Below are 144,179 nucleotides of genomic sequence, written 5' to 3'. Positions count from 1 at the left end.
GCTTTTCTTCTCCCTAAATGTTTTCTGTGTCTGTGGCACAAGTCCAACCTTCCGTTAACTCTCCGTAGCACCTACACCAGCTCATTTTGTGCTCTCCTGCCTTCCTGCTCCCCTCTGGCTCCAGGAGCTAACTGGGCCAGCCGAATTTTCTCTGTTCCTGCCTCCAGCGTAGTACTGGGCTCTTCCTTTGGGAACCACCTACCACCTCCTGGTAGCAGGAGCTTGCATTCATGCCTCTTTGTCTCTGCTCTTTTGTACACGCTTTCTTCTTTCCTCTTTTAACTTCTGCATCTCCAGGTCCTGCTTCCTGAGAGTGCAGCATCCCCTGTTTAGCAGCACCCTTCCGTCCCAGAACTGCCCAGGCAGACGGTCGTGTACCAGCGCAGGCAAATCACGGCATGCGCAGTCCAGTCCTCGTTTCTGCCTCTGTCCTGATTCATGGTTTGGAAGGGGAAAAGTAGCACCCTTGGCTAGAATGGGTCCTGCGCTTCATGGCAGCACGAGAGCTGCGAAGTAGGGCTGTTCCTTTCTCTTCCGTGCTCCACCTGTGCCATTTTATATGAGGACTGACTCTGACATTAGAGAGATGCAAAAGCTAGGGCAGAGGATGGTTGAAATACGATTGGAGAGCTGTATGAAATGTGGAAGAGGCAGAAGGGCAGGATGGCATTGTGGAAGGCAGAGGATGTCCTGTGGTCAGGAGCAGTGAGGCTGTGAAATGTCTGTGTGTGCATGAGGTAGCATGAACCGGAGAGATTTCTTGTCATTCAAGAAAACCAAACAAACCAAAAAACCAAAGAGTTTTGGGGAGAAAAATGAACTGAATGTAGCTTCTTGATCAGAAGGAGAGAGTATGACTATAATACTTTTTGGCAGGCAGGAGAAAAGAGATTAAGACTTAAAGGTGGGAGTGAAAATGGCAAAAAATTATGGGGAGGCAGGATAGTATGCACTACTGTTGGAGAAAAAAGGGCTAAAAGACATAGAGGAAAAGTAGGAAACAGTCCAAGAGTTCATAGTTGACCTCGCCAAATTTTTCAATATATAATTGGAAGCTTTTTCAGATGGATGAGAGACACATGGAATGGGAAAATGCTGAGGATCATCCCACCTCTTATTCTGATTTTAATTATCCAGTAGAGGAGCAAGTCATCTCTGCACAGATGGGCCGCTCTCCTCACTCCGTCAAGTGGCTTAACCCTAACCTGTCTGACCTGCTTGGTAATTATGACCTTTACAGGTTGAAATGTGGCTGAAAATTATCGGCACATTTAGACGCAGAAGGATGTAGGTATTTTAAGAAGCTGATTTTTTTTATTCCATTGTCTTTGTTCTGAGCCTGAAGACTCTGTGTGGCTTACAGTGGGGATGAAAATCACGGTTAAGATTTTTCTGAAGCTCTGTATATCCAATTTAAAAGAAGATCGGTATGAAAATGGGCCATCATCTTGATTGCAACAAGTGGGAATCAACCTTATAATGTAAGACTATTCTGTCGTTCATTTATGGAAACATGAGTTAAAAATGCCGCTTGGTATAGGGCAGACAAATAAAACTAACAGCAATGTTATAATGAACACGGTGATTTAAAAAATGTAGAAGACTTCAAAAATGTGCTATTCAAGTGCCCTTCCTTCACAGAGAAAAAGTCCTGGCCCTGCAAGGTTTCAGCAATGTTCAAAGATTGGGTTTATTTACTAAAATATTGATTGGATTATAATATTATGATGTTAGAATGAATATCATGCACTTGAGTGTCTGTGTTCTCTTTGGGAAGATATTTGATTCTGCAATAAGGAATGGATGTGCCAAGGGAGTTAACATGCTGATGGTGTTCAGCTAACTGCTTGTAGCAGCGCAATGCTGAATTTGAAGGCCTGTTATTTTAGTCATGATGAAAATTCTTTTTTCCAGTGCTCTTAGGGTTTTGTTTTTAAAGAATTATACCCTCTGTTCCTCTGAGTGTTTCTATATGAAGGTCTCCCCTAACAGTTGCTTTTAGCTTGATTTCAGATGAACAAAGCAGTCAGCTCTCGCTAATTCTAAACCCAAGAGACTCCTCTTTCTGTACATTTCTTAATTACATGGGTTATTAAATAGGGGGCAGAAATGCAGCAAATTGTATGAAAGGGCTGTACACAATGAAATGAAAATCCTGCTAAAGACTGACCCACATCCACATCGTATACCCAGGCTTCTGAAGGTAAGAAGGAACAAACACAGCCTACTGAAGGGCTTGGTACCTACTTATTAAAATCACTGTCGGATTTTTTAGCAGACTCCCTGGCACAGGAATTACAAGACAGCTATATGCCTAGGGACTGCAGACTTGATGTATTGAGACTTGTGGTTCACACAAGGTACACGTCCTGAACAAAATGCCCCTAATATCTGTGTATATACAAAACCCCCTTTCTTCCCAAAGCACAGTCCTGCCCCTTACTTTGTATTTAAAAAATCACTTTCCTATTTTCTCAGCACAGGAAAAATCCACAAAAGGAACAACCAGTACCCCTATTTATATATTCTGTCTTAATGCTTGGTTAAGTTTTTTCTGTTAGGTTTTATTCTTTGTGTTTTGGGAGGTCTGGGAATCGGTGTGAGCACTTAGTCTGTTCTGTTGTGGAATTTCCTGCCATCTCCCCACACTCGGAAAAATACAAAATTGAATAGCAGCTTAGTTTTTGCTGAAACTGGCTTCTTTCTGCCTGTCCCCAAGCACATGTTCTCTCAGCACATGAGCAGGTGACATCGGTATTGTCGTACAGTATCTCCTCCTGGGTCGTGCAGCGGCTGTTCACAGCCTTCGTGTTTATTAAAGGTGCTTGCAATGAGGAAAGGAGGAAGCTGCTCTGTTCTTGATTAGGAAAAGAAGCACTGGGCATTTCTGAATTGCAGCATGGCAGAACTAGATTAGATGTTAGGAAAGCCACCCAAATGGCAAAGAAGGCGCGGTACTGGAATAGATTGCCTCGGGCTTTGGGAACCACCATCACTAATGGTTTCCAGAGAGAATTAGGCAAATGTCTGCCAGGAATTCTGTAGGTATTGCTGGTCCTGCCTGACCTATTAAGTTCCCTTCCAGCCCTATTTGTTACGATTTTATGCTGCAGAGAAGAAGCTGTACTCAAGAGTTTCACCAAGTACAGGATCTCTGCATTTGGGCTTGCAGGACTGAAAGGACAGCAAAGCTTTAGTCTTGAAAATTCTCATGAGAGAGTAATCAGGAAATTTCTGTTCTACAGAGTTTTGTTCCTTTGTTTCATTATCATATTTTGCTTTAAATGTGTGCGTAAATCTAGTATGAGTTAGCAAGTAAGGCTATAAGACAAAATTGTCTAATAGGCCTGTTGTTTAGCTGCTGTGTTTGAATCAAAATGAATGCCTTATTCATAAAGTCTAGTACTTGCTTCTTGACTTGACCACTGATTCTCTCTGGTCTTTCCTCAGACCCATGAAATTAATGACTCTATCTTACAGGGCTCTTTTCAGTAAGCAGTTCACGGTTATCTAAACTGTTGTTTCCCAGTACTCCTTTCCCTTTAACTTTTTGACTCTCCTGACTCTGTGTGGTTTTTGTGTCATTCAAGAGGCCATATGCAGCCCCTCTAAGGTCAGCTCAGTGTTTTTCTTGCCTGCAGTTCTCTGTTGTATAGCTTAATAGATGTGATAACTATCTGCAAAAATCTCAAGACTGTAAACACTGAAGAGAAGCAGGAATGGGTCCAGGGACGTGTGGGAAGAAGTTGACCAGAGAAGCATGTATATAGAATACTATGATAAGTATCTTCACAGCTGGATCTATGAGAATGGAATATGCTTTCAAAAGATTTTCAGACCGGTTTAAATAAATGATGAAAACTGTTCTGCAGTGTCAGCTGTTGATGGTGCTGCAGCTCTCTTACCACACTATCAGAGTACATATGCTCATTCTTTCCTCCAGAAAACTAGTTAAAGGGCATGAAAAACCTCTACTGCAGCTGCTACATATCATAAGAAAAAAAAAATTCCTTGGAGTTTTGTTGCTGGTTTGAAAATTCAAAGGCTACTCGTGATCTTCAATATAGCTGAATGTCTAAAATATTCAGCCCTCCTGCTCCCTCTGTGATTTCTGTGGGTCTCAGGTAGCAAATTTTGCTCCCTTGCTTGCAGGATCTGTTATTTCCCCTTCCTGGTATTCCAAATCCAGAAGGTTTTAATGAATTCCATGTACTTTTCTGCTCCTTGCAAGCACTATTTGCTAATGCAATGTGAAAATGCTAATGGCAGTAATAAATTTGGTACACTTACTATCTTCTGAAACAAAACCTCACTGGGTTAGGTGATAAGAACTGTAACTAGGCTTCTTCATAGGTTTGTATTGCCTGTTGAGCTCTGGGAAGCTCGGCAGATACGGAGCATGACGAGGCATGCAAGGGACAGCCTCTGCCATAATTACAGGACTAAAGTCTTTGAGGCCATGCGGATCTGTGCTTCAGTGAAAGGTCTCTTCGCCCTGCCTGCCTTCCTTCAGGTGAAGCTTCCACAGCCACAGTTCTCTTGAGAGAGACTCCCTTCTGCCTCTTTCCGGTGTGGTCTTGGAGACCACGGTGATGATCAGTGGTCATCCCTCTGTGTAATTGCCTATGAGACTAAGCAGATAAACTAGTCTTTGTTGTAACTGATGCTGTGGACGGTGTTTGTCCTCCTGCCCTTCTGCATGTATCTGCTGCAGATGGAGTCCACGGGAAATGGTGTTTGCCTTGTGTGCGTTCCCAGTGGCTTTTCTACCAGATACTCTGCTCCTGTCCAGAATCTGGGAGGAAAGGTACCACTAATGTTACAGCAGAAAATCTGATAAGACTTTCAGTTTTTCCCACCTCACTTTAAAACACCACTATTGGTTTTCTGTCACTTGACTTCAGGCCTGATTAATACTATGTAAAACTGAAGATTTCACAGCTATTCTTCAAAAGGATTTAAAGTCCCCTGATTTCCCATAGTGAAGTGAGCAATTGCATTATTTCAGTGTGAAGGAGAGAAAATTGAGATCAATATCCCATCGTAAATACAACGCTGCGATTCGTAATAACAACGGTGATTTAATTTTTTGGAAAGCCAGGGGACCAAGTATATGACAGTTACTGTATTCTTTCATAGCCACGTATTTATGTGCTAAACTGCTTCAGTTAGTTGACTCGATGTTACAGGGCTCATGTAATATGCCTTCTGGATCTGTTCTGAAGAAACTAACAAGTAACATTCTTTTACAAAATTTTGGGAGAACATTGTGTGTCTCAAGCATTTTTGTCTTTTCCAGACTCTGTGGGGATTCAGGCTTCAGTTCACCCCCAGGCTACGTACAGTGAAAGGGATTATGCACTCAGTCAGGCTGGAAATCATTCATCTGGGCCCTGATTAGCCTATAGGTGAAGATTTAAATGTCTGCCACCAGACTCAAAAAAGGTAAAGAGGAATGATGAGTGCTTTGAAGGACGAAGTTTTCTTGCAGAGAATGGGGAGATTTCTCACATTGTGATGTTTTGCCATGATGCTTCACCTTGGAGGCAGCAGCAGTCTGCAGGTAGCAGGACAGAAAAAGTGACAGTTGGTTATTCCTTCAGAAGTGATAAAGTTAGGGTGCTTTTGGTTAAATCACGTGAGAAGAACCGAAACGCAGTAGACGTGCTCTTTCAGCTGAAGAACAAGGCTTTTATGTGCGAAGACATTACTCCAAAGACAGAATCTTGAAGTCTGAACACTAAATCCGAGGAGGTAGGGACAACTATTGATATTAACATGAAGCAGCAAACTCTCCTAGGGACTCGTCGAAGGTGTAAGATGCAGAGTAACTGTGCATTCAACGTAAGAATAGAAACAGAGTAGGGTACATTAATTGTCATGTCAAATTAAATATACAGATTACCATGTATTAAAACGTGGTAACTCTCTCTTTTGCTGTTATTCCCGTTGACCTCAGTAGGGATTATATCACCATACGGATGCAGGTTCTGTGCAGTTAGGCAATAGAGATGCAGATCTCTCTCTGGGTAACAAATTCATATTCCTGTCATCCACATCCAGAAGGACTTTGGCTTCCAGGATTCCTTATGATGCTGAGAAATTGCTGAAAACTTTTTTTTTTTTTTGGAGATAAATTGGTTTGTTTTCTCTTGCCAGAGCCAGATGGGGAGGGTAATAAACTCTTTTGGGGGTGGAGGGATTTAGCTGGTGAAGTGTTGGGTAGGAGTTGGAATTAATTTCAGATCCAGAGAAGTTTGCATGTTATAGTTTGTGATAACTCTAAAAGTCTGACTGTTGGACTAGATTTACTTGAAGAGAATCTATGCTAAGGGAATGAAAAAAAAAGGTTAGATGCCTCTCACAGGGAGAGACTAGGGAACTGCAGAATTTATGAATCCGCCCTGTGGCTGAGATTAGATAGCCAGCAACAGTAGCCTGGGGGGAAATGTACTATAATTTGCATGCAGCCAGGTAATTACAAGTTCCTCCATTAAATCTTCGCCTCTGCATATGGATCTATGGTTTAGTTGGGACAAGTCCAATTACCTTCCTGCACTCTGTGTGGAAATCTACCTGAAGTTCACTTGATGCAAAATAAGGCTGCCAATATGTTTGGTAGTAGTAGTTTGATGTGAATATACTATACCAGCTGGAGAACTGTGATGTGTTTCCATTTGCTTCCATGTATAATTCAGGATGTTCGTAAAGAGCATGAACATCCCGGATATCTGAAGGATACTTTGTGGCCATCAGGGGAGTTCAATTGATTAGTTATCAGGGGAACAGTTGCAGAAAGTTTCACTCCAGCTAGTGAAATAATTTCACGCTTCCCGTTAGTATAACATTCAATCTGTTTCTACAGCAGAGCAGAAGGAATAGATGCAGGTAATGGGACCTTGGATTTTTTATTGGAATCTTAGTCCTTTAATACAGCTTTGAATACTAATAGCAAGGTGTCAGCAGTTCTGTACGTGGGTTGTGCTCTTCCTCCAGCAAGTATGCTTGAAAGTCATGCTTCTTCCTGTCTGCCGCTTCCTCTCTGAACTGCTTACCCTCCGAGTCGAGGAAGCTTTTAAACTAAACCATTTCTGCTTATTCTTTCACAAGATCTTTGTTAAGGTAAAAACAAGATTAATTTTCTGTCTAACAAGTCTTCTAAAGTTTGGTTTTGCCAATACTGTTTTTTTTCAGTGGGTCTTGGGCTGGGTCCTTGTAACCTGTGCTCCACTGAGAAGGGAGTAATTCATTTTTCATGTTCCTCCAGTTAAGTGATCCTTGGAGAGAAAAGCAGTCTGATGCCACGCTGGTGTCCAGTGACGGCTATAATGAAATGACCGACCACATTTCAGTCACTCTTTTCAGCTTTTTTTTTGACTCTGGTATCTGAAAGATTAAGACTTTGCATTAAACTGTAAGATCTTGCTTTCTCTCCATCTCTTCTTCAGTCTCTCCTTGCTGATAAATAATAGATACAGAAGAATGAATAAAGCACTAAACTTGCGCCCCTGGGACTGGAGTTTCCATCTAATCGGTGGTCCAGTCCAGTGTGAAATCTATTTGGTGGTGTAGGCTTGGTCCTTCTGGAACAGTGTTCTTCCTGGGAAGACATTAAGTGTAAAAAAAAAAAAAAAAAATGCAGCACAGCAAAGCAATCACAGTGTCTGTTTGAGAAAGGCCAAAGATTAAGTTAACATAGAAGCAGATTTACCTCCCACTCGTACAGAAGAGTGTCTGCAGGTCAGCCTTTACTGGAATGCTACAAAGGAGTCAGTATTGTGCCTACTCACACTCTGTCTAGCGTCTGTTCAACAGAGAACTAACTTCTGGGTTTTGGTGCTTTTCCTTTCAAGTGAAATGATTTATATATATTGCATTTATTTTATGTATATATTCGTAAGTATAATTATATATGCATTATATACATGCATTTTTGTGTGTGTATATACATATATATTAAAAACCAAACAAACACCCCCTCACACCACTATTGGCTCATATAGGGGAAAACACCAACCTGGCTATGACTGGGAAAACAAATGCCTAATGTCACTCTAACATCACTGTAAGAACTTTCTTTTAATAAAAAAAAAAAAAAAAAAGAAATTTACAGTTGATACCAATGTGCTGTTTGCAACTCTTCATAATTGCCATGCATAAAATACACCGGGTTTGATTTTTAACTTAATATATCCTTTGTATCTTGAAAATTGAATAGAATCAGACATAAGTAACTCAGAGTTGGACATTTCAGGTCATATTCTGTGCCTTTTGAATTCCTATGAAAAGCACAGTTCTGTACAATCATTTTTCTTCCTTCAAATGAGTAATGATAATTTTATGTGAATTATCTTCGCATGCCAGAATGACCTCAGAGTCCTAGCTAAGGTTCATTGGCAGAAAAATGCTGAAAGAGGGAACATTTAAGCACCTGTACAGGAATGCAGAGACAGTTCAGTGGTTTCTAATGTATTCAAAAGTGACAGTGTCACAGCTTACTGAATGTAGTAATTGGTGCTGTGGTATGAAATCATGTCTGTATTTTGCAGTTTGGGCTTGGTCAATGGGGTACTAACTACCAAAATGTTCATGGCAGTGCTGGTCCCTAAAAAATCTCCTTGTGTTTAAAAATTTGGTTAGTTTTGCTTCTCATCTCTATAATCCCAAGAGCGGTTGGTGGTATATGGCACTAAGAAAATTATTTTTGCATTGGGAGTATTAGGAATGTTATGAGTAGACGAGTCCCTTCCCCCAGACTTCCACCATCCAAGACTTGGGGTACGTACTGTAATTCCCGAGATTCATCTAGTCCACATAACACTTGTTCAGACACCTGGAGATGTTTGCATGAAGCCAATTAAAGTTAGCGGTGGGTGAGATACAAAGTTTTGCAATCATGCTTTTATTTGTAGATAACAGACTGCGTAAGAGATGACAAAATATGCCAGCCTTAGGAATTACAGGTTACGCCCTGGTCTTTTCTGTGTCTCTAAAAAAATTAATAACAAAAAGAGTATCTTCTAACATTCCCTGTAAAACTTTCTTATGTTGCAGAATGAAAAAATCAAAGTGTGCTGAGGTCAACAGGAACTTTTTGTTGGCTTCAGTGACTATTGAAGCAGCTGCTAAATGAAATCTCACTGCGAACCCACAATGTTTGCACTTTCTTCTTGTGGGGAGAAGGCAGTAGATGAGAAAGGCAAGATATGTAGAAAAGCTATGCATTGCTGTTCACTGTGAAGTAAAGCCCAGCGAAGAGCTTTTAGAAGAAAGAAAACAGCAATAGTGGCTGATGGAAGAACTTCAAAACAACTGATAGCAACATTGACGGTTTCTATCTTCCACAAATATCAGGATGTCTCTTGACAGAAAAGCCTTGCAACAGGCAATGCTGGCAGATAGTGAGAGGTCAGGTCTAATCTCTACTGCAGTCTGATGAAGCAGGGGATGTCAAACCAGTGGCTCTGTCTAAGAAGAACTTCTGAGGGGTTTCAAAGGCAATCTGCTTAAAAAGTAGGTTGTATGATTTAGAAACGCTGTTGTGGTGGTTTAACCTCAGCTGGATGCCAGGTGTCCACCAAGCTGTTCTATCACTCCCCTCCTCAGCAAGGCAGGGAGGGGAGAAAAGTTAAGATGGAAAAAAACCAACCCCAAGCTCATGGGTCAAGATAAAGGCCGTTTAATGTAGCTAAAGCAAAAGGCTGCACGCGGAAGCAAAGCAAAAAGCAAAAGATTATTCTGTACTTCCCATCAGCAGGTGATGTCCGGTCGCTTCCTGGGAAGCAGAGCTTCAGTACACATACAACTTCCTCCAGAAGACAAATGTTGTAAAAAAACCCAAATGCCCCCGCCCCGTTCCTCCCCCATCTCTCAGTTTCTTATTGCTGAGCAGACATTATATGGTATGGAACATCCCTTTGGTCACTTCGGGTCAGCTGTCCTAGCTGTGTCCCCTCCCAAGATCTTGCCCACCCCCAGCCTATTGATGAGGGGGGGAATGTTGGAGAGACAGCCTTGATGCTGTACCAGCACTGCTCAGCAGTAGCCAAAACACCGGTGTGATACCAACACCTTGCTAGCGACCAGTACACAGCACAGCACTGTGAGGGCTGCTCTGGGGAGAATTAACTCCATCTCAGCCAGACCCAATACAGCTGTTTATCTTCATCTTTGAGAAATCACTTCAATAATAAACTGGAGTATTAACAAATAGCAACTAAAATTTCTGACGAAAATATTGGATGTGCCAAATAAAAAGCCATCTTATTGGATAGCTTGTGTGGTATGTCCAGGACACAAAATTCAGCAAGTTCCTGCTCATCACCATCTCCTCTCTTGAAGGAAATAAATAATATTGACCTTTGGAAATATGTGGCTCAATAGTTTATCTTGGCTTTAGATCTTGTCAAACCTCATGACTATGTCTGAGGGGATTGTTTCAGATATATCCATGTCAATAAGATCTTATGTGAGCTAAAATAACCAATTTAAGAGTGCAGGACTCAGTCGTCTTGTTGACAAGCTGCCTTCACGCTAGATATATTTTCTATTATTGATGGCATTTTCAGCAGATCCCAGAACAATGCTAGGTGAGTTCTGAAATTAATATCCTTTTTCGTGGTTCATTAGTTTGACTAGGTTTGGATAATAAATGGAGTTACAAAAACCAAGCAAACAAAAAGCTGCATTTCATCTCAGATCCAATTCCAAAATCGAAGGTGGGTTGTGGGTTTTTGTTTTTTTTTTTTTAGAAAACTTGAACTTTGAGCAATCCTTATGGAAATTCTAAAAATGGTGTGCTTATTTTTCTTTTCACTTTCATATGGCAACGGAGTCCCAATCAGAGTGATAATTAAAATACTAAAATGCAATGAAATAATCTGTCTTTGAAGTGTTTCTAACCAGAAACAGATCTCTTGCAAGATTTACAGTTCAATTTTGCAGACCCAGAGGATCTAGCTATTTCTGATAAGCCCAGATAAGGCCCTGGACTTCTGAATGCTTATCAGACCTGAACTCAAACTTTGAGCTTGGTGAAGTTCACTTGTCTCTAGCTTTAATATTGTTTTATCAGCTGTCATTGTGGAACTTTACTTCCTCCCGTCCCCTTTCAGCCCCCTCAAAATCCTACCTGGCATTTTAAACCCAAATCCCACTTAAATATTATTGACTTCAATACAATAGTTATGAGATCAATAATTTTTTAATTACAATCTACAGACCCTGGTAGAGATCAACAACTGTATTAAGCAGCAGAAGTGTTTAAAAACCTCACAGATCTAAAAAATCTTTAGAATTTTGGACCACATAACTTCAACACATAAATATTTAGTTGCTAAGTGAGTAGTTCAATGGGAATTAATGTAGGTTTATGTATATACTTGCTTTCTTATAAACACTAATTTCTATTACTTTTATTATTATTACTTTTATTATTATTACTTTATTAGTAATCCTATGTTCTTCTAGTTTCCTCAAGACCTTAAAATATTAGGAACATTATTGAGTATTGTATAACCTCTATTTCATAGCAAGGTAAGCCTGCCTGAATAGTTCTAATTATTTCCCAAACATATCTATAATGTACTTATTGTCATTAGGGACAATTCATTATAATGGTAGAATATTTTTTTTTAAGAGAGTAATTTATGCTTGCTAGTCTGTATTCAACGATGCTCGTCACTTTAAATTTAGCAATGTTTAAAGGTAATTATGCATATCTTGAGCTGTAGTGAAAAAACATACAAGTATGCTTAAGGGCTGTACAATATTTGTGTTTTCTTTTTAAACTCTTCACACTTCAAGATTTATAATTGCCCAGGACACTCACACGACTTGCCTAACTGACTTTACCAGAGCGATACTTGGTGATACGTAAGTGTAGTTCGGATAAACACGTTCAGAGGTCTGGTGCCGGGGCCCGATCCAGACTCCTGCAGTTCAAGGGAGTGCCCCTTACGTGAGCGGTTTTTAGAACATCTGATTCCATACTAGAATTGGCATTTCATTACTAATATTTGATTCCATAATTACTTGATATTTAATCTTCTTATCCCATATGGGGAGGGGTTGAAAAATGATAATTTTCTATGGGACAAAACTTCCAAATTCCAATCAGTTTGATGTTAAGTTGCTGCATTTTCAGATGTGAAATAATTTGGTTTAATTCTTCTGTCATTTAAAGTGCCCTTTCACTTCAGGCCGATGTCATTTCCATTTCCGTTCCCTGTTGAATTCCTGCGTACTTTTAACGTTCTACTCACACTGGGAAGAAAACTCCTATCAGAAAATGGGAACCTACGTATTTCTAACCAGCAAGGTGCATGCGTAATCTTTTGCATTCTTAATTCAACTGAAATAGGAACATGAATTTTATGTAAGCAAACATAAAAAGCTGGCCTTTTAAGATACGACACCAGATGCTGAAGGAAAGTATAAAAGGAAAGGGGTTATATAACGTTGCAGATTCAAGATTTAGCATGAAGAAGTGTGCCTCGTCTAGCCAGTGTTGGAAGGGTAAGGTCAGGCCTGTTGCCAAGCGCTTCCGTGCCCTGCAATGGTGACAGTAACGCAGCGCGATTATGTGGCCGTGATGCTCCGTCTCTCTGAGAGAATACAAGCGACTAACTCTGTTCTTTTGTCTGTAGAGCAATTTTACAGAAATTGATAACTAAGGGCAGTTCTGACAAATACTGTAAGACAAAAGATTTATGCTCTGAAAAGTGGCAAAAGGAAATTTCTGGTCTGATTTTCATCTTTTGTTTGAAAGTAGAGGTGACTCTGCTGTGTGCACAGACAGCTTGGAGAGCTGCATCTTTCCCCCTCAAGCTGTGCGTTTAAAGGTCCTTAGGAGATTAGATAAAAGATGTTGACAGTTTGTGAAACGCAGGAATGCTGCAGATTCATCTGCCATGTAGATGAATCTTTATTTCTAACAATTATAAAGTAATTATAGTCAGGCAAGCTTAAAAAGCTGTAGAGTTCTCACTTATTGTGCCTGTTCAGCTGAAATTATTAATTGAAAACTTAAGTTTCTAGAACTCCCATCTCAGAAGACTTGAAGCAGCCGTTCGGACTCCTTGGTGAATGGTGTTGCTTTAAATACAGAATGAAAATATGTTATAACTATAATGTTATTGATTATTGCAGATATTAATCTTTTATTTTAGCAGTAAATAACAAACATGGGATGGGGGAATGGGGCGTGCTTCCCAATGGACTGTTAAGTAATTAAATTTTGAACTGTAACAGTTGGGTGTGGATATTTCATGCGAGGACTCGGCTTTTATCATGGCTTTTCCTGCAAAATCCTGTATGCATTTTAGGTAGAAAAGGGTGAGCTCTGTTTGTGGAGTAAAAATTTTTACCTAACTTCATGGCTTTAGGAGGCTGACTCATATTCATGCTCGCTTTCCACCATGAAGGGAATTGGCAGAGCAGGATGGAGACCAGAAAGAGAAGACGTTTTTCTCTGTGTGTGGGTGTGAAAACAGAGAAGTAAAAAACAAATATAGGGCAGTAGGATTTTCAGAGAACTGCAGCCTCGGGTTAGGTTCTTATTCATATTTAGACTGAAAAAAATGTTTGTTCTCATTTTCAAAACTGTTCAGCACTCTCTAAATTCACTATGAGTGAATTGAGCTCTGCACTTTTTAAAACCTAGGCACACTTATTTTACCTTAAATATTGAACAAGAGACCAATTATGGCCCTTTTATTTTAAGCTGGACCTAAATGTACTATATACTATCATAGCATATTCAGTGAATCTTTAGCTCGTGGAAGACGTTTCTCTATCCCTTAAGACATTTATAAAACCAATATAAAAACCTCAACCTGGTAAAATGGTTTGAATTACCCAGAGGCAGAGCTTGCTAAGGCAGTTGAGTTTTGTGAGCCTAAAATAGCCTCGGAAAGGTACGTGCGTTATGCAGCCGCGTGTCACTTAGCCGCTCCTCGGGTAAGCAGTCATTTGGATGACAAATGGCCTGGTTAGGCAGGGTGGTGAGCGTTTTGGACTCTTGAATTTTTAGCGGGATTGAGGGTGTCTGTCATGCCCTGGGCTGGATCCAAACTGCAAAGGTCTGCTGTAACTGAGGCCAGGACTCTACTTTTAATAGAGTCTGCGTGTTCGGTAGATACCTAAGGTGATCCAAAATGCGTTAGGTGTAAGACAGAGCTGGCAAGTTTTTAAGAGCTGCAGCTGGAGAGACTTTCTTTATTATAATTGACAGATTAAGGGTGTCTTTACCTTTCTGATAGTGCTGTAACTACGCTTTCAGTTGGTGACATGATCACTGATAGTAATGACAGACAATTGCATCTGTCTGCCCATTTTAATGAGGTCTCGTTGCAAAGGCCTTCTCCAAAGCAATCATTGTGTCACGAATCCTCCTAGTGCCTACGAAATTAAAGGGGGAAATCTTTCTGGAAATGTTCAGGTGATTTCTTTTTTTATTTTATTCTGTTTTCTAGTCAGAAAATTGGGTTTTCAGGTTTGATTTCTGTTGAAAACTTGGATTTGGGTCTTCCAGAACCAGTTTTAGTTTATGCTCCATGCTGTCTTGTTTCCGTGCCCTGAGATTCTCTTCTCTAGCAGCTGAGCAAGAAGGAAGCCTATGGCACATCTGGCTAAAGAAATCCGATCTTGTTGATCACTTGAGGAGAACAATTAGGTAGATTAATAAGCTCTCAGTAGCTACTCTAGAAGTATTCTGGAATCAAATTTTTTTTCATCATCCTATTTCCCAAGAAATCTACATCTTCCAGTGGAAAAAAATAGGGGTCTTTGATTATATTTAAATACAGATCTGCGGTTCCAGTGTGAATAATTGTATTTATTTGATGAATACAGTATGATATGGAAGTTTACTTTTGATAAATTTATTCTGGGACTAGAATAGAAATGTGTGAGAAAGGGATGCAATCTCCAAATCATCTGTTTAACGATTAAGACAAAACACAGGTTACCCAGAAGACGACCATAGGGAAAGTAAAAATGTGGGTTTATGATAAAACCCTGAACAATACCAACGTAACTGTCACCTGCATCTTAAACCCCCTACTTTTATGAAGTTTGGTCAATTTGTGCTTTCAGAAACATGCCAACATTTTGCACCCGTTTCTGTGGCTTCTTTTTTGAAGGAAATAAAAGCATGTTAATTTATTTAGAAAAACAGACTGTTTTGCAGAAGAAATTTCCACATTCCTGTCCAGCTGACTTTTAATCCCTAAGTCAAGAACTGTTTAACACAATGCCATGCCTGCATGCAATACAAATTAGGAAAGACTGTGTTTTAAGCTTTTTGTACAGACAAAGCATAATAATACTGACTGTGGTAGTAGAACACATCATTTATTTTGCATGTTACGCAGCATGTTAATGTTCACTGTAGCTGGTATTGACTAATGCAGTTTGAATAAATGTACAATTTTCTGGATCAGATTCAGGGATTGTGCAACTCATACCCTAGAGAAATAGTTCATGCTAATTGTGCTGGTAAAATACAAGAGGTCCTCATGGACTGTGTTTTCTTTTCATCCCACCCCTGACCCAAACACATTGCCGTGAATGATGATTTCTGGCTCCCATGTGATATTTTCAATAATCATGTATGTTTGCAGGCAGTATTTTGAAGCTTGGCATACGGTAACGTATAGTACCAGTTAAATTAGCAATAGAAACTTTGCTAATTTATGTATTGTTTTTTTTCTAGGGAGGGCTTCTCTCCATGCTTTCCCTTTTTAGGCTGAAATTCTGTAACATGCATCAGTATGCCGGAGTTCCTCTAAAAACTGCTCTTAATGGAAGGCTTGATTATTAATACGGAGATTTGGAGCTAAGTGCAAGTAACTTCCGCCAAGAACGAGGGCAGAATATGACTGTACCACGCTGCAGCCACTCAGTATGGCAATTCACAGCTAGTTTTTCGTCCCGTGTCAGGTAAATGTTCTCAAAACTGGCTTGACATGTGATGAATTGGCAGAATGGGGATTCAACCCTTACCCATCCCTGTAGTGCTATAAATCTAACTGTAAGTCTAAAAAAAGGCCCAAGTTGCTTAGATTTACTGTACTGTTTCCAAAAGATAATTTGAGTATTTATGAACAAATATATAGAAGTAGTGAATGGCTTTCATAGTTATCCAAGGTGCGTATAAGATACTCTAAAAATATATTAGCTATGGGTGAAACTAGCTGATGCCCGCATCAGTGTACTTTATCACTTAAGCAAATGGGTTTGAAGTCAAATTAGTCACTTATTTTGCTGTCATCTCTGCTCATTAGTAGGAAAAATTAGATATAAAGAAACAAAATTGTTCTAAAAAGTAATATTTACTTAAGTAAATGTGTGCTAGTGTATACTTAAGGCTATGCAAATAAGAGCTTTGCTGTGTTTGTGCAGAAACATAATCAAAATATGTCCTTCAAATTAATTTATCTTCCTTTAACAGAATAGAGCGTGTGAGGTATTAGAGGCCTCACGTTTCCTCCTCCTGGTAGCTCTAGACCTTGTTTACCTCTTGCGGCTTTTCACAGGTTTGGTTGACCTGAATTTTTTTTTGACCTTTTTAGGAATCACTGGGTTCTTCTATTTCTGAGATGGGATGAGCCTAGTGTAATTGTACTAAACTTTATCCTCAATTTCAAAATGAGTTGTTATTGTTGTGGTGTAGAAAAAAAGGAGTAGGAACAGGAAATTACTCTGTTTTTAAAATAGGCTTTTTATGAGTGCCTTCCAGGAGTGCATTAAGCAACATGACTTACATCTGTCTCGTGTGTTTTGTTCTCTGATTCTCTCCCTAAGGGAGAATGGTGTGTGCAGCGGAGCACTTTGTTTTGGTAGGGTTTGTCATTTGATTTGTTTTATATACAAACTGTCTCTGTTTATATTGGACAGGAGTGTGCCTTGCATTTGGAGCACAGGTGGTGAAATTTGTGATGCCTCTTCAGGCGGGTAGGAGTCATGGAAGGAAACACCACGATGCCGACCCAGTGACATCGCTTTAAAGAGCGTCTTAAGACAATTCTTGTTAAGCATTTTCAAAACTCATTTATTCAAAGCATTTTGTGGGGACTTCTCTTGGTTTTGATTTGGGGATTTGTTTTTTCTTAGCTGCATTAGCAATTCCTACATCTAAGTGGAAAACCTCTGTATCCAGAGGGGACGCTGAGTTGTGTTGTCACCTGAGTGCCACAAAATGCAGGAAGTTCAGTTTAGGAAATGTTAACCAGAGCTCCCCTCCTAAAGACTTGCAATACAAACCAAACCTTTCATTTACTAAGAAAAATATTTTTTGATCTTCCCAGTGAAGGGCACAAGAGAAAAATAATAGGAATAAAAGCTGATGGGAAGAAGTATGGTTTGCTGCTATTACCATTCTTTACTGGGTTCAGGTAGTGTCCAAAAAGACCAATTAGAATTTGAGTCCTCTTGTGTTAAACTCTACGTAAACTAGAATAAATTTTACAGCTTTTTCTCAGCTGTATGTCCTTTATAGGTACATTGCGTGGTACAGGCAGACAGGCTGGATACCAAGCAACACAGACGATGCAGGGAAATGCGTGGCCTCCTTTACAATATATGTAACTACGTAATGCGGTATTTGCTTCTGCAGTTGTGTTCACCTCTGTACAGCAGAGAAGTAGATACGTATCTGGGCTGGGATTCTTCTGTGTGGTACATTATCTTCTAGACAGCAACAGCAATTAGATTAAATTTAGAATGTAGAGAGTGGTGAATTTAAGTTTTCAAAACAAACTTATGCTGGAGTTATACGCACAAGAATGCCTTAAATTGAGTATTGAAAGAAAAAAGCAATGGACTAAATCACTTTTAATTTTCTGGGAAAAAAGACTGTAAAATATGCTAAAGGATACAAGCAGGCAGAAAAACACCATTGTAAGCTGGGATTCAGCTCTCATTTCATTTCTTGTCCAGCTGTAAGACAAGGAAGAATAGAATTTTTATCAGATTGATACAGACTTGACTGTGTCACTGTGATGCTACTGCTGTAACAATGAGATCATTTCCTTTAGTCATCCAGCAGATGCAGAAAGGATGTGTATCCTTCTAAAAAGAGTCTAACATAATTATCCGTAATCTGTGCTGGGAATACAGCATTGCCCGTGCATTGGTATGAATATTTGAAAGTAAAGAGAGAAGCGCAGTCTCATCTGAAGATGCGTCCTAGAAAGGATGCCACATTTTTTTTCTTTTTTTTTAATTTACCATAAAGGCTCACAATAGACAAAAACGTAGATCAGGAAATTTCATATTGGTGTAGTTTTTGTTCTGTTTACAATTTCGCTACTTTATTATATGGCAAATTCAGTCAGACATTTGAATGGAACAGAAAATCTGGTTTGCTCCAATGCTACTTAATATTGGAAAAGTTAAGAAGAATAAGGGAAACTCATACTTTTTATTTAAGATGCTCCAACTTATAACTGAATCCACATGAAAGACCCATCTTCTTACAGACCGTGTAACTAAAAAGCTGCTCAGGGCCAGTGTATCTGTATGTAGAAGTCTGTATACATTTTTCTAACATTTGAAAATAACCACTATAAATCATGTCATTAAGAAACTCTCTAAAACTAATAAAAATACCTTACATTCTTAAATCACTGTTAGTTTTGAAATCAGAAGTAGTAATGGTCTCATGTTTCCTGCAGTAGGTAACGCTGAACAACTGACTCACGTGGCTTGGGTTGGCGAAGCGATGCTAGAAGGGTTGCAGCCTAGTGCCAGGGACTGGCAGATTCTTCCACTGATAGGCAGTTCCTAGCTATTTTCTGTGTTGACGGATATTAAATATTCTTTATTTTGCTAACCACATTTATTTAGAAGTCATAAATTGCTTTATCCTAAGTAATTAGGGTTGTTTCAAGTAATAGGGTTCTAAATTATTTAACCTTTTATTCTGCTTTTTTTTTTTTTGTTGGAGACAGGAAGCAGATTTTTATTTTAACTTTTTAGAGAAATAAAACTTTGCTTGGGGAGCCGGGACTGTAAGAAAAACATGCAGTATGTTAAAATTTGCAGGAAAGTAATGAGCTCTCATTAACATTGCATTCCACCCAAAAGTTTCTTACTCTTCCTAATAGCTTTTTGTACCAACACAGTTTTCCCCGGTACAATTAGAGACTATGTATAGTACCTAACTTTAAAATGACAGATACGTTCAAAGACACGTTGCTGAGATTTTTACTTACCGATTATCTAAAACATATACAGATTTCCTTCTAATTTCCGTGACCAGCAAAATAAAGACACGCAATTGCATCGTGCTAAAGCATTCAGTTTTTCAGCTTTTTTTTTGCAACTTTTTCTAATATACAGAGTCCTCAGAATGTATATTGTGTTTAAAGATATAGTGCTAACTGAGTTCTTGCAATAGCTATCAGCAGTATTTCTATGGAAAAAGCAAAAATTGAAAGGGCATTTAAATGACGGTGAGGGGTTTATCAATTTTTTTTTTAGTAGAGTCATTCTAGTTATTTTGTTCCAATCCATCACCAAACCCCCACACAAATAGAGGATTTAAAATGATATCAATATACAACAAGACACAGGGACCTGGAGGCACATGTAGACGGCAGCGGTCTGTTTATTCAGGTCTTAGAAACTAAATAAAATTGAGTTTGCAATGGGGTAGTCAGTGCGTGTGGGTGGAGGGTGGATGTGGAGTGAAAGAGAAAGTGGGTGATAGCTTGTTGCATTATAAATGTTTCAGCAGGAGGTATTTGGAATGGCTCCCTCACTTCCATGTTGTGAAATCATAAGGGACTTGTGCTGCATCCCAAATGAGTGCTAATGAAACCTTTATACCAAGCACCATCATGTATTCTGCATATGCTACATATGATGTGGGAAAACTCAAATTAAAATTGAGGGAGAGAGAGAATATGTGATGGAGTGGCATAAAGGTTTTATCAGCATGGGGTTGGGAGGGGGTGCCTTACTCACAAAAGGAGAGCTGAATTTATTAGTTCACATTTTTTCTCTCCCTCTGAGCCCTCAGTCTTGGCACTCACTGTAGAACTGGGGCTTATGGGCACAGGCTACAAAAATAGTTTCAATAATCTATTTTAAAAATCCTTTTTTATCTTTCAATAAATACTTCTTTGACAGAATATATGAGATGGGTCAGGGTACAAAAGTCTTACCAGCACTCGTTTGGAATGTTCTGCGTTTCTCACTCCTAATTTTGCAGTCTGGAAACGTGTGTGCATGCATTTTGAGTGCTTTTAAACCCCCATATCTGAGCTTCAGCCATTAATCTAGCCAACTGAAACAAAAACTTCCTTATAAGAGGTAACATTTCTTCCTTCACCTTCCCTCTTCCTCTTCTCTGCCATAAAATGCTTTTTTCCTTCTCCCTAGATGTATCATTTGCTCATCGCTCCCAAACTCTCAGCATCTGGACACTGTGCGGTTCTAGATTAGTGAGTTTGATGTTGTATCCCAAGAGCGATCAAAAGTTGGAAATGTGAGAGCGTCCTGCACAAGCTCTCCCCAGGTGTTCAGTGTCGGTGACGTAATGCTCGTTATAGCTATTGGAGGTCATTTGGTAAAAATGTTAAAACTACTGCCTTCCCCGCCTTGCCAAGGGCAGTACAGTTTCGAGTCATACTGTCTTTACAAATCAATAAACATTTAAAATATCTTAAAAAAAAACCAAACCAAAACGCAGATCTTTAGTTACGCATAATTTGGCTTGTAGTAACAATAGTGTCATATATGAAGCATCAAGCTTTTCTAGGCAAGTAACCACTGTGACGTACTTGTGCCATTAGGAAGTAGCTTCCTATCTTCACCTTTGGTTTCTGCAATATTATTTCTGGTCTCTCTCTCCATTTTGTTTGACCTGTCCGTGACTGTAGTGCTAGAACAACCAGTAGTAGCAGAATTTTTTAATGTGTTAACTGACTTCTGATTTTCAAACTAGAAATAGGCAGAAACTGTCTTTAATAAAGATGGCCTTTAGTTGCACTGCAAGATAAGCAGTGAAAGAGGGAGGGAAAGTATACTAAAGCATGAAAAATTTGTGGTACTTGTTAGCGACGGGAAAAAGTGGTGCAAGTCTTTTATTGCTCATTAAGGTCAATTGGTCATTATGTTCTTGCATCTATTGACTTTGAATCATGGAAGAAGAAAATCTTTCAGATTTTACAAGGAGGTAAGGTAACATGGAGGAGGATTTTTTTCCTCCCATGACTTTTCTTCTTTTTGACCTGATGCTTTCTCTCAGCAGGAGAAATTCCTCACCTCACTTTCTCCTGCTTGCCCAGAAGGCGTGCTCTAATAAACACACACCCTCCTCACCCCCCCACCCCCCCCCCCAAAAAAAAACCCCCAAACCCCAAACAAACAAACCAAAAAACCCACACCAAAACAAACCAACAAACTCATATCTTATCTACAAATTACAAAAAAACCCAACACACCAAACAAAAAACCCAACCCAACAGGTAGGACGTCCAGAAGATTTGTTTCTACCTCTGATAAAGTTTTAACTTTTTTTTTGTGCTTACTCAACTTGAATATATTCTCTCTGATATGTGGATAACGGGGGGGGGGGGGGAAATCAAATCATGGAGAAAGAAATGGAAACTATTCTAGCCATAAATCTTCCCTTTTTCTCTATTTACTGAAATAGAAAATTGGCTAGGAGTTGAAACGCAGTGTGTATATGCGTGTGTGCATGCTTCTGAGCCTTTCTTACCAATGTAAGAAGTGACATTTTCCTAATTTCAGTTTATATAAAAAAGGCTTTGCATGACTTTGATTTTCATAACATGAAGGTCAAACAATTCGGAATAGAAAAAATAATATTCTTCAGAAATTGACCCATGAAAATGTATTTAAGTTGTTTCTGGAAAACTGCCCTTCAAAGCTCCTTCCCAAGTAAACTTGCAATGACATTTCAAAACCAGAACATGGATGCCAGTAACTATGGGGAATTTTTGGATTGTTTCTGCTAATTTGGTAACCACACACAAAATACCTGTTACACAAATCAAATTCCAGTAATTTACTATCCAGGTGCCTGATCTTGTAACAGCCAACATGCTGAGGAAACATTTGAGGATATTCAGCTCAGTTTATATACGTTCTGTATTGCTTTTTCTATTACTTTGATTGCCAATCTAACTTCCCAAGGCCTTTAACACTGAGAGAGATAAAGCTGCTACCCTGTTAAGGCACAAGGAATTGAAATATCAGAGTAATTTGATGTCAAATGGGTCATTCAGTTAAGAATTAAGGTTTCATCATGGTTTTATATCATTTTTTGTTCTTTTTCATAAAGAAACAAAATGTGGTGTTGCCTAGCTGTACTCAAGTGTTTGGGTTAGATAAATGTACTGACTGTGTAGATATAACACCCCGACGCCTTTAGCAATAACATGGACAGGAAAGATTGTAGAACTAGAAAAATTCAGGTCTGGAGTGTCCAGGGATCTGCGTTACCTTCCCATCTCTGTCAGACTTCATAAATGAAGCTTTGCAACAGCTTTCAGAGGTAAGTACAGATCATCCTCCTTTTACAGAAGGGAAAACTCAACAACAGAGTGATTCTCAGGAACTAAAAGGCAGCGTGTGTATCTTACCTGAAGACACAGAAGTAGCCTGGCAGAGTTGGGAAGCTAGCTCAGAAGCCCTCCTGAGGTTTGGTACAGAGGATTTGTGTGGCAAATTCACCCTCAGTTTTCCTTGAATGTAGAGTAAAGTTAGGAGGGTTTGCTTTTATCAGAGACGTTGCAAAAGGGTGAAAAAGGGAAGGGGTTTCGATAGAAAATATACAGGGAAGAAGTCTTTATTTTAACCTTCTGTGGATATTCTTTGACCTCTGTCTTGAGCTCTCTCTCCTTCGTTGTAGCATATTACCTAATACTGAAGAAGTATATAGATATGCAGAATACTATATGAATATGTTAAATAGCATATTGGAAAACATACAGGTCCCCACAGTGATGAAGACCTGGTGAAGGATAAGAACTTCCATCTCTGATCAACTGTTCGTAGGCATGGAGGAGCTCACATGCTGAGAAAGAAACCCTGGCTGGGTCCCCCACCTTGTGCTGAGAGTACAGTGGTGTAAAACTAAAAAGGGATTTCCCAGGGGAAATCTTCCTTAACGTCAAGGTAGTTTTGCCTTCCTAGGTAGCACAGTGCTGGCTTACTGGTTCTTTTTATGTAATGCCTGAATCCTGGAGAGGGATTACTTGACTCCAGATCTCATTAGTATTAGCCTGGCTACTATAAGATAAAAGTTGGAGAAGCTCTGTAGAATATCTGGTGGATTGTTATTTAATACATACATACATACATACATATATATATATATCTCTTCTTAAAGACTAAGTGTAGCTGTGGATGAATAAGTATATCGGTCCATTGGCCCTACAAAGACATACCCGTGACAACAAATCGGGAGTTGTCCATCTCTCATTTTTATCCTTTTGGGAGTGATTACACCATGAATCTCTTCTATTTGTTGCCTTCTGGTTTGGTTCTTTAAACTTAGACCTGACCAAATTTTCTTTTTCTCTCTGCATTTTTAAAGCAGGAAAAATTATTTTCAGACTGAAAACCTTATGACATGATTTCTAAAGGAAATACCATGTATTGATCCATAGTCACGTGGTCTGTTGTGGTTGGCTTTGTTTTATTGCCTAGGTTTAACGGGTTTTATTGGTTAAAGCTTTTAGTCTCAAGTCACAGCCGTTACACAGGAGCACTGTGAATGTCTTGTGGATGTAAGTAGGGCATTAACCTGTCTTGTTTAACTGCTAGCTCATTCCTCTAGAGGCATCATGTTTGTCAGATCGTTTTTCAAGTGTGCCACGCAGGCCTGTGTGTGATATTTATTCTCCCTGTAACAAGTTCTTTAATTAATTTATAGATGGGGCACTTAGGAGCTCCATTTTGTTACCTACTATTATTATCATTACTTTTAAAGTAAGTTTTGGATGAGTCTTCATTTTGTCAGGGTTGGTTTTTTTTTTATTAAAGGGTGCATTCTGCACCGAGTAATCTTGTTATGATCGTGCAGTAACTGAGGGTTATATGGTTCTGCTCTGGTTTAAATATGAGCACAACATGACCAAATGGATGGTAGTAGCCAGGGTAATTTCTCCTGTTGCTACTGAATTTCAGCTTAGCTTCCTGTAGACCTCCAAGTACTTTCAAAGGCTTCTTGGAGGGGGCTGGATGCCAGGGTTATCACGTGGCTTGTGTGAAGCTGGACCACAAGGAGATTGCTGTTTGCCCCAAGCCTTCCAAGGTCAGTTAATTTTACATCTACTCCAAAGTTCCTCGTTCCTGGCTCTGCCCCTTGAAACTGTGTACCCGCTGCGCAGAAACAAGTGGCAGCACAGCTATGTTAGAAAACGTGGTAAACGAGCCCTGGCAGAAGCCAAGGGCAGTTTCTGTGTCTGAAAAGCACGTTCCTGAGGTGAAGACCAAGGAAGTATTTCTTCATCTTGAAGTAGTTTCCTGCTTCCTTTTAGCTCCTGTCAGTCACCTTTATCTATCTCAGGTATTTATAAGGCACCTATCGCTTCAGAATCTAAATGGCACGGCCTCCTGTGGAAGGCAGTTTAGATAAAATAACTGTGTGGAATAACTAACCGACAGGCTGCAGAGTCTCTTCAGATGTGAATTCACTTGGGAGAATGAATACATCCCACAACATTTAACTACTAATATATAAACTCAATGGTAAATATTTATACTCTACAGTATAACACAGTTTTGGCACATTGTCCGTAAAATCTTGATATTTTGAGACTAGTAGAATTTAATTTTCATTTATTTCATGCAACTATGTTTTTAATCAGTTTTCCACAGAACTGTATGCTGAACTGCAGCAGAAGTAAATATTAATGAAAATACGTTTGATGTAATTTTTAATAATGAAGTTATACTGAGAAGTACCAGAGTATTATATATACAAAAATATACTTTGGCTAAATGCTGAAGTAATAGTGCAAGATGAGTTTCCAGGGCCTCAATTAGCAGATGACAAATGGAGGAATGATAGATTTGAGGCAGTATATGTTTTCCTGTACGTACAAAGGATGACGGGTAGAAGCATTTTACAGAATGTTGCTTGAGTATCACTGAAATCTGCAGCAGTAAAATTCAGCATCAGAAATAATCAATTGATCTTTTACACTTAGCTTGAATTGCAGGGAGAAATATTTCAATTTATCTCTAATAAAATATCTGATAATAATTTTAGTGGAAAGCAGGACTATTCAGAAGATAAAGGTTGCTTTAAGAAGAATATGGTATGGACAGAGGTGAAGTAAAGAGCTCTGTGTTGGGTTTGCATGGCAAGGTTTTGGTAGCGGGGGGGGCTACAGGGGTGGCTTCTGTGAGAAGCTGCTAGAAGCTCCCCCTGTGTCTGATAGAGCCAATGCCAGCCGGCTCCAAGATGGATCCGCCTCTGGCCAAGGCCAAGCCAATCAGCGCCTCTGTGATAACATATTTAAGAAGGAAAACAAAAGAGTTAAAGAAACTTTTGCAACCGGAGAGAGGAGTGAGAAGATGTAAGAAACTCTGCAGACACCAAGGTCAGTGAGGAAGGAGGGGGAGGAGGAGCTCCAGGCGCCGGAGCAGAGATCCCCCTGCAGCCCGTGGTGAAGACCATGGTGAAGCAGGCTGTCCCCCTGCAGCCCATGGAGGAGGGATGAGGGGGTGTAGAGATTCCACCTGCAGCCCGTGGAGGACCCCACGCCGGAGCAGGTGGAGGCACCTGAAGGAGGCTGTGGCCCGTGGGAAGCCCATGCTGGAGCAAGTCCGGGCCGGACCGGTGGACCCGTGAAGAGGGGAGCCCACGCCAGGGCAGGTTTGCTGGCAGGACTTGTGACCCTGTGGGAGAGAGCCCACGCTGGAGCAGTTTGCTCCTGAAGGTCTGCACCCTGTGGGAGAGAGCCCACGCTGGAGCAGTCTGCTCCTGAAGGTCTGCACCCTGTGGGAGAGACTACGCTGGAGCAGTTTGTGAAGGACTGTAGCCCGTGGGAGAGACTCCATGTTGGAGCGGGGGAATGTTGAGAGGAGTCCTCCCCCTGAGGACAAAGAAGCGGCAGAGACAATGTGTGCTGAACTGACCGCAACCCCCATTCCCTGCCCCCTTGTGCCGCTGAGGGGGGAGGAGGTTGAAGCCGGGAGCGAAGTTGAGCCCGAGAAGATGGGAGGGGGGGGGGGAGGTGTTTTAAGACTTGATTGTATTTTCTCATTGCTCTACTCTGTTTTGCCTAGTAATAAAGTAAATGAATCTCCTCTCTACATTCAGTCTGTTTTGCTCGTGACGGTAATTAGTGAGTGATCTCCCCCTGTCCTTATCTCGACCCAAGCCTTTTGTTAGACTTCTCCTCTCCCATCCCGCTGGGGGAGGGGTGAGTGAGCGGCCGCGTGGCACCCAGCTACCGGCTGGGCCTAAACCACGACAAGCTCTTAACACATTCTAGTGAAAATGCTTAAAAACTATTGAAATGTGCGTATATTTTATCTCGAGGTTCTGGCTCACGGTCTTTAACTGTCCTCAAAACCATTGTACCCAGTAATGTTGAACTCTGGATTGATGTAGCTGCAGTGAATATACGATGAAGAAATAGGTACAATGTATTTAGTTAAAACCTAGAAATCAAGGGAAGAGAAAACAAGTTAGAAATCACCCTCTGTTTTGCTGTTAATAGAAAAAGCAAAAGTTGTGAGGTTCGGGGGGGGTTTTTTGGTTGTTTACGCTGAGTCCATTTCGCACGTTCAGGTGTTCTGCAGGTAAAAATACTAACAGGCACTGAGCGCACTTCAATTCATCCCATCTCACGAGCTCTAAATCTGAAAAGGTGACAAAAACGGCTGTTTCAGCGAGTTCTTTCACAGTGTCATGCTAGACCCAAACCCCAGAGCGTCTACAGCGCGTGCGCCATGCTTTGAGCAAGTAGAATACATTTTCTGTTCCTAAATAAAGTTTAATATTTTTCATCTGGAGTTGGTTTTCTACTGTCAGCAAAAAAAGACCATGGATGCAGTTGTGTATTTATGAGCGAGTTTTATCTCTAAACAGATTTGTAACTAAAAACAGAAATATCTTTTTATGGGAGACAGCTGGTTGGGAGATTAAAGAAACCCAGCAAGGGAGGGGAGTTCAAATTAACAAACATTCCTAGACAAGGAATGCCTGTGAGCATTAGCAATCTTTTAGCTTGCGACCTAAAAACATATCTAATCTCATCCGTGGGTCTCTACTGATGGGTTTCGCTTTGTTATTTGCTGATAAATCTTTGAAAAACCCAGTGTGGAGCCATAACTCTTGTACATCTTTAAGTATCAGACAGACCCTATAAATATGTGTTGGCCTAAAAAATTTCCAATTATGCCATGAGTTGGGGCTCAAATGGTGTGAAGCAGTTAAATCTAACAGACCTTGTGCTGGGGAAGTTTTCGTTGGGACAAACTGTTTGGAGTGTTTAGCAGCTTCCTGGGAAGCTTCAAGGTCCTTGAGCAGTCTTGCAGAGACTTTTCACCAGAGCAGACATTTTGTTCTAGGGAGAGCAAAATTTGCTCCCTGAAGAGCAAAATAGCTGAAGATGGGCAGACAGGAATCAGCGTGTCCACAGCCCCCTCAGTGTGTAAGTCAGATCATAATACTACATTGCATTGGTCATCTAAAATCCTTTCTGCCGCAAAAAACTGTGCAAGAAAATTTGCATGATGTTCCTGCTGGTATCAAGATGGTAGCCCTCAGATGGGAGCTTCTAAGCACGTTTTTAATAACTATACAGAATGTCAAAAAATAATATACAGGTATCAAAAAAAAGAGGTAATTGCTCTGTGCAGTGAGCATTTGAATAGGTAGACCTTGAGTTATTGGACAAATCTGGTTGAACTTTTCTCATAAAGTATACAGTAATATGTCATTTAAAAATAGTTGGAGTATGCCTGTGCATATTGTATTCTGTCTTTCCTTGTTTAAATATTATTATTGGGAATGCTGCCAATTTCTAACAGAACTATTGTTTGGTTTTGAAATCAGTATAGTTACATTTGGAATTGTGTTCATCCTTCATGCTGTGTCCATTTTTGTATTTTTCAAGTTTGTCTTATAAGGGCACATCATCTGCAGTAAGCTAGCTCAGATTTACTGGCTTCCAATTGCACCATAACAGAATCTTATCTACATTCAGAAAATTTCCAGAAATATTTGGGCTAAGGAGAGAAACAAAATATCAGCATTCTTAATATCAACTGCTTTGAAGCCTTTTTTTTTTTCTTAAGCTTTACCTGATGCATGATTGTGGTTTTGTGCTATATCTCATACATATCCCCTAAAAAATTGAAGGGTGGAAAATCTGGTCCTCAAAGTAGTTATTAAATCCAAGTTTCCCAATATCCGTATGTTCATCAAATCTGCTTTACTTGTTTAAAAACCCCAAGTTTGCTCTGAAAGAATGAAGACACGAGACTAAAATTATGTATTGTGATAGCTAATAAATGTACGAAAAAGGGAGAATGGCCAGTATGTGAGTTTGTTGCAGATAAGAACTTGAAGAAAAATTTGCAGGAAGTTCGTATGCTCGAAAGCATGTGCTTGCATGTCTCTGTGCTCTGACCCCAACCCCCCAAGAAGCTTTTGAATGCTGATACTCGGCCATCAAATATACCTTAATGAAGGGGATATAGGTTACTATGAACAGACATGAGTTGAGATACTTCAGCTCTGTTCCCTGGTTTCTTGTCTTCTGTTTCCCTTATGTGACATTATTTCTCCTGCTCTGCTCAGGATTCCAGGAATATGTGGAAGATAATTCATCCCACCTCTGTCTGACGTTCATATTTCTCGACAGCGGTTTGTTTGAAAACTTGCAAAATCCAACCTTCCTAGAAAATATCAGAGATTGTTAGTATTTGTGTTGGGTACAACACCCAAAGTCTGTATGCTCTGCGAGATTTCTCATTACTGGCTTTTAGATAGAACAACAAAATATGTGGTTAGTGAAAAACAAGCAAATTAAAATTTTAAAACAGAAGAGTTAGAAGATCCCTAAGTTATGCCTCCATCAAATCACAGATCCAATGGAGATTTGTTGTGTGTTTGGGTTGTGTTTGGTTTTGTTTGTTGATTGTTTTTTTTAAAGCAGGATTTAAAATATACATATATATATTTAGCCAGTTAGATATATTTTAAGGGTGGGTTTTTTTACTGTGGGATTGTGACTTAAATATTTTTGGGGTTAAATATGGAATTTTAGAACTGTTCTATTTACTTTAAAAAGTGGATTGAATGCAGGTGTTTCTAGCAATTTATACTTTCACCTTCATAGTTGCAATCATATATATACTTTACAAAATCAGCATCCTATCTCTGAAAATCTGTTTCTTTCATTGCTTTGTGAGAGTATCATCAGTTTAGATCTTTCTCACACATGTTCATGATTACATCCTAATGAGGAAACATTTTTCAAATTCATAAGTTAAAAAAAAGGGGAAACAAAGTATCTGATTCTTCAACCCAAGAAAGTAATGTGAGATTTGTTTTATTTTGACTGGAATTCTTCTTCATTATGTGCAATTCTAATCCAGAACACATTTTTATTTCCCTCAAATTGACATTCTTTCAACATGTGCTTGGATGGAGATCTACAAAAAGACAGAAATGCATTGTGAAAGCACTATATTTTTATACATAGAACTAGTATTGGTGAATATCTATTCTGTATATTTATGCAGGGAATATTGCCCTTTCCATAGTCCTTTCTGTCAGTTTTCCAGTCATAAAAATCGAGATGGAAGGAGCCCATAAATTGTTTGATGTATTTGTCTGCTATACAAAGATATTCACTAAATATTTCAAAATTAGATTTGTTGATTTGGTCGTGGCTGCTTGGCTAGGGTTTTTTGTTGTTGTTGGTTTGGTTTGGGTTTTTTCCCCCAAAAATTATATAATTTGTCTCTTCCATTTACTAATCTTGGCAAGTCATATCTTAGATATTTCTGTAGATGGCACTTACATCCTAGTTTTATTCATTCTAAGAACATATCTTGAATGCATCCTGGTACAGTCTTTTGTTCAGAAAAAATTTTTTTGGGATTAAAAAAGTCAAAATGGGATATTTTTCATAGACATAAAAAATGCGACCTAAACTTTTAATTTGAGCAATGTTCATTTTTTCAGCGTGAATAGCTTTTGCCTGCCTGGTGCGTACTGTAGAACGTTCCCACCTTTTACTGATGAGGAATATTAACATTGAAAATATCAGCTATAAAGCCATAAGGGGACTGGTTCTATAACCTGTATTTAAAAACAAAACAAAAATTTCATAGACCTCTTTTGCTATCCTGTTTCTTCTCCATTAAAACAAAAACAACAACAAGCAAAACAACCCAACAAAAACAAAACAACAACAACAAAAAACCCCAAAAAACAAAAACCCAAAAAAACAACTATGGAGAATAGTAGCAACAGCTAGTAAAGAAGCAGTGTGAAAGAAATTCCTTCTGTAGTACAGGCATTTATGAAGACATGCTTGTGTATAGAGCTTAGAGAGCAAGTAATCAAAAAGTGTTTTTAATTTCAGGATTGGACGGAACCGTTAGATTATCTGCTTTGACCTTTTATGTGCAATAAATCTTGCCCTTTTACTGTACTGGGCCCCATGATGCGAATGAGGCAATAGCATTTTAACAAGAAAAGCATCTGGATGGGTAAAGATGAAGGCACCGTCCTTCCTTAATTATTGCTGTGTTTAATTATGCATTGCAAATATATGCCCAGTTTGGATTTGTCTGATTACATCAAGTTTTATGTCAGGTATGTTTAGGATATCCCTTGCTAAGTTTGCTGTCTGTTAACTTCACTGGGTTCATCAAAAACTTTAATACTATTCTTCCGTAAAAAATAACATTTGGTCTCGCACGTCCTCCATTTGTCACTGAAAGTTCCCATTGTTGCTGTGACATTACTGAGACAAAGTAAGATTTTGTTGGTGCAGTTCTAGCTACAAATCAAACCGTTCAATTCTAGTCTTGCTGGCATGTTTCCATGTCTTTGTGCAGGGACTCTGGTTAGAACAATGGTTCCGAAGTCATCTCTTTGTGCTGTCTCATCTGCTGGAGCCCACACTGGTTTTGGCATGCGTGGTCAGGTTAAATCAATTTCCTAATAGTGTTTCTGTGAGTAAAACTCAAGTATTGCCTTAAAACGAAGAGCCAGCAGAAAGATTCTTATTTCATTTCACCATTTCATTTATATGCACTTTTTCTTTTAAATGTTAATATTTTTAATACTTTACAACATTTTTTGCTAGTACCTTCTTAGTAGCCATAATACTTATAGTTATTAATTCTGTTAAGATGATGTTTATACTCTGCAGAACTGAAACCATAAAAGTCTCTGGTAATAGGTAATATAATAGGTTATCCAGAATTACAGCAAAACTGAAAAGTAGGTACGTTATTTTTTTCTTTAAGCTTGCACTTCTTCCCCCTATTAGCAGTGCTACATCAACACCAGTACTCTAGTACATTCCTGTCACCTTATCAGTGAGAATTCCAAGGACTTTTAGGTAATTCTTATTTAAATGTTGAAGGATATGATGGACTGAACAGTTGCTGTCACACAACCAGGTCTAGAGTTACGCACGGATCCAAAACCAAGTCATTGGCAGGAAGATGAAATTAAGCTGAGGATCTTAGTTCCTGTCACTGAAGCATTTTTCAAATTTTGGAAAATAAGTAGTACAGTTGCAGTAACAGTTGAAAGCACTGCAAATAATAGAAAATACATTCTTATCATACTGGAAACATTAAGAAAGTGATGTCAAGAAGAAGAAAACCTCCTGACATTAATGCAAAAAGCAAGAAGATTATATACCACACTATTGATTTAATACAATTATTACTGCTGTTCAGTGGTTACTTAAATGTTAGCTGAAGGTTAAATAAGAGTAGTAGTAAAGAAGAAAGAAGAAAAAGACGCAGAGGAAGAGACGGAAAGATAGAGTGGAATTATCTTATCGATAGCCTGGATCAATTATTTTTTTTTCCCCGGGAGACTTTATGAGATGTCCTATCATCATCCATAATTATCTCCTGCTACTGCAATAGCTTTTTCTCTCTTCTAGCAGCCAGCCAGTTCTGCATCTACAGTGTAGAATCCAATTTATTTTTATGTTGTATTCTTCATTCAAGGCATAACAAAATGCTTTTCAAATAGAGGCAACGTTGCATTTTTTCATAAAAATTTTCATTACTGTTTTCCCCAGTGAATTTTCCCAGATGGAAGCACTGCTCACTGTAGCAGTAGTACAAGATGTGTAACATATAGATGGTTTTGGATTGGATTAGTTGATACCGCTCTATTGTAGTGAGCAAGTCAATATCAACAGGTCACAGATGGAGTTAGACTAACAGGAGATTTTAATAAGAATGTCTAAACCAAACATTTCTTCACTGGATGTTTTAGTATGTTCTGGTGGATATTTTAGTCCATATAAATCCCTTAGTGCTGTCAAAGTGTGAGGATTTCTTTGGCTTCCTCCAGAGAATCTGTAAATGCGAAGACTTTTATGCCTACAAACCCTCAAGATGATATAGAAGGTTTTAATCATGACTTGTGGGGCATGTGCTGTTTTTTCTCATACTAATAAATGAGTCATTTTATACAAGAAAATTCAGAGGAGGAAACGGGCCATGGTGCAGCTTTTCTGGTTCCATAGATTGTGCATAACTCAGGTCCTAGCGTGGCCTGTACTGAGAGGATTGAGGAAAAATCAAATTTTGTAAACCTGGATAAGTAATTAAAGTAAATAAATAATAAAGTAATAGTAAAGTAAAATAAATAAATAATAAAGTAAATAAAGCTGGAATAAATATTTCAGCTGAAATGCGATGGATGCTTCAAGGTGAAGAGAAGTTCCTTCAGTATCCCCAAAACAGGAAGGTTTCATGTAGATCAGGTCACGAAAGGCAAGACAGAGTCAAGCGTACCCCACTTTTTGTGCAATGGAGAGCACAGGAAAGGTTAGAAACAAGAAGAGTAATGGCTGTGTAAGATTCGAGAACTTTTTATCCCAAAGTCTTTGAAGCGCTGACGGAGAAAAAATGATAGAAGGAGATCATATTTATTTCTGCATTACATACCATATTATTTTTAATCTGCTTGGAGAAGAAAGCATAGACGTGATTTAGGATTTACTAATGTAGATCATTAATTCTACTGTTCTTGATCTTTTGGAATGTTTTACTTTAAACATTATCTCAATGGACTTCTTGCCACATTCAAAGCATGAGCGTAGGAAAACAGAGCTAATCCTCCCGTCAGAAGGCACTGAAGTGTATGAACGCTTTGGCAAAGCGTGGCTGGGCACCGGCACTCCCACGCCATAGTGACGGGGCTGCAGTGCAGAGTCTGACCAGTTCCCAAGAGGTTCCCCAAGGAGCTGCTCAGAATGAACTCTACTGTTTTCTGAAACTACGAAGTGATTTCAGCCACTCAGTTAGGGCTCTAAGGGTATAGAAAGAGCTCCAAGGCTTCCACAAGCTCCATATTTCCTTGACTGAAACCTGTACATTTCAGAGTATATTTTCCTGCAAATTTCTGTTGACTAAGTGAATGTGATACCTAAAAATCAAGAAGAAAGTGCATTCAGATGTGTTCACTTTAACAGTAAATATAAGAGTTAGTTAAAAAGCAAATATTTTTTTTTAAAGTGATAGTTTAAGCAAAACTATGACAAGTTGTAAAAAGAAATAAGCCCAGGGACTCCTGAAATAATATTTTATGTATTTCCAGATGGTTGTGCTAAATTATACAAATAATCATATTAACCTACTGACTAAGACATTACTGACAAAGGATGGTGTAATGATTGCAGGCAACATAATATGTTCTCATATTTTGTTTTTACAAACCCAGTGAGTTTTAGTGCAATTTAGTGCAATATTCAGAGGTGGTGGTGGTGGTGTTCTGTTTTGGATTTTTTTTTTTTGGCTTTCTATTTGAAGCATTCTACCTGAAATGTTATTCTTCCTTAGTAACAGGAAGAGTATAACTAGTTAGAGTGCTTTGGAAAATTGCATACTTTTAAGATGAATAGCAATTAGCACCTTTTTATTTTAGGATTTTTGTAATATCTCTTTCATTTCACCTTTGTACGTTGCCTTGTAGCTATTATCCTCACAATTTCATACTCTATTTGATGTCTTACCTAGGTTTTTTCTGTCTTGCAATTCAAACAGCAAGTGTTTATGATTTTTGTAGGTCACTTCAATGTTATATTCATACTGGATTCTTTCAGGCAGTCTGTGCTTTGAACAGAAGCAGCAATATGTAGTTTCCTTCTGTACCTTTCTCTTCACTTTATATTGTTTTATTGAGCTTCCTGGACAACGTTTCATATGTCTCAGTTTTATTGGAGGATCAACACTTTATTTTTTATAATCATGTTGTGAACTGGAGAGGGACAAGGATCAACATATAAATAAAGAAACAGAGTATTTCTCTTTGCCAGTGGCATAAATGTAAATGAGTTTAGTGGTGACTTGAAGAATGGCAGCATAAGAGGAGAAATTGTATTCTGAACAAGAGGAATGATCCAAATGAGTGGCTATGGAGAGCAAATGGTGCTTTAAACAACATTAACATCCCTGTGTACTCTGTGGCCTTTCTGGAAAGACCTGGTAGTCTGTAAGCTAAGAACCAGTGGATTGCTTGTTCTTAGACACTGCTGAGCAGATGGGAACTACAAGCAGTTGTAGAGTTGGCACCTCAGTCAGAGCTTCCCGAGATTTTGGTGGTTTGGTCTCCTCTGACTTCCGAGCTGCAGAGTATGTCTTGTGTGTTCTGCACTGGTCTCGTAGATGAGGAATAGAGTTTGTATGGCTGCAGAGCGTGGAGATGTATCTGTTCCCTTATTCGAAGGGAGAGAGTAGATTGATTTTATGAGTTTTTAAATTGTTGTATTGTCTTTGGAAATCATGTTTTAGAAAGCATTAGTCAGATACTGTTCTGTAAGAAGACACTTTAGTAAGCAAACAGGTCGAGACCGGATTGTGGTAGACAGTTGTATGTCTATGGTGTGGAGATGTGATACTGAACTATCCCAGGAACAAAATCCTAGACTTCTTCCGTCTGCAGGATTAGCACTATGATCATCATTTAGCAGACAGGATTAGCACTATGCTAATCACTCCTCTGAATGACGAGCATGTATGTCCAATTTGCTCTGATGGCTGGTCGGGGTCAGAACGAATAGCAATGTCATCTGCTTTTCACCCTTTGTACATGGCATATGTGTCCTTTAATTACGCCAAGCCATTCTGTGCTAAGAGCTGAGAATGTTGATAATTATTTTCCAAGCCATCAGAAAAAGCAGAAGAAACTGCTCCCAAACTAATCTGTCTATTATTCCATTAAAAGTAACAAGCATGTTAGTTTCCAGCGTACCTTAATGGAAACCTTTTCTGTATATCTGATATGATGTTTCCACAAAGAATTACTGTTACCTTGAACATTATCAAGGCAAAATGAACCCATCATTCCTTAGAGGAATTTACATAAAAATGAAGCTATTCCACCCCCATATTGTAAGTAATACAGTAATCTACTCTTTATACTCCCTTGGCTTTTTAAGCCTTTTCTAAAGTGTTGTACAATACAATACACTTGATTTACATAAACTGTTTCTTGATAAAAACAAGGAGTCTGGTAGAGCTTTGCTATAATTGTACGATGTCAGAAATAACGGGCAGAATATTCCGTATGTGAAAACTCGCACAACTTCATTGACTTCAAAACAGTTGTGTGAATTAACACCAGACTTTAACGGCCGTAGGTGTTAAGTTGCGACCGGCCCAATACGCGAAGACTGGACAGCACTGTTGAAGTTAGTAAATGGGTTTAGGTTTCACTGGAGAAAAGCAACGAGAGCTTGATCCTCCCTAAGCAGGAACAAATTATTTCAGCTACAATCAAGAAAAGCTACTTTTATCCAGGAGAGGTCCAAAATCTTTAATATACATACTTTCTCTCTGCCCCAAAACAGTAACAAACAAATGCAAAACAATTCAAGAGAGAAACAAAACAGAAAGGAGTAGTTAATTATGATTTATAAATGTATTAACTTGCTGAATATTCTAATGAACCAAAGCCGGAATTTAATTTCAATGCTATTCAGCTGAGAATGTTGCCAAAACCAGCACCTATGGAAAAAAAGTAATACCTGTCAGATCATGGTTTAAGATCAATAAAAAATGTAACCTTTTAATCTTTGATGTCATTTGCTTGCTTTTAGGTAAGTGAGTAAAAGTGACAGATTACCAGCATGGTGTAGCGGAACCTTGTAAAGAATCATTAATAATTACTCAGTGGGAAACATCAGTGGCAAAAGCCATAACTCAGCCACAGGTCCGCCTGGCACAGGGGTTGGTTGGAGCTGGGTCGCTGGTGGGGAGCATCTGTGGCGCTTCCCGCAAATTCCTCTGCGTGTGCAGATGCCGACTGTAGCAAATCTGCCCCTGTATCACAGGGGATGGGTTGGTGTTGATAGATGGAACCAGACTCTCCTTCAACAGTAGTAGCACGGCCCCGTTATTTTAATGACATAGATCTCAAAGTGAGTCTGTGTTGCTGCCTGGAACGGCAAAAAGATTCTCAATTTTCAGCTAATACTGAAGAAATTTTGGAGGAATTCAATGCATTTATGAGGTTGAACTACTTGCAGAATTGGGGGGGTGAGGTGTTAAAATACAGAGGAAAAGGGTAATTGTTTTCAAAAATGTTATTTTCACCTTTTTATTTTACGTATCTGTATAGATTTTTACTTTGGTGCTCTCTCTGTGCGATATTCTTTAGAACAGGACTTGCGTGAACTGAAGAGAGACGATTAATATCGACAGGGTCCTGGAGGAGAGGTGCTCCTGAGCTGCAGCTGCCGCTCGCCGAGGTAGATGCTGAATTGGCAGACATAGACTAAATGTGCCTGCACTGTGCTAAACTGTAATTCAGATGCAATTCTCTGTATAGCGATGACATCTTGGGGCTGGGAATGCCAGAATATAGTCCTGATAGTTTCACTCCCTGGATCCGGGTTTGGATCTAATAGTAACGGAAGCTTTACGTTGGAATAAGCGAGCTGTTGAAATCAGAAATTAATTCATGTGTAAAAGTGCCCTTTCCTAAGGCACTTTGCTTGATGGCAGTGATAACGCTACTTTGCATTATGATGATAATACTTTGCATTTCTTTGGCATCTTTCATCTCAGGATTTCAAAGCGCTTAACAAACATAATGAATTGTGCCTCCGACACCCTTGTAAAGGAGATGAATGGCAAGTCTCATTATAATTGCTTTGTTATGGAGACACATTTTTAGCATTTATGTTTAATGGAGTTATGGTATTTTGTTTGTTGAGAAGGCAGTACATAAGTGTTTAATATATTGGCAAGTTTGAAGATTCTTTAGGATGACGTTTCATTTTAACTTATTCTTCCCGTTTCTTGATGTGGATCATCTTTTTGTAGATTAGTATGGATAGAAATCTGATTGACTTTGCTGTTCTTGCTTTCTTTTCATTTGCCACTACTAGTATTTAAAAGTATTTCAAAAAAATACACTTGAAATACTCTTTATTTTGAACATAAGGTCTTCATCTTTAAAAAGAAGCCATGTGTAATTCTTCTATGCACTGAGATGAACTTTCTTCCCAGATCTTAGCCATCATCAGAAACTCTTCTGTTTCTTTCCCAGGTTTGAGCTGGTAGCACAAAACACAGATCATCAGTGTATTTAGTGGCTTTCCTGTGTTTTGCATAACTATTTCTGTAATTGGGGCAAATGTCTATTTTTGACATGTGGATCAAATGTTGGTTTTTTTTTCCTGAGTAGGCCTTATAAAGATTACAAAACAATTACAATGCTTCTGTTTTCTGTGGAAGAACTGTATTATGTAATTATAAGCAACATTTAATATACATATTTTCCTCTTATTTTTACGCATTTCCATGATTTTCTAGTTATAGAACAGTTTGTAACAATGGATTAGCTAATCTGGTTTTGCTGTTTAGATTGGTTTTCAAATACGTACTTTCGAGGATTTTGGTTACAGTACAGTATTTTGATGGTCAGTGAGCCTTTCCTGTTAATTCCATCCAGAAAATGCGTATTGATGTGATAACCTCGTTATCTTGAATATCGCACTGCTTTTAATAGAACTTCACTTAACCATCTTCATCAATCATCAGATGTCAAGTAATCTGCACCATGAATAAGTTGAAATTAGTGCTCAGACTTGATTGTATCATTATAAATGTTTGTTTTTACACATTTTAACTGCTGCCTTTTCACATTTCATTGCCTTTTACACATCTAATATGTATGAAGATTGATAAAAATAGGCTCTTTTTTTTTTCTGGGAATATGTAAATTATAAAAAGATATTTATACTGGATACCTTATCATGAGAACCCATCCATAAGCTCCTGGGGAACAAAGTCATTAGAAGTACTTTATTATCAAACCAGTGAACTTCATAATTTGAAAGTTCAGCGGAATATTTCTGTGCACATCATTGTCATATTAATTGGTACAAACACTCACAGGTTTTCTCATAAAACTTATTTAAACTGAGTAGAGAGCTAATTTTTTCCATTTTGTTAGCTGAATGAAACAATTTAAACATTTAGTTTTTCTCATTGAAATGAAACTCAAAATATTTTTATAGTTGAACTAAATGCTGTATTCTGCTCAGAGGGAGCATTACAGCTAGGTTTTAACCATTTAGAGTTGAAAATTTAACTTTAGCTATATTTCATTTTGGTTTACATTTATAAACAACATTGTCACACTTTTTTTTAAAATATATGAAAACAATGCTTTGACTTTTCTAAAATGTTTCCCTTTCCCAATTCTTTTCAATCAAACCTGCACACTGGATTTAATGTCAATTTACCAACGGTTTGTTGTTAAAACTTCAATTTAATATTTTGATTGGTAACAAATAAAACTTCAAGTAAATCTATTATGGAAATGAACATTCTAAACTGTAGCTGATAAAAAAGACATGCAAATTAAGGCCTAAATTAAACAAGGCACAGAATATTTTGTGCTGAAGAGAAATATTCTTTTTGTTAATTGGGATTTTAATTGGAGATTTACAGAAGCTGAAGTGCCAAATGCTTTGGAAGGTGAGAGCTTTGATTTAGGACAGAGAGGTGAAATGCATAGAGGCCATGGAAATAACTGCAAGCTGCACGGAGTAAGAATACTGTACTGCAGAAATAATTTTTATTTCATGGACTACTCAGGAATGTCATGTAAGACATGCTTCAGTGCATGGTATAGATTTTTTTGGGGGGGTTTATTATAATGAATAAAAAATACCAGCGTTATATTTCCTAGTGACAACTTCATTTCTAGAGAATGAAGTTATATTGAAATTTGAATACTTTCTCTGGTCTTTTAGATCAGGCTCTGCAGCCTTTATGTCTGATTTCAGGCCATAATTGCTCTGGGCAATAAAAATAAACTATTTTACTCTGTATGTGCATTTCAGTTCCATTTTATTTCAGAAAAACTGCTACATAATTGTATGAAATGTGACCTAGAGCATTGTTGCATCATATCATCCAAATAATAAAAAATCACTTGTGAATTAGAGAAGGTGTTTTCTTTAAGGTTTTTCCTCAGCCAAGTTTAAGGGCTGTAGAATTTGGAGACTTCAAATTAGCCCATTATATAATGTTTCATGTTTAACGTATAATGTCTATGTGTAGTTTAGATTATTTAAAATGATTCTCTCGGTATCTTTAAAATCTACATACTTCAGTTACTGCAGCACATCCCTGAAGAGGATGATTTACAGTGCTTGTTTTTCAGGGTCAGAGGTGCAAAAAAAGTATATGTCTACTTTGTGTGGGTTTTATTCGGTACTTTGGTGTACAGAACCATTATAGTTGTACTCAGCATACATATATTTACTCAACTTCACGACGTCATTTTGTACATTTATGCATAGGCAAATTGAAAGGCCACACAATACTCAAAATTGCACACATGGTTTGGGAAAGTAGCGTTAATCTCTTCTCAGCATCTCTCACCTATAGATCAGCAGCAGAACAGAATTCACTGATTGTTAATCAGTTCTTTGGGATTCGCATTTATTCAGGAAAATTTGTCAACTGAGCCTGTGACTTTCAGAGTATCAGAAGATGGATATTGTGTCCTCTTACGCCAGATGAGAAATTAGTTTGAATGAAATGAAAATCATCCCCTGTCTCAAGAATTACAGATTAGATTGTTGCACTCATCTCAGTGATGCTCTTAGAGTATCCTGCAAATAACAGCTACAAAGATCTAAGAGCACAGGCCTCCAGACAAAAATAATTTTTTTTTTCCACTGAATTCTATAGGAATACTCTTTAAGGAATGAAGGAAAGCAAGATGAGGCATCATCATTGGCATCAATATTCAGACATGGAAATGCTGAATATTAGTTTTGTGCCCAGGAAGAAGCAAAATTACTCTCACCAAGATATTGAAATGTCTGCTGAGTTGATTTCAGTATGAGTCTGTCGTGAACAGGAATTAGGTAGCCAAACATGGACCTTGATATCAAACCTATAGTCAAAGTTTTGTTGAATGAGTGGCTAGAAGAATAGCGTAAGCCTATCCAATAACTGAAGTCAAGTTAATCCAGTAACATACGTATGCTCTCATAAATGCCCCTGGAGCTCCTTTCCGCTTGCAGCTTTGCTTGTTCTGTTACACTCTCCCATGATGTTCAGTTTCTCTGCCAACTTCCAGGTCCTTAAAACAGGTTCTTTTGGCAGCTGCAAATGCTCTTATCAGCAACTGCATTTGAAATTTATCCAACCCTCAGACAGTTGTAAAATCTTGCAAATTGAAAATCCTTGGATCTCATGGGATATCACTGTTTAAGATCATGTTTAATCTCCTTTTAATATCCTCTCAGCAGTTTGATCCTGATCTTACAGTGATGTAAATTCAAAGTAACTATCCTGAAGTCAATGTAAAATCTAAGTAAGCCAATGGTGTTATTTTGGATTTATGATATGAGAACAGAATCTGGCATAGCATCCTTATGTTTTAGCTCATTGAAATAGCAAGTGTAAAAGTTTCTGAATCATGTACTCTTCCTCCTTCATCTTTACTAGCTAAAAGGTTTGTTTCCTTTAATTGAGCTTGATCTGAAGACTAATAACGTTGATAATTAATCAGTTATGTTCTCTAGCTTCTTTGCCTCATCTGTTTGTCTCTTTATTTTGCAGTTCTTAGAGTCTTTGTTAACTTTTCAACAGAACAGATACTGAAAAGGTTGCGGGAACAGTATTAGTTTAATTGCCTGAATCGCTGCAATAAAAGAAAAAATCTCCCTTTTCTCTGTAAGATCAGGATCTTCACCCATTTGGGCATATTTTTTAATCTTGGTTTTGTTGGACCAAGTAGCCATCACTACTATCAATTCTAGGATTACAATTAAAAGTCTAAAAGGTCCATGGATCTAGTCTTTTTTTAAAGGTGTGAGCACGTGTAACTTTTGGGGACATACGAGTGTTATTTATCAACACTGTTCTTAGATTCTCTGTTTCTGGTATTCTTGAATCAAAACTTTCAAATACTATGATCTACCCTAAGTAGTGCAATCCAATTAAAACTTCAGAACAATGCCAAACTGCATTATCAAAGTGAAAAAGCGCCTAGGCCTGTAATATAGTACCATGTACTTTATATACGGCACCATAAAAATCAAGTTGTAAGAGGCATGTCCATGACTTTATTTGCTTGCAGAAGGCTAGATGAGAATCCATGGAAATAACTGAATTTTAAAATCCGAGGCTCGTTTTACCATCTTGTAGGTATGCTCTTGAAATTATAGAGCAGTATCTTGGTCCATTCAGGCCAGGTTTCAGTGCCTGTTGAGGAATGCAGAGTAGGCAGCAATGGAAGAGAATATCCCCTTCTTTCTGAAATGCTGCAGAAGGCAACCCCTTTCCAAGAAGATGCTTAGAAAAGCTAAGGAGAATCAGGGTAATAAATACACCCCTAAAAGCAGAAAGCAACTACAGAGAACCTCTCAGAGGTTACTACACAGGAGTGGTTTGCAGGTACTGCTTTCCATGGAAATGAGTTCATCTAGATGCTAAACAGTTTAGTGAGGGCTACTTGCACATTCCTAGGCTGCAGCAGTGGAAAACAGAGAAAGATGAGGCTTTCTCTGGGTAGGTCTTACGGAAATGAAAGCATTTTCCATGGATTAAGGGATCTGCAGATCCAGAACATATGTAATTTTCTCCAGTACTCCTAGGAAAGAGCCATTCTGATGTGTTAAATTGTATGAAATGCCTATGTGAAGCATTTCTTTGTGTTGTATAACCCGAACATAGGCTGAAGAGGCCTAGTCTGTGTGGAAATTCGCATTATTTTCTTTTTTAAATATGCAGTTTTTCTTCCTTTGTTGATTAAATTAATGGGGATGGTGTATTGGATTTTCAGATGGAACATGTTTTTCTTCTAGTTGTATTTGACAGTGCGGCAGCATAGTTTGAGCATGTTTTCCACGATTTGTTAGCACTCACAATATTTCATTCAGAAAAAACCTGACATTTTTTTATGCTTTAAGCATCTGTGTTAATCTACCTTCTGATTTTGAAAAATGGAAGGCAAACAGTAACACATCTCAGCTATTGAATCAACAGAAAATTTGTGAGGTTTTTTTCTCTCAAAAACTAAAATACATCACCAAATATTCAGAACAAATAACCAAAAGCATCAAATGACCAAGCAACAGAAATGCATTATAAAAAGCCATATTTTTCACTGATGTCACAAAGTACAGTGGGGACAGAAATCTTATTTTTTAAATAGGGAAATATAAAAAATTAAATTGGCATCCAAAATATAAGTCACGTAAGAATTGTTTACATTAGTTTACACGACTCTCGCTGTGACATTAGTCCTGTAACAGTGACAGTGTATTTGTAGTGGCTGTTTGACTGTGTAGATACACAGTGGATCTGTGTGATGAATTCAGCGGTGCAGTTGATGACTGACTGCCCAACACATGTCTTCTCATGAGCACTCACTGGTTGGTCGAAGGGTTAAAGTTGCTCATTCGGCCCTTTCCCACGCTGCAAAGCTATGGGGCCTGATGTAAAGCTCACAGGAGTCAACGCAAAGCCTTCCCCAACTTCTGTAGCCATTGGACATGCCCTGTTGAAATCTCTCATCTTGTGGTCCTTCAGGTGTGGAACCTTAATGTTTGTACTGATTTCTAATAGATGCCTAAAGGATGCCATTTGTTTCATAGAAACTTGTTAGATTATCTATCTAGACATGAATTAAAGATAAATATATATGTATATACATGAGTTTCCTGAAGTAAAGCCTATCATTTTCAGGCGTACCTCTCGTTACCTCTCTGAGTGTGATTTATAACCCTTCACTTGTACGAGGAACTAAAAATGCTATGCAATATTTGTTTTATGTTATTGGGAAATATAGAAAAAAATATCACTAGATTCTTTAAATAATTATCTGCACTCAAACAAAATGATACCTTATTATACGTAGGATTTAAAAAATATATGTAGTTTTACGTAGTAATTAATGAAATTTTAAACCACGTGGCAGATTTATAGTAAAGCAGCGCCATTTCATTTTTCAACAAGTTTAATAACTGCGATTGCTTTTGTGTTTTGTGATTGATTATTGTGTGAATCATCTAATGTTTTTAGTTATGACTCATCTGACAAACTCTAAAGTCTGTTATATTTTTATCTTCTGATAAAAGTAATATTAAAGAATAGTCAAGCAAACCTATGTTTCTTTTTATAACTTTTTTACTCCAGCTCATGAGAGAAAAGTCACTTGGTGATTTTTCAGTAGCAGATAGATGTTAATGCAGTAATGGCATATCACTTGGTTCAGTATTATGTATGGCTTAAAGCAGAATTTATGGCTAAAGGTTTATAATTTTGTCATTATTTTCTAGTCTATATACAGCAGCTCAATTTATAACTGTTTACTGAACTCTTGCAATCGTGATAGTGATTGATCTCCTGGATCAGTGCAACATGTTCATTCATATGCTGATGTTACAATGCCTTTGAATATGGCTTGTATGGCTAGATAAGTAGCTACCAACTCATAGTACCTGGAATAGCATGGGGACATACACAAAAATCACAAATAACAATCTGAAATACTTGAGGCGCATGCTGAGCAAGATTGACTATCTCAAGCTGTGGGCATTAAATGAAGAAAGATCTTTGTGCTAGATAAGCATGACTGCCTGGTGTTCATCAGTACAGAAGGGTTAGCAGCTGAGATTACAAGAACATCATTCTCCTTTAAATCTTCTTGGGCACAGTTTGGGCTATTTGCAAACTGATGTTAGATATACCCAATATACATGTGTAGAGTATTTGTAGCAGAGCAGAAATACCTTCTAACAAATCAAATGTCTATTCTTTAAACAAAACACAGGAAAATGGAAAAAATTGCAAAATCGTGAAGACTTACTGTATTTTTTCCTTCGGTTTTGGAAGTGTAATCGTTAATTGTACAGCACATCCTGCACTAAATAAGTGACACTCAGAAATGGAATTAAAAGACATAATTATTACTAGTTATTTAGCTATGCTATATCTTACTATCAAATGATGCATGCTCTCTAATAAGATGCAGTGTTTTTATCCAAACTTGTTTACTAATAAAATAAATTATATAAGCTATCTATTGAATACATTAGAGGAATATATCCTGCTTGACAGCCTATGCAGACAGTGCCATACACACAGATGTGCATGCATGCACATATATATAAAAATGCATTTATTTCTTTTAATGCACAGTGTCAGAAATAAATGAGTCTCAAGTTCCTAACTAAATAATACCTTGTCTAAATGAGAAATTTAATTTTCTGATCTGTATTTCTAAAAACCCATTAGCAAAAGACATTGATACATTAAAAAGTTTATGAGGTCTGTCTGACTCACCATTTAGGCCTTTTTTCCCCCTGAATTCTTTTGCATTGTAATTTTTGGATACTAGGTTGGAACTATAAATAGAGTTGATAGTTGCGAATCCACGTTGGTCAGCAGACCCTTTCCATACAGTATTTTTCAATTAACGTCCTCATCAATACTATTCTCTGATAATCTACTTTAGTATTGTAAAAACCACCCAGATGGGGCTTGATCCTTGATTGGGTCAAATCTGTAACCCAAGGCAACCAAAAGGCTGTCTCAGTGCCTCTGGAGATTTCCCAGGCTTGAGAGAAGCCTTCAGAACATAAAAGCTGACTAGTGCAGTCCTGCCTGGTCTTCAGCACAGCAGAGCTGAGGAAAGGTGATGATGGCCAGAACGCCGCTGCATCCTTACTTATCACAACAGTTTTTAAAACTGAAGATTCTGAGGACTGTATCAGGGTAAGATGGTTTCAAAGCTTAGTGACAGAATTTCTAGTTGTCCATACTCAGTATATGCCAAACCACTTCCTTAGATTTTATAAAACAAGGTAGCTCCCTTCATCAAAGTCTTAATAAAAACAGACCTAGCTTTAAAAGGTCTCTGAAAACAGGAGAAAAATAGACTTCTATTCTACTGTAGTCGCAATGAAATTGGACTCAATTCTGTTGTCTTTTATGGCTAGGCAGGTGCTTATTCTGTGGCCTGAGTGTGGCCACTTGGGTTTGAAGGTGAGGATTTTCATCTTCATCATGAAAATAACTTAAAATGTGAAATGCCGTCAAGGCCAGACTCCATCAGCAGATTAATGAGCTTTCCTTCACTCTGGTATAGGAATGAGAACTTTTTTTTTTGTAGTGAACAGGCAAAGGAGATAACCAAGCCCAAAATAGGGGGGTTCCTCATTGATATACCAGGCACATCAGTCCTGTATGTGAAACTACCACCCTGCGCACTACTGGAAATAGGTGATTCTAGCTGATGATTTATCAGTGCAGCTAGTGCACTTACAAGAAGCTCCATGTGCACATCTGAAATTTAAAAACCAACACCCCCCCCCCCCCCAAAAAAAAAACCAACCCAACCTGCGTAGCACTGTTTATAAGATTGCAGTATTTCTGTTGTTCAGTTTGCTTTTTTTACTGTAATCCTCTTCCCACTTCAAAATTTCCTTTTCTCTCTGGGTTTCAGTGCTTCAAGTATAACCCCACTGGTACAGCGAAAGAAAGATTTTTGCATTGCTAATTTTGTGGAGATAGTTTTTGTATCAGTTACTTTGTGTGGAATTTTTTTAACCTCAGTGTTTTTGCCTTTGTTTTAACCTTTGTCAAGTAAACATATGTTGTTACAGTCTTATATTTCTACAAGGAAGACATTTGTTATTGGGAAAAAACAGGTTTAGATATCAGCTGCTTTGAGCTGTCCATTCTTCATTGTGTAAAAGCTTTGTTTCCTTGCCACAAGATGCACACTTAAGGTATACTCTTCTTACACACTTGTCTTCTCACTGTGCTGGTATTGTGGCTTTAATTAGTTTTCCTTTTTTTTCTTAAGTCATTAACAACAATTTTTTTCTCTCCTTCAATCCTGCTAACCCTTCACATTTTCACATAGGAATCAAATTTTGCTTTATTTCATTAGCAAAGTGACACTAAAATTGAAGGGCATTTTGGACAAAAACTTTGTTCAGACTATGTGGAGTGTCCTTCATTATAAATCTCTTCTTCTGTTTCACTGTCTCTCTTGCTTCTTCCTGAACTCCCAGCTCCTGCGGATAGCAATATGCTGTTTGTGTGCCTTTTAAATCTCTAATACTTTCCAGGTGAGAAGAAAAGTGAAGGAAATTGCAGGTCTGTTAAAGGTAGCTGAAAAGGAAGAGTCTGTTGGAAGCCATGTGGGAAAAGGTCCTGGAGAAAACGGGGTCAAAAGATGGAGAGAAGTTTCTTCTTTCATACTTGTTGCGTAGATGTGCCCAAGCTATTGAGTAAACGGGACATTGATAAATTCTTTTGAATTGCGAGGGGCTTTTTGGAGTTCGGTTTCTGAAGTTCACAGTTCAATGTTTTTCATGCACCCTAATACAAATGTCCAGCTTAAACTTAAAATATACCTGCTCATGTTTATTTCATGAACTCAGCCGCAATGTTTCCTAGAACAATGATTCAATTAGCAGAAGTGCATGTACCCCTTCAGATGCTTAGAAAACAAATCAGCTAGCTTATTTTCAAATGACAAATGGGTTAACTTACCAAGCAATGAGCAGAATTTTAACAAACTTCAGATTCTGTGAGCCTGCAGTAGATAAAGAAACCTTTTTTTAGGTTTCGCAGATTTGTTATCACAGATGTTCTTAACCTAAATATAGGGATATGCAAAAACAAATACTGTTTAAAATACATATAAACTTCCTTTATTTATGTCTGACACTGATTTCATTCTGACACCAGGTTTCAAGCAGCTGTAAATGCTAACTCCGGACCTCACTGTACTCCCCTGCCGCTCTGCGGTGACTTCCGTGGCAGCAGGATAGCTAAAGCCTGCTTTTCTTGATTTGCATCTAACATTTTGTAAAGAGAGGTGTCAACTGTGTGTTTAGAAAGATTTCCCACTAGTTAATCAGATACTGTCCACATTGAATTTACATTGGCTTCAACATGTCATTGATAAAGTTACCATCTAGCCTAAGGCTTTGTAGATGAAGAGTCACCAGTCAGTGGAAATAGTCCTCAAACGCAGAAATTCGCAGTTGCGTATCCTCTTTTCCTTGACTTTGTGTATGGTAGGAATGGCGAGGTCTGACTTGGGCAGCCCACGAAAATCTCCCATCTAACGTGCTGTCAATGCACACGTGAGCACTGGTTGAAATTCAGTGGAGTAGTTCTGCAGATGTTCTGGGGTACCCTTACTCCTTGCATGCTTCTCTTTTATGAGACCCACTGTGCAAGTAGTCTGTGCAATAGTTCTCCTGAAATGAGGGTAGTCTGGAACTGCCTGAATGTAAACTGTAATGGCTGAAGGGAACATACCAAATCTTGTCATTTATCAGCATCAGAAACTGATTTTGGTTTGACCAGTTCTTATCTTCTGTATCTAACATAAAAAGTAGGACTCATCTCATGTGACTTGTTAGATGGTTGTAGGTAGGTTTCTAGTCTGAGCAAGCTGTTAAGAACCCATTGGTATAGAGAGAGGCATCTCCAGCTCGCGGCCTGTCCTAGTTAGAGGGACTTCTTTTTGTTGATGTTAAATGAACTCTTACTATAGATAGCCTGTTAGATACTCAATTTGAAAATGGCTTAAGGTAGGTGAAATTAATTCCACAGTGGTTATTAATGTAATCAGACTTGGGACTTAGCCAGAGGTGCAAACATGTGGATTTCAGCAGGAGATTTGCTTTAATTTTGTTTGCAGATAAGGACTGTCTATCTATAGATCCTATAGGAAGATGAACAAATGAGAGAAAAGTAATAGCAGAATCTGATTAGTTTACACTGGGATTTCAATGCAGAAGGAAGGGAGGAAACAAGCCACTCACCAGATCAGATGTTACTACACTCATTTGTTAACATGCCTCCTTGAATGGAATTAATGAAACCTTTCATTATAGATCAATACACTCTTTGACTAGAGAATATTATGGGTACCTATTGTATATACTTAATTAGATTGAAATTGCTTTCACATTTCCTTTATATTTAAAAAAAAAAAAATCTGATCTCAGCAGTTTAAAAAAGGGAATTACAAAAGTAATTCTCTCTACTGTGCTGCTAAAGCCAGCAAGAGAAGGAAAAAAGGGGAAAAATTCCTCAGTCAACTGCCCAGCTCCAGGCTTCAGCTTAGTGGCAATTTTGGCACAGATGCACTGAGTAGTACTCAACTACGGTGTATCCATGAAGAAAACAAATGGTAATTCTCATACAATCAGCACAGGAGAGTGATGGTGTCCATTAAAGGCAATAGGTTTGGACTGTGACTATAAGGAACTATATTTCCCCTCCTCTCATATTTTCTGCCCAAAACCAATTTCTTGACAAAATATTCCAAAATCAATGTGCATCACCCTCCTTCCTTAGCTACGTCTTCCCAAAAACATTCCCGGGTGAACCTTTATGTGTTTTATTTCTCGATAGCAATCCTTGAATTTTCTATCAAAACCCACTCCTAAAACTAGTTTTCTTAGCACCACAGCCCTATTCCTATCAAAACAAAGGCCTTAGTACTTCGATACCGATTAATTAGCTGTCTTGTTACCTCATGCTTTCAGCGCAGCCCGGGGTGTTCCTGGGTTTGTTCGCTGTTTCCCCCGCCTGCCCTAGCTGTCAGTTCTCCACCCCAGGGCTGCTCCCCTCCTCAGTCGCCTGCACCGCGCTCCGCCAGCTGGGTCCCAGAGCACAGTCCGGGGTGCTGCCTCGCCCTGCGTTCGCCTCAGAGCCCTCCCACCTGCACCCTTCCACCTCATGGTACGTGCAGGCCTTTCCCTGGTGCGTTTGTGAATCAAATTGTGAACTGTCGACATCTCTCTGAAGCAAATTTTAGCCTTAATTGTCCAAGGCCCCCAGCTCTGCAGCCAGGAGGCTCCTGCTCTTTCCCTGGGGCTGACATCAGGCAGGACTTGCTACTCCGCTGCACTAAGTTCGGTGGCCCTCGGCCTCCTTAGGATGCATTGTTTATCAGCTTTCCTCCTTCAAATTCTTTGTTTGTACAGTGGCAGCTTTCGTGCCAATTTGTTGGTTTTTTTTTTTGTTTGCCTGGAGTTATTGGCAGAGCTAATTAACCACAGAATATAAAAGCCTTGTTCTTCGGGGCCGAGTGGTGTGGCCACAGAGCAGTGCGAGTGCTGCCTTGTGGCATGGGGGATGAACGGTTGGATGGGTTGCCTGAGGATGGGCAGATTATCTTTACAAAGAGGTACCTAGTTATTTCCAACAGCAAATGCAATCCCTGTTCTTGAGGGGTTGCACGTTGCATCCTTCTTTGCTCTGCTCCATACTGCTCCGCAGCTACGCAGATGGCACTGACTATGCTGACAGCCACCTCAGAGTGCACAGGTCTCCGCCACTATGAGGAAAGCTGATGGGTGAGAGGGGACTTGGGGGCTCACATGTGCCTGTGTGGGCATGGCAGGAGGGGACTGTGTGCTGCCTCTGGCTTTGGACAGCAGGGCACTTCTCCCTGGGCTCATGGAGCTCAGCCCCACCTGGGAACCGTGCCTGAGGTAATGGAAACAGAGCAGCAGTGCCTGGGTCAGGTGTGCTTGAGAAGGAAAGGGTCACCGCTCCAGCAGCAGGGCAGCCTGCCTGGTCAGAGAGGCCTGGCCTCGGCCTCTGCCTGTGAGCTGCAGCAGACCAAGAGTTTCCACATCCAGAAATGCTTGGGGAACTTTTTCATTTTTTTTTCCTGGACAAATGTCTGATCATGACAGGAAACATGACTGGATTCAGTATAAAATGCTCCTGCTGTTTGTCCAGCTCAGATGATTTCTCTGACCGTGCTATGAGGTAGGGGTAGCCCCCCAGGCAGGAGACCTCCAGCGGCAGTGGCGGCAGGCCGTGCCCGGGGCTCTGGCGTGGGTTTCAGCCCACCCGTGCCGCCGCCGTGGGGTGGTCCTGGGCTGCCTGCAGAGGAGTGGCGGCAGGGCAGGGACAGGGCATCCCTCCCCACAGCCCGCCGGCACAGCAGGATGGGTGTCCCCGTCCCCATCGCAGAAGTGTGTGTGGGTGTCCATGTGGCTGACAGGGTGCAGAATCGACCCGTGGGGTGGGGACAGAGTACCCTACCCATCCCCGGGACTGGCTGGGCAGAAGGAGAGAGTGCCCTGGGCTCCTTGACCCCCTCACTTTGCCCTTCCAACCCCAACTTCTCCCCCGCAGGCATCAGAGGGCACTCAGGACGGCGGGTCCTGTAGGAGGGCAGGCCCTGGGGTCTGCTTTCCTCTTGGGGTTGGGGGAAGGGAGAAGAAAATAGAGAAGAAGCAACAGCCTCCAGCTTTTCCCTTCCTCTAATCTTGCTTCACTCCCCCTTGCTCCCTCTCCCTCCCTCTCCCCTTTCCCCTCCCTCCCTCTTTCTAATTCCTGCCACTAGCTCGGAGCCTCATTCAGCAGCCGCTGCCAGTGGAGTGTAATAGGCTGAAGATGCTGCCGTGCCTGCTCAGTGTCTAGTTGTGAATGGGACTTGCCTCCTCTCCCTCCTCCGGAGGTGGCCAAGGGAAGCAGCCAGCCCCGCTGGACCCGCAGGTAAGCGGCGGCCGCAGCCGCGTACCCCGGGGAGCCCCGGAGAGCCGCGGGGAGCAGCGGGGCACGCCGCGCCGGAGTTGTCTTGGGTGAGCAGGGCGGCGGGGTGCAGGGCGCGCTGCTGCCGGGCGAGGAGGCGGCTTGGAAAGGGGAGAGGGGGAAGAAGCGGGGTGCCGGGGGAACGGTCGTCTCCTGTAGCTCCGAGCGGGAGGATGCGTGCGTGTGCACCAGAAACTTGACAGCAGCAGCGGGGCTGGGGCGTGGGGAGGGCGCGCCGCGGGGAGGGCGCCGGGAGCGGGGTGCCGGCGAGCGGGGCCGGGGCCGGGCAGCGCCGGGCGAGGTGCGCGGCTCCGCTGCAGCTCCGCGCCGAGGCGGCCGGCGGCTCCCGGAGGGACCAGATAGTCTCTCCAAAGGAGAAAGGAAACACTGTGGCAAACGGTATTTTTTAATTATGTTTTTTTGTCTTCAGCTGTTGCTCGGGGGGCGGGCGGGGAGCGGGGAGGACGAGTATTTGTCTGGTTTAAAATATTCCTCTGGATAAGCAGATATCAAAAGCCCTGAACTGCAAATTTTTTACTTGCTCCCAGGCATGAAATGGATATGCAGAAATTATGAGTGCATGAAATGAAGGATACTCTATCCAGAATTAAAAAAAAAAAAGGGAAAGACTTTGATTTATTTTTTTTTTAATTTATTTTGCTTGCTGGCTTTCAAATGCATTACTATTCACAAGGTACCAAAATGGTATCTGTCTCTAATACAGGCTAGTCCAAAAAGCATTAGACTCTTGGGTGATACATGCATAAGCACATCCCCAAGAAAGGTAAAATAGATCAGGCTGCGGGTCCCCATAAATACCATTAACTTTTAGAATAAAAGTGCTTCCTGTGCAGTCCTTTGGGAGCACATATAGCAGTCTGACATCATGATACAAATGCCTTTACCTTCTATAGAAGTCCCCCTTTATTGTCTACTCTTTTAAATATTCATTTGGTGAGGAGAGAACCAGTATATGCTAGGAGATCTTCTTTGTACCATTGCTACAAAAGACAGTGTGGCTGTGTAACGCAGTATTTACCTACTAAGATATCTGTGACAAAGGAACCTCTTTAGCAAATGAGGTCACTAATTCAGAAATTGGCCCTTTATAAGGAGAATGCTCATTTCTTTTTCACGTTCCAATGACTAGTAACTCCCTGGGAAAGACTTTTTTCCTGTTGATTTGTGATCGCGATACAATAAGAATTTCACAGACCTCTTAATTTCACACCTCTCTATTAAGAAATTTAATATTTTTAATTATTTAATAATGAAACTGTTGAATGAGAAAAGCACTAAGATTCAGAAGCAGGGAAGCATGCACTTGGATGTACTGAATCTAATCTCTTTTCCCCCTCCCTTGCTCTTATGCTTGCTTCAATGTTTCCAAAGTCTGTGTGATTCTCCAGGTAAATACTTTGTTCTCTTTCTATACTGGCCAATGTATAACAATGAATAAATTTGCTTTCAGTGTAGAAGTTCTGCAATACTTAATTTGACATCTGCCTCAGTCAGGTCTGTCCACTGAGATTTGGAACACAAATCAATGATTATACTCAATCCTTTGGATGATTTTATATGGAGATATATATAGAAGTATATGGAAGTGGAATTGCAGATGTTTGCTTATGAACAGCATTTTCATTGCAGAGCGGCACAGTTCATGTTGCTGGGAGATGGGCAGTAAGAACAGTAGGGAGACTGAGAGCAGAAGGTCTGGTTTGAGCTTCATACCTTAACACACAAAACATTCTTCTAGCATATTTCTTAGTTTACTACACTCTAGAAATAAGAAGTTTCTGACTGTACTTCTAAAGCAGTTCTCCTTCCTCTTGCAGGAGAAGAACAAAATAGAGTTGCAGAACTAAGAGCAAGATCTTCAGTAAATTAATTAGAAATTCTTTAGGAAAATTACCTAAAAGACATCTTTCTTCTGCAGGCTCTTGTTCTTAGGCCCTGGAATAAGATATTTATTTAATTTTTTTCACCTCAGCCCTGCACTAGAGCATTAGAGAATGAGCATGGACAGAGAATGCTATTTATAGACTTCTCTATATCAGCTTTAACTTTCCTAAAATTTTAAGTGTTGCGTGTCCAAAAAAAAATCACTAGGAACTAGATTACTTCATTACCAGAAATGCTGCTACAATAGGGTATGTCAAGATATAAGTCATTGCGATTTATCATCAGCACTTTCAGAAGGAAATATGTATGTAAATGGTTGATCGAGAGACAGGACAGCTAAATTCATTTTTCTTTTGCATAACAATATGGGGAAATTACAAAGATTAGAATGATTTCTGTGATTTATCTGGTAAAATGCTTTAAAATATATCATATGATTTCAGCTTCAATTAATACGCTGTTCTGACAACATTTGACATATTTAATTTAGTGTAAGAAACATATGTGAAGTTCAGGATTCCAGTAGAATGAGACTAACATTTTTGTTTTCTGCAAATGCTGTAACTAAACAGAGCACAACCTGAGAAACAAATGTTTTATTGCTGAGATTTCCACAATATAAGTTATTTCTAGCTCAGACGTCATAGAAATGTTAAAGTAATTTCAAACTTAAAACTAGCTTCTCCTCTTTTTGGTGAACCCTCTAAATCAATTCTGAATCCATTTTGTAAGCTGGATGTTTAGTGAAATATCTTCATTGTGTGAGAAACAGAGGTCTCATCTGGAATCAATTAATTTGAAACAGTTTAGCAACATACTTTCTAGACTTTTTTTGTGTCTGAGTTTTTCTCTGAGCATTTTAAGCTAAAAATATGTGTATAATTTCCTATGCTATGCTTTTTTTTTTAATGGCACTTCATTTTTCATTGTCCCTTTGTTGGGGCCAACCCAAAGCTTAGGGAAATAAATGGAAAGGTGGCCATTGATTTAAATGTAGTTTGGGTCAGGCACTTTGTCCATATTTATTAAGAGGACTTACTTTACACATAAGTATTGCCATTTTATGTCTCGTATATATTTTTTACTTTATCTCTTACCGGTTAAGGAACACTGTGGCCATATACTTCTAAAACTCTTCTATAGTATTTTAGGAGAAGATGTCGTCCCATGTTTGGCTTTTGATACTGGAGACTAGGATACTTACTCTTAGACTGTGAAATTACCGATTCGTTTAAGTGCAAGCCTGTGTATGCCGAATTATTAAACCCATTCATTTTCTTTTCCTGTGTAAGTAAGGACTTTAAAGGCATTTAAATATTACTGAAGGGTAGCAAACTCGCACACGATACTCCCAGAGGAGAGATTTTACTCAAGGAGCCGGGATTTCTGGCAGCCATTCTCCCGGTGCTGAGCCTGACTGTCGTTCCGTCTTGCTCAACAGGTCCGTTGAAGGCGGCCCCACGATCGGCCGTGGGGGCACGGCTTTGGCAGCGGGGCTGCCCGGCTCGGCGCGGCGCGGCGCGGCCGGGGGTGGCGGCGGGCGGGCGGGCACTAGAGGGCACTGATGCTCTTCGCTGCCTCGCCGCCGCCCGCCCGGCTGCTTTTCAGGGCGCTATCAAAAGCCGGTTTGTTACCGCCGGCATTGCTGGCCCTCCCTGGGGAGACAGGATTCAATCTCGCTGCGGTTCGGGCTAATGCTCAGGCAGTTTGTCAGGATTAACATCTTTCTAGTCAGTGGATCGCGTTACCTTCGGCGTCGTATTACCACCTTGGCGCTCGCTACAAAGTTTTGGAATCGTGTAACTTCAGATTGTCTGAAGAGTGCCACAGCTGGAGTCTGGGTGTAAAATAAAGAGCTCGGTCCTCTCAGCAGCAGTGGTTTTTAAGGGGTTCGCTATCTCTTTCTTCCTTTTTCAAAGACAGTGTCGGTTCCTGCTATGCTGAGAGAAAGAGTTTAAAGACAGAAAAAATTATTTCGTGAGACAAAAAATAATTCTTTTAAAAATATTATGCTTGAGAGATCTTATAAAGACATCCTTGATAGAAAAAAAAATACATATATTACGTCTAATTTTACCTGTACGCATCTAGGTCAGTGGAGCTTACAACTGAAGAAATGAGAAAAATAGGTTGGTCCAAATCCTTTCCGTATGTCCTGTAGCACCTTGGAATATGAAAGAAATTGTTACAACCCATCGTTGCAAATGCTGACCAAAAAGGACATATGTGACAGTATAGATTTTGAACGGTTGCAGGCTTGGAAGGAGTCTCATTTCCACCTGCCCTGTTCTGATGTTCTTCCCTAGACAGCCACTTTGGGGCATTGCTAAAGGCAGGATGCTGGGCTGCACAGGTCTTTGATTTTGCTCACAGACCAATCAAATTCCTGTGTATAAGAAATATAAACTCTAAGTAAGAGAGCGTAGAATTTAATTATATTATATCCACTTGGGCAGATACGCAGCCAGAGAAGCTAATGTATCTAACAGAAATTGTTCCCTACAACTTTGATGACAAAAATGGGCAACACAATGCCATAATAGTTGTACAGTTTTCTGTAAATCACCTGATTTAGGATGTTAATTAAGAATTATCTTAGAGTACCAACTCTTGGTGTGAGAGTTAGTAACTACTGTGCTGGAAAATGAGCACCGCTTTGCTGAGGAGCACTGTGTTGCAAAGAGCAGTCCGAGACCCGTTAACTGCCCATCCTCTGTGCTCCAAGGCAGGGAACATCCCTTAGGCTGTTTGATGCACTCAAGGTGGGTGGAAAAGTTAGAGCTGCCAGTCATGTTCAAGGTCCTCCAGAGAACATTACGCATGGCTGGGACATTAGCAGTGCCTTGCAAGCCAGCAGGAATTCAGAGACTAATATCTGGCGCAGCCAGTCCTGCTGCTGAGCAGTGCCCTTGGGGAAGGTGACATTATAGTTAATTTTGCCTGACAAAGGCATAAGGTCTTTTTCCATAACTGCTTGGGTGGTGCGGTGGCTTTCAGGCGTCCCAGTCTCACTGCGTTCTGCTGGCTCCATGAGCCATAATTTAGCTCTTCAATTTTAAAGTGCTGGCTTAAGCAAATTCTAAGGGGTTTTTGTGTTTTTCCTCCGAAGTTTGGCAATGAGTAAGAGCCCTCTCCCTTCTGAATCAGCAAGAGTTCATCAGAATTCTTAATTGTAATGCAATGGCAGGCAGAGTTGGAGTAGTAGAAATCAATGTAAATGGATTAAAAGAAAAAGACCAAGTAACTGAATGTAAAAGAGGAGCCAGGATTTTCCAGAGTGATTGGTGAACAATGCAGCAATAGGTTTCCAAAGATAATTCGTTATTATAATGATGGTTTAATAGTTCATCAACAGATAGACTATAACCATATTATAGATAAACTAGTATAAAATGCAATTGTGGATCATGAAGTATTATCAAGTAGGCAAAATTGAACAGAACTTTGAATCATGAATGTAAGCTGTAGGAAGTACCTACCTAGACAGTAATTACACTTAAGTTTTCATTTAATTACGTTGGTACGGTCTGTCACTGTTCCAGTGAACTCCCAATGATGCTGTGGAGACACAGGCCCGCACAGGCAAAGCGGGCAGATGAGCAGAAGGAATTATATTCATTAATCCTTTAAAACACAATTTACATAATTTCCATGTTTGTGAGCTTCACAGCACTAAGTGTTTAGTTCCCTTTCTACAGCGCAACTAGTGCAGGTTTTCTTGCCGTACTTGGCAATGAGTAAGAGCCCTCTCCCTTCTGAATCAGCAAGAGTTCATTGCAATTCTTAATTGTAATGCAATGGCAGGCAGCACACATCAGTACTGCCCCATAGCTTGAAAACAGCCTGGCTTAGATGGCTGTGCACACGTTTGTTCTTTGCTTCTATTCTCACACTAGCAAGTGGGATAGAGATTAAATTAATGGCGTACCTTCTTGCAGCCACCATTTCTTTTCACGTGAGCTTCTAATCTCACAGAGTCTATGCTACCTTGGTAAGCTAAAAAGTTCCTTATATTGATGTCAATCCTACTGAAAAGCTGCTGCTTCTGCACTGCATTTCAGTACTCTTCATTTTATGCAGTGTGATCATCAGATATTCTATGGGAAAGTACTACATTTAAGGTTAAACTGGTGCCGTAGAAACTCTGGTTCAACATAATTTTTATCCCAGTGAGGCTGCTGATATATATTTTTAAATAAAATAAAACTTCAGAAACATATTAATTGGTCTCAGTGGTTAAGTTAAATAGTTAAATACATGCATACGTATCATTCTGCCAAGGATAAGTCATTAGTTCAGTATAAACCAGAAATGATAGCTCTATTTGAATCAGGAGACTAAACCCTATTTCCATTAATGCTAACTGTTTTATTAATACATGCATGTGTCGGCATTAAGTCATAAATTTAAATGGCCTGTCCCTTCTTGATTTAAAGTAATTATCTCAAAGATCTTGGCTGCTGAATGAATAACTGCGTTATTCCTTTCATCTTTTATCAACTAACTTTTTATTATTTTTTTTGTATGTAGACATTGCAAGGCGAACAAAAGAAATAGAGTTTGTGCAAAGTTGTCTGGCATTTGAACCAAAAATAACGATATTTTCATTACCAGAGCAGAATACCTGTAACTATACCAGCCTCCAGACAACGATTCTTGGACCTTTTTAGAGTAATATAACATTATGACCCTACCTACATCTTACTTGCACTTTATGCACGTTTATGTATATTTTCATTTATATAGCTAATTTTTGTCTGTTACTGGAAAGTTTTAATTGCAACAGGTAAAAAATGCAACCCTTAAATTGTTTGAGGAAAATTGACATTCAAAAAGTTTATACCTAATTTTTGGAAATAATAATTTAATGTTATCTGAGAGAAATCCTGACGTAAATACAGGACTTTGAATAGCATTTATAAAATAAAAACCTGACCTCATTAGCACTAGAAAACACACTTGAAATTTTAGGATTAAATCTTATCCTTTTCAGAGCACGGCTTCTGACATGCAGACTTGACCACATATTGATGTAGTTAGGTATTTCTAAGTATCGCTCAGTTCATTTTAGATCACCATTCAAGACAAGATTTCAGTGCATTTTTTCATTACAGGGTACTTTCTGGCCAGGGCAGAAATGATTGTAAGCTTTTTCTGAGGAATGACCAATATTAAAACAGGTGAATGCTGCCAGGTTAATTCAATATGTACAGTGCAGTGATCAAAACCTCCAGTTTCATATTGCATGTAACCATCGTTATTTAACCACAGAGATTACCTAACTCATGTAACTGAAGAATCACTCAAACATTTATCCAATGCGCACAGTGAACAGATCTTTTTAAAGATAATGTCTCCTTCCTATTCTCTTTCAGCATCTTTTTCTTGCAATTGAAATTCCAGTGAAGATCTTCAGTATTTCACATTAGTGAAAGTTACTGTTCATTCACGGTTTCAAACCCAATTTCTCCAGACATAAGAGGTTCCAAAATTTTGAAAAGCAGTTGAATAATAATTTTACTTGAGGCTCTGATTTGAATAGAAAACTTTGTCCACCACTGATTGTTGCCTTTTTATTTGTTACCATTCCAGTTATAGCTGGTATAACTCAGAGAATATGGCTGATTAGTATGCATTTCAATTCTTTTTAGCATGGTGGCAATTTACATAGCATTTCTTTTTCTAAAGCAAGAAGAAAACATAGTAGGCATTGGCATTTACATACAAAGAATTTCTCATTTACATACAAAAGGGCTGATTAGGTAGTAATACAAGTGGCTGTAGGTCAGACTTAGGATGGTCGTTATAGTTCTTTCTGTCCTTAAAATTGTGAATTTTGCAATATTTATATGAAAAAAAATGTTCATAAACTCTGAATATGTTCTCATGTTTCACGTATTACATTTAACAATCCTCGTAGAGATCTCTAGTATGTGGTTTTCTATGGTGTAATCTTTGGCTATCCCCTTGTAGTGAACCTGGTTTAAGATGATCCTTTCCTCAGTGACTCCCAATCCTGTAATGCAGTTCGCAGTCCACTGATCTGTACAAAGAAAGTTGATTTGGAGACTTCAGAGCTAATTGGGGTATCTGCATGATCTGGGTTAAAATAAAACATGTACTATATTTAAGGTTACTGTCTATATGACCTTGGTAAGGTTGAGCTTGTGCTCCTAGGCATAGTTCTTGGTTTCTCAGGTTCCTGAATCATCATCTTGAGTTCATTGAACTTGCTTATGTTTAGATAATATTTCTTGTGACTCAGTTTATTAGCTTCTGCTGCCCCTCTACAACACAAAATCCAATATTCAGTGAACTTTTCACCTTCAAAATTTCCCACTTGCAAACTTTGCTCTGCCCTCCCATAACCTCCATTTTATCAAGTATAGTGGACTCTTCTAGCCTTCCTTTTTATTTTCATATTTCTGTTTTATCCAACCATCTCCACTTATCCTCAAATGTGGAGACATTCTTCTCCGAGTGGATCAGGCTAATCCTACACTTGCCTTCTCCTTTGGCTATTATTTCTACCTTTATTAAACAAAGGCTTCCCATTCCTAGGCTGCAGTGTAATCATACACCTCACTACAGTCTTGTAGTTAGTAATGTTTAGTTACCTTCTGCACATGTTACTTAGGTCTTTTTATCCGTAAGCAGAAGTCTTACTTTCTTTGTATTTAGCTAGGTATATGTCAAACTACTGGGAGTAGTTAGATATGATAAAAACTAATTTTCAGTGTGTTCAATGACTTCCTATATATTTACTTCATAACAAAGAAAATCATTTAAATAAGGTGAAATTGGTATGATCTGAGAAATACTCAAGAAATCTCATGAAAAAGGAAATGGAAACCAGCCTTACCACCTCAGTAGACTGTTTATGTACAATACGCAGATGTCATATGTAGCTAGGACGCAATGAACTTCATTGAAAAAGGAAACACAAAGATTTATTCCATGCTGCAATGATGTGCTGTGATTCTATAGTATAACAAATTAGGAAGTGGCTGCTGGCCTGGGTTTTAAAGGAGCGGTCGAAACACATGATGAAAAGTCAAATTACAAAAGTCTAATAGTTTTTGAATGGCATTGTGTTGACATTGAATGCCACCTTACTGTGACTTTGTGTAAGTATTTGTACATTTACAAGGCTAGGGAAATGTCCACCTTATTTAATATATGCTCAAAATTTTGTTAATGTTATTAGCAGACTTGTTTTAATGACCTCTATGAGTTTAAACCATTTATTTGACGTTTACATGTTACTGCTTAAAATTCTGTCTGGTCAACCTGATATAAAACAGAGAAACTGTATTGGAGTCCCCAGGGTTATTCAATTGACATTTGTATTAGTGAACAATATCCTTTATATGGAAAATTTAAAGTAGTTTTGGTAATTACATTAACTCATTTTTAAACAGAGTTTACATGGAGGTGTACATTTCAGGGCCAAGCCAGTTTTAAGTCCTACTAGTGTTAGGAATGCTATCAATACATGATCATATGGGAGAAATTGCACTAATATTTGTTTAATTATCCAATCAAATTGGACAAGAAATGAGTTTGGTTGAAATAATCTAGTCTATAGAGAAAGTGCCAGCTCTGATACTTACTGAGATTTGACAGTTGCTTGTTGTCGTGACCTTGGCTTTTTTTATGATGAGCTAGAGGTCAGAAAGTATGCTAGCTGTAATTACTGCCTTCATAAGATTCTGTAGGCCATTCTCTGAGCAGACTTAAAACAGATTGTCTACATGTATCTGATTACTGATGAACTAGGTGCAAATCTGTATTTTGTTCTCATAGCTGTTAAATCCTGTTTCTGACTGTTGCCATATATAGTCTGTGAACAACTTAGCCTTTATGATATTTCTCTTAAAAATGAATGACTAGCCAGTTATTTCTTGAAAGCCGTACATAATGTGAGAGCTACCAGAAATGGGACTTTTAACTTTTATTTATTTTTTGCAAAAAATTTACAGAAGGTCATTGATACTTTCTTAAGAAAAGAAAGTAATGTAAATGAAATTAATAATGTGTACAAAAGACTTTTCCATTGGTATTAAATCATTTTGCCTACTGGAGGAGAGAAGAAGAATGTTTTTGCCTAGAGGTATAACCCATCTGGAAATTAAATTCATTTTTACTAGAAATGAAATAATTCAAAATAAACTGCAGAAAAGCTTGTGTTTTAACTGTTTCTGTGTGCTTAAAAGTAGACTATATTTAACCCATAAGTGCCTTGGGCAGTTTATTGCTTTGAGTTAATGAATGCTAATTGCTTCTTGAATTTGAGATCAGCAGCTCCTCCGTTCATGCTTTTCAATAATGTTACAAGGAGTGTTTTGAGTCACTCAGATATGACGGTTTCTTGTTATGCATATTACTTATATGTGCAGCTCCTGTGACTTAACAGAAAAAAACATAAAAGCGTATACACATTAACTTCCTTTCTCATTCTTACCAATTGATTACGCGTATTTCCCCTTTGGGCTTTATAAAAAGCCCCAAGTTTTATTTTCCAACAAATTAGAAACATACCAACTTTTTAATAACGTATCAAATGTTTTAAGTGTAAAGACATGAATTTCTATCTACATCCTCATGCCTCAAAATAACATGTCTGTTATCTATAGTAAGCCAGGCATATTCATTATGCTTTCTTAAGCCTGTAGCCCCATGAATTGAGATGTCTGAATGACATGAATCCTTTCCACAGCTGTGCCTTGAAGGGCAGATGCCTTTCTACCATGAATGATACCAGAAAAAGTCCTGTTGCAAAACTGTTTTTCCCCACTTCTCAGTAGTATGGTGAAGTAATTTCCATAATCCATGGAATCGTTGCTAAAATTAGGGTGGCTAAGTTGTTGAAGCTGTATGGGGAACTGAGTAAGAGGTCCCTATACATTAATTATGCCTTCTAATTATTCCCTTTTAGTAACCTCCTCATGTCCCAAAAGAATCCTAGACTGAATGAAGAGAAGCATAATTCCTCATTTATGGAGAGGAATTCTTTCAGTATTCATATTCAAAATTACAAATCAGCTGAGAGAACAGCATCTATATTGACTTTTACTTTCTGTTCCATTTTGCAGGCAGCATGGCTAGGACTTTGACTTGTTAATGGCAAAGATGACTTCTTTCAGGTGCTTGCATTTGAGGAGAGAGAATGAAAGGCTTAAATCTATCTATCTGTTTTTCCTGTTTTAAGAGCATTCTTTCACCTGACTAGATGAGTGCGTGTCCACTCACGTTTCTTTTGGGGGAAATAGTTGGAAAGCATGGAACATGATGAAGACTCTTGTACTGCAAAGGCAAACCCCCTTGCTTCTCAGAAGTACTTTTCTGTGTCTCAGTGCATGCTATCTAAAGAGCAGCTTCCAAGGCACAATATTAAGGCAAGTTAATTTGACTGAGAAATAATTTCAGCTTGTTTAGGAGGGGGAGTTTCAGCCTTTCAATAAACATCCCATCAAGTCTGTGGTATAAGGATCCTGTTGGACCTACTATGCTCCTACTGGCACAGCATCCCTAAATGACATTGTGGTGCTCACTTTGAAATGCCAGAACGTTGCATAAAATCTGTGGCAAAAGGGTTAAAAAATATATGGGCTAGTTGTCTGTCTGGAGCTTCAAACAGCCACATTCTACATCAAAAAGGGACTGCAGCAACTCCTTGATCAAAGCTCAGGTAATTTAATTATTTGCCTTCATGAATCAAGGGGTCCTTGAATAAGCTCAGGATGTCTGGATATTAGAATATGGGAAATTTATTGTTTCACTCCTTCTAATATTCCAACATCAAAGAGAGCTTTTTCCTATAAACAAAGCAGTTCGAAGTCAAAGAATTCAAGCAGAAGCTAGTGTGGAGAGATTCAGTTTTCTAGGATCTTTGTGAGCTGGAAATTAAGCTGATTCCTGTGGGGTGAGATATTTACCACTGTGATTCTTTGTGTTTATTTTATATAACTAAACATCTGTACCAAATCCTGCAAACTGAAATGCTTAGTTCCTACTCCTGTAAGTTCACTTAGCTGACGTTGGTTTTCCTGTTTCTCAATTTTATGTGATTTTTCATGTTTTGTTTTGCAAATCTCTGTTTGCCAAGCTCTAAGTGGCTCTTTGACCACGTCATGCTTTGAGATTCTAATTAGTGCAGTGTAATGTAGACTAATGCGGAGCAGAGAGTTCATAGCTGGTTCCTCCAGCAGCCCCGGCCAAAAGTCAGAAGAAATTTAGGGTGGTGACAGAAGCCCGTGGTCTGAAGGAACCATGCTCAGTCCTAAGCGCTGTCTGTGCTTCTCACCATCAGTGGCAGTCATGTTAGTTCAGGATTAATGATGCAAAAATTGGTTGGCACTTTTAAAACGCTAAACATAGCAGAGATGTGCATGCTGATGCAAGAATGGATTCTCAGCCTACAAAGATAAATATGACTTTATTTCTAGGAAGGATTAATTCTTTTGTATCTATCCCTTTTTATTTTTGCATTTTCTTCTTTTGGTCCGCCAGATTTCCTTTCACAGCTGGGGTCTGACCCCTCTTTTTTCCATGTTCATGGACCAAACGTAACATAGTAAAACTTCTTATGGTAAGTGCCGGTCTTGGTGTGTGTGTTGTATGTTTATCTGCTATGTCATTTCTGCGTAAAAGTGCTCTCATTGCCTGTATTGTCCTGCTTTTGTATGTGTTATATTCCTGCGTGCCAAACTGCTGTTGAAGCCAGTGAGATGTCTCTGTGCAGAGTGCATCCTTATATCTTAGCAGGAACAGAAATAAATTAGTGGGAGACAAGACAGTAGAGACAGGAAACAAACGCAATCGCTACATGTGGTGACAAATGTTTCCGAGAATAATATAAAAGTTATATAAATAGAAAGAAAATAAAACAGGTTGGCTCATCCTACCTTTGCATATTTACCTGTGAAATAATAAGTGCCACAAATTTCTAATACTGCAGATCCTTTTGCAAATGAAAATTTTTCTTTAAAAATGCCATGGAAATTTTTATAGAACAAAAGATGCAAAATTATGATAAATAATCTAATTATTTCATATAACACAGTAAATAATTAAGACAAGATAACGATGCAGTATTCTGCAATTCATTGTCATGCCAGTGAGGAGCTCTACAAAGTATTTTGTTTAAAATGGTGACATGATGTTTGGAGAGACATGCTCCTCTGCTTTGCGTAAAGAAGGCATAATCCACTTCACATATTGGCTAACTGTAAAATAGCTCTATCAGCTATGTGCTCTGTGGTTCCTTAAAAAAAGGTTACAGAATGAAACCAACTGTACTCAGTTGTAAAGATGTTCCAAATTCCTACCGTAATTCCCAGGTAACTCTGTTATTGGATGAATACGTTGTTTGTGTGAATCTTTTGAAACCGCTGAGTCTGATTTTTCAGTTTCTTCAATCTGGACAGAAAACTTTCTTTTCAGCTTGAAAGACCTTGCTTTTCATTTCAATGAACTAAACATGTTCAAATTATTACCATGCGATAAACTCATTCTGTATTTTCCAGGAGATCAGTCAGTAGAAAGGTGATTATTTCACTCAAAGTGAAGTTACTTGGTTGGTATCACACCAAATCTACAGTAGCATTCAAGACAGCAGTATTACAGTCAGCCAGGCAGTATTGCCAAGAAGTTTTACGTAGGAGAACACACACCCTTTCTGAATGTCTATCATAGTTTTACTGTGAAATCTCTGATGTTAAACAGGACCGTATATGTGAGTTTGTGGAAGCCTTAATTTCTGCCATATAAACTATGTGGTGGCGTGGGTGGTTACGTTTGCCAGTGGATGATGTAGTGACGGTGCACATGCCTGTGCCATTACCAGAGGAGGAGGAATTGATTAGCAATAACACACTTCATTAACATTGCACTTTCTCAATCATTGTAATTGTGGCTCTTCCCCTAAAACATCAAGTGGAACAGGTTTCATTTCAACCAAATCAATCTAATGTGTTAAAATTTACATAATTTCCTCTCATTGCATTTATAGAGCAGCAGGAATTTTAATTTGCATTGTCTGTATAGTCTATAATCAAAGTGTTAAGAGCACAAGGTTTATTCATTATGTATGGCATGTGGTGACAAATTTACATAATAGGCTGCATCTTGCTGAAATATTCCCTCTTTCCCCACCCCCACCTTTGCAATTTTGGCCATGACTTATTTTCTATAAACTTGTTAATTCAATTATACAAGCCTTCGAGTTCCATACAACGTTTATTAGGAAGAAGTATCTTTATAAAAATAAATAAGTGGATAAAATGGCATGCTGAAAGATGAGAAGTGCTAAGAGAAAGCTTTGAAAACTGGACTGTGTTTCCTGATGTCAGGAGAAAGCGGGTATAAAACCACTGTGGTGTGTTCTGTTGCTGTATACCGAAGGTAAACATTCACAGATTGAATGAAAAGGTACCTTTTTGTTCGTATAGTGGCAATTGCTACATAGAGTCTATTTCTATGAAAATTTTCAAAACTAAGTTAGGGACTAAAAAGCAATTAAGAAATGATGTAAATGTAAACTTCCATCACTGATTGTTGCCTGCTAAGGCCAGCCTTTGCTTTATGAAAATAAAAGTGCTCAACAAGATATTTTTGATAGAAGATTATTATGTTTTAATAAATAAAGAAAAAACCAGAGGATTTTAATAACATTTGTAGCAGCTAAAAATATTATCTAAATGAGGAATGTTATGCATCCATTGGTTTAGATACATAGGTCTTCTACAGAGCGTCACAGAACTACCATAGCATACGATTTATCATTTAGATCTTTGAATTACTGAGTTTTACATGCAGCATGCATCAGCCAGTTCCCTCTCCCTTTTACTGCCCAAGTAAGGATATTCAGACTAAAACGTAGGAATGTACATTTATTTTTATTACATCGTACTATCTTATACTGCAACAGTATAAACAAATATATTCCATGTTCTAGCATGTACAGAAATTCAGGTAGTACAAGGTTTATCTACCTTTGATCAAAGAAAATCTCTGTAGAATCTCTTAACAGAAAAGTAGAATATATTTAGATGTCTCTAAATATATGCTCTTAGTAAGAGGTTATATGGACAGATATTTCAGTCCTTTATGAAAACATTCATACAAATAATTTTATAAATTCAGAATTAAATCCCTAATCTGATGTTAAGAGTTTTAAGCCATCAGCGTGTATTGTATTTTAATTGTATTTTAGTCCATGCTACGAAAAGGGTGTGTGGGTGTATTACATGCATGATGACTTGTATTTTCAAGTTATGTAAGTATAGGAGCAGACACAAATCTGACATTTGTGAATATTTCAATCCCTGTATGAAATTGGAATGAAACTTTGGTTTATATAGTAACTGCGCCAAAATGCTTCTAAGCAGCGTTATGCCAATGTAGGTGCAACGACTGCACGCCTAAGAGAGTGAACGCTGTAACGAAGTTCACATTACTAAAGTTATAAGATTAATACGCAGATGGTCAGATAATGCTCAGTAGGTTTAGAGAGGTGCAAAACACAAAAGTAAAGCTAGTTAATCTTTGAGAGAGAGAGAAAATCTAAGGAAAGTAGAGACTCATTTTGCAACTGAACTCACCAATAAAAGGGCCTATTAAAGTGATTATGAAGCTATAACACTGGCCACTTTTTTTTTCAGCTTTTCACAGAAGTTACTGTATGGGCTGCACAGTCCTTGAAGATGCCATCTCATTCTGCTCAAGCTCCTCTGGCAAGGACTGTTTTCCTTGCCTTCCATCTTTTCTTCCTTCCCTATTTTCCTACCATTTCTCTGCATTTATTGAATATTGTTTAAAAATCTGCAAGGAACTATCAAGAGGGGGGAAGGTTTACAGATAGAGGCATGTAGCAAGGGCAGGTAATGTAATAATTGTCTGTTTGCCCAGTCATATTCTCAGACATAAACAATGTATATGCTCAGTTCATACTCTTACAATGGACCCATTCCGATTGTATGAGCTGTAGAGTGGGGCATGAGGGAATGTGCTACAGTTTTTAAAGGACTTCCTTTCTATACACAGTGCGTGAGAGCTCTATGAACCCCAAACTGATTTTGTGAGCTTTGCAGAATGTTGTTGTCAAATTGAAATCTCGCTTGAACTGTACCTGGTTTTGGACTCTGATGTTTCCAAGCATCAGCACATCTTGCTGTTGATTAAGCATCAGCTGAAAAAATGCCAGTTGGAAATGTCACCAAAGCTGTTCTTTGTTTGAGCTCCTCCTGGCCATCTGGGGGGAGCCTGCCTGCGTAGGTGGGAATGGATGTTCCTCAAAGCCCAAAAAGAAAAGGGGAAAGGTGGAATTATATGAAGAGTTAGGTGCAGTGGCAGTTCATACCATCTGAGGATGTGCCCTCTCTGGGGAATTGTACCTGGAGGTTAATTGAACCAAGCGAAGCTCCATGTTTACATCTAACAGGGATGCATTAAACTACTGAGTTCAGTTTGGGAAATTTCACTTTATGCAGTAGCACTGCAGAGTTGGCTTAGTCCTGCTGCTGTGAGCTGTCTAGGAGAGTAAGACCTGCTGAAGTCTAAACAGAAGTACACTCAATCTGCTATTGCCACGAGAATAAAATACAATAGTCAAAGCAATATATCTTAACCAGTTCTGCTGATACGATCTTCACCAATGTACCTACTGCTGAAGGTCCTATCGTTTATATCCTGCTTCATTCAATTTGATATATAGCTTTTCTTGTCCGTGGCTTCAGCAGCTGTCATGGAGATCAGACTTCAACTGAAATCTGTGTTTGTGGCACTCTTTATGAATAAGAAAAATGTGTTTTACAACTCAATATGAGAGATGAAAGAGAAATCAAATAAAGTTAAAACATTTTAGAAGTTTAGCGAGTTGTGTCTTGAAATGGCTACAGAACTTGGCCAGCCAGTACAATAAAATAAAATAAAATGTACATTAATGAGTTGAAATAGCAGATTAAGATGTTTATTGTAAATACCATGATGCTACAAATAAACAGGAACACTTTTTTTCCTGCAAACCAAAATACAGTTTCACTATCAACTCAATGACTTAGGTTTGTTTGAAAAGGCTATAGCTAATCCAGTTAGGGAAATGCCTAAGATTACCATAATTAAAAGACCAACAGCACTCCCTTTCTAACCTCCTGAGGGATGGTTTGGCATCCAGGCAGGAGAACAAAGGAATGGTTCACTTTTCTCTTAGATGGTGTGGTTTGGGCAGGACTTAGGCTCAGATCAGACTCACTGGAATTGCTTTTCAATTTATGCTTTTCTTATTCTGTAACAGAGAATACAATTTTTTTTAATAGTATCATCTGGGGCTTTTATATAACAAATGTGTTCATCTTCCAGGACTTATGTCAGTGGTGAAACCTTTTCATTTCTCAAGCTCTCTTCTCATGGCACATTATGTTTATAGGTTTTTGGTCTTGTATTGCATGTCTTAAGTTTACTATAGCATGCATTGAAACCTATATGCTGTATACACACAATCATGCTTTTGAGTGGATGCACCTTTCTAAAGTGCTTCTGCTTTGCCTGCCTGAGGTGGCTGGAGTCAGAGACTAAAAATGTCTGGTGCTCCTCTTCTTTTTTGTTTAGTAGTACAACATCATATGCATAGAGGCAACTTCTTTGCTTATTTGCATGATAACACAGAAGTGAGAGCAGAAACCCCTTGTTTTAAGTGCTAATATTTACAGGGTGCTTTAAAAAAAGTGAAAAATATTACAGTTGCAATCAATCAGCTGCAAATAGGCAAAATATTCCACTAATTTAGTGTTTTTTTCCCCGCCTTGATCCTGTTTCAATTCAGGGACTATATAAAAATTCAGTATTTAATAGGTTTTTGGAAACTTAGTTTTAAATCAGGGAAAGATCAGCAATATGACATTGCCGGCTCTAGAGGAAAAATGAAATGTCATGTAAGTGAAATAAGTGCTACAGCTCTTTGTGAGGCAATTTCTGTATTTTTTTCCTGCATGATTAGATTTTATAAATATCCTACTGTGTACAGGTATGTTCTCATCTCCTCATCTACCAGTACAGGCTGATGGGCTGTCCTCCGCTCTCAGATGACAAGCAGCCAGCAGCAGTTAATGACAGCATTGGAATTTTTGGCACCTTTTTTACACTGCACTGACTCCATGCTCACAGGATAATTATCTCTCAGCTTTGCTTTATGTCACTGAATACAGGACATGCATCAGTGCTCCTTCGAGAAATTTCCAAAGAATTTATCTGTGAAACTATGATTTCTAAGTGTTTATGGGGAAGGGGACCCTTGACTCCAAATATGATGAACGCAGGGGTATTACCGACATCAGTTTCTTGGTTTCTCTTTTCTGAAGTGTTATCAGTGGGTTTTGGGCAGGGTATAGCATTGTGAGAGGGGATGATAAGCAACTATATATTCTTGGATATCAAAGGAATCTTGGCACATATTTATGTGGAAGGCATCAGTACTTTTGAGGATGGATTAATATGCTTAAATATAGGCAAAGGGAGAGATCATGGAGGTCTGGTACTCAAAATTTCTGTTTCATGTTAAGTTTTATTCTGTAGCAAGCTATGTTTATGGGCTCCATTGTGAGAGCTGAAATAAAAGATAGAGTAAGCAGTGCCAGAGCTAGGAAGAACATAGATCTTCTTTGCTCCATATGCACTCTGTCAAATAAAATTTCTTTTTATTCCTCTTGCATTAAAGAAGACAGAGATAAAATGAATTCTTATTCTTGACTTTTCACCCCCATATGGCTTAGTCTTTCATGTTTTCAGTGCCTGGATCCTTCTTTTAACCTATGTCTCTATTGCCCATTTTTAAATACACTAATACCACAGATTCCCTTTCCACATTCTTGAACTCCTTGAACTCAATGAGATTTTTACTGCTGAACTTTAAATGGGTCAGGTCTAAGTGTTCAGAGTGCCATGTACAGTGGATTCCCAAACCCAGTTCAAAATTTCCAGCACACTTATTACAGGGATCTCCCCCCCACCACCACCTTTTTTTTTTCCTTTTGGTTTTGTTGTTTGGGTTTTGTGTCATTTTTTTAACTATGATTCTAATTATTTCAAGCGTAATTATGTACTTAAAAATTTTAGGAGTATTAAATGACCTGCAAAAGACTAAAATAGGCAGATCATATGCATCTTACCATCCTCAGAAGCAATAGTATTAGAAGTCTTTTGAAGAGGCCATAGATTGCTGCAAGGAAGCTGAGTGAGGAGGACTGAATTACTTATGCCAGAATATTTACATGGCACTGAGCCTAAATGGTTGTCAGAAGAGTTTCTCCTGTTGAATGATCAAGATAAAGCTGCTACAGTCCATCCAACTCATTCAGCTGTACACGCTTTAATTACCTAAACCTGGACTGAACCCACTAAATCAGTCTGGTTCTTCTGAACTGCAGTCATTAAATAACTCCCGATAACATCCTGGTGTGAGTTGTTGCTTCTAACGTCAGTTGAAAGAAACACTATTGGAATAGGGATCTTTTAGCAAGGCAATACCAACACTTTTCTTAAAAGATTCTGATAATAAGAAAATAAAGAGTGAAATTTCTCTGTTACGATTATCCTTTTCAGGTTTGTTCGACATCTTTCAGCTCAGAGATGACAACCTCTATTTTCAGTGGGTTTTTTCTGTATAAAATAACTCTTGTGCTCTTTCAAATAGTACATATTTTTTATATTCTCACAGAGCCTGAGAAAACCAAAGGGCATATATTTGATCAATTGATCTCTATTGAAATCTATAGTCTTGTCCTTACCATTGAAAAACAAGTTTTGCGAAAACTCTTTACAATATATCAGATCACAAGATGTTCCCTGTATTAAATTTGCTCTTTTCCAATTCTTTTTTTTTCCAAGAAGTTCAGTGCTACTAATTCAGTTCTGATTAATTTTTTTCATCAGATTTAAAATGGACGAAATGTAAATGTTTTATTTCTGCAGTAAACTGTTTCTCAAGGAGGTGATGAGAGTACAACAGAATGAGACAAAATTCAGACAAAGCTGGCTGTAATAGTCTCCCAACAAACTCTTACGGTTTTCAAAAGAAAGAGCATTAAATCAATACAGGCTAATAATATCTTCCAAGTATTTTCTCCAGATATCATTGTATAGAATTTCAATAGCTTTTTTCCTTATTCTTGAACTGTTATTATTTTCTCCAGCTTCTTTTAGCGTAATGTTACCAAGTACTTATTTCACTCATGGGCCAAATAATTGCAATTCTTTATGCAGAAAAGAAAGGACCTTTACTACCTTGAAGTTATTGTTTCTCAGATGCTAAAATAGGCAAAAATCATAAATCAACCGACTTGCTGTGGTTTTAGATACTTCTTTCCTGGAATTAAAAAAAAAAAAAAAAAGAATTTTTAATTCAGAGGAAAATTAATTCTATCCCTTAGTATTCTTAGCAAATGACTCATGTAAGAATTTTCAAAGTCATTAGCAAATCTTCCTTTTGATAAGATGGAAGATTGAACTTAAGAGGAATTGCTAGCTCCCACATCATGTCAGTTGGACTCAACTGAAACTAGTTTCCAAATTTATTTCTTTGTCTACTTCTTGCCTCTGTATAGGACAAAATATATGGATGTATTGGAAGTCATATGGATACATAGAAATGTATGTATAGTTGGTGGGGAGGGTCTTTTCTTTTGTGTAACATCAGTAGTAGCTGTTTCTGTTTAGCATGATGAGAACAGGGAAAATCCACAAGGTTAGAGTCATGGAACTACAGAATATAGAGGTGACCTTTACAGGTAAGATGTCTGAAATTACTTTTTTTTCATATTAGTTTTTGTAATTAATTTTAGGTCAGGACAGTAGCAGAAAAGAAAGTTTACTTCAAAAGTAAAAGATGTTACTTTTTAAAGAACTTAACTCTCTCCAAACCTGCTCTAAGTTTAAAGCATTTTGTGGTTCAAAATTAAAAAAGAAAAAAATTCTAGTGAAGAAGATACATTGTTGGTCTTGTTGTGCAGTAGAAAGTGTTTGTTAATATAGTTATGCTAGGATATCTATATCAATAACCATCCTTATTTTAAGCACAGTGTGTGTTGGCAAAGGAATGCTTTTATCAGTTCATGAATAAAACTCATATAGCAGAAATGACTCGTCTTTGCCAGCTGAAATACTTCCATTCTCAGGTTTTTGTCTTACACCGTTGTCAGTGAGGAGAGGCTGAAACCATACATCTCTGACTGATGTAGGCTGGGCCCATATTTTCAGGGTAGCAGAGAAAGTGAGACATTGCAAATTTAGACATCTCTCTCAAGTTTCTGCTATTTAAAAAAAAAAAAATTCTAAGTCACAATTTTAAAGAAACACTGATATCACCAACAGAAAAAGGTGTCAATGAAAAGGGATTTTAGGTCCTGTACAAACTGACAAAAAAGACTGATAGATAGAGTGTATGGGTTAATGTCACATTTTTCTAATCTAGAGGCATCTTAGTAAAAAAGGTGGGTTCTTCTACCATTGTGAATTCTTTTAATGACTTGTTTTATGGCCTTTATCCAGGTCATTCATCTCTTTACACCTTCCCAGATGGCTGTGCCCATCTCTTACAATACGTTTGCACATGGTTTTTGAAATGAAGGGCCTCAAGGGAAGTAGGTCCTACTGTCAAACCAGGAATAATTTCCGATCTAAGTAATCTAAAATGTCTGAAGAGTTTTCTTAGATAAAAGCCTTGTGCGGGAGACTAAAAACCTGTGGATGTAACATAGCCTGAGTGTGAATATGGCCAACAGTGGCCTTCAGTTCAGAACCTCTAGAAGGACTTACAGTTAACTATATGCATCAACATTAAATTTGCAAAGTTAATCACTCCTTAGCTTGGAAATGTGACTAACAGATGGCTGGTGGAACACGTGTCATCCATACATCCATACGCAGTACGATACAATCCTTAGTGCTTATGGTTAAGCACCATTTTCCATTCTTCTGTGTATAAGCTTTTGAGTGCAAAACACACTTACTCCAGACCTGGGGCGTTTTTCTCTGGCTGTGTCTGAAGGTATGATTGTTTAAGGAGAGTTAGGACAGAAAAAAGAAGTAAAAAAGCCCTCAAACTCCTTTGTTACAGATCAGTCTTTGGATATGTCAATAGCAGTTACACGGGGATAAAACTGCTAAATCGGTACAGCTCTTTTGCTTCTTGCCCACCAAGAAAGCTAATATTACTGCAGCACACGTGGCGCTCTAGCATTTTTCTGCTGTGCAAAAAGCACTTCATTATCGCTGAGAAGTGAGAAACTATCAATGCCAAGTTGTCGTTCTTTCAAAATCGGCTGGCTGGTATTTCTTTAGGTCAGAGCTGTCCAGGGTTACGGTTGTCTCAGGTTCAGGTGTGCTAGAGCTGCTGAGCAGAAATGAGACACTAAGGAAGACGTTCAAGTAGATAAAAGATGGAAGTGATGTGAGATACAAATATTAGCAGCATTCCTTTCTGTGGAAGCCTTTTAGGGGGTCTATTTCCTCCTCACCATTATTGGCTTACATGCAATGGATCTGTGAGTTTATGCTATGGACCTTCAGTGCAAATGAAAATGAAATACAGAGAGTGAGAATCACCTGACACTAGAACTTTTCTTTGCTGGTAAGTTGAGAAAAGTGCTTGACAAACATATTCTTTTTGGTTGTATTGTCCTTTAGCGTGAAGTCCTGATAATTTTTGTTGTTGTTGTTGTTCTTTCTCCAAAAATTAGATTTAATGAAAATGGAGTGCAGATTTGGTTTCTTCTTTGTGTATGTGTGAGAGAGTTCTGCCTGAATTTTATATGTTCCATATTTTTGTTACTGTGCTGTATTTAATAGAATGCTATGAATTTTATTATTTTTGTCACCTTTCCTACATACAAAAATCCTGTGAATTAAGAAAAATGTGTTCTTTTCTTTTGGGATTTAGGAATAAGAAGGTGACTTAGGCCAAAACAGGAAAAGAATGATGAATGCAAATGCTAGAAAGATACTTAGGGTTGTGAAAGTGGCAAATTAAAAGAATATGTGAATTTTAAAACATGTAAAACTAGCTCAGCTTGGGATGAAAGGAGGGTGATATGTTGGCACAGTGGCTGTACTGAATTGATCCTAGCATTGGCATTTTGTCCATCGAGAAAAAGTTGTGCTCTTATTAAAGACACAGTCAACTTCATCTTGCCTTCTAGCTGAAGGTGGTTAATTCTCAGCTCTTGTTAAACAGATAGCAGTTACAAAGGGTTTTATCTTCAGCCAGAAACCACCTGAGAAAAATCTGAACTGAAACTGTTACTGAAAACATACACATATTTAGTGCAAGACAGTAAAAAGGTTAATATAAATTTATTGGAGTTCTTCCTTCCCAAGAGCAGGAAGAGTTTACTCTTGAACAGTATGAATTTATTTGGGATTGTACTAAATGATAATGAAAGAGGATGAAGTGCTTGCTAAATACTGCAGAGATTCTCCTAATGAGAATACAGGCAGCAAACTAAGCTTCTGCTAGTATCTTGCCAGGGTTGCAGAGTACTACTGGTAATACATCAGAATGGCTCGATCTCTTAAGAACTCTAGTAGTGAGTTGAACTTGTGCTTGGCTTATCTATTTTTTCCTAATTTTGTGGGACCAAATTTTGAGTATAAATCAGATGTCATCTGAATAGCTCTCACCATGTTTGCTCTTTCAGTGCAGCAAAGCCATTTATATTGTTGGATAGCAAAAATAATAGTTTCTTGAGCTGATATGTTTTATTAGGCTTCATATCAGTGGAAATTATCTTGACCAAACCTGTATTTCAGCCCAAGTGGTGGGAATTACAAAACCTCACTTGTGATGTTTTTGATTGAGGCAGCCATCAAGTTTGCTAATTGTAGCTAATTATTGCTGAAAATTAGGCTGCGGTTTGCTTAGATTTGACAAACAGAAGTGTTGGGCATTCAACTGGACATAGATAATGAGAAATTCTAACTGTGATTATTGCAGTTTATCCTAACAGATGCTCCTAACTTGCCATAAAATCATGGCCATGTATTCTCCTTTCCTCAGAATTTATAAGTTAAAATTAAACAAATGGATGTAACATTTAAACTCACATGTGACAGAACTTTACTGGGTTTTTTTTATTATGATATTTCTCAATAGCTATATATCTCCACAGTATCTGGCTCACAACATATATCAGCCATGGTACGAAAGGTTGAAACAGAAGTTAGCACGTATTGTGCCACTGAGAGTCGGTCTTAAAAACATCTTGGGATGTTTATTACAAATGGTTGAAATGAGAACAGACAGCTAAGGAAGCTTTACAACAATCTAATATTAGCTAGGCCTTTTTATGTTTCATAGTCCTTCATACAAATGAAAGTTATGACTAGATACAGTACAACTCTCTCTGAGATTTGGATTCGTCATGGTTGTGCTAATGATGATGGAATACGGATGCACGTTCAGCTGATGGGTTATATTAAGAAAACAAAGCAATAAGAGCAAACGCTGCCTCGGAGGTAGCTTTGCTGGATGAGAGTCTCTACAAGTAGCCAAAGCACTGTCTCATGCTGAGCAGGCAAAGGAGTACAAATACTGACCACAGAATAATATAGAACTGTAGGAGTTGAAAATGTGTTGATGTGTTGTAATTATGAACTTGATAGTCAAGGATTTTTGTCTACATGTTTGTGTAGAAGACAGTAACATTTGGTGACTTGCAGAAACAGTTGCAGTGTTTTAAAAGTGAAAAAAAATCATTAATAGATATTGATTTAATCAAAAGAATGGCTAATATGTTAAGGCACAAACAAGTAGCTGCCAAGAGCATTTATTTAACTGGCTTGCATTGATTTCAGCTGGAGGTACATTGGGTCTAAACCCAACAATATTAAACCACATCAACTTAATTTTCAGTTGTTTATTCTAGAATTGTATCTTTTAATAAGGCATTATGAATCCATTTAATATAGAAGCATTTTGTGTATATATAGTTGAATTTTTTAAGTCTTTTTTTATAGGAGTATAGTTAATTTGTAACAAAAGAATTCATTAAATGAGGGTCATCTTGCTTTTGCATTTGCAGTATGTTCATGCAATAGTTACATACTAATATATTCATTGAAAATTAGTTAATTTCAGCAAAATATTCAGCAAACACTTCTGTATGTCATCAGCTTTCCTCATCTCAGTAGACTGCTTGCACAAGGTCACTAACATGCATCGTTAGCATAATTGCATTTTATTCTGGTCATTTTTGTGAGGCGTTTGATGCATTTTGAGCTGTGTCGATGGGATGTACAAGTAATGTGATAACCTTCAGTTTCCTAAATGGATAAGTGTAGTTCTTTGAGTTAGGTTTCTGACATGAATATTAGCAATTACAAGTTGAAAGTCTGCTGTGAATAGTTACTTAAAATATGCCGTTTCAGCAAACATGCTTGATAATCTGAATTCAGGGAAATATTTACAGAAATAGAATCTGAAAGTGTGTGAATCTGATCAAAGAGATTTAACATGAAATGAATATTTATAGTTACATTGGCAATATTTGCATAGCTTTTATAATTGCTCATGGGTGTATCAGAGTATCTTCGATTTCTTATCATGTAAAAGGAACGAATTAGATAGGGGTAAGTAGCTAAATGCAGAAACAAACTCTTCTTTGCTTTCAGATAATTGGAATTAGGTTCTCCTCAATACAACTGATAGCTAGAGTTGTATCCAAGAGTCCAAAGCACAACTGCTCATCTTTGTAAGACAAAGCCTTGTACCAGTGAAGCCCGTGATAAACAGCCCCGGTTGTGCGGTGCAGCACAAGGCAGACTGTTGTGCCGGTGCAGAACAGTTTCCCTGGCTCCCTGCAGCAGCCTGCCCACCCGGGCATCATTGCACCGCACGCTGCTCTGAACCAAAGCGTTTGAGAAAACCCTTAGTGTACCACCGGCATCCTACAAGAAATTGTCACTCCTGTAGGATCTTCCCCACCCAATACAGCCTTGTTGTTCCATACTCCATGCTGTTATTTTTACATTCATTTATATTCTGTCCAGATCCAGAACTGAATCCATCTTTTTATTTTCTTGAAAAATGCCCTTGATTTGTAGACTAAAGAATCTGACGTCTTTTTTTGCTCAGGCTGGGGTACTTAAAATATTTCCGTTGTTTGCCCTACTCAAAGATAAGAATGGACTTGTGTCTCTTGCCTTCTATCATAATGTTGGCAAGAATGTGAATTTAGTGCCAACTGCTTATATAAAAAATTTGTTGTAAAAATTTCTTTACAATTCCCAGCTTTAATTGATTTACAGCTTTGCCATTGAAGGCAATGAGAAGTTTGCAGTTAAGTCTTCCTGCTACTCTATGAATACGTAAAACTTATTTTTAACCTTTTAGTTATTGTTACGAGCTGATGGCTTCAGCTCTCTGATGCCATTTTTTAACTGGCGTTTAAGTGAGTCATACAATCCCTTTTATTCATTGTTTCATTATTTTCCCCATGCTGCTGATATATCTTTTGTGATCCATCTGGCTCACATATTCTTAGGCTTTGAATTCAGCTGCAAGGTTGGGAACTATTGTGTTAGGCTGTTTGTTTTCAACTACTGCTTTTTGTTTACTGCATCAACTGTGCATTTGACTAAAATCTTTACTGCTGATTTCCATTGAGGACGCTAGTTTCTTCATACCGTGCAATGTGTCTTCTGTACAGTAAGGACTTTCCATCACGGCGAAATTCAGCTTCTAAACACAAATCTTCCCGTCCCCAAGTTATCAGGTTTTGTTATGTGGTGACTAACAATCTCTGTTTGTTTGATTTACTGTTTCCTCTGAAGTTACTGGTTCTTCCTCGTAGCAATCTTTGTTTGCCTGGTTATGGTCAGTGCTGATAACTGGATTCTGAAACTCAGTCTTTACCTTCCCTTTATATCAGAACGCCTCATGTAGTTTATTACTGAACAGTTTAGAATAAAAGGTAATTTTGGATAAAGGTTAAATGTAGGCTGGTAACTTTCAGGAAATGTCAAATTAATTTTAGCAAAATTATAAAAACTTTTTTTTTTGCAAAGCTCTATGAGATGTAACGTGCTCTGTTTCTTAAGGACTGCAAAGTCCGCAACATTTTGGATAGTTTTCTCTCTAACTAAATTTGGATGATAGTTTCATTGAGAGAAGGAAAGTTAATAAAAGTAACTTGACCTTGGAATTTTATTCACATCACTTATATGTCCACACAATTTGTAATGACAAAATTTTGTCCTCTCAATCGTTTTAAGTTTCAGAATGTTTGATGCTTTTCCAGTCCATAATTGGGTTAAAATAACACATATAAGCAACTTTCATTCTTCTAGCTAACACCACAGATAACCGACCTTACCCTGCCTGCTGCCAGCTAATAAACTCCCGAGGAAATGCATACAAAAAGTGTACTACCTCTGTCTTTGGAACTTCCTCATCCAGATGTTTTATTTATTTGTGCAATATACCTGTTAAAATTAGATAACCTTGCTTTTCCCTGATAATTTCTATAAAATTCCCTTATCCATCTCAGTCATTCATAAATGAATTTCTTACAATTGTTTTCACCAAAATAATCTTGGGTTCCTTTTTAGGCTTCAAAATGTTGTTCAAAACCAGAGGGATTTGGTGAACAGGAGCATTGTTTCAAAATGCTGCAGCACGCTTGCTTGCACAGAAATCCTACCAAAATCCTACTAGCTTGTTTGACAACTTCTGGTCCGTATTAGTTAATATGTTAGATTAGATATTAGTTAACAGAATATTTTAGGAAAAATTTCTGGGCCAGGTCTACCTTTCAAAAACCATACCTGCTATATAGTTTGGAAAAAATAAAAATATTTTTTAACAGAGACTGGCTCTTGCATCCTTGTTTTCCATGCAAGACCTTTCATTTCAACTGCTTAAATTATTCATTTTTAAATACTTCGCTATACAATTAATAGGATTGTGGCCTATTTAATGTCATGCAAGTGAAAAGGGCGGCAGGAGCTCCTTCATTAGTGTGCTATAATATTGAAGGAAATAAGCATCGAAGAAAGAACAGTCTGCACAAGGCTTTTAGCTTCACTTGTGAGGTAGGTTGCTATGGTGTGCACCTGATGCTGCAGTATAGCTCGGTCAGTATAGCTGTATCAGGTGTGTTCCCAGTGCGTCTTTGAGCAAGTTTAACATTGCGCTGCCCTTTATTCATGGCTTGAGACAAGCCTCAGCTCAAATCTCTGTATGTAATGCATTTTGGTTTTAACAGCAAGATATAAAGAGTGCCAGCAAGTGAGCTATTGTGTGTTTACTAGCAACTGACTTAGAACAATGTCATCTGAATAACAAAGCCTTGGAAATCCTGTTCTTCAGCTTTGCAAATGCATACGTACTGCTACTGAAACATGTTGCGAACCCAATTCAGGTAATCTTGTGGCTGAAAATGGCAACGGTTCTGTCCCCTTTGACAAGTTTGGGATATAACCTTCATTTCAGTAGTCAGTTGGTCCCTTCTTTTTTTCCCCTTTTCAACTCTAAACACACATCAAATTTGTTTGAGCTGGAGCCCCAGATCAAGATACTATTTGTGTGGACGACAGTAGAAAATATTGTGAAATATTTCATAATACCAGCTAAACTGATAAGCTGCTGTTGCTTTAAAAATATAATGTTAAAAATATAACGAGAAAAGTTTGGATTTTGGCCAAAATAATTAAAACCTTTATGGTGCATTAAACTGTTTTGCAACTAAATACTGCTTTTCTCTGAAACAACCCATTCCCTCATGCAACTAAATACTGCCATATGTTTAAATTCTTGCAGGCCTCCTAAGGCTGACCCAGAAGAAATGTCAACAAATGTTTGTGAGTCCTTGTGGCCTTGTAACATTTTCTTTAAAAAGTGAAGAATGGAACAGCAGGAGCTGTAACACTCCCACAGAACAGACATATGAAGGCATATGGCTAACATGGGAGCCTGCTGGCTCTTCAAAGCTTGCTGCCTTCATTCTTAAGGCTCCCTTTTTTGTTTTTTTCCCTTTTTTTTCTTTTTTTTTTCCTCAAGACAGCTAAACTTGTCTTTCTATTTCACAAGTTGCTCTGTTCAACTCAGAACTGAGTTTAGCAAGTCTGGAGTTCTGTACGGCCCCCGACCTGCCATGGGAGAGCAGGCATGTCTGTTCCTAGGGGTGGCAGACTGGTAAATGCAGGTACAGTGCAATGAGGTGTCCCTTGAAACCGTTCCTGACGTTGGCGTATCCCTGAAGTATCTTTAGACGGTCGTTCACCCTGTACGTACAGGAGCTCAGATAGCAATCTCCTCCCTGCCCGGAGAGTTTCTGGGAAAGTATACTCTTTAAAGCACAAACCTAATGCTGGCTCTGATTTTGGAACTTAAAATAAAAGACATTTGCTGAAAGGTACTGAGCAGTTGCACTTAAGTTTCATTGCACTTGTGGGTTTATTACATTTAACTATGAGGTTTGAGTTTGCTGTTGTGAGGGGAGATCTTCAAATTCATAGGATCACATGTTTTTTTCAAAGTCAAGGTGATTTAATCATATAAGAACTTAAGACTTTCAATAGAATTTATGCTCCTCAATCTCTTTGATGCTTTGGATTATTTTTTCTTCCCTGTAAGTATCCTTTCCTGCAATTATTTTTTCATTTAATTGAAATATTTCTGTAATTAGTTGAGATATTGCTGTGCTGGAATGAGGTAACTTTAGTTCTGGAAACTCAGGGCACAAAGAAATCCACAGGGAAAAAGTACAGCTCAACAACTCCACTTCCATCTGTCTGTGTTTCATATTTCTGATAATATGCAATTTTACTCCCTGTTTCTAAGGCACTTACTAACATCTGTGTAGCTTAAAGTCCAGCTTTGCTGGTTTATGTGTTTCCAGAGGCTGTTAAGGCCATGCCTGCGCCTTGCAAGCTTGTGTAAATGAGTGGGTTATCGTGTACCGAGAGGAGAGGAGCGCGTGGCTGCGCCTGGGCTGAGTTACACAGTGCTCCAGTGCGAGCGTCTGGGGGGGAACCTCGCAGTGCATTTTGAAAGGGTGTCTTGCCATGATGCTGTGCGGATGTGTGGGCTTCCCTGCTGTCATCTAACTTTATCTGATGCAGCACAAGCTTTTGCTCTGAACCTTGCAACTTTCGGTCATTTTTATTTCAGTCTATTGTACCATATTCGTGGATGTGCAGTGTTTTAAACCATGAAATCTTGACCTCTTGAGTTACAGCATTGTGTATTTCTCAATACCACAAGATATTTCTTCACAAAGTATTTTGGAAGATAATTTATGTAGCCACGCATAAACTTACACTGTCTTGATGTGGGGGATTATTGAGGTTTATTTTCTCAAATGTGGTTGGGGAAGTTCCTGTGCTGGTTTTATGCTTTTATTTTTCAGGGCATGTGAATAAAATACAAAATATAAAAGGAAAAATCCAACATTAAGTGGAGTTTCTGTGGTTTATTCCTCATCTTCTCTCTTTCTCTGTGCACAACAGTTACAGTAATAAGTACACAATAATGTAAAAACAATGAACATTTTGCATGAGATTGACAGAATGAATAATTAGATTTCTTTTTTAAAAGGCAGTGGGTAAGCTTATTATTGTCATTTGAAACTTCTCAAATGAATTTTCTGAAGTGTCCCGCCATAATTTAGCGTGCAGAATGCTGTCTGTTAAAAAGGGCTACATCGTAATTACAACGGCTGTGAATGCTGACTGGAGCATCAGCAAGGTGTTGAAGCAAAGTTGCCCACACTCTTCGGTAAACTGATTAGGTGACTTGTTTCCATACAACTCGCTTAGGCTGATGCTTTCCGGAAACAAAGCAACAGGTATGTTTAGAAATGTTGAGTTGTCAAATACTTGTAAGTCTCATGAACCTGAAGATAATACCAAAGACGTGAGTACCTATTTATATCATCCAAATGGAGAGCTCACCAAATTGAACATTAAGTATGTATATAGCCTTATTTTGGCTCAGTTCCATAGCATACATATGGAAAAAGTTTACTCCCTTAGGTAATAACTACACAGCTATATGATTCTAGTTTTAGAGCATCCATTGTGAGAGTAAATTAACCTACCTTCACAATATCATTTTCAGATACAGGCGTTAATTATTATCTCCAGTTTAGCGACGGAGCTGAGGAGCAGAGGGCATGTCGACAAAGTCTATTGTTGGCAGATGGAATCTCAGCCCACTAGAGCTACACAAACATGTTTATCATGGTGCCAAATCTGAATTAGCAGGTCTGATCACAAGCTCATATGCCTCGGCTCACAGTAGGACTTGGTGGGTTGGGCACAGTGCTGTGCTAACCACATTTATTCAGCTTCAACTCAGCTTGGAACTTGGGCAGAAAAAGCTCACATCTGCCAGCAATACACTGTGTAGATACTCCCAGCAAATCTGCCCAAGGCCACCCAGGAGACTTAAGTTATGGCCTGGAATATTCTTCCATCCCTGTCCAATTCAGCTGAAAAGGAAAAAGGTTATCGTTGCATGAAAATTATGCCACTTACATGTTTTTAGTTAAATTTTTGGTAAATAGACCTTTCCGTGCTTTTGCTGGAGAGTCACATTTCTGCACAGTAGGCAAAGAAATTTCTGTCATTATTCTGAAGTTATCTTTGATTTTTATTAGGCATTAGGTTATTTCTGTATGCAGACTTTCTTTTTGTCTAGATATGTTAACGTTGGGCACTCCTGGCTGAGTCCCAAAAGAAAGCAACTGAAACTTAGAGAGAGCACCTGCATTTCTGAAGTCATTTAAAATAGTGGAGATACGTTCTTGGCTTTCAACCAACTAGGGGTTGGTTGTTTGGGTTTGGGTTTGTTTTTTTTTTTTAATCATCCTTATTATTTCATAAATATATCTTCTTGGTTGGCTGAATATGAATTTGCTAGATGATTGCTAGTGGTGTAGTACTCTGGAGCTCATTTATGGTTATTTAAAGCAAATGCCTTTATAGCACCTAGGACTAGCTTCATCAGGCAAAACTCCCATTGATATCAGTAGGAATTCTTTCCTAATTATGCAGTTTCTCCTGAATATGCAGAGCACTTGCTCTGTTATTATTTGGTTATGCATATTTCTATTTCACAATCATTGTTTTGAAGAAACCTCATAATGCATTTGCTCACAGGTTATAATAATTACACTACAGAAAATTAAAGTCTCGGTGGTATTTGGGAGGCATAATGAATAGCAGACAAATGTTAAATATTAATATTGTTGAATATTCTGGTTAATTTTGGCTGTGAACTTCAGTGTTACGAGCACTTCATTACATGATACAGATGAAATACTGATCTTTGTTAATGTTTCAACTCTCAGGAACAAATAGGTAAGTACATTACCAAATAACAAAATAAGTCCATTTATAAAAAAAAAAAGGTATATTGGAATTTCTAGAATGGAATATCCTGAAATGATAGGTGGTGGAAAATCACATCATCCTTGCTATAAACATTGCCGAAATTCTGGAAAGCTGTAGTAGTTGTGAGTAGAAACTGCCCACCAGGCATCATGAAATGCTCTTAGTGCCTGCACGTCTTCCAAGTTCTATACTTGCTCATTGATATTTTGCTGTATCTTTAATTGCAATTTCTTAAAAATTATATACTGCTGAGGACAGTGTCAAAATATCAGTTGGTCAGTATTGTTCAGTCCTGAAAACTGAAATGTATCATTTAAAGAGGCTTGGCTTTGGAATTAGTAATGTTTAGCTTGTCTGTCTTCATTTTTTAAGCTTTCTTTTGTCTACGCTTAAAGGCTGTTTCATGGACAAATTAATGCGTTTGACATTGCCTTATCCTTGATTGAAAAGCCAACTGTGTAATGTCCTTTGAGAAAACACAAAAGGAAATGAGGAAAAGATGACTAGGAAAGACAGAGACTGAATGCCTTTTGGTTGACCTACAATGAGTTTACTATCCATTTTCTGTTCCTTCCACCCTCCCTAGATCTAGACAAGCTATGACCTGTGGGAGTTTGGGTGGAGGATAGGGGGAATAGGGAAAGAGGTGTATTTGGTCTAGAAATAAGACTGAATTAAACTTTGAAAAAAAGCTTTACAAATGCTTGAAGAGTCATTGCAGGGTTTGCAATAGGCTTCCCAGAACGAATCACGTATCTTTCTGGGATGACAGAGATATTCAGTGAGTTGAATGAGGCACGCAGAAATTCAGAAACGTCAGATCTCTGTGGTGCCTTTGAACAACTCTTCTTTATTTCTTAATAAAAGGGAGAAGGTAGGAAAAAAATGTCCCTAAGACCAAAGAACTCCATCTCTCTTGAGTCTCTTGGACGAATTCTGAGCTATTCTCCTTTATGATATCTCTGATGTCTCAGAATTATTCTTTCTTGGGCGTCTCCAGTGGACCTGGAACCAGCAGGATGATTTTGTAGAACATTTATATAAAGATTTTTTGAAAGGTTAGTTGAATTTTTTTTCTGTGCTGTGTCCCCTACAGCTTGGCTAATGGGGGCATTCAGCATATAGTTCAGTGGCTCTCAATTTTTAGGTTCTCTTTTCAGGTCACTAGAAGAGATTGATAAAAGAGAGCAGAAGAAAGCCAGAGGAAAGAAATAGAGAACAGCCTATTGAAACTGGCAGCAGCGAAAGATAAGATAAATAGACCGCCAAATGCTAGCGAAGACAGTCTTTGCTATAGTTTTGCTCTAGAAAAAGGATCTGACCTTGTGTTTAGTGGAAGAAAAGCACCTATGAATATGGCACGGGGAGGAAACAAACAAGAAACAAAAATTTGGAGGGAAAATTTGCCATGTAAATATTTCAATGATGACAACATCCCACTCTAGTATTCTCTGACATCTGCTGCTGGTGGAAGCTGAGTTCCAGCATGACTTCAAAGGCTTTAGAGCAATTCTGTATGCCTCTCGCGATGGCGCTAACTGATTTTGTATGTTTGGTACGTTTAATATGTTTATCCAAGGGAGAATATATATGAGCATTTTACTGGAGGTGGTGGTTCAAGAACATACATTTAAGTTAATCTGTTAGACAGCAAATGTAAAGGGTCACGCTTTTAGAGGACAAACGAAGACTTTTTCCAAATGCAAGGAATTTAAATTATATCCAGTGAGGTAGACAAAAATATTTGTTTATGCATGAAAAATTTGTACAAAATATTTTTATTAAGATTTATTTACATGCATATATATCTATATAGGCATGTATGTATCTACTTGCTGTGGATCCTCTTCTTCCAAATTTAGTTTTTAGAAGAAACTCAGAGAAGTTGGAAACACTGAAATAGGGGGCTTGATTTATGATATTTAAAATGACAGAACATACCTGCCTTCAGGCCTCCTAATCCACTTGTATTCTTAGTACCTGGATAGGACAGGACTGGAGCAGTATGAAGCTAATTAATACAGACTTTATCCTCAAGGGCCTATCGTCTACCTTCAGGCACTTGTGACCCAAAAGCAAGAAAAAACAAGAAGTCATATTGTATTTGGTGAGCACAGGGCCTGGGCGCTCATGTGATCTGTAAAGAGCTTCTTTGAGGAGGGCTAATTTGTTCCTTGTGAGTCCACATGAACCTTTTCTCTTCCTGCTATTTAATTTGGCCTTGGACATATGAGATTTGGGCTTCAGTCTGCATTCTGTTAATATTCTGAAAAGCATTAAGATGTATTTTTATCTCTTGTGAGAGCATAGAGCTGTTCTGCTTCTAAGTTTGTTAATTTCTACCATCGTTCGTGGCCTTCGTGTCTAACAGCTTTTTATTCAGGATGGTCGACTACTTTTCAATGCTTTCAGTACTTTTCAGTATTTGGAAGCAGTCAGGCTGACCGATTTTCTGCTTGTGGCATTGCAACCTGCTGAATGTTAGTCAGCACTCAACAGTACGGTGAAGGGATGGGAACACCAAGGGAAAATATTTTGGTAGAGAGTGTAATATAAAATCAGCATAGTTCATAAGAAAGAGAAACAGACTGTTTACCTGGTTTGAACAGACCTTGTTTGTGTGAACAGACCTTCTCTGCAGCTCTTGGGTTTTGTTCTTTTCTTGCGTGTCCTGCCTTCTACAAGGCATCCTCCTGGGTGGCAAGGTCCTTCTTTCCTTCTGGAGGAGGTACAGGACAGTACAACTGTTTGGTTCAAAATCTGCTTTCAAGCCTCATTTTATGACAGGCTTCTTATGCGAATCATGGGTTGAAAACCTAGCTCCTCCAGGACTGAATTCTGTGCTGTAAAATACAGATATTAACACTTTCCTACCTCAGAACCAGGAGGGAATAAAAACAATCTGAAGCATTCAAGTACAACAGAGGAAGTGTGTGCTCCTCCATCACTGCTGCTCAACACGGGGTGCATCTTAGGTCTGCTGCCGGTGCTCTGGGTGCCCAGGAGCACACTCAGAGCTGTGCAAACATCCCCCAGACCCTAGGGGAGCAGTCATTGGCCCTGACCTGCCAAGAGACCTGTAAGTGCATACGTATGTATTTATAAGGCAAATTATACAAGATTGCCTTTTTATTGTTTCTGATGCAATGCTTGCCCTTTGTTTTGTTCTATTACTTTTCACGTGACCGTCTTTCAGCATAAGATGGTAAACCCTTAAAGTGTTCCTGTCCAGAGACCTTGGTCACGCTGCTAATTTCAGCTGTTAACATTGATGAAGTGACAGCCTTAATTACCTCAAGTAACTTTGAAATTGGTGCTGCTTTCAGTGGTAGAGTTGGACCAGATGACCTCCAGAGCTCCCTTCCTACCTAAATTATTCTGAGATGCTATATTGGCTGCTGCGTGTGGGGATTCACATTACTTGACTTAGATGCCTGTAGTAAGTGGAAAAAGATAGATTGTCCTGGAAGGTGATTCAGAGCATAAGCTTATTTAGATGCTAAGATAATAGCTTGCAGGAGCAATTTATACATAGCCAAGGACACTACCCTCCTAGTCAAGGCACTCAGATATATATTCTCTAGCAGGGTTCAATGCTGATTTTGCACTAAGAGACTTAAACTTCAGTGCAGATCCATTTTTTTACACCTAAACAGAGACTACTGACTATATAAAAATGTGGTGTGGTTGTGTGTCATGTAGTAGGAACTAGAATAAAGCTATGAGAGCTGGCAGGAAACAGATTTTGTTGAAGACATATTCCTGAATTACGAATTGCCTAAATGATGAGAAGAACTAGAACTTTATGCAAATTATATTTATACGAATGATACAGCTTCAAGAGGAGGGGAGTTTCAGTGATGCATGGCATAGAATAGCAAACATCAAAAAATGGCATACGAGAAGTCAAGTTTAAACTTTATGTTAAATCAGAACTTATACCTATATCTTTAGAAGAGTAATTATTCACTGAGGAGAGAAGGTGAGAGAAAAAATGGTGAAGCTCTGCACCCAAACACTAGAGATACTCAGCTGGCATGTGGGAGGTCTGAATTCAGGCCTCTCTCCTCTGATTTTTAAACTGATTGGTACATTTTTCATAGGTGAAATGTTTTATAGTGTGCCTTTGTTCACTCTTAGAAATGGCTCCAAGGTTAAGTGGTGTGTGGCAGGGTCAGACTGCAAATTCACAGTAGAACCGTGGAAAGCTCACATATTCCTAAATCTTGGATTCTGTTTTCTGATTGTGAGCTTAAACCTGTGTTATTTTTATTTTAAATGTTGTTAGACACTTTTTTTTTTTGCATTTTTAACAGCATTGTTGTTTATTGTGTATATTCTGAATATTTAATTTCCTCACTTGAATATCTGTTTAATATGCAGGTTAGAAATACCTGTATGTTTTGTCAGCTTGTAATAATTAGACACGGGATAAAAAGCTATTCAGCCACTCAGCCTATTTGCCTGGGCTGTGTGAAAGCATTGTTTCCATATTGGATTTGAATAGGCAGTTTATGATCAGTAATTCAGTCAAGAAGTTTCAACTTCTCCAGGTTTTAATTCAGCCGTATGGGTTACTCTGACGCTTTGAGTATGGTCAGTGCTGTTTGCTTGGGCAGTGCTTTAGACTGGTAGGGGTTTTTCTTAATGATTGTGTATGGTCTAAATTGTCTTTCCATAAGCACTTTTCTAGTAAATCGTAATCAAATAACTGTTTATGTGGAGACCTTGATGCAATGGAATTCTGACTGCGTTAGAAATGCTTTCTGAAATTGTGCGTATATATATGTGGAATATTTTACTCTCACTCTTTTCTATGATAGCTACCAGAATTTTCATTGGGCTTGAAAAAAGTTGCAATAATCTGGCGACCATTTCATTTCAGAAACTGATCCCTAATGCCTTCGTATCTCTCAGTAGCAAGGACCTAAATATATGTAGTTATAAATCCACAGTTTAAATCCTTTTATGATTGTAAGTATTTTGTCTCTATTTCAGTAAACTCTCTCTGATATGTTCCCAAGTTTATTTCTGTAATTGCTCTTTTGGAAATATTTCACTTTAAAAGCACAGTGGATACACTGTTGCTCCAATCTGAGATCTTTGTAGATTCCTGATGTTTTGCATCCCTTGTAGTGAGTGTAATGTACCTAGGTCTTTTTTTACAGAGACAAATGTGTATTCAGTGTAATTCCCTGCAATCAGTAAAAGGGAAACGAAGAGAGAAAAATAAATAGAGGTTTGGGGTTGTTTTGGGTTTACTTGATTTAAAGCTCATATTTTGCATGCTCCGTGATTGTATTAGTTTATTCATTTTGCCAAACAGACCACAAAGCTGTGAATATTTATTTAGTTCTGTTTCTAATAGTTTTTCTAATAGGGAATTATTTTGGTACAATGAAAGACATTTGTAAATGAAGCAGATAAGCCCTTTGGCAGACAAGGAGTGTTTTGTTCAACACAAGAATTCTATTGTCCACTGCTTTAGTTGTCAAGTGCCTGGGGAGCCCAGGATTTATGATGATGTTACAATGGCCCTTTCAGAGCGAAGTCTAAGAAGCTGTGAGATTCCGTTCCTCTGCTTTTCAGACTTTCAAATCTTTTTATCATGCAAGGACAATGCAGGATTCAGCTGCTTCTGAGGCCACAGGACTGCCCATTTAACATCAGGCATTGTGAAATAATTACCATAGTGACAATGGGTTTGGGGGTTTTTTCCCCTCTAACTAGCAACATTTCAAAATTGTTCGAGTTGTCGCTTTGTATAAACCGACTCTGAAGACACGGCTTCTTTTACAAAAGAAAAAAAATCTTGTTAGGAAATTTGATTTAAAGTGCCACTGTGTCAAATCTATTTGGAGCGTTGGAACTGTTTAATGGATTTTTTTTTGAGTTTTCTTGTAATTATAATTGTACTTTGAAACAGCCTTCTGTAAATACAGCAGTTGTTTTTCTTTTGGCTTTGCTCCCTTTTGTAAAGGTTATAGAGTTAGTAGAACCTTACTATTGAAGCCATATTCAACTGCAACAGAAAATAAGAAAATAAAAACATAATATACAGTAAAAGTAATATCTGATACCTATGTATCAATTAGCTAAACTTTTGCTTGTGCTGTAGTAATGATGGAAATCATTCGGCAGTCTTAAATTATGGGTTTTTGTGAAAATTCATATCTGGAGGAGTTTCCTTGCTTGATGTTAATATGAAGATTTATTTGCTTGAAATAATGATTAGTGCTACAAAAAATATTGATTTGTAACCTCTGATGTCTGTTTAAATGCAATGTAACTGGAAAATGGAGCCTTTACTTGACAGTTAAATTATTATGTATATGGGCACTTCACCGTCTGGTGGTCAGGTGTACGTACAGAAAAAAGCTTAATAGTGCAGCAGGTCAGGTTGAGGACTGGTACTATCTATTACCAACTATTTGCTGCTTTTAAAAGCAAAAGCAGGTCTTGAAAAAATTAGACGATAGGGATATGTAAGAGGATATTTTAGGAAATACATATCTAAACAACTTCAAGTTTCTTGGACAAAAAGGAATCTTGAGCTGCAGAGTCATCTGCAAACATGTTGTCATCTGTAAAGATATTGAACAAGTTATCAAAGTGAGAAAGTTTATTCAGTTTTAGTCTTTTCGTTCATTCATATGAATTGTGAATTAGTTCAAAAGGGTCATCTATGGAAAAAAAAATTATTTGCTTGCAAAATAAGCATATTTTAAAATGCCATATGTACTTCATAGCAAATTGCAGAAATATGTTGCATGTGTAGAGTATTTTTATAAACCAAGCACTTTATATATTGGTGACTTGGTCATCGCACAAAGCATACCTTACTTCATAGAGCCTATCTTAGCAAAATTCACTTTCTAGGAGTGTGTTTTTTATTGTATGCGTACCACAACTTTTTAAAACAGTGAATCAACATACCTGAAGTCACAACTGGCAATAGAAGCCACATGATTTTATTTCTTCCTTTGATGGAGGAAGCATGAAATATGTTTGTGTAATATGGCAATACCGAATATGTAGTATTCAGACAATGCTTATTCATTTCTCCTCAACACTTTTGCTAGCAACTTTGAAATTTGGCCTGTGCTGTTGAACTATTTTTTGCAAGTAAAACTTGATTGCTTTAACGGGGGTGAAAAGTGGTTATAAAATGGAGGATTGATATAGATGAGACAGCTTTAACAGTTAAATACTGCAGAAAATTACTGATTCGGATGTGTCAACCCAAATTATAGAGGATATTTTGCAATAATTCTTCCTAGAAATTCTCAATTAATAAATTTGAAAGTACTGGGTAATCTGGTCTGATTTTCTTGGCTAGAATGAATCCTAGGTACGTTTAGTACCCATTTGACAGCGTATCAAGGTATCAAATGAGCATCAGAAACACAGTGTCTACATCAGTACATAACAATAGATCAGACTGAGTATTTCTTTTGCATTCAATCACATTAACTCTATTTTTTATTTGTGTGAGAACATGTCAGAAACACATAGGATGATGCGGGACTGCTCTGTGAAACTGTGAGCGTTCTTAACTTACTAATTTAAATTCAAGAAAAGACTTACCTCACCTCATAAGAAATGATTCAGCTCATTTCATTTCTGCACCCTTTATACAGTGTCTCAACTCACTATCCCATTTATGAAAGAATTTTAACCATCAAAACAACCATAGATGAACTTTTTACAGGTAGAGGTACCTCTTGCTCATTTTCTCCCTTTAAATGTCTTATCCTAGATATCATTTTCCTACTGTAGTGGTAGTTTTGCTTACTAAAATAATCTACTCCCTTCTCCATCGTAATGGTAAAAATACTAATTTTCTAATATGCCTTTAGAGCACTTAGAAATGTTCAAAGCACATCTTGTTGGCTAATGGTATCTGCAGCTGTTACTTTTTTCCCCTACAGTGTGTCTTGTGTTGGATAATGTTCCCAGAACAGATTTTTCCATAGAACTCTGTTTTTTCAGGACATAACGAAAAAGATGTGAAGGAATTTTGATATGGCCTCCAGCATTTTAGTTATGGGAACATTCTTGCAATAGTAAGTCTGTTAAGGTAAAAGCTATTTATTAATTTTCTCCTTGGAATTATAAGTATTATTTAATTGCTAGTCTTTAAACTCTCTTTAGGCTACTGTGATGGTTTATAGGCTAGACTTTAGTTATATTATGATACCAGCATTGCATTGGATTTCAAATGAACTTTTTCATTCTTTGCAGCCAGAGCTGAAGTACTGGATAAGTGGCAGCAGAAAGCTTACATCTGCATTGTCATCGTAGTCTCATTAAGCGGTATTTCAAATGTGTGGAATATGCTACATAAATTGGCAACAAGTTTCCAGTGGGTGAAGGTAAGTAGAGCCTCCAAACATACGGTCTACTGAGTGATGTCAGTCTCTTGTTTCTATAGTGTCTACAATATTTTACAATATAGGGAATATTTCTGCAAAGACTAATCCCTTGCTTGTCCCTGCTGTCAGCCAGTTTTTCTCATGCATCATAGAGTTTATCCGTTGGTCTTGATTGTCACTCAGGAGAGCTGATGCTGTAGGACACTGACCATCCTTCTATATCTGTAAAGCACGGTTTGATGAGGTGCGTTTTTTGGATCACAAAATTTCTTTTCTAAAACAAAACAAAATTTCTTTTTTAAAACATCAGAGAACCTCTAGAAAACTCACAGCAATGTGGCGCTGAAGAATAGGAATGTAAGAAATACTCTAATATTTATGCATCCAACTTGATTTTATCAGTCAAAAAGATTCATACTTTACTTATTCTAGACCTACATGAATGCGTGATTAATTCCATATTTGGTTTAATCCTCTAATATATTGTGCTATTCCACTGAGCTTAATATAACGGCTCAGACTTGGGTTAGAAAAAGAATTTAGTGGTGACTCTCAGGCTTCAGAGAAGGCAACTGTGGAAAGTGTGGAAATAGAGCAGTATGGAAAACCCTAGTCCTAAAAATAGTTATATCTGCTGCTCTGATGCCTTTAATTTTTCATATCCTCTGTGACTTTCAGTTATGCTATTACTGAATTTGGTGATTCCACAGAGGTGAGAATTGTCCACTTACAGGAGTATCCATGCTTTTTTAAAATTAGCACAGAAACAGATTAAATGTAATAGATAATAAATATGTAAATACTGTTGTTTTTACAGAAACAAAGGCATGATCCCATCTGAATTGTCTAGGATAAAGAGTATAAAGCCAGGATATTAAAGCTCTTTGTCTGGCTGACTCATTCACAGTTTTTGCATTCAATGCACTCAAGTCCTGCTTGACAGATGCTTCATTTCTGTGGAAATGTCCTTGAATGATGATAATCTTATTTCTGGCAGCCAAATGGACCGTACACTTAAACATCCTTGTGAGCAGCTACATAGGAGATATGTTTATGGTATCCACTGACTTGTTAAGGTAGACTGCAGCAATTAGTATCAGGCAGAAACAAAGTGTATTTGACAGTGGTACCAACAGCATTCAATTTAATTTAGGTGGAAAATGTATAAGCTCCTTTGCTTCTTAGGAAGAGCTGTAGCTCAGCATGTGAGATTCTTATCCTGTCATTCTCTAAACACTAGGGCCAAATTTTGCAAACAATGCTCAGTTCTTGTTCAGATACAGCTTTTCAATAGAATGAAGTTAAAGAGTGTTTGGTTTGATTGAAGACTTCCTGACTAGGTTTCAAATTCATGTATGGGTATCAAGAAGACATAGCAAAAATATCTTAAATTAGTTATGTGTTCAGTTTCTGTGAGTCTCCCCTCCATGCACTGTTATGTGAATTTTCTCGCCACTGTTTCAGTTCGCCTCTTCTGGCATTTTCCTGTATCTCACTTCAAGGTTTAGTTCAGGCCTCTGTCTACTCTTCTTGTTCTTACTTCAGAGCTACACTTCCAAGTACATTTAACTTTTACAAATTAAAGGACTGTGAGGAATAACCTTAAAGGAAAACTTGAAGGCCCATCACTCTCACTAGTATATGAGATAAGTGAATTTAACAAACTGGTCCCTACTCAAGTTTTTTTCATGTCTTAGCTGAGAAACTATTCTGTCTATTTTTGTAGACTTTTTTACATTTCAGAGTTCAAGCAAATAATTTCTGAAAGAAAGCTTCCTGCAGAGTGACTGTGGGATGTTCCCTCTGGTTGGAGTCTGAAGTGTCTCCCTGCAAAAGTGGGGGGACGAGCACCGCTTTTGTTGATTATCACATAAACCTGGGCATCCATATGCTTCTTAAATTCTCTTCTTTTGAAAGATCTTTCTTTCTTAAATTGTTTCCAGCTGTGCCTGTTCAGGAATGCAAATTTCCTGTTATAGCATCTAGATAATCAAACAGTTGAGAAGGTAAATATTCATGTTTAACCATTGTTAATGGAACAAAGAACAACAGGGCAGACAGAAAGGCACTACTGATCTCGTTTGGAGCTATAACATAGACTTGGCTACTCTGTCACCCTGGAAGATGGCGGGTAGCTTCAAGTGGGAATATCCTGACTAGAGATTTCCTTCCTGTACTGCTTGTATTTTCTATACTGAAGTTCTAGAGGGAGTGAGAGTAGGCACAACAGATAAATTTCTTCTCAATTATATTACTCTGAAAAGCATTATATATGAATAAAGGGTTCATGAGGCCTCCAAAAAAGAATACTGCCACATTTAAAAATCCCTCTCATATAGAATGAGAAACTTAGGTTCACTTACTGGATATATACATCACTATTGTACAATGTATACCTTGCCTCTTTCATATATAACATCCTTTTTATTATTTGTTTTTAATCCTCACGTAGTAAGCCTAGACTATAATGAGAAAAACATGGTATTCCTGACATACAGAGTAGATCTTGGAAGGAAATCGCAGTATAGCTTTGTTTCTGCACAAATGCCAGGTGGAAAGAAGATTAATTTTCAGTTACACAGAATCACCCTGCCTTATTACAGTGCTAGCATGTTTAATGAGACCTACATATCTGAACAGAAAGTGTTACATCTCCAATTGCCTGCTTTAACCTGTATTACACGTCTCACTTCTAGACAAGTAGCCATTTATACAGGTTTTAAGACCTGAATTTTTGAATTCTCAATTTCAACCCTCAGAACTACAACACAGAACAAACACCTAGTATATCTGCAGGATTAGCTAATTGCATATATTTTTGGATGGATATTAGTAGTCTAAATGAAATAGGCTCATATATGAGGGCAAAAGCTTTGATTTTAGTAGAATGATGCTCCAAAGTACACCGAAACATTAGGTGGTTCTTAAAGTAAGGCCTGAGAGTGGAATGTTAAGAACAATCTGCTTGTGTCAGTCTCATTTCATGTAGTCTGAATTTGTTGCCTCTGCTTTATTGGTGCTCTTCAAGACTTGCTTGAGGTAAAACACCTTTAGAAATATTGTTAGAATAATTATAAGACATATATCCTGGTCAAACAGATACCAAAGAAGAATGGTTATTCTGTTATAAGTTACAAAGACTTCTAAAAGACATTAAGTGGTGAAATAAGTTCATACTGCCCTATCTCTTATAGTCGTAACACCTCATAATATTGACATTGTAGATTTTCCTACCTGCTCTTTAAGAGAAAATTATTTTGGTAAAGTACTGTTGCCTTGAAAGAATCTTGATGTGTTGAAATGTGTAGTTTGTTGTTGGAAAGTACCTGAACTGAAATTCAGCTCAAATGCTGAAACAACTGAGTCATCAAACACTCACGTCTGCGTTTTCTCAGCCTTCTGGGAAATCCCAGCCCTGTCTGGGCTGCAGCGTGCTCTGTGGTGTGGGCTGGAGCAGCCCGGCTGGGCTAAGTCACGGGAAACTCCTGAGGTTGCCTCAAGGCTTGAGATTTGCCTGAGCAAAGGAGATACTCCACTGCACAAACTGCAGAGACTGGCCATAAGAGGAGAAAAAGGCATTAAAAGATTGATACACTGACTAAAAAAAAATCATCAAAAATCCAATCGCTTGTGAATCAAAACAACTTCAAATATTTTTGGATTAGTTGTGAAATATGTGTTCTGATAAAATTAATTTCTGACAAAACTTCCATAGTTATTTTAAAGATGAGAAGTGTGAACCAAAAGCTATATCAAAGTCTTTCAGAAACAATTTTGATGGGGATTTATTGAGAAAACTGATGTGAGCTTTAACTATAAATGCTCTCTATAGTTGCTATCTTCAGGCTTTAATAATAATAACAAATAATAATAGCATTTAGTAAAATATACACCGTCATGCCTCCAAGAACACGCACACACATCCAAGGTGAGAACAAATAAGCATAAGAGAAAACTAAATTATGTGTCTTGCACATATATATTATATATAAAAAGATTACTGCGCACTCAGCCATTCAAAGTTTCATATGCAATGAAAGCTGTCTTGAATTCTGCTCAGAAGCTCGTTTACTGTCTCAAACACAGGCTTATTCTGTATGCTATAAAATAATAAAAAAAAAAGATGTATTTAATTTTTTTCAGGTGTTTAAACAAACCAATTACTGCATTGTTAGTCACAGTTGAAGAAAAACTTCTTTAAAATGGCTTCAGTATCTTTCAGGAATACTTGCTAATATAACCATGCAAGCATATGCAATTTATGTGGCTTTACCAATCTGTATAAACACTAATAAAGTCACACAAGTTGTGATTGGTAAAATCTAATGTAATGCACAGGGTTTTCCTGCTTTATTCCTGACAACCTGCATTTGCAACCATTCTGCTACTTTATTTTAAAATGGCTTTTCAATTACATTTCAGTGCTGTAGGGGAAAGCCTTTTGACAAAGGCATGACATAAACCATTTATATTGCAGCTCCATCATAGTTCCCATAGCTAAACTAGGCTGGACACTTCATTAAAAAGAAAAATTAATAGTACAAGGTTGCAGGGAAACAATAACAGATTATGACTGGCCTGTGGCAGCCCACCGAATTCATGTAGTGGAATAAAAATGATTCCCCTGTCTTGTAAATGAAGGTTTGTTCCAAGGTTTTAGGCGAAGTCTATACTTGTATTCCTTTACAGGAAAAAGCTATACAGTTTCTTGTCTATGAAAGCAATACTTTGTAATTCCTGCAGAAGATTACTATGTACTCTTTTGGCACAGAAAGCACATATTTCATTATACTTTGAATGCATAATAACAAACATAATATAAAATAGTGTAGAACAGAACATACTAAACAGTTACATCAAAGAAAAAAACTAGCCTTCTTGGAGACGGGCAGAAGTGTGGAGGGGCAAAACGAGAGAGGAATATGGACTCAGTCCCATCTTTTCTTATCTAAGATAGTAACTGCTCTAGACCAGTCTAAAATCGCTGTACTTCAGTGTGGCTAAAAACAGGATTCATGATTCAACGGCATTTCTTTTAGGTCCATTGCCACTACCTGTGTAACATCATATGTGATTTATCTCTTGCTTAAGGTTGTTCTTAGAGGTATAACCAAATCCTAATGGACTCTTTCAAGATGTTACTGCATATTTTCCTAATTTCCTCAGAGTTTCATGGTTCAGATTTTCTGTATAATTCTGGTATGTGTGGCAAGTCCACAGCCTTACACTTTAATGCTGAAATCTGAGTTTTATTATAGCAATGCTATAAATTCCTGTCTCAGAAGATATTTCAAACAATATGGGCTCTGGGATGCATTAACCATTTATTTTGGCTGGTAGCCACAACCTTCTAATGAATTCAGTGGGATAACAGGAGAGGCCAGAAAAGGGGAAGTCTGAGCCAATATAATGTTTGGAATCAAGTACAGAACTGACCCTCCAGGATATTCTCTGGTTCTGTTTATGAACACGATCTTCTTTTAGAAACAACCGCCTAAAATACTGAAAAGTCATGGTTCTGGGATCTTGTACTTTTACAGGTTTATACCTACTTGTACAAGAGAACTTGGGTAATTGGCCTCCCATTCTCCTTTCTCTCCCCCCAAGACAGAAAAACAGATTATGTAACCTCAAAGTCTGATCATTCGGAGAGGCCTCCTGGCTATCTTGGCTTAGTTTCATGCTATAAGCTATATTTTGTGAACTGAGGCTCCGCTGAAGCAAAAATAACCAACCAACAAAAAGACTCCCTCGACCTCTTGAGCCGTTTTCATACTTTCACTGCGGGCAACATGTATGAGTTGTAGCATGTTGGAGAGAAAAATATTTCTAATATTTCTCTTAATTTTGAAAGGGAATGTGCTTGCACAAACATTTAGCATTCACTAATGAGCTGTTCATTTCAAGACTGGGTACTAACTGCAGACTTCACTGCTATGTTCTTCTGCTTACATGTCCAAAGGTACTGCTTCTGTCTCCTCTCCCAATCTGCCCGGCATAACAGACAGGAGAGAACAGCCCCATCACAGGGACCCATCTTTCAGTGAATCACAATGACTCACTCCAAAGAAAGCTCAACAAAGACTGTGTTGTGCTGTTTCATAGTAAAGCTGGTGACCCAGTGGTTACTGCTACTTTGCTGCTTGCAGGATAAACAGAATAATACAACAGTTGTGCATTCAAGAAACCTCGCATCAAATGGAATGATCTGTTTTCTCCTTGTAGATCTGTAGTGATTTGATTTGCTTAAAAAGTGCTTTCATTTAACAAAGATCAATTAAATGTTTAAGTGGGAAAACTTCCTAGCAAAGACTAGAATGGTAATGGCTTTTTTTAATAATTGTCAAAACAACTCCTAAGCAGAAGTTCGTGCTCTGTTGGCCCAGTCATTATCCAGGTTACTTCTGTTCCCCACATGCTGTTACCTCCTTTCAGCACAGACTCCATTTCCTTTACCATGAGGTCACACACGGTTGACAACATTGTCTTTTGTTCGACTGAACTACTTTGCCTGTGAGTAGTTACCGGTGTGTTGCATCCAGGGTTCAGACTAGGTTGCTTGAAGTCTCCATCGGTTTATTATGCTACAGCTTGTGCAGCTCATTTAGGCCAAAGGACCCAAACTTTTATGTAAATCCAAGAATGTACTGTTCACCTAAAGTCTTAACAGTCTAACTAAAGAATTATTAGTTCACCTGTGTTGAGCTCTTACACAAGTTGTGTACAGTTAAAAGTGATACACACAAGCTTTCTAGTACCTGCCCTTTCTCTGGTGTCACACTCGCCATCAGCTGCCTCTCAGGCAGATGTCTTCAGATGGGGAAGGGGATGGAGATGGAGAGCCCTTCCATCCCAGAGCAATACAATCATGATTCTTTCTTCCTCCTCACTCTGGAATCCATCTGGAGTTATTTTTATGTTTGCTACCTGCTCCACATCTCCATACCTTGCACTTTCTCCCTTGGTCTGTAGTTCCACATTACATCCAGTTTTACTGGGAATGGTGTTTTAGGTATATTCAATACTGTCCGTTGTTCTCTGTGTTATCTCTAAAACTGGTTTCGTGCAGCTTCCAAGGTTGCACTCGTTCAATGGCCAGTAGCTGACCCCTTGTGAGTAGTTTACAGCCCTGGGGCCTCCACTGTCGTCTTGTACCTGGACTTTCAAATCTCCTCATATTATTCCATGCCCGTCTCTATGCTGCATTTGATTTGGGGGTCATACATAGTTCGTTCTATGCAGAATAGTGAATTGTGGAATAGTGAATTGTTATCTATTCATTACAAATATATACATAAACCAACGGTATTACAACATACAGTCATCCCAAGCTAAGCAAAAAGCCAAAACAAATTAGGCAATAGTGACCTGGTCCTTAGATAACCTGTTACAGCCAGGTAAGTTAGCCAAAACCAAGCCCCAGGCAGGCCAAGACAAGTCCTGATGAAGCCTAACAAGTCCTAATGGGTCCTGATGCCTGTGCTGTCAGCTTCGCACACAGCGTTTGGCATGTTGTAAGCAATGGTAACACCATTTTACTGGCTTACGAAGCTCTGAAATTTTAACAAGTTCATGTTACACATGGAAAATTATATTTTATGCTATTTAATTAAACCCCATTATTAAATAGGCATTTAGTAAACATTCATATTAGCAATCTTATTCTTACATATTCATTCATGTCACATATTATAGTTGGGTTTAGTTATAGCTGTGTTTACAAATGGCATAGCATAATGTAAGTGCCTGTGTATGACCTTCATAATGACTTCTTCCTGCTTATAATATATATTTATCTTTCTTTGGGTCTGGTTCTGAGCTCACTTACTGAACCTTAAGCCAGAAGGGGTCCACAAAATTTGCACAAAAAGTTTTTAAAAAAAAAAAAAGTGTTAAGTTTTTTAAGGCAATGTTTACCCTGGCAGCCATTACATTCGAACAAGAAATATGTCTGTCTGTTCAGAAAGATGTTCCCAGTTCTTGGATGAATCCCCAGATCCAGTTTCTCCAGCTGGTGCCTGTCTGGTGCTTTATTCTCTCTGACCACTGGATTTCCAGGAAGCTATTTTTGATTGTAGGTGAAGTACAAACGGTATCAAATCATTCCTTTTCCTTTTGCTCTCTCTTGTGAGGTTTTGAGTTGAAAACACTGTCTTTTGGTCTTCAAAGTGGTAAGAAAATATAGGGTTAGTATTATAGAAGAACACTGTATCACTATGCTTGGATGTGATATTGTAAAGACACCATAAAGAAATTCACATACTAATCCATATGAGTTAGTCTTATGCAACCTTACATTATTTACCAAAGAAATTTAAAGGAAAAAGGAAGATGGGAGTGTTCAGCATTATGCACAAAGAAAAACAGCCTCTCTGAACTTTTGCATAGGCTTTTAAACAAAACCCTCCAGATTCTTTGTAATGTGAAGAAAACCAGTAAGCATCAGTATTGCATTTAGAGCCTGTGAAGTCTGAGACTAGACCAGAGAACAAGGTAGAGAGTTTTGTCGGTCTGTTCTGATGGTTAAATCGGTAGATGCTACAGGTTGCTTAGCAGGTATATGGCAAATTTCCACAGATAATAGGGGAATCTTTAGCAAGGTTAAAAACACTTAATCTGAGAAAAAACATAAACGAAACTTATGGTACACTCAAACACCACAACTAACAATTTTAGTCTGGCTTCTAAGCAAGAGGAAAAGTACAGATGAAACATAAAGTTACGTGTTTGGAAATTACTTGGAACTGTGAAAGCCTCATTTCTCTCTATCAAAGATGATAAAATTCACAGAGATGAGAGGTATTTGATCTGACGAATTGCCATACACAGAACTTGCTTAATAGAACTGTAGTAACTTGGTCTCAAAGCCTCGTGCTCTTGCAAACATGATGTATTTGCGCTCGCATGGAGAATGCCATTTTATACAATACACTTGTTCTTCAGTCCTGGGCTTTCAGTCACCTTCATCTTGTCCACCAACTACACGCTTCTAACGTGGTAATTTGGGCTTCTAGTTCACACTAGCTCTCTTGGGCTTAACACGTATGGTCTTTAAAAGCTTTCTATTGACACAGCTTCCATTTTCTTTCTCTGTGCACTCCCAGGACTGTCAGCAGTCGTTTTAGTTTGTTTCTTATATCAACCATCAAGTCGACATTTCCTTTACAAAATCTAAGAAGGTCCAAAGTTTCTAAGTATTCTATCCTTCTTCTAATAAATGTAGCAAGTACTGATGTATTTAGAAGGATTATGTTTGGTGACAGACTCTCTCATCTCTCTTTACCCTAATAGTTCCTTTTCCAGAAAAAACATAATTACTCCAAGAGCAATTTATTTAATTACCATTATGGGAGACTTCAAAGGAAATTGGTTGGATTGAAATAGTGATATCACCCCAGCAACTTTTTGAAAAGAACATTTTTGTAGAAAATATGCTGAATTTAAGAGTATATTTAATATGAAAAGAAGATGCCTAATCCTATTCTTTTGACTGAAGCTTTCAGTCTTTTTTATATACGTGTGTGTGTATATATATGCATACACACATATGTTAATTTTTATTATTGTTATTTGCCTCTATTTTTCCTCTATGAATATAAATTCTTTCCCCTGTACTTGCCTCATATTAAGGTCATTCCATCCAAAAATTACACTGTTCTCAATCCAGCAGTTCTACCAAGTGTCAGGTTGTTTTCCTCTTTCTTTTTCACAAGCTCATTTCTAAGTAACACTTGACTGGTCTTAATTAGGGAGAAAACTATCTGTTATTGATTTGGAAGCTAAAGCTTTACCTGACCGGACACACGTTCATTCACACTCAAGTACTTTTTTGCTGTCCCGTTGGTTAAAAAAGACATTGATGATCTAAGGTGCAGAAGTCTACGATTCATGATGTAAGATATATGATGTAAGATGCAGATATATGCCACAAGTCCTGATTATTGCACTCTTAAGGTCAAGACTTGCCCTTGACATCAGAGAAATGGTGGCAAAAGGTAGAGTATTTATCTCTCCAAAACATATAATGTACCTATGGAATATATCTAATTATAGCTGATTCATAGCTTCATTTATGAATAACGCTAAATAAATAAATGCCCATTTTTGCCAATTTCTCAGCTTTCTGTGGAGCATCAGTTTCTGAAACTAGGGCTTTTATGCAAGAACAACTATAGGTTCAAGGTATTTAAATTTTGCCTCTTCTGTGTGATATTGTGGTGCCAAACATCGTTTCATCTGTAGCAAGGCACTGCCTTAAAACTATTGTTGTTAATGGTTTTTATCAGAAGAATAGAAATGAAATGTTTTCTCACAATCATCTGTAATTACAGGTCAGAAATAGTACCAATCCATAATCTCTGGGATGTATTCGTGTTTCATATGATCAATCAGAACTATGTAATGAACAGGTTTAAGTCAAAATGAATTATGTTCATGCAAAATATACTGAATCATTTGCCCTTTTTTGCAAATGTATCATTCGCATGAAAAACAAATTTTAATTGCAAGCTGACAAGCATGGGGGTTTTGTGCTATTTATATGCTAAGCATTTAATTGCAGCACCTTAACACCTCTTGTTGCATTTTTGGTTTTGTATCATAATATTGGGAATTATGTCTTAGTTCTTCAGCTTTGGAACACTGAAAATACAGATCGTTCCTCTCATTTATGCTCAGAGCAGTTCAGGCTGCATAGGAAGCCAAAGGGAGGGTTGTATCTAATGAAGGTGATGTTTTCTTTCTGTTTGTGTGTTTGTTTTTTAAGTTAAATGGAAATATTCTGTGGTGACTACTTACAACAAGACATCTCAGAAGATATTCATGCAAATATTGTTTGAATTATAATCTTGTGATTTAATGGATTGTAAATAATAATTAAATTTGCAGTTTTGGTCCTTTGAGCTGTGGCCTGCCATTAGGTATTTAAACAGTGATGGTCTCCTTTATTAGAGCCATTGACGCTGTATTAGGAATGTGTTTGAATATTCTGATGTTGTTATCTCATGCTATCGAGCCAAAATAGGTCTCTTCACAGACAATCTCTGCCTATGAAAAAATTAATTAATTCAATCGCTCATTCAAAAAATCTCAAAGTGGCTTTTATGCTCTTTATCGAAGAGATTTGCTCTAAACTGGAACAGTTAAGCAAACTATCAAAAAGAACCTTACCTGTGCATGGCTGAAGGATCTGAACTCTTCCCTCTGCAGCTCCAGGAAAGCTGAGAAAGGGAGAAGGCTCTTTGATTAGAAATTTAGCTCTCGTCTATCTTTCTCTAGCAAAGGTATTTGAAAAAGAGACTCTTGGTAATTGACTAACTTGTCAAGTTTTATAAAGATAAGTGTTACAGAGAATCTAATTATGTGAACCTCTCTAAATGAGAGTCACAATGGTTGTTAGACTTAAACAAACTGCTGTCAGGGTGGTTTGCATGCGCTTCCAAAGTGGCAATGTTTTATCAGAAACTTTCCTGCTTGAGGGGCGCCAAATCGAAGGGGGATCAGGTAGTCTAGTAGAATTATATTCAAAGTGGAAAAATGTTTTGTAGAGGAAGACATCGGTCATATAAAGACCACACGAGATGCTATAATAGTTTGGCATTTCAGCAGCACTGCTGAAGCTGCCTCTAGAAATGAAGCTGTAAGTACAATACCACAGATTCAGTTTAGATTTCTGATTGCATGGAGGCTGTCAGCCCTTCAGCAAGAGATTATAGAGCAGAACAGAAATGGATTGCTTGTTGGAATTCTTTCTGGTTTGGGTTGGTGGCTGAATAGGCCTGCCTGTAGTCGTTACTTTTTAATAGGTTTTCAGTTATCACTCTTTAATCTTGACTTTCTGTCTCATTTTTGGCATGAACCAAGAAGACCATCAGTCACAGCACAAGTGTTATTTAACCATTCATAAGTATAAATTCTTAGAGAAAAAAAATTCAGGGTTGGCTTTGCATGTAAGTATAGCATTAGTAGTTGGAAGTAAGTTGACTTTAGTTGTCATTTATTTCCTCCTCGGGGTGTCATTTATAGCCACGTACATAATAGCAAACTATATTGAAACTAGCATGGGCATAGGCTGCAGCTATATTTCCCTTTGAGTATACAGGAAATTATGAGAATTCCAGTTTGAGATGCACAAGAACACAATTACTGTTTAAAATAAACTCTACCAAGAGCTTAGTCATTACTTCAAATGACTCTATCAATCACTATGTTCTTTAATAAGACTACCTTTCTTATGCTAGTTGTTTTCCTGTAGAGTTTATGCTTAAAACCAGACAGCCTCTGTCACATTTATCTTAAGTGGATCTCCCCAGGGCAGCAAGTAAATGTAAAACTGTGTTTACAGCCATTTTTCATTTCCCAAGCCTTTTAATATCACTCTCTCAGGCTTATTTCTATGTCTTTCACTTCATAATGTCCTAAGTTGTCTTCTTACTTTCTGCTGTTTTGTATGAGGCACACCAAATGGCAATTTCACTCTTCTTGAAAGAGTACAAATTAAATCAGAGCCTGGTGAAAATACTTTCCTTCCATGATGATTTCAGAGATGGATACTGAAGGATATATCACGTCATATTAGTCAGGAGGTTATTTTTCTTCCTCTTTCCTGCAAAATGTCTTCTATTTTCAAAGAGGCATCATTTTATGGTTTTGTCTATGGTTTCCTAATACTGAGTCTCAAAGCTGCTACAGCAAAATATGGCTACATTTCAAAAACTATTCTTTGGAGCAGCTGGGGATTATTGGCTTTAAACATCTCAGTAATCCAATACAGTGCTATAAAACATAATTTAAAAATGCAAAGGATTAAGATTTCCTTTCATAGGATTCTACAGAACTCAGAATAGGATTCTACAAAACTTACTTTGCATTTTTAAGGTAACTTCTATTGCTAAAGATGAAAATTGCCAGTTCTGTAAAGATTTTATTTATGTATTTAGTACATACAAATTTTGCCATGACCTAGAATCCCTCTGTAGTAGGACATGCCTAGAATCTTGGCTGTTTGCACACCATGTAAAAATTATATATATATATATATACACATACACTTAGCTCTGCAGAACTGCAACCCATGCTCCCATGCAAAACAGCAGAATATGAATTGGGAAAGTGTGAGGTTCTCATTATTCAGTGCAATAACTAAGAGAATTTTTTTCCCAAGTATCTTTAAATATGAAAAATTTCCTTTTCTGGACTAAATACTTTTGTCTCATAAGACTAATTATGTTTTGTGAATGACACAAAAGACTTGATATCAATTTGCATTCAGATGAGGGTTATTTGCTGTTCGCTCCAGTGAGACCTGAAATATGCTTCAACAAGAAGAGACATTCAGTGTTTCAGAAGAGCTCACAGGGAGTTAGTTGCTGGCGGTCTGTTTTAGAATTACACATTGGGAAAAACGAGTTACGTATACAGCATGAAAATCTTTTCCTGTATCAGAGATCAGAGTTCTTGCCATTTAGACAAAACGGTTTACATCAGACTACTGCATATTGGCCTTTAATGCTTCATTACCTGTAGAGACATACATAAACGACTAGTCTCATGGGGTTAGTCATATTTGTAAAGTCAGTTTGCTGGTTATGGAGTCCTTTAATTTTTAATTTTCCTGTTTTGTATGCGATGGGTAAGGACCATGGTCCTGGCATTTAGAGAGGTTAGGGCTGAATAGCTTTCTGCAGCAAGAGCTAGTATCCTTCAAAAATATTTTCATATTAATTTATATAAATTTCTTGAAAATACTGAGGCATCAGGTATTTGAATACAGCAATCTACAAGAGGATAAAAATACATGCTAGACTGAGCTCCTGCATTCACACTGCTATGCATACATTCACCAGTGCACAGGAGTAATGAAACTATTCCACATCCCTCAATTCATGTATTTTATTAAAAACTCCCAAAGGAGCTAAATTCATGATATGCCCTAAAGATTAACCAGTATGGGCTCAGTGGGACTCGACAGATAATTTGATCGGGAAATCTTTTTTCTACCTCCTTTCCGTGTGAACTGCTCATTTTTCATGACCCCGATTACACTATTCAGGGCAGAAAGTCCCTCAGCTAACCGTTTAAGTTAAACCACGGGGTACGAGCCCTGAGGCTGCTCAGAACAGCCCTGTCCCAAAAGCAGAAAAATGCCCAGGTTCTCGTTAGCTTTGCTGTGCCGAATTACGGGGAGGAGAGGCCCCTGCAAAGCGGGGTGCCTTGCCTGGCCACAGCAGGTCCCTCCCTGCCCCCATGGGCAGCGGGGGCTCAGCCAGCTGTGCCCTCCCCTCCATCCTTATGCCCAAAACTCAGGCACTCTTAACTCCAGAACTAATACGATCCAATATTTATTCTGTCATTAAAAAACTATTCATTTCCTTGTCTGATGATAAAATTATTGTAAAATAAATCATTCATCTTTTCAGCTAATTCTAATTACAGCTAAACTCTCATTTGGACTGGAAATTTCCTATATTTACTTGATACTTTTGCAAAACATTTCAGAACATAATCATCTATTATTATATTGCTACACTGTGCTCTTGACTGGTTTCTGCCAAGTGTATTCCTGAAGAACAATTGCTATTTTAATGTATCATCCAGAAGTTATGGCCTAGACAAATCAGAAAAATTGTTTAGTCTATTATAATTTGGCACATGGTCATTTAATAGCACAGAGGAAGTCAGCATGAATGTTTGGGATTATTTTTGCTATAAATATAATGAAAGAAATTTAAAATTGGCTAGACTTCACTTCCGCGACTGGTCTTGTCATTAAAATAATCTTTGCCGGCTCTTTACTTTAGTCCATTAGTCATCTATAAACAGTCACTCAAATTTGCGTGTGAAGTTTCGTAGAGCAGAGCGACTTTGTCGATTAGCTGGCCAGAGCGGGGAGAGCCCCGTACCACCACCTCCCTGCCGCGCTGTGCTGCGCGTCGACTCCCGGTGCTTCGGAGGGTGCGCGAGGAGCGTGGGGTTGATGCGTTGTGGAGCAGTCCAGACCCTGGCTTCGCTCCGTGCCATAGTCCGTGGACATGGTTATGTCATTTTTCAGGTTTATGATAGATGTATTCTTAATTAGTCGAATGGCATAATTCCATTAGGGATATCAATGGATTTTATTTTCTAACTGTGGAACAGATTTTTCTTATGTTAAAATTGAAACTTAATAGCTTTGCATTTCCAGAAGTAACAATTACAAGTACAAAACACAGACATTATCTATGTAGGTAGAAGTGCCCTGAAGGCATGTTCTCACAATTATTTAGGGAGATCTTCTATTTCCATGCAAACATTTCATGTATACACCTCACCGTGTATGTTGTTTTTCAGAGTGCGGGCTTCATACTGTTTTAACGTTTCTCAGTCCCGCATACCTTGACTGACCAACTTACCTGGGCAGCCTTTGGGAATCTCACTGCGTTCATGTGCCTCTGATGTGATTTAATCTTGTGCAGCGGCTGGTTAACTCTTGTTTTCCCCCAATAGAGCTATTATTTGGTACCAAAATTGCAACATTTCTTTGTATGCAGTTAAAACATGTTAATGGAATTCTTCCTTTTGAGAAAAAGACCATCTTAGTTCAAATCTGGCATCCATTATGTTTAAGGAAGTGGGAAGCAGATTTTTTTTGCAGATTTCTTAGGAAAGCTTAGATTGCAAAAATATATATTGCACAAGTCTAAACACAATGGAGAAAAATGTGCAGTTTGGTCAACTGCTCACCGACATTTGCTTTGCTGTAGTTGAGGAGTACAATCTACATGCAGAAATAACAATAATGTTGAGGATATCTCTAAGACTGTGATTTTTTTAAAAAAGACTAGAACCGTTCACAGCAAATGATTCTGACAGTTCACTACCTGCGTAGTGTTGTTCAGCGTCTGCACAGAAGTGCCGCACATGGAGAATTTGCGGACACTCACCAGGGCAGCAGTCCAGTCAGCTGCGGCAGTTGCTGTCTGCAGATCTGTATTCCATGCGTGCAGGATTATGAGGTATTTTTCCACAAGAGAAAAGGAATTGCTTTATAAATTGTTCAGCTGTTTTTCCATATTTTCTGCTTGAAGAAGTAGGAAACTCTAGGCGTTCAGAAGCTGAATTAACGTTAAAATATTTGAAATTTTTGAAGTAGATTGTTTTGTGGAAAAAAAAAGAGAAGAAAAAAAGGACTTCTTTCTTGTTAATAATACTGATTTGCTTTTTAATGAAGTTTATTTTAGCTTTAACTTAAGCGCATCTTGTGCACCTTGCCATTTAGGAAGAAAGTAGTTTATAAAAAGCCAAACTGTAGCTGTTTTGAATTTAAGTAATTTCATAGACTTCAGTGGAATCCTGTTGATTTATTCTATTAGCTTTTCTTATGCCGATAGGAGTCAGAGGGCTTACCGCTGTGGCAACCACTGCACTACTGAACAGAGAGGATGAGCTTCGGGAAGGGAGAAGGTGAGAGGGGCACGAGGAGGCCAGGGAGACCTTATTGCCTGCAGCTCCAGCTTTAATTGCAGCCTATCTAGCAGTAGGTCACTTACTAAACAGCCAACTTGGTATTACTAGCATAGACTCCTTTCACATTATAACTCAGAATGGAAGCAATTACCATAAACAGCCTTAGTGATTTTTTTTTTTTAGCCCAAGTAGTGGATGAGAGATAATAGCATTCTTTATCTTCAAGGCATGTAGCCTTATTGCTTCCTCCCTATACATGTATATACAGATGATAAAACAAAAGGTAGCAAACAATTTTTGCTTTAAATCCTTATTAGTAAATTAAGCATGGATTTGTGATTAATATTTTGTTTCCAGCACTTCACACTTGAATAGCCGATAATAAGCAGCGTATGTATCAGCTTGACTCTTCCATTATTGTTAAGCATCTTTATAATGTGTTTACTGATTTACATAACAGTATTGAGAAGTTTGGGAATAATGGTCATATTTGTTTACTTATTTTCATTGTTGAGATCATTATGTGATGTTAATGAAGAATAATTATCAGTGAGTTTAATTTTCAAATGCATCCAAAATCTATTAATGTAAGAAGTTTACTTACTTTTTTTCACAGCAGGTTTAAAAACGTACAGCTGTCTAGGCATACCTTCCTATTCAAGTTCTGTTTGGAGCGTGTAGGCCCCATTTAACAGCCCAAGAGCACAAGTACCTCTAACTGCTGCATGCGAGTAACGTGCCATACATCCCTATAGCAAGGGTACTTAGCGAGTAACGTGCCATACATCCCTATAGCAAGGGTACTTAGCGAGTAACGTGCCATACATCCCTATAGCAAGGGTACTTAGCGAGTAACGTGCCATACATTCCTATAGCAAGGGTACTTAGCGAGTAACGTGCCATACATCCCTATAGCAAGGGTACTTAGTGAGTAACGTGCCATACATCCCTATAGCAAGGGTACTTAGCGAGTAACGTGCCATACATTCCTATAGCAAGGGTACTTAGCGAGTAACGTGCCATACATCCCTGTAGCAAGGGTACTTAGCGAGTAACGTGCCATACATCCCTGTAGCAAGGGTACTTAGCGAGTAACGTGCCATACATCCCTATAGCAAGGGTACTTGTCCAGCATAATTGGATATACTGGGCATGGCATTGACGACTGTGGCTCAAAGGATACGCATAGCAAACTACATCTGAAACAGCAATATCATTGATTAACTGAATGCAATTATGAAGCAGACTGAACTGGTCTTAATGTGTAGAATTTGATTGCATAAATAGATGTCTGTATACAAAGCAGCCGAATGAGGTAACCTCAGAGCCTGCTTGCTGTGGGGTTAAATTTACACCTGCTACAAGGATGTAAATCCAGAGGTGTTTACCAAACAGGACAGAATAACTCATTTTACATCTGTGGGATGAGTAGAGAATTTGATGGCTTGACTTACTAAGGTTTAATAAAGTTAAATGTTAGGGAAGCTTGGTAAGTAAATACTGCATACTAGGGGTTTGAATTTTATTTTTTCTGTGCAAAACCGGAGGGGAAAAAGTATCCTTTCCTTTTAGAATTAACTATTACTATAAAAAGTCACTATAATAACTAGTGTTGAAAGACTTTTCATATTTAAGCCATTTCCAAAATAAGTTAAATCTCAGTGTTCAAGTCCTTCAAGTCCCACTTTATTTCTACCCCTGAACAAAATGGAGATATGAAATTAGCTCTAAAGCTGCAGACCTAATGCTCCACACTTCACACACATATATTGTGTCATAATAAAAGCATTTTTTCTGACCAAAATAATAGAGGTTGTTTTCTTTTTCATGTCTTCCATGCTGGAATGAGTCATCTGTAATGTGACATCATATAACAATAGTAAAAGATAAAATGGATACACCAAATGTTGTACTTAATAAATATGCTTAGGAAAGGCAGATTATGCTTGCAGCTATATGTGTAACTTTAATTCATTATGCTGGAGCCATTGTGGTATTGTAATTGAGGTGATTTCAGTTTTCAATAAAATAAAAATGAAAACTTAGATTTTTGGGGGGGGAATAAACCCAAATATTTCATTCCTTATTTATTAATTATTTATATGCCCTTGTCTGTCAATGTTACTGTGCAAAGGATTTGAGAAAGACATCCTGAGATGAGTGAGTTTGGTACTAGTGAGATGTGTGTTGCTGGAGTTATAGAATGTGATGTATGTTCAAGCTTTTCCCTATAGTCACATTTTCTCTGCTGCAAATACTATGTGTAAGATCCCCTTATTTCTCATAAAAAATCATTCTGTTTTAAAGAAAATGGTAGCTTATATTTATAAATATGCCTGTATGAATATAACATTGAGTGTTTTGTCAGTATCTTGCAGAACAGTAAAGTGAATTACACAGAAAGCTGAAACAAACATCGTAGGGACCTTGTAAAAATTGGCTGTTCTGTAAAGATTGAAGGAGAATATATTGCAAACCCCAGGGATAAGTCAAAGGGGCCTTTATGATGGATTGTTAGCTGCTGGAGGTATAGACCTTAGTTCAGGTTTCACTGTATTATGCAATTTCTGCTTCAAATATTAATTCTGATCTAGTGTTTTAAGAATTATTAGAAAGTAAGAAATCAATATAATTCTGGTAATTTAAATCACAGGGAAAGTAGGAATAAATAGCCAAATCAATTGTTATATTATCAAAAGTATCTGAATATGTTTTTATTGGTTAGTGGCATTTATTGTCACCAGCACAAAGCAGAATTGGCAAGCAATGCTGCTTCGCCGCTTTGATGACTTCATCCTCAGAGGGAGGTAGAAGGGCTACTTCAGGGGTCTAAATCCAAAATGCAGGTCCTTGGAGCTCTGTGAGCCACTGCTCCTGCCTAGAAAAACATAGGTCATTATTTTCAGCATAAAAATCTGTTGGTTATGAAAAGGCCTTTTTCCAGACATGAGTAGAAATATTCCATTCTTGCTAAGCAAGTATCTTGGTATCTTTCTTATATCTAAACCTATGGCTTAACAGCTTGTATCTAAGGCTTATATCTAAGCTCCAAAGAGGGCTTAGACATAAATTAGGTATTTCTACAGTTACCTTGCATCTTGGGTTAAATTCATTTGGAAGGATCATGAGAGAATATGATTCTCTATCTTTCAACTTCCAAACGAGTGCCCTAACCAGCAAGTCAGGAGATTTTACAAGGTGGCAGTTACATGAAACAAAACACCAAATATGCTCATTACTCAGCATTTCCTAATTATTAATATATTTTAATTTTCTTATTCTCTTGAAATTTCCCAATGTAGTCCTAGTTTTATTTTGCTTAATAAAAAAATTGTTGCATCTCAAAGACATAAAAGAACTGACAATCTTCTCCATTTTACTTTCTTTCAGGAATTAAGTTGGGAAGCTGCAGAGCATTAAAGTGATGTGTTTAATGTGTGGTGGCATCCTATGTGCAGAACATTTTATCTGAAACTTTTCAGTAGCCCCAAACTTTTTGACTTCCAAGGTGGAAGGGGTAGATTCTTGGATACTCCTGTGCCTAAAAAATAACCAAAAATGAAGGAGGACAATTGTTTACATGCCGCTCTTATCTGCCTGGGCATGCTGTATTACAGCCATGCCATAACTACAGAAAAACTGAACCATGCAAGGCCATCACTTCATGGTCACCATGAAAAAGGAAAAGAAGGACAAGTTCTGCATCGTTCAAAAAGAGGCTGGGTGTGGAATCAGTTCTTTGTTATAGAAGAGTATACGGGACCAGATCCTGTACTAGTAGGAAGGGTAAGAAAGAAATTCTTTTTCATTCATCAATTTAAAAGTAGTAATCAAAAATGTAATGTCTAACCCAGCAGCTCAGTAAAAGTGTACTGCTCAATAGGTATCTCTTCATCCTTTCATTTTCAAGTTATCAGTAACATTAAATATATGAGGGGTAATTATAGAGGGACATATATATCTGTGTGCACCTGTGTATGTACACACATATAAATACATAAACAAAGCAGTATATTTACCACTTTATAAGTTCTCAGCAGAACTGTGTTGACTTAACCCCAGCACAAAGAGTGGAGAACAAGATCAATGACAGCAAATACTGTTCTGAGTATTCTGGTTTTAAAAGATGTTTAGTATTGTGCAATTTGTAGGTGTCAATATAAAATCAATAAATCTGTAATTTGGCTCAATGTTTCCCTCATTCATCAAACTGAAGTGTGCATTGGTTGCGAAAGTAAGAGTGTTTAATAAGCATCTGTTACTTCTTTTATATGGAAGAGGTTGTAATTAAAAACTAGTTGGCAATCGCTGATTGGCTCATTTGTTACATCCCAACTGTCACTTAACAGCTTTTTACATGCAACCTAGTAGAATATGATTAGTATGAAGTGTACAAAATCTTTGTAAAAATGACCCTTCCTTTCACCTTCATTTGAATAAAGAACCTGTTATAACTATCTTTTCATGTATTCTCTTCCTTAAATCTTAAAGCTTGGGTCTCAGCAGCACCCTACGTGTGGTAGCGTGCAAATCTGTGCAGGCAGCTTCTCTGAATGCAGGGCAGATGTGTTCACAGCATGTACCTGAGTATGGATTATTGCATGATGTAAGACAAGATTTTTGAAAACTATGAAATTATAGTAATTTCATGAACTTTTTCATTTCATACACACACACATGAAATGTATACGATCTTGTTAAGGTATGTCTGTTTCTCATTTTGTAGCTTCATTCAGATATTGATTCTGGAGATGGAAACATTAAATACATTCTCTCAGGTGAAGGAGCTGGAATCATTTTTGTTATTGATGACAAATCAGGGAACATCCATGCAACAAAGACACTGGACCGAGAGGAGAGAGCTCAGTACACTCTCACGGCACAAGCTGTAGACAGGAACACTAACAGACCTTTGGAACCACCTTCTGAATTCATTGTTAAAGTTCAAGATATAAATGACAACCCACCTGAGTTTCTTCATGAAAACTACCATGCCAATGTGCCAGAGAGATCAAATGTAGGTAAGTACTCATAAGTACACTTCAGTTCCTGGCCTCATGGAAGATGTTGCATTGTCAGTATGTCTTGGCTTTGTTTAATTTATTCTCTGGAATTTTGGGAAGTAAAATTTACTTCATGCTCAGCCAGCGACTCAGTCAATTTATCTAATTTGCTGACCAAATCAAACCCTGCACAGCTACTAACTGTTGTGGTTGAAGTGTCTCTAGGTGGTTCCTAGAACAGGACTATTTCCTCCTAGGAAGAAACTTGAGGGTCCCCTGGAGTCTATGGGCTGTGAATTCTCTGGGGTAAACATCCAGATCATTCCTTTGGTAGAGCTGTGTAATAAAGTTAAGGAGTTACTGCCACATTATCCCATTTTCATCTCCTGTTTGAGCTTGTGTCTATCTCAGAGATTTCTACAGGAATGATTTCTCTGAAACTTACTGAGGAAAATGTAAAAAGAAAACTCTATTGTTTGGCTGTCTAATGACAAAAGCAATATAATGCTTAAACTACTGAGGAAAAAAAAACGTAGTGGTACAAAGTGACTGCTGACTTTTATATCTTCACTGTTTAGAACGTTAATCCCACATCACAGCTGGTGACAAATCTTTTTGGATCATATGAGTCTTATTTTGTTGTATATAAATTGCCAAGTAAAATTTTTTCATTTACCAAACCTGGAAATAAAAAAACTTAAGAAATAGGCTGTGTGACTGAAAGCATCTCTGCACGGTTCTTACAGACGTGTTTGCTTCTGACTGTATTCCTTCTGTGTTTGCTTTCCATTTTTAGGTACATCAGTTATTCAGGTAACAGCTTCAGATGCTGATGATCCTACCTATGGGAACAGTGCCAAATTGGTTTACAGTATTCTTGAAGGTCAGCCGTACTTCTCGGTGGAAGCTCAAACAGGTATTATTGAGCAGTTTATTTGAGTAGGACCTCATAACTGGAATGCATTAAAATGAAGAACTAAATGTATTGACTGAGGCAGTACAGTTGGGTCTGTCTATTGATGTGCTTGAGCAAAGCTTCCTTCATTCTTTTTTGATTCTAGCTAAGCTCTTTCGCAGGTTAGTCCCTTGGCATTTGGTAGAGCTTCTGGGTACAGTACACTAGAAAGATGATACTATTTCTTTTGTGATATGACATGACATGACAGAAATGGCAGTTTCTGTGCTGAACTGTAATTCTCCAGGGTTGTTCTATGTTCAACTGTGTTGAATATTTGGGCTACTTTCCTTGCATAGCATGATGCACAGTGTAGGGAAAACAGAATCTGCACCATCACTGACATATTACTGTATTTTAATGCAAGCTAAAAATGCAGTATCCAATTTTTGTGATGTGAACCTGTGAAAATTTGTATGTGACATATTTTCTTTGTATTTATAGGAATTATTCGAACTGCCCTTCCGAATATGGACAGAGAAGCTAAGGAAGAGTATCATGTTGTAATACAGGCAAAAGATATGGGAGGACACATGGGAGGCCTCTCAGGGACAACCAAAGTGACAATTACACTCACAGATGTCAATGACAACCCACCAAAGTTCCCACAGAGTAAGTAACAACAAAATCCTTACTCATATTTACTACTAATACCCATATTTGTATAGTATCAGACATATTCAAAGCTTCAAAAAGCAGTAACCAATGGATTATTACAGCACACATGGGACTAGATAAATATTATTTACACATTTTTGCTAGTAACATATAGAGCTTTAATAACTGGATTATTTGCTTTGCGTTGCAAAATGAAACTTTGTTTTAAGGTCAAGATTAGATTACAAAGATTCTTAACCCTACACTTCATTTTTAAAACTACTGGATCATGTTATATTATAAATATACCTATGATTTGATTAGGGAGACATAGTCTGGACTTCTCTGTTAATGGGGAAAGAAGCCCATTTCTTGACGGCTCTCTTATGCGTTAAACCAACTGGTCAAAAATACTAGAAAAGGTACCTGCCCTGCAGCAGTGCTGGGATAAGCTGGCTTACTTCGTTTCCCATTTTCATAATTACAGTGTGGATGTAAAAGATACTTTAAAAAATGAAGCAGTGTTTACTACTCTGTTCAGGCCACAAGAACTTTAAGAAATCATTACGGGGAAATAGGAGGAGATTAAAACAAGAATCCCTGCGTGTATTGGGTAGGAACAGGTTCTTCTGTGTTGGGAGAATTGCAGTATGCAGTAGTCACATAGTGTGTATGCACTGGAAAGCTCTCCAGTTAGATTTACAGCGTTTGAAAACAGTCTCCAATCATCTCCTGTCATGCCTTTCAGTACACCAAGTTCATAGCTATTTGCAGGCATAGTTATGATAGTCATTTTCAATGAACAAATCCACTTTGTTTTTCAATGAAGATAGACAAAGGACAGGAGATCTACTTTATGTTCTTACAGCTGTATTTCTCAAGCATGAAGTTTCTTGCTTTTCTTGGCCCTTGATGAAAGTGTTGCACGATCTATTAACAGATCCTGATTATGCCCTTTCAGGTCTTTGACAGACCTCCAAGTGAGTGAGCGTTATTTTTTATCTCATACAGCCTTTCATTTTATGTGTTGATGCTTCATTTTTTACTTCTATAAACACTCTCAGTGAATGGTGAATGCCCATAAAGATAAAAGTTTAAGACTGGATACTCCTCAAGACTTATATTTACCATGGCAATGCAAACTAAAAGTGCAATTACATTTTTTAATTGATGGTTGAAGTGTATTGCTGGTGGTCAAATAAAGTAATTTTTTATATCTGTGCTATTTATTTTTCACATGTAAAATTAATCAGGGTTGACATTAACAGATTCAGTCTTCACAGTTGGGTGGAAGTACATTAATGTCCCACACATCTGTTCTGTATCTCATCTCTGCATGGGTTGTTTTTTTTTTTTCTGGAGCGCAGTGTACACACCATCCCAGCCCACCCTGTTTCTCCTCTGAGCAACCGTTATGACACTGATGCGTCCTGGACATGACTGTCTCTCCAACAACTCTTCTTCCAGTGTTGCAGCTTCCTGGACCCTCGTGCAAGAGCTTAAATGACGTACCCAATCCCTAAATGTTAAAATCTATGTCAGCATTTTCAACTATTCTAATAGGAAAGTATTAAATCCTAAAAATGTTATTTTTTGCATATCTCACAAACATACCTTTTCACTCCAGATCATAACCTGGGACCCCCATACGTGGTATTTTGTTGAGTAACTCCATCAAATGGTGTTTTTTTCTCTACAAATTCAAGCCAGTTTACTGAGCGTTTTGGGAGAATATTTAAAATTATCAGAAATGCCAAAGAGCAGTTACTCTACTTAATCATTCACCTCCAACTTAGAATCTTAATTTGGCATGCTTTGTAACTCAAAACCAGGATTTGACCTGTTTATATAAACATCCAAGTGATTTATTTTTTTTTATTCTTCTTTTAGGTTTTTTTTTGTTTTGTTTTTATTCATTGCTCAAACCCTTAATGAGTTATGTGCTTAAATTTAAATTTTGGGTTCTTTGTGACTGGAGTTAATGACCTATATTGATGACATGTGCCAATTGTTTTTATGGGTAATGAGCCAAGTCCCTGCCTGGTGTAAGTCTCCTGATGTTCCTAGGGTGTTCGTATAGCAATAAAGAGCAATTATGGAGGGGGGCATAAATTAAATTATTTTATTTTCTCATGCTTTTTTTTCCAATTTATTAATGCTGATGAAGTGTCAGAAAATGCTGATATAGATTTGTACATTTAGGACCAGGTTATGTTATGTGAACTCTGGAGTGGGTTGGGAAGGTCCTGGAATCAATGCTGCCTCTAAAGGACAACTGTTGGAGAGAGATTTATCTAGGAACAGTATTGCTGTCTTTGGGTGTTCCTGAATACACAAGGAAAAAACTGTGTGGCAACACATCTGTGGGATGGTTGGGAATGGTTTTCCTATTGGAGTTTGATGAAAGAAAGCCGTTTTTTGTTTGGTATGAAATCCCATACAAATCGGTATGTATTCTCTGTTGTGTTAGATGTAAATAATCATTGCTACTATATGCTCACACTCCAAATTAAAGCCATAGAAAGCAGCAGATTTATTCTTTAGCCAGCACAGCAGAGAGGTCTTATCCAATTTGTTGTATATAATTTGTGGCTTCTGAATGAATGGGCAGAAGAAACGCTTCTGGACTTTACAGAGTTGAAGGCCATACCATGAGTCATATAAAAGAGAATTTCCCTCCCATTTTTGTCATAACATTTCTGATATGGATGATAACCTTGATGTCACAACAATTTCTGCATTCTGAATGATCGGTTGCCTTTTTAGCCCACCCTGAACAGAGATGTACATAGATGTTGTGTAAAACATCGGTGGGAAGGTAATGTTATATAGATTAGCAATGTGTTTTAAGATTTCACAGATGACTTGCTTCTCAGAGCTTTTTATAATATAACGTTTCTTCAGGGGATTTGAAAATGTAAAAAATTACTGTGTTTATTTGGAACTTACAAGTTAAATGAGTAAATATACAACTGGAGAACAGACTGCATACTTAAGGCAAATGCCTTTTTTTCTTCCACCAGGTGTGTACCAGATGTCAGTGTCGGAAGCAGCTGTCCCAGGAGAGGAAGTAGGAAGAGTGAAGGCCAAAGATCCAGACATTGGGGAAAATGGCTTAGTAGCTTACAGCATCATTGATGGAGATGGCATGGATATGTTTGAAATTACAACAGATTATGAGACTCAGGAAGGTGTTGTAAAGCTTAAGAAGGTGAGTAATACCTACTAATGTGTAGTATTCTCTGTTGCTGACAGAATATTTGGTAATAATGGGTTACCACCTAAGCTAAAATATCAGTAAATGCAATTTCACTTAATTTGTTTCTAAAGCTGTGATTAACTCTTAATATTCCATTTCCCCAGTAGCTGAATTGGAATGGAAGAAAATAACCAAGAAGAATTACATAAATACTGTACAGTGGATTAATTGCACAAACTAAATGAATTCATAATAAAAAGTCACGGTAAAATACAATGCCATCAGCTTCATTGTTAATGAAGTTTTGCCTAGTGCTGATAAGTAGCAGACATTCACTGTTGCTTTATGTTTGGTCTGAATAGCCTCATGCCCTATAGTTTGAATTCTTCAGCTGTGCATTGTCCACAATATTGTTCTGAAGGAGTCACAGACTATGCGAAAAGCAGCAAAAATACCGAGGTGATTTCATATACAATCCATCAGTGTGATCTTTAAAAATGCTATTAAATGAATTTTAAATTATGAATTATAAATCATAAATCTTATTCATTATTTAAGCATTATTATTTTGCCCTTTGTATCTTTATAGTTATTCACCTCTCTTGGACATAATGAAAACTCAAAGACGATGACCTGGGCGCTTAACTTCAAAGTTAGCCCTGTCCTGTACATCAGGGCAGTCGCTCAGGAAGAGACCCAGAGGTGTCCTCTGGTCAAAAATATGCTGTGGTTCAATTACTGTATCTGTTCTGGAGGTGGGAGTGGGTTTTTTGTGTATTTTAAAACGTGGGTGAACTGTCACACCATTCAGTCTATGGTGTTAGCATACTTTGTGAATTGTGGTTGGCACCTGCATGATCATTTTGAGGGTACAATACTGCAACACTGCAACCATTTGATGTCAACAACGATGCAGATATGTTGTGACTTTGATTAGGCTCCCAAAAGGACTTACCTCATGCGGCATTATTTCACCTCCCCTTTGTAAAATGCTGTGAGATCTATGGGTGGAAAGAACTGTGAAATGAAAGTACTGCAAACTATCTTCATATTTCCCCTATTACTTAAATTATTTAACTTCTCTGTGTCCTACCTCATGGCGTATCCAGTAGCAATTCAAGCCACATCCGTATCTCTAAAGGAATGCCTGCTAGCTTGGGATAGACCAAGCCTGGCATTTTGTGGGAACCCCTTTCCTATCCATCGCTCTTTTGTGCTACCTGGAAGGCTGCATGAAGAAAAGGTTAATTTTCCCAGTAAAGATGATGTCCTGAGTGATACAGCAAGCAAAGCGCAAGACAAGGACTCTGTCGTGATTTTTTTGAGTGCCTTCCTATGCTGCTCCGTACATAGAATGTAGCTCCTTCCATTTGAGTCTTTATGTTTTTAAATACACACATTTCAGTCCAAGCTTGTTGAGAGATGCTCACATTTGTTTTATGTCATTGAATACTAGGCGACTGCTTTTACACTCTAGTTTTCCTAACCGTGGAATGCATTGTCTTCTTGTTTCTTGCAGCTCTTAGATTTTGAAACCAAAAAGTCCTACAGCCTGAAGGTAGAGGCAGCCAATGTACATATTGATCCTAAGTTCATCAGCAATGGGCCATTCAAGGACACAGTAACAGTGAAGATATCAGTGGAAGATGCTGATGAGCCACCTGTGTTTTTAAAGCCAAGTTATATTTTTGAAGTACAAGAAAATGCAGCGTCTGGTACTGTGGTTGGAAAAGTACATGCCAAAGACCCTGATGCTGCAAACAGTGCTATAAGGTATGCTTCATTAGAGCAGGCTGTTTCTTTCTAAGCATTAGCTTTTAGAATTGTTATGCAAGTTATTAAGATAGTGTGATGATAGATCTAGCACAGTAATATTTAAAATTCACCCAGAATATTAATAACCTTCATCATGCAGCATTGTTTTTATGTCTTGTTCCATAAGCTACTGGTTTCTCAAAGCCTGTATCACTAAGAAAGCATACCATAGCTATGTCTGTCTAAAACGTACTTAAGGACATCTTTGTTAGACTCTATTCTACATTATATTTTCTATAAAATATCCTATGCTTTTATCACAGCATGTTTTTTTCTCAAAAGGTAGAAGTCTATGCAGCAGATTAGAGACTATGTTGGATAACTGTTAAGCGATAATTGCTAATGACAAGCACATACACACACACCTACTTTCTGCAGTTACACTGGGTAGTTTTCTATTAGTTTGGGGTTTTTTGTCATGTTTTCAGTGTAAATTAAACTATGAAACTCTGTTTTGTGGGTATAGTTAACATTTCAAAGAATTGCAAGGTAAAGATTCGAAAACCAGAGCTGTATAAAGCCGTTCAAATGTGTAGATACTGGATACTATTTAGTAATCAATTAACATTCTGAGTAATCAAAAGATCAGAGGACTTAAAAGATCTTCATGATTAATATGAAACAGAAGAAAACATAAATATCTCAGTAGATATTTCTGTCATTTTTATAAGAGAAGAAAATAAAGAATATTTTTGGGTTTTAATATAGATACTTCAAAACTCAATAATTTTCACTTACATCAAAGATTCTGATGTAATATTTTTTCTAAATGTAGAAATCAACCAGGTGAGTCTCCTTTAAAAAGAATGCATATCATCCCTATGACAATGATATTAAGGGTAGCAATAAATGTACTGCTCACAATTATTTAAATATAATAATGACATAGAACAAATTTGGGTGCATAAAACTACTATGTCCTTCTTTTATCATTACTGACTTTCAATCTTCTTTAGATATTCAATTGATCGTCACACCGACCTTGAAAGATATTTTATTATTAATGCAGAAGATGGCAATATCAAGACAATGAAAGCTTTGGATAGAGAAGAAATTGCTTGGCATAATATCTCTGTCTTTGCAGTTGAAGTCCGTAAGTATTTCACTGAGGTATTTAATAATCAATGATATAAATTCTGTAGTCTTCTAATTGTCTCAGTTTGATAAGCTGCAATAAATCCCAATAGAAATACTTCAGCCTATTTCATTTTTACCTGGATACAGCTGGGATTTTGTTTGTTTTGAGGCGTTTTCCTGCTTCTATTTAATTTTGATTTTTCTTCCTCCCATAGACAAGCAACACCAGGAAGCCAAAGTTCCAGTCGCAATTAAGGTCGTTGACGTCAATGACAATGCTCCAAAGTTTGCAGCAGCCTATGAAGCATTTGTCTGTGAGAATGCTCGAAGCAATCAGGTATGCCTCTGCCCACCGCCTTCCCTGCACATGAATTTCTTTCTTCAGGGTGTTAGCCCAGCTTTGTGTTGGCAGCTCAAATGAGTAGTAGTAAACAAACATTTATTTTGAAATTTTGGCCAAAATGCCTAAAGCACACAGAAGGGCACTTTCCTATGTTTCTATTTTGAACTGCTATCAACAGTTATAGATACAGCACTTTGCGCATTGAATATGATTGGTGTTGACCCTGAGTATCCACCATCACAGGGGCAATGAAGTTGGTCAGGAGCAGCTTTCCCAGTTGTGAGCCTGTTTTGGATATTACAGAAATACTCAGCACCTTATGGGGAAAACCACAGTACGCTGCTTGTAGAGTTTAGCCTACAGGTTTATCCCTGATCACGGGAGGGGTTAGGTATCGTACAGAAATATGGCTCTGCACTTTTGCAGTTAGTGTAGCAGGTTGAAAAGGACATTGTGCTAACTGCCTCTGAGCTGCTGAATTTTCTGCAGAATTTTATTTAGTCTATAAAGTTATCATTAGTAGGCATTTGTATATAAGAATGTATATATAGGTGTATTCTTTTATATTTAGAATTCTGTGTTGGTTAAATGTAATAGAAAATGAAGATTGCCTGTTCTAGTTTTGAGTCTGCTCTGTGTCTATAATTGCATACACTTGTTGAGGTATTCGGGGGGTTTCTGCTATTTCAAAATTATTTGTATTCAAGAGATTTCTCAGAATGTTGTATATATGTTATGTATCCAGAGAAGGAGCCATTTGTTTACAGAATATTTTTCTTTTACAGCAATTTATTACAATTAGTGCTGATGACAGGGACGACTCAGCCAACGGACCAAGATTTATCTTCAGTTTACCACCTGAAATTATTCATAATCCAAATTTTACACTCAGAGACAACAGAGGTTTGTGTGAAGATTCCCTCTATACTAGAGTCCAAGGAAATGACAAAGTAAAACTAATAGCCAACATAATGTAATCCAACAGCATTTTCATTAACTTTGACAGTGTGTCTGTTTTCCAGAGATTTAGGGGAGGAAGGCAGAAAAAATATAGCAGAAATACAAGGGCGTTCTTGGAATAATGTAGTGCTTGTTAACTCACTTTCATTTTCTTGAATACATATTTTAAATTACATAATAATACCCTACATGAAAAACCCAGTGCCATTTTATCTCCCCAGAGGAGGGTAAAAAACATTGACAAAAACATTCACTAAATGTAATTGGCAGATCTCCTAGATTTAGAGAAAACTTACTTGCTAAGATAAAATTAGCTGAGGCAGGATAAATTGTTAGGGTGCTTGTATTTGTTCACCTTACTTTGTTTGCTAGTTTTTGTAAATTATGGATCATAAGAGACGTGAACTAGATTCCTAATGGAATAAAATCAATGCCACGCTAACTTTTTGTAGTAAATACAAGTGTGGACTTCTATTGTAAAACCTACCCGGATGGGGTGTATCTCAGGATGTGGATATCCTGATCCCTTTGCCAATTTTCTGTTCACGAAATATAGTATAGCCTTGCATTCAGATTGATGTTAAGATGTGAGAAATTTATAGGCAAAAACCCCCAGGCATAGCTGAGCATCAAAACTTCTATGATCATCTAACATAATAGCATCAGTGAACCTAACTTGCCAAAGGTTGAGGAAGCCAGAGAGGAGTAAACAGAAAAAAGACAGGTTCAGCCTTTATACATATTTATTCTGTTTATTTAATGATAATCAATATGATATTCTCATTCAATGTTCATTTGTTATTTTCCTGTACAGGGAAAGAGCTGCTTCAGCTTCTAAGAAATTGGTTTTAATTAGCAAGCTTTAACGTTTGAAGGAAACTTGACTGTTTTCTGAAAAGTAGAACTCAGTTGAACTGGTTTAAATAATGAATCCAAATGATTTCTTCTAGATTGCCAGAAGTACAAAAGGCAACATAATCCAGATACATGATTTCAGTAAAAACTTTTTTTCTCTCAAGTGTTGTGTTGTGGCATACTTTATATCTCTATCAACATCTGAAGTGAGGGTAATTATCATCAGAGTTCCCAAACAAAATTTCTGTTATTTTTGAAGGATCAAAGTACTACTGTTGCCTAGTGCTTGACACTTGTACATACATAAGTAATTCATAAAGGATCCAGTGGAGGGGATATATTTATTCTCTTTAAAGCAGTAAAACACAATTTTTGAAATATTGATGAATATATTTTTAGAGATAAGTAAATAAAAAATTATTCTTTGCTTGAGACCCTGAGGCAAAGTTTCTCTTTAAAAAATATTTTATGGTCACCATATCAAACTTAAAAATGGATTAGATTTTATAATCTAACAGAGGAGGCATAGGTCAGAATTGAGATGCTCTAATACAGCTGCAGGCAAATGGTATTATGGCTCCTGACTCCAGCCAATTCCACAAATCCTTCATTTCCATATGCAGCAAATTCATTCTTTTTTTTAATGACAAAGTTAACCCAGACAGAAATGTTTTGTAATTGAAACGATGATGTCAGTTGAATATAGTGACTGTACCTGACAATAATGCAAAAGGTTATTTTAACAAGAAAGTATTTAAGGATTGAATCTTCCTGTATAATTTTGTGTTTGGGAAATGAATAGTGTAATGAAATCGATCTCTTTTTGTACAATCCTCAGTGCAGTGATGTTGTTAATTTAACTATTTCGGGGCAGAGGGTGGGGGTAGTTAAGTAAGTTATGGTAGAGGACAAAGTAAAAAAGTTAAAATTCTATGTACTTCCATATAAAAGCATTTGTCAGAGCGAGTGTGTTACCATTTGCAAGAAAAATAATTTACATGATCATTTAAAGGTTTGATTTTTTTCAGTTGTAAATCTGAATAGTCTATATACCATGCCACCACTAGAATTGCTAGTTTCAAAGAAAAATGGCTTTATTAACTGTGGAGAACAGTTAATGAAAACTCCAATGTTTGGGTCTATTACAGAACTTTAAAGTGAATACAGTCCTATAATTATCATTTAATAGAGTTTCTTTCTACCAACTCCTAAAAGTAATCACATATTGCAGTAATCCAAAAAAAGTAATCACATTCTACATCCTATTAATAGCCTACTGTGTTACCAAGTTTTTCAGCTGAGTCTATCTTCCATAGAAAACATGAGATAATGACTTATCACATGCTGTGATAAAACACACGTAAATAAACAGCACTGTGTTTGCCCAGGCTCTGTTCAATTTTACTCCCATTGAAGTCAGAGCTTCAAAAGAGCAGTAGCAGCTCCTGACACTTCACAGCAGAGAGACGGATTTTTAGCAAATGGATTTCCTGCTTTTAATCCTGCTCTGTCCTAAACTGAAATGCCCTTTGCTTGGGCTCGCTCACCTTGTGTGGAGCCTGGCGCACAGCCGGCGTTGCTGGAAGGATTGCAGCCACCTTGCTTCGCCATGCTGCGCCAGGACGAATTACACCCCGATGGCAAAAGCGAGGTGTAGTCATGTTCTCAACTACACAAGAATAGTGCTTTACAAAGGCTGAAATTAAATTTGTGAGTCCACTAAAATCAGTGACTAAAATCCATGTTTTTAATAAAAACATGTCCTCTGGCTCTCAATTTCAGACCTTTTAATCAAGACATTTTGAAACATATGAACAATAAAGTTACGGATTATCCACAGCAATTGCCACTGCCTGGTAATGACTTTAGACAGTTGGACCCCTGAAATTGTTTAGGTTTCTTGCTGAATCGGCACTCACATTCTGATATAGGTGATAATGTCCACACTGCAGTCAGCTTCTCTAATCTAGAAGCCTTCTTACAAAATATATATGTTAGCAAGCCCCCAAAAGCTAAGCTACATTTGCCAGTATGTAGAGGAAAAACTGGAAAACCAACAATAAGATCACCAGAGAAAAACACGAAAATCAAAGGTCAGGAAGATCACTATAAAGATCATCGTAAAGTAATGCAATTCTAACTCCTAATTGTGACAATTTCATGGAGAGTATAGGTAATCTTCACTTGCAACACTTTTGGATATTGGATAGCCCAGACAATAATAGCTGGGAAAATGAGAGCATATGTATTTTTCTGGATGGTGTGGAGACGGTTATTTTCTTCCTTCCGTCTTGTGTTAACCCCCATTGTGTTCGTTAAGACTGTCAGTCAAGTAGCTCCCATATGTGTTAAGTAATAGTTTTAAGCTGGTATTGACATTTAACTTCTGTTTCTTGGCTTAAAAGATGCCATTATACCTGGATTATACTTACAGTCCTGGGACTTGAAAATAATGAAAAAGCAAGGATGAGAATATTAGCTAGGATTATATGTTATCTTTTATCTAGGTAAAAGAGCTTTTTTCTTCTTATGGATATTATGTTTCTTCTAAATGTAGAGAAGTGAACATAAACAGGAAAAAAGTGTAAAAAATGACCTTTTAGGGTTCATATATGGTAGTCCTTTTTGAACTTTAGCTGGATACATTGACTGGATTTTTCTTTTTAAAAAATTAAATTAAACTAGAAATCACTTCAAGTTAAACCAGATAAATCAACCATTGGATCAAATTCATCCTTAGTATAATGTAATTGACTGGTCTGTATAATAACTGAATAATTTGCCATCCTTTTCTTATTTCTAGTTAGGAATACTATTTAAGCTCCTAAAATTCAAGAAAGATAGAGTATGAAGTAACATAATATAATAAAAAATGTGTAGCCAACAGACTAAATATACTAATATATGATATTGCCTGTGTTTCCTTCCATATTGGCTTTGCAGCCTCTAGGCAGTTGTAGCTCAGCCTATACTATTAAAGTTCGTATTTTTTACAACAAGAATAATCTGTCCTATTGTGATCTTTCATTTAATAGAGCAGATCTTCGTTCTCATATTGAGGAAATGCATTATTAAATGCATTTTAGAGAACTCTGTGGAATACTTTTATTCTATATCAATACATATTAGTTCAAGTATTAGTTGATAGGTTAATAGATATTAGATATTACATTTCTATTTGTACCAAATTGTTATGAGCCCATTAATTTAAAGTCCTAAAATAAGACTCCTATGACACAGACATTGGTGTCACTAAGGTCCTTTAAAAAATTGTGCTACAAAGCCTAGCTGGGCAAATGTTGCATGTAAACATTTAGGAGGTTAGAAAAATTGAAAAGAGATGAAGGCTACCTCCAAAACCCACAATAAATAATCAGATCTTTATCAGCTTCCCTGCCCTTAGCAAATATGACCATCATGCAAAGGAGAAGTTAACAAGCTGTTTTCTATCCAGACATTATTTTTGTGAGACTTCAGTATCACAAAGACTACAGTTTTTCATGTCAAGGTGACCACACTGGGCATCAGGTATGGTGGGCCCGGCAGAAGAGGTGTAGATATGGGGTGTTGAATTAATTTGGCATGTAGCAAACAGATCCTATTTAGGACAGTCCTAAAAAAAAAAATCATCCTTTCTGGTGTGATCTGTAGAAGCTATTAGTGGGAGAGTCAGTTAAGTAGGGCGCTAGTGCAAACATCCTTCTATCCCATAAATTGACCTGTGTCCACCAAATTTGGGGAGAGTTTCAGACCTTGTCCTACATTGGGGTACTGCCTGCAAGGGTGTTTCATATAAAGCAAGAATACTTCTCTTTCGGTATAATTTATCCACAAACTTTCATGGAAATAGCAGTGATTAGATCATTAAGAGAGGTTTTATGATTTGCATTATTAAATTCTGGAATTTATGCTGACTCTTCAACAGGAAAATGATTAATCTTCTGCAGTACCCCAAGGCAATAGTAAAATGGGTACCGTTGGAGGTGAATAGCCCTCCCTCAGTAGACAAAAGAACCATTTTTTTTCTTTCCATTATATAGTGAAAAAAAAAGAACATGGCAAAAGAGAAAAGGTTGTGTGAAGTAAATCTTCAATCTAAAGTAGTTTTCAAAGGTCTGGAAACCACGGGTATGATTGTTTCATTTTATGTACTTCAGGATGTTTACAATTTTATAAACTTTGGTTCAGTCTGAGAACTGAGAAACAAGGAGCACAGTAAGGAAATGCTGTTTGTGTTTCCTAGCCTTTGTCCAGCGTGGCTGGGAGCAGGAAGCACTGGCTGTCTCACCCCGGCATTTCACGTCACACACTTCCCTGTCAAACGCCTTTGCCCAGGAAGCGTGAAGGACTATCTATCCAAAATGACCTTCTGGGCGGAGATGGCAGCTTGGTTTCCATCCCCTGCACCAGGAGGCCCATGGCAGGCAACTGCTCAGTGAGAACAACTGGAAATAGTGTCAGAGCAATACTTTGACTCTTCCTCATATCCACGTAATTCAAAATTTGCCCAGACGTTCTGTGTATGTACGATCAAGCTTTATATATTCTGGCTTTTGGAGCTTGGTTGAAAAACAGGTTCTGATGAAATACTGCTTACTTTAGTGTTTCCTACTGAAACAGGTCCAATCTGCTGACACACCGCAAACGTTGGCTTTTCATTTTGGTGGGAGTCTCATTAACACAGGCCATTTTGGTACCAATTTCTGCCTTCCATTCCTGTAGGTCTGACACCAAGAACAATATCAGGGGGATTTGGTTTTTTCTCCTCCACTGAAGGCTTTACGTCTGGAAAGGGACTAGAATCAGCTCAAACAGCAATGCCAAGGCCCAGTCATTGTGGTAGTTGACAAAATATTGTGAATTTCCCAAGAAGTTAGTGGGGTGCTAAAAGGAGTTACTAACAGAGATTTTTTTTATGTTCCTTGCGTAACCCTCATCACTCTAAAATAATTAAAATTGAGTGTGGTACTGTATGAATAAAACACAATACTGTAATGGCTTTTGGGTCATTAGGAAGGCGATACATTGTACTGGTTTATTATACAAGTAATGCTAAAACATCTGATAATTCAGAGCTATTATAGCAAGATATATTTTTTCAATATTTACTAAGAGGATGACTTTGGAAAAAAATAACGATGACTATTTCTCTTCTTTAACAGATAACACAGCAAGTGTTCTTGTTAGACGTGAAGGATTTAGTCGCCAAAAGCAAGATTTGTACCTTCTTCCTATTGTAATAAGTGATGGTGGACTCCCCCCTATGAGCAGCACCAACACCCTCACCATTCGGGTCTGCGGCTGTGACAGCAACGGCTCCATGGTCTCCTGTAATGCCGAAGCCTACACGCTCAATGCTGGATTAAGCACTGGAGCTTTAGTTGCCATTCTTGCTTGTATTGTGATTTTGTTAGGTAAAGAAGTTCTTTACTTATTACTGTTGTACACTTGTTTGTGTTAAAAATTTAACCTTGCCTTCAGCTCCAAGATGGGTAAATGAATCTTCATTTCTTAGCTTTTATTTTTATAGAAGGTACTAATCTGCCCGGCTGAAATGCAGTATATGGTAACTGCAATAGCAAACATCAGTGAATTTGTCTAGGTGTTCTCAGAGAACGTCCTTTTGCGGCCCAATATCAGTTTATCAGGGACACTGCTTAAAGGAGGTCATGACACACAGTTTTAAGTTGTGTGATCTTCCCTGGATGACAGGTTCCTTATTGAGGTCAGCCAGGATTAATGGCTCCTGCCAGCTATTTCCCTCTAACTCTTCTTGTGTTGAAGACAAATGAATGGCTCAGAAGACCTGTTTTTTAAGAAAGTGCTGTAAAGCATTTCCTGATGATTTGAAAATATTTATATAAAATGTTTTAATTTGCCCATAGTAGTTTATAGTCTTTCTTATGTATTTTAAAGTTATTTTATAGACATTTGAAGTGAGAAGGAACACAACACAAAGGCATGTGTTTGAGGTGTTGCTTAAGAAAAACCTATTTTCATGGAAATGCAACATGGAATTAGAGTTCAGCTTTGGGAATACAGGAGACAATAAAGATTCATCTTTGTTTTGTTGCAGATATACATGTGATTGGGCTGCTCAAAGGCAGTGCCACAGTGTTCATGCAGCACTGGGGGCCCACAAATGCTTTTCTTGAATTAGTCTTGCGGTAATAAACAATTAGTAAGAGCAATGGCACTCAGCCCAAACAGAAAACCTCAAATCAGTATGTTCAATTCTGTGTACAAACATCAATGCTTTTACCTAGCTAGGTATGTTAAAAATGCAGATGTTAGCAAAAATACATGATGAACTGCAGCACAAAAGCTGAGGTTTCAGTGAATGCAATAATCTATTTATAGAGCAGCTACTGTTTGAGACAGCAGTCTAACTTGCCTTTTTTTTTCCTACAGTCATTGTAGTGTTGTTTGTAACACTGAAAAGACAGAAAAAAGAACCTCTGATTGTTTTTGAAGAAGAAGATGTCCGAGAGAACATTATTACTTATGATGATGAAGGTGGAGGAGAGGAAGATACGGAAGCTTTTGACATAGCTACTTTGCAGAACCCCGATGGCATCAATGGATTTATTCCTCGTAAAGACATAAAACCTGAGTATCAGTATATGCCAAGACCAGGGCTTCGGCCGGCTCCTAATAGTGTTGATGTTGATGATTTCATCAACACAAGAATACAAGAGGCTGATAATGATCCAACTGCTCCTCCTTATGACTCTATTCAGATCTATGGCTATGAAGGAAGAGGCTCAGTGGCTGGTTCACTTAGCTCATTAGAGTCAGCGACAACAGATTCTGATTTGGACTATGACTATCTACAAAATTGGGGACCTCGATTTAAGAAACTTGCAGACTTGTATGGCTCCAAAGACACTTTCGATGATGATTCTTAACAATAAAGTTTAAGATTTGGCCTTAAGAACTGTGTCCAATGTTCTGAAGAATCCAGAAGAAATGTAAGCAGGTATTTTTTTAAAAATCAAGAAAAATCTCATTTAAACATTTAAGTTTGACAGAGAGGATTCCTTTGATAAAAAAGGACGTAAAAGTGGTAAATACTGTGAAGTACCTTTTCCTACAAAAGGCAAACATAGAAGTTGGCTGCCAACTTCACTAGAGGAAAAAACCCACTTAAGAAAAACAAAATATTTAAATGAAGGAAAATGCTAAAAGCGAACCTACAAATAAGGGGAATCTTTTATGTATTATGAACATCTAAATCTTTTATGTCAAAGAAGCTTCCACAAATTAGAAAAGATAACAGTTCTGAGCTGTAATTTCGCCTTAAACTATGGACACTCTATATGGTAGTGCATTTTTAAACTTGAAATATATAATATTCAGCCAGCTTAAACCCATATGATGTATGTACAGTACAATGTACAATTATTATGTCTCTTGAGCATCAAACTTGTTACTGCTGATTCTTGTAAATCTTTTTGCTTATACTTTCATCTTGAACTAATACGTGCCAGATATAAAAACTCTGTCTTGTTGCAGTGGGAGGCGCCCTATTTCTATGTCATTTTTAATGTATCTATTTGTACAATTTTAAAATTCTTATTTTAGTATACATACAAATATCAGTATTCTGACATGTAAGAAATGTTACAGCATCACACTTATATTTTATGAACATTGTACTGTTGCTTTAATATGTGCTTCAATATAAGAAGCAGACTTTGAAATAAACTGATTCTTTTTTAATTCTTGTTCTGGTTATTAAGCATATAAGGAAAAACATAGTGTTTCTAATGTCCCATTTATAGTTCTGACTAATTTACTACAATTGTGACCTTTTAATAGCCTTATTTATTATGTGTTTGTAGTTGGTTTGTTGCCTTGTTAAGTGATTATTTAAAAATCAAGTACATTTTACAAATGTTTTTTAGATTAAAACAAATGTAATGTCTGGTGAACATTTTGTACCCTCTCTATTTACAGCTTGTGGCTGCTCCCAGAACACAGTAATAATCTTCATATAGTACTACTGTGTTTTCTGGATTAAATTAAGTGTAATACTTTTCAATATTTCCCATGTAATATGCATTTATCTTATATCTTAGAAATTCCAGAGGTTTCAGAAATAATTTTATAAGTGGACAGGAGTACTCTGTACTTACAATTTACTCCAGGCTTGTGAACTTCCGTATCTGTGCTAAGCTTCTGTGGGTTCCAGAGACTTAAATCTGACCCAGTTTAACTATAAGTTCCCTAAAGACTGTTCTACCTGACAATTACCTTACCTGAGTAGTAATTAAGATTCTGGCACTTTTTTTTTCTTTTGATTTTTTTTTCTTTTCATTTACTGCAGTAGAATAGCATCGTCTACTGATAGGAAGACATTTTAATTTGTGATGACAGAAATACAGAGTGCTTTCAGAGTTGTTCTTTGTAATGTATATTTTTAATCGAAAAATGATCTATAACTTTTTTTTATATTAGTTCAGAATGAGCAAGGGATTGGAATATGTTCCGCGCATCAACATTTTCAGCATCTGTGTACAGCTGTACTTCTGCTAAATTTAATATAGTTTGCTGTTTAGGGTCAGAGATCAGCAGCTGCAATATGGGAAGAGGCAATAAATAGAAATGATATACATTTTTCTACCGTTCATTTTACAGACCCTGTCCTTCATTTGCAGTCAGGTACCAAACTGCTTGATCTGAGAGGAAATCTGATTTGTTGGTGTATTGCTTTTCTGAAGCCCCCCATATATGTAGTTAGATTAAAATTTAACTCGTTAAAATTATGAATGATGTTTCAGCTCTATATTCATAACATATTCACTTGTCCCATTATATCCCTATGTTTTATAAGGCAGTTTGCTAAATCAGCAGATTTGCTCTACAATGTTTATTGTAATATTTCACTTTATTCTAGCTGTATGCATTCTATATAATTCTATAGTTTATTATTAACTCAGTTCAAATTTCTTTGGTTGTTGATTTTTCTCTGTTTATAATCCAAAGAATATTTTGCTAGATTTGCACATTTCTCCATTATAAATTTAAATAAACATTAAAAATGAAATGAGTATCAATTTACAAATTAACAAATGGAAATAAAGTAAAAAAAAAAATCATTTGTAGGACTCCATCCTCACTGATGCTATCTGGGTTTATTTCACTATTGAGCAAGTTTTAGAATTAATAACTGCATTTTCTACATTTTTATGTTTAATTTTTAAGAAGGACATTGTCAACTACATTTTTTAATAGTTTTAAATGCTTTGAGTTTTAGTCTCTATTGTTTGTAGCACTCTCGTAGATGCTTGGAAATAAATTTTCTTTCCCTGCTGGTTTTGTCCTTTTTCATTTGATTATTTTTCCCCTTCCCAGCAAATATGCAACTATTATAGTGCTTTATTAAGTTAGTCTTGCTAATCTCAGCCAACACTACCTCTGAAATGCTGGGAATTATACTCGTTATGTATCATCTGCAGCACCCCTAACGAACAGCGTGTTTTGGCACAACAACAGGACATTTATTTGTGTGAAACTTCACAGCAGTGGTCGCTGGAGCCTTGGGTGTATAATCTGGCAGTGCACAAACCCGCCCCGCGCAGCAGCGCTGGCTTAGTCCCCGACATAAATCCGAGAAGACCGGGGCTGGGGTTGTAGTCTGTCCCACTGCGCCCAAGGATCCCAGCAGCCTGGGAAGGGATTTATGTGCACGAGCTCCTTTAGCGTAGGCTCGATCTCTTCCCGACTGAGCTCAGGGAAGGACCGAGCCTCACGTCCACGGAAGGCAACTGCAAGATTAATTACAACTTCAGTGGGTTTGAAGACAAACCCTAATTAAAAGGAGGATCACCACGACTGAGCTAGGTAAGGTAAGGGACAGTAGCGAGTGCAGATGATGTTTTGGCCTCTTTTTCCCTCTCGTGAGTCCTGCCTGAGACATCATTTGGGGAGGGGACACACACAACAAAACCCCTCCAGATACCCTCAGTAACAGACAGCGTGACATTAGCCGGGAGCGATGGTTATTTTGTGAACTGAGTACACGCGCGTGCTCCTGTTGGCAAAAATAAGCAGCTCCTTGTCTAGCAGCTTATCACCAGAAGAACTTGCATCTGAGCAAGGTTGACGTGCCCCCCGTCTCACGTATATCTGTGGCGCATTTGTACACAATTTCTCTCATCACTGGCAAGAGGCAATTAAGTATGCAAGTTCAGTGCTGGTTGCTAAGGGAACTCTCAAAACTTACACCGACATGGAAGGGGAGGGTTTGTTTGGGATTTTTTAGATTGCCTCTGTCATGTTCTTGCCATTCTGTCAAGCATTTTTTGATACTGTGTCAAGGGGTACAAGCTAGCAAGCTTGCCACCAACATTTGCATGATCTTGCGCGAGATCGTGCCTCAGAAACTGATATGACCACAGATGAGAAAAGCTTTTAAATAATTTGCATGTTTTCTTGGCTCCATATTGTTGATTGACTGACAAAATAAAATGCTGAATTTTACCATGTTGGTGCTGATAAGCTTACAGAATAAGTCAAGAATAGGAATTTAAATCAAGCTCACAAAGAGGCAGCCTTAGCTTTCTGGGACCCAAAAGCCTGGAATTCTTTCATGTCTTCCCTATCCAGCACAATTCTCAGAATGACACGGTTTTATTGAAAGGCTCAGTAAACAAAAATCTAGGTAGACCCTGTGCAGGTTTCCAGTTTGGTGACTGATCAAAATACTGAGCTACTGTAACCAAACCTGAACAATCAGCACCAAAATCACATTCCGTATTAAAAAAAAAAAAAAAAAAACAAAAACCCAAAACCAAACCAAAACAACAAACCACAATGAAACAAAAAAAAACCCCCACGAGAAAAAAAAAAAAGGAATGGCTTGTGAAAGGGAATGAGTGAGCTTGTCAGAATTAGTTAGATGCAGGTCTCTGGAGCTTTGTTGTTGTTTCCACTAATTTGGGCTGAGACTGGAGATCAACCAGTTTGACCCGGTTCCATGCCACGACATGTTAGTGAACAACTTTCCCATTATTTAATATCATTAATCTCAGCATTTGATAAGGAAGGCTGTTTCAAATCCTTGACTGACTGAGCAGTGCTGGCTACGAATACCCAAGTCACAAGAACAATTTTAACCATCTCCGACCTCTTCTCGATCGAGATTCATAGATCCGTAGTCACTTGAAAAACATGCTGCTCGTACCTCTGCGCAGAGTCCTGGGCCTTGCCTGCTCACCAGCGTTAGCTCTGTATTTGTTACTCCTTCCCTTAGTAACTGCTTCCAAAATTAGGTCTTCTGCCTTCTCACAGCAGAGGAAGTGCAGAAGCTATGACCTCACGCATAGATAGCAGCTTTGCCACGTACAACACAGTTAACTTCATGTGTGCGTATCCACAGTGGACTTTGCCGATGTCCAAGACCTCCTGTCTCCCGGGCAGAGGCGGTGGGTTGTACACGCCAGGGGCAAGTGCTTACCCATGTGGGGGTTCTGCACCGTACGTGGAGCATTTCAGGTTTCTTTGTGGAAAGAAAGCGACCATGGATGCCCAGCGAGGGGGGGACACTCGCTTGGGCTGTGTGTGACTCCAAGACCTCTTTACGGGTCAGAGAAGTGTCCTTTTCAAGAGTCTTTCAGACTTTCCACTGAAGCTAATTTGTGTTCTATAAATAATTAAATATTAACTGGGGCAGGGAATTGAACCTGAGATTGTCAAAGTCCTTGTGAGGTCTCTAACTGCCAAACTCAAAACCTGATTTTTTTTCTTTTTCTTTTCTTTTCCGTACATGTTTAGTCCATTTGCAGTGGTTTATAACTGCATCAAGACCAGCAACAGCCGAACTACCCAGCCAGGCAGGTGGGCAAAGCACTCCATGGCTGGGGGAAAATCTGCTTTGGCGTGGCACCTAATTCATAGCGGGTAGCGATGGAGAATAAAACATCATCTTCTACCTCATACTGCTGGGAGGTGAGAAGGAATAGACACATCTCACATTTTCTGCATTTCTTTTTCCTTTCGTGTTTGTAAAATCAGGACCAATACCTAATAATTATCTAAGTCTAGGAGACTTTTGGTTTATCTTGATTCCTCCTGGCTAGGGCTGTTTGCTAGACTCTTGATTACAGGAGTGCTCTTTTAAAATAAATCCAAATAAAAAACTTAATAGTTTGATCTTTAACAGGTATAAAACTAGAAAGAGGAAAAAAAAAATGCTCTATAGTTTTTCTAAAGCTATCCCCTGAATTTCAAGGCATACCTAGCATTTTTGGTGGTTAGTGAAAGAGACTTAGACTTTGTGACTAGACCGAGGTTACCAATTGCTTTCCTTTTCCTTTTTTTTTTAAACAAGCAAAAAACATGTTTATTTTAATTGACCAAATCCATATGCTGTTCTCCAGGCCTTTCTGCAAGTGAAAGGTTTATTTTCTGCTTGTTGTCTTCTTTTCCAACCTAAATCATTCCATGAGTCCATGACTCACTGCTTGGGCTGCCAAGGCAAATTTCCTCCAGCTCTGTCACCAGCAGGCCTTGCAGACAATACCACTCCTCTCGCAGAGCTGCTTTATAAATATGAAGCGCTTCTGTATTGTTCTTTGTGATCTATGGAGGTCTGAAGGGGGATGGGGGGGTGGATTGGATTTTTTTTTGTTTGTTTGTTTGTTTTGGAGCTATGATGCTTTCACTTCCACAACTACACAACTGGCTTTCCATGTTCGCACGCTGTGCTCAGTGCCCTGCCTCTGGGTGGTAAGGAGCAATTTTTCAGGGAGTAATAAACTCCCTCGTACTTGGCAGGGCGTCTTTAGAAAGCCCCATTGTTCCCCTGCTGCCAAAGATGGCCTTCCTTCCAGGAGACTGTTCTCCCTGCTGCAGCTTGAGCTCGTATTTTCCTCCTTCTTATTAGCTCACTGAAGAAAGTCATCATTAATCAAATGCAAGCACATTTAGCAAAGTTCAACGTGTATGAAAAATTTATGTCAACCTTTAGGCTCTATGACAGCCCCAAGGCTTCACTTAATAAGTTCTATAATGACTTACTGTTAATGGCCAATTCACATTATCTCTTTGAGGTCTATCGGGCCTTTCAGTAACATTTTCTATTATTGATTACGGAGGTGTTGTAAGTTACCCAGACATATAAGCAAAACTGATGTTTACATTCTTTGCTTTCTAAAATGGAAAGTTGGATGCATTAAACTATAAAAACACACAACATAATTTTCTCTTGTGTTAATTTATGTGGCTCTAGTATAGCACAATACTGAATGAAAGAGTAGCTGTTTGTGGGGTGGTGGTCAGAAGTTCTTGGAAATGACGAGAAATTTGACATAGCTTGTCCATTAATTTAGCAGAAATCTGCACTTCGAAAACAGTCATCCGCCAACTATCTATCACCCGTGCTAATAGTCTCAGAAGAGGTCAAAGACGGAATGGGTGACTCCCCTAGGTTCTGCAGTTTTGGTCGCTAATGAATCATATTTAATCTCAGACATTGAATTTCTTTCAGAATTTTATCTGGGCAGGGAAAAAAAAAAAAATCAAAGGGCAAGGTTTCTGACAACTGAGCACTGCCTGTTTCTGTGGCTTTACACAGTGCTCCCGCAAATGCTTTTCACTAAACACAGTTTCTCAAAAATGTTCAGTACTCATAATTGTATTATTTTCTAAAGCCTAGATCCTGTATACACTTACTATTTAGCACAATGTTTACTACTGTGAATAAATGGTAGCACTCATAATAGTAAGTATAATGAGGTAACACTACTGTAATCTAAGTGCTCCCACACTACTGGAAGCTAATATCTCGCACTGTGTTGAAACATCGTTAAATGAAAGAATATGAACACTTTATGTACCTACACATACTGCTGCTGCACTGCAGACTCCTCTGAAGTGCCCGGTGTCATGTAAAATTCCTTTCATGGAGAAAAATTCCTCCAATAACACCTAAGTGTCTCACTAAGAACTGCTAAAATGGCATATTTTTTTTTTTTTTGTCATGGCCACCCAAAGAGAACTGATTGTATGTTTCATTCGTGTAAGTAACAATATGCAACTGTAGTAAAGGGGAAAAAATAGAAGAGGAAAATAAATAAAGCCATAGGACTTGCTTTAAAACATTTTGAAAAAGCAAGAAGAAAACAGCAGGAATTCATTGTACTGAGACATACTGTAAATCACCAGCGAGGTCAGCACCTACTATCAAGCCACTCTAAGATGTAGATAAAACAGAAGTCTTTCTTTCTTGCTGCCCCTTCCCTCCCCTTTCCCATCACACTTGCAAAACTAAACTTGCTCCAGGTGCAGAGATGAGAGGTCAGAAGCCATCTGACTGAACACACAACCACACCAGCACCTAGACCAGAGATACCAGGCGCTTTTTTTTTTTATGTGCCCAACGGTGCACACTCAAAGCACACTCAAAAAATCTGCCAGCTGCTTTTCAGGTGAGATCACAGTATAAACGAGGTGTTTGTCACCAAACTCTTTAAAGACTTAAAAGCTCTACATAACAGGAGGCTATTGGTGGTAAACTCAGCTACGGTGGCTAATCAGAAACTTGAGCAAGCAAGCTTTGCTATTAAATGTTTCAAAATAAAAAGGACGTCTGTACTTGACTGTACTAAAAAAACTAGTGCAAAATGTCTGCGTGATAATAACAGAGACCACAGGTTTAATGAGAGTTGGGAAAAAAGAAAGAATTTCTGAATGTTTATTTGCCCTTGGTGGGTTATGAGCTAATATGCAAGTCCCTGCTTTTTTTAGCATGGAGGTCAGTACAGAGTTGTGCTAATAAAAGAGCATTAGATTCCCACTGCACCTATAAAACTGGAAACCTGCGCTAACCCTTCCAGTGCAGCGTATGAAGCCGCGTGCCAGCGAGTCATTGCAGAACCGGCCCCTTCCCATCACACATACAAGAGGTGAGCCAAATTTCAGTAACAGTCAGCTGTTCGGTTTATTCGGCACTATGGAGGTCACTGCAATAATCTGTCTCCGAGAGCCCAGACTATGTCCTTTCTTGTGACCTGCCTCGTAAGCCTCAGGCGTTATCATTCTTTGCTACCAATTTGTGTTGGCTGCAGAGTCTAAGGGCAAAATTTATGAGACATTCCCGGGAGTCACAAGCTGGACTAGTCACTGACGGACGAGAGACGCGGGGCTCCCTGCCCGGCGAGGGGGCACCCGGCTGCCTTGGGAGCAGCGCCCGTGTGCCAGCTGCAGAGCTGCCGCTGCCAGGAGAACAGCGTGCTGCGACCAGCCCACCACCAACCCACCACCCCTCTTGAAATCTGTTTCAGGGAGGAGCGGGAGGATAGACGAGTCAGAAAACCTGTTTTGTGGCAGATTGGGACGTTACATAGGGAGTGAAACAGACGTCTACACGACAAGCAAGATAACCTGAGCACGTCTGGAGGTGTAAAAGGGACTCAGTTCTCAAGGCTTGCTTCAGCCCCCTTTCTCCAGCCACCACTTTGGTCGCTTTGCCATGACAGAGACCCAACACCAAAGCACAGACGGGAGACAAATCAATGTGGGGAAAAGGTTTGCTTCTATGCTAGAAGAAAGAGGGCTGCTCTGAGGCCTGGCAGATGGGAGCAACCCCGTTCAGCAGGCCCTGCAGATCTGCTGGGGGTGCGACATTTTAAAGAATCCGGACCACCGCTGACTTCAAATGTAACCTTGCAGCTCTTAAAAAAAAAAAAAAAAATCCCTTTCTCTCACAACCCTGTTGGTCTTTAAGAAAAGTGACAGACCTCGAGAAAACGCTCATCCATCCTCTGCTGGGTTCCTTCCCACTCGCGTCACGCTCCAGGACTCCTCTCTTGGTTGAGTGCTCTCTGCTGTCACAGCAGTGAGGGAGTCAGGTCAGAGCATTGCTGTAAAGCATCAAATATCCTTCCAGTGCTTCGCTCACGAAAGCTTCCTCACTCACAGCTGAATGGCAGTGAAGTGGGGTGTCCAGCAGGTAAAAGACTGTTGCACTTAATGGGCCAAATTACCAGTTATTTATCTGCGTAAGAGTTTCCGGCCTTTTCTCAGAAATTTCAGAATTAGTCGTCTGCCATTTTGAATCCTGTCATCACTTAAACTCGGAAGACGTCATTGTTTGCATTGCTTTACTAGACCTGACTTCTGACACATGAACTACTCCTCTCTTCGAAGGTTTCCAAGCAGAGTTCAGCATGCTTTTTTTACTCTGTTCGTGCTACTCACAGAAAAGGTCACATGCTCAATTTGGTCTCTGGTTTTTTTGTTGTTGTTTTCACTGAAAGATGGTATTTTCTTTCTTGATCTCTTTTAGATTACGTTTAAAATGTGTTCCGCTTGCCACCCTGAGTATGCCATTAATATCCTTGCCACAAGCATCTAAAACTTGGTGTATTACTTTCTGTTAAGAAAATTTATGGCATAGGTTTTAATTTGTTTCAGTTAAAGATCAGTGTTGTCATGGAGGAGCATAATATCACTCTCACCAGCTTAATGAATAAATAGGGTAAATACTAAATCATTGCTCATTTCTGCTGGTCCTTCTGGCTGACTTGCAGAAGCTATAAGGAGCATAGAGATTGCCTAAGAAATGAGGGCAAAGGCTGTAAAGTTTAGGGCCCATGCTCATCAGAAATAAGGTCGGAGGAATCACTGGACTTACGCTAGGGAGAAAGGTGGCCACATGCAAATCTAATGCAGAATAGTCTCACCCTGCCAAAGAAAAGAGAAAGAAAAATACAGAGGGTTTTAGGAGCTGCCAGTGCATATTATTCAACTTTCATTAACTCTCCTAAGAACAAACCAGAGAATTGAATTTGGATTCTTGCTGCAATGCTAAACTGCAGCCCATCTGTTTTCCATCCCCAACAATGGATAGGCCAAAATTTATGCAAAAAAATTTTGCTCTAGGATTTGAAGGTTTAAGTAGCAGTTACCTCAAAACCTGGTGCACCCCCCCCCCTTTCAGAGAGGCGTTTTAGAAGAGCTTTTTGTGTTCAGGCTCCTTACGACTGTGTTTGAACACTGCTTGAAATGATTCAGGAGTTTTGCTTGACAAACGGTTGCTGTGATCCAAGGCCCATATGGCTTGTTTTGGAGTGTGTAAAGGTCATTGCTTCTGTTAATACAACTAGTACAAATACTTCCCTGCCATCTGACGATGTTCCTCCTTATTCAGATTGGCAGCCATTCCCCCCCCCCCCCCACAATCTGGAATTTCCTTTCAACGTGGGTTGTTGAAGTGGAGATGATAACAGTTTTAAAATCAAAGGTTGAATGCTTCTGTTGAGTTATACTTGGAACCGACCATGTTCTGTACAGTGAGAACATCCCATATGGAAAGGACATATGTGTTGGATACAATAATACATAAATAGTGGATACAATTTTATATAACCCTTACATTCTTATAGCTGTTACATATACTTCTGTAATGAGGCAGGTGAAGTAGGTGACTTCGATACTGATATGTAAGTCCATATGTTGAAAACTTGCACAATAAACAGGGAAATTTGCAGACAGATTTAGTTTTTCACTATTTTTTCAAACATTTGCATTGACATAAGACACTCTTGAAAACCCCGTTGCAATGTCCTTACACAATGACACCGTAGACAGCGCTGTAACTTCGCGTTACAAGACCCACCCTGGACACACGCATGCATGCGCACGCGCACACACATATACATTCATAAATTGTCAAATACAAACTGTTTAGACACTTTTTTTTCCTGAATTAGTTTTAAAAAAAGTTAAGTTTTTGGAGGACCAGAGTAGGTGAAACGTTTCAGTGAAAATGATAGAGCTAAGATTAAAAGAACCCTGACAACTGTTTTTGTTATGAAGTTTCAGCATTGCTAAGAATTGGAGCAGCGCTGTGGAAACTGGCAGGAGGATAACCGTGTCGTCACTGACTCACACTCAGCACGCCCTAAGGAAAAAAAACAAACCCCTATCCAAATGTAGAAAACATATAAGCTTCGGGGCGGGGGGTGCGTGTGTGTGTTGGGGGGGGGGGGGGGGGGGTGTGGGTGTGTGTAAATCTGAGTTTGCAGATGGTCAGTGACGACCTTTTAGTACTTGGCAGCTAAATTCTCTGCAGAGTCTGGGCAGCAAATGCTCTGATCCTCTCCATGCCCTCCCCAGGCTCAGCATCGGCCCACACAGAGGAGCCTGAGCATTGCGCTGCCTCTGAGGAGGGTTAAAACAGGATGCGGGAAGGGTCAACGTAATGACATTTCTGATTATTTTAAAAGTCTTTAAACAAGTTTTCTTTTCTTAAGAAATTATAGTCATTTTATGCACCTGCATTACTGAGTTTCAGAGGTCAGGGACCAGCAACGATACATTTCATGCTCACAGTATATTAGTTGCAATCATTTTTTCCTTGTGACTGCTGTATTACTTTATGGAACTTTCCAGAAATTGTGGGAATATTTGTTTTCCCTCTAGTGACCAAAACACTAGAACTAGTTTTGCTGGAATAACTTTTTAAACCTTATTCTTCTAATTTTTCATCTCTTTTTTTTTTTCATTTTTCTGTCAGTAAATACAAAGCATTGACATAGCTTTGTGAGAACCTTTTCTTATGCTTATTTTTTGGGGAGGAGGTCTAGGGAAATATGTTATTCTCTTAACATATGTTCCCTGGAAATTAATCACCTCTCAGATGAAGAACCTAATGGTTTGTGGCCACGCAGTTATTACAGTCACATTAAGTACTGAAACGTAGCTGCCTCTTTTCAACAGTACTCTGATAGCCAACAAGCCTTATAAAAGAAATCCACATGCTTATTCTATGGTTTTTCATATATCTGATTAAAAATTAGCTGAGTGTTTTAACTGAGCTGTGTGCCAATTGTATATAAAAGAAGCATTTAAAAGACTTCAAAGCTCTGTTGGTGCCTAGTGCCAGCTTCAAAAGAAAGAACCTGAAATCCGAAGTGTCCTTTTTTCCAAAGCATTTCCCGAGATCCTTCTCGTAAAAGGATCTGTGCTCCATGAACCTATTTGAAAGTTTCCATCTTCTTGTGGAACTAAACAATTTTTTTTGTTTGGTTGTTTCTTTTCTAGCTAAAGAATTGAAAATGCTGTGAATCAAACTGGGTGGAAAAAAAATCCTACAGTGAATTTCAGATAGCCAGAGTCAGGCCATTAAAGAATAGATTAACACTGCAGAATGGGAATATTTTAACCAGTACGACCATTGCAAACTGAAATCTAGCTTGCTGCCCTCCACCCAGGAATGAGAGTGCTGCTTCTCACCCAACAAGTGAGTCCTTCATCAACAACTTTACAGCTTTACAGCCCTAAGAAACAAACAAACAAAAAAAAACCCTGGCTACTTCATAAGCAGTTACAAGCCAAGTTACCTACAGAAGACACTTTATTTTTTATAACAACCCTGTTATAACCATTATTGACCTGGTTAGGCCTTTACGCTAAGTTAGTAAGGATTTTTCACACCCACCAAAAATTAAGGAGTAAATGTCCACAGGTTGCCCTCTACAAACCATTAGGGAAGTTATGGGGGGAGCTGCGAAGAGCCTTCTTGCACCCTCCTGCTGCCTTCCCCACACTCCCAGGGTACCATCTCCGGCGCTCATCCAACCTTCTTCTGCACCATTTAACTGGCAGAATTTTTTTGTTTGTTTGTTTTTAAGTGGAATAAAATTCTTGATAGTTTAATGAATTGAAATGACAAAGCAATAAGAAAACTAACTAAATAACAAAATTTCCTGGAAGCCACCCAAATTGGATGCAATGTTTTACTCACTGTGATGATGACCCTTCAGTCTTCTGATCACTGCAGGGCGGTGCTATCACTTACTGACTCAAAAAATTCCTGTAGCCCTTTGAACAGTGCATGGCTGATTCTGCAAGTCATCCTGTGTATTATCTTTTACGTCTTTCCCTTTAAAAATATTCAGAGATCCTGAGAAGCTTGTTCCACAAGTCATTTCCAAGTAAAAATGTGTTTCTACTTTTTTGTTAATGTACATATCATTCATTGACTCACACCAACACATGTGCATATAACTTCAGATTTCCAACAGATTACTGTATATTTTGGCAGCCTTCAGTTATATGCTATTAAATTTCTTGTGTTTCTATAGGACTGACTAATTATATTGATGGCCCTTAAACATTGCTCCTATAGCAACTGCTGATTTTTGAGGCTCTTTGAGTAACCAGAAATTTAAATAGCAACACTGAGACTTAACCCATTATTAAAAAAGTAATAGATTAGGAAGTTTTTTTTCTCCTTTCCCTTTCCCTTTCCCTTTCCCTTTCCTTTCCTTGCCTTGCCTTGCCTTGCCTTTCCTTTCTTTTTTTTTTCCTTTTTCATATTCCATGGGGTTGTAGATCAATGAAAATCGGACTCTAGAGGCTTAAAAGACCTCCTCAAAAAAACCCACCCTACATTTATTATTTTTCAGCTCTCAGGGGTTTTAGCTCATTGGTTTAATAGGCCTGACTCACTGTTTTTGATCTCTTGGGGTTGGCAGTTTGGGAAGCAGATTTCATTACAATAAAAGAACAGGTGCCATTCATATTTTTTTTTTTTTAATATCACTGTGTAACATACATACATCTGTTTTACTGCTAAAGCACAAAACAGAAGCCCTGAGCATTATTTACCGATTATTCCACACCATTTTTCTTAAGAGCAGGGCTGTTCCCCTGTTCTGGTCAAACTCTAATTAACAGAGCAATAGCATCACTGTAAAATTGTGCAATTCCTATTTTAAATAATGTTTAGAGTGTACTGCTGCCCTTTTCTGTCAAAGGATTACTGTGTGTTTTGGCACAAAGATATCTGCATTTCTATATCTTCTACCAATTTTACAAAGGTTTTATAAGGCTTAATGAATGGAAACCGCTTTGAAAAGCTGTAGATAAAAGGCAATTTTGAAGGCAGTCATTAGTAGTAAATACCCTCATCAAAATTTCTCTTGCTAATCCTTTATGCTCTAGCTGTGCAGGCTGTGCTGACAGCACAAAACTACCATTCCTC

General features: G+C 38.1%; 1 protein-coding gene across 8 annotated transcripts; it reads left to right on the top strand.

Annotated features, from left to right (window-relative positions):
• Positions 1 to 51,082: 51,082 nt before the first annotated feature.
• CDH11 (cadherin 11) lies at positions 51,083 to 132,498 on the top strand. Of its 8 annotated transcripts, XM_054840504.1 has the most exons (15): positions 51,083 to 51,234; positions 91,555 to 91,628; positions 91,807 to 91,937; positions 108,305 to 108,377; positions 111,771 to 112,166; positions 113,107 to 113,401; positions 114,180 to 114,299; positions 114,783 to 114,950; positions 117,959 to 118,146; positions 119,654 to 119,907; positions 120,906 to 121,042; positions 121,242 to 121,363; positions 122,155 to 122,272; positions 128,347 to 128,598; positions 129,596 to 132,498. In XM_054840504.1, exons 5-15 carry the CDS (start codon positions 111,939 to 111,941, stop codon positions 130,090 to 130,092), a joined length of 2,379 nt encoding a protein of 792 aa, XP_054696479.1. In that variant the 5' UTR covers positions 51,083 to 51,234; positions 91,555 to 91,628; positions 91,807 to 91,937; positions 108,305 to 108,377; positions 111,771 to 111,938; the 3' UTR covers positions 130,093 to 132,498. The 8 variants fall into 8 exon arrangements, with proteins under 8 accessions (XP_054696479.1, XP_054696472.1, XP_054696476.1 ...); XM_054840497.1 differs by lacking the exon at positions 108,305 to 108,377; XM_054840501.1 differs by lacking the exon at positions 108,305 to 108,377 and having other exon boundaries at positions 91,555 to 91,642.
• The last annotated feature ends 11,681 nt before the right edge of the window (positions 132,499 to 144,179 follow it).

Source organism: Grus americana, chromosome 13 (genome assembly GCF_028858705.1).
Source record: "Grus americana isolate bGruAme1 chromosome 13, bGruAme1.mat, whole genome shotgun sequence".
NCBI lineage: Eukaryota > Metazoa > Chordata > Aves > Gruiformes > Gruidae > Grus > Grus americana.
Note: the sequence above shows the minus strand (reverse complement) of the source record. Positions and strands in the feature narration are given on the sequence as shown.

What these genes read in the sequence shown, in the direction of transcription:
- CDH11 (XM_054840505.1), top strand. Translation starts at nt 111,939, where the DNA reads ATGAAGGAGGACAATTGTTTACATGCCGCTCTTATCTGCCTGGGCATG. An exon ending in ATCCTGTACTAGTAGGAAGG is followed by an intron (nt 112,167 to 113,106) that starts GTAAGAAAGAAA and finishes CTCATTTTGTAG; the next exon opens with CTTCATTCAGATATTGATTC. An exon ending in TTGTATTGTGATTTTGTTAG is followed by an intron (nt 128,599 to 129,595) that starts GTAAAGAAGTTC and finishes TTTTTCCTACAG; the next exon opens with TCATTGTAGTGTTGTTTGTA.